Source organism: Triturus cristatus, chromosome 5_2, assembly GCF_964204655.1.
Source record: "Triturus cristatus chromosome 5_2, aTriCri1.1, whole genome shotgun sequence".
Classification (NCBI taxonomy): Eukaryota; Metazoa; Chordata; class Amphibia; order Caudata; family Salamandridae; genus Triturus; species Triturus cristatus.
The window spans coordinates 76441258-76585436 of record NC_140588.1 but is presented as its reverse complement, the minus strand read 5'-3'; positions in this window follow the sequence as shown (position 1 = coordinate 76585436).

The following is a 144179-nucleotide window of genomic DNA, read 5'->3' as shown; positions in this document are numbered from 1 at the left end:
GAGAAATCACGCATCCATAGTTTTCGATGGACCCATTTACTTGAAACCTTTGAAAAGTGATATTTCTATACTATGTATGTTGGATTTTTGTCGTTATGGTCTTGTTGAGTTTAGATAAAGATACTTTATTTTTCCTAAAATGGTGTGGTGTCCATTTGTGGTGTCGTTACTGTATTACTGTGTGTTTTGAGTACAAATACTTTACTCACTGCCTTTGGGATAAGTCTGCCTGCTTGTGCCAAGCTACCCAGGGGGTGAGCAGGGGTTATCTAAAGTGTGTATCCCCCTTACCCTGACTAGAAGCAAGGGTCCCTATTTGGACAAAAGTACCTACCGCTGCCAATTAGAGACCCCCATTTCTAACAAGAACACTAAGGGCTCATTGTCCCTCTTAGAAGAGTACTACTGTACTGACCTTTTGTTTTGAATCAAACATTAGCAGCAGGGACTGACTATTTGAAGACTTTTATGATAGAGTATTGAGGAGGCTATTGATACCTAATGTTTGAATTGTTCTAAAGAATCTCACCAAACATTGTGAACTGCAGATTCTGCATTTGTGGCTGAGATTTTTGCTAGGACTGGCACTTTGGATATGAAATACATTTTTGGGTTGTTTTGACAACAGCAGGATTATTAAACCATTCTCGAACTCAGATACACTTTACTGTGAATTTCATCACTTGGGCTCCAAGCCATGCCTAGTGTTCCTGAGCAGCAGAATGAAGGAAATTACTGCTGGAACTTGGATGAAGTAAATTCGAAACATCTATGACATGTATTTCCGGCAGGCAGTTGTTCACCTCAGTCTTTTCATAAGGGTAGCTATGACTTGCCTTTATATCAATGTTTTTTCAGGATTTCTGTTTCCATGGGGCAAAACGCAACCTTCTATCCTATAGTGAACCTTAGACAACAGGAGTTGGAATTAAGGAGATACAAAGGTCAAGATGAATATCTTTACACTCTTAGACATTGAAACAATGAATAAGAAAATTAGAATATGTTAACTTTGCTCCATTGTCGCTCCTGGTTTTCTTCCCTGAATTTCTCTTGCTTACCTGCCGTCATCCTCTGGCCACTCTGATACTCTGAACTGTAACACTACACAGAGTAGGTGATGCCTGAAGGTGGGCCTTCTCGTGGTGATCCTCAGGAATACAGCGAATCTGATAGACAGGTCATGAACAAAGAATTGAGGGGCATATCAACAACAACCGGCGATATTATCGCAAAGCACACTTAGCGCTAGGATAATTATCGCCGGCTAGCGTGGATTTTTATCGCTGAGATAGCGTGCTATCAGCAACGCTTATCTCAATAGCGATAAAAATCCTCACGCTAACTGGCTAACGTGAGATTATCGCTGGAAACCCAGCGATAATCTCACGTTAGCTTGTTGATAGGGACTCACATACTTAGCCATGATATCCTCCTTCCATAGGATATCATGGCTAAGTCAGTCCTGAAGCAGGTGTTAGGAAAGTAGCGATAACATGTGTTATCGCTACTTTTCCTGACGCTATGCTTCATAGCGTGGGGCTTGATGATAGGGCTTAGCGACATTTCTCCTATCATGTCAGGTCAGGAACGCCCACTTTGCATCTCATTAGAGATGCAAAGCTGTGCGTTAGAAATCCCCACGCTAAAGCAAGGTTTCACGCGTTAGCGTGACCTTGCTAATATAGCGAAAACATTATCGCCGCTTTTCGGCGATAATTTTTTATCGCCTCGTTGCAAATATGCCCCTAAGTATTGTCGAATTCCCAAATAAAGCAGCAACACCAAGAGGAACAAAGGAAAGTGTGCCTTAGTGTCATGGGAATGTTAAACACTGACTTGGGGTGAAAAGCTGACCTGGCAAGAGAAATACTTTAATCTGTTCAAGGAAATTGCATCTGTATCCAACGAGTGCCAGAAACTTGGCATCATACTTGTAAATAGCTTTCCCAGTTCTTGCTTCTTTCGTGCCCTATATTAAGTGTTTATGGACTCACAGTGCAGGATACTTCTTCCCCGCTGACTCCATGGAGATAAGCAAGGAACATCTCTCATTGATCCTGTGCCTGCACCAACCATCAGTTCCAGCACCTGCAGAGTTGCAATGAATGTTGGTCTCTTCCTCCAGAGGTGGGGTGATGTTATTGGCAGTGGAGGAGCATCACTCACTGCCATGGTCCTGTATGGGTGACCCCTTTTTAATTAACACTGGTGTGTGTAAACAGGAAATCCAGTCAAGCAAAATGGTCAAAACAGTTTCTCAATTCACAATCAGTTGGACAGTGCTGAACAGTTTTACTCAAAGCCAAACAGCACTAAAAGCATCATCTGCAGAAATGAGGTTTCTTTTTATGTACCACGGATACTGTTACAGGCTAAATGTATCTTTCATTTCAACATTGCCAAGACGAGATGACTTTACCATCATCCTATTTGGTAAAGTCACTTCACTATCACTTATTAAGTGATAGACACCCTGTAAAATTGTTATAAATCATTCCATTTCTTCAGGAACCTGGTGTTCTAGTATGATGTATGAAAACTGATAATACTTTTTAATAACAATATATTGCCAACTGACGGCAAAGCAGTTGACCCATGTAAGAAGTAGGCACTTTCAATGAATGTATCACGTCTTGAGGAACAAGAAATTGCTTAAACATTTTCCTACATCTCTACCGACACCTGGCACTTGAGAGCTTAGGGGCATATGTATCAAACGATTTTGTATTCGCAAACGCTGCGAATCGCAAAAAAACAGCGTTTGCAAATACAAAATCGCAAAATGAGATGTATGAGGCATTTCAGCCTCGCAATCTTAAGGAATCGCTAAATTTGCGATTTCTTACGTTTGCGTAAGCATTTAAGAAATCGCAAATTGCGATTTCTTAAATTCAATGTAACACGCACCCAAGTTGTGCGATTTCTCCTTAAGAAATCGCAAATTACCACCAACTTCAAGTTGGTGGTAAATTGCGACTTCTTTGAAATATGCACTTTTTTGCATATTTCAAAGTGCCATGTGGCGCACATACATGCCCTTAGGGCACGTATGTGCGCCATATGTGCACACATGCTGGTTTCAGGGGTGCATCAGGGTATCATCATGACACCCTTGCACCTCAATTTGCGATTAGCAAATAGCGATTCGCAAATTGAGAAGGACTTCCCATTCATTGCTATGGGCCACCTGGCCCATAGGAATGAATGGGAAGGTATTCCTTTATTGCGATTTCACAATTTGCTAATCGCAATTAAGGAATTTTAAGAATTCGCAAAATTTGTGCGAATTTTTAAATACATCCCGTTTTGCAATTCTCAACTAGCGATTCTCAAAAAATCGCTATTTGAGAATCACAAATGGAGATGCTGATACATATGCCCCTTAATGAATATTCAGGATGACTTGGCAGGCTCAGAGAGCCCTCTGAAGTGGTGCATATAGTAATGAAGAGAACAATGTCACACTAGACATCAATATCTCAGTGAGCTCACTGAAACTTTGTAAGGATCTTAGACATTTTTACTGGAACCTGTGACTTTGTAAATATTATTGATCAATATATTTGCGACTAGGTAGTTGTTCAATATGCAAATAAGATAATTTGGGAACAGTTACTGGCACTATAAACTAGGGGTGGGCGGAATTTGCGTAATTGCGTTACGCAAATCTCCGCGAAACGGTAAAAAATCTCCGCGAACACGCAGAAATTCCGCGAACACGCGGAATTGCTTGTTCGCGGTGGTTTTTTCCTGTTCACAATTGCTGTTTGCGTGCTCGGGGAGAAATATCTCGCGAACACGCATTTTGAGAACGCGAACAAGCAAAAATTTCGCGAAATCGCGGAAAGCAGACTTTTGAGCAATTTCGCGTTCTCCGCGGAACGCGAAATTACGCAAATTCCGCAAATTTCGCGAGCGGAACGGAATTTACCGCCCAGGCCTACTATAAACAATCCACACTACGTAAACCTGTTGGTGCAACCAACAATCGTTAACATTCAGGGTGCTCCATTCAAACTTTACGGTCTGGTTGGAAGATCAAATGCTTTAAGTGTGTTTAGAAATCCGATGTGCCAAATAGTAAAGGACATCCTGACATGGGAAATGAATGGTATAAAGGTAATAAAGTAGAACATGTTCGTAGTATATGTAAAAACAAAAATATAACTAATCTAGTGCAAGACCTGTACGATTAAGGAAGGTTTTAATTCATGCTATGAATTCGGAAGTCACCAGTGAAGAGTGAAATGTCACTGCTAATCACATAAGTGGTCTTGATTAGGAAGTATAAACAGCATGTAAATGTTTGATGTCTATTGATGAATGAGTGTTGGGAGTACTGGCTACGCTTGTGTCAGCTCTCATGGTCTTACCCGAGTCTTGTTTTTGTTTTAATTGGAAAAAAAGTAGGTTAAAAACTGGTGAGGAAAGCTTTTCAGTTTGGAAAGGTAAGTGTGGACATGCTGTGGTATTTTTTGTTGTCCCCATATTATCAAGACAGGAAAATTCTTGATAAGACCTACATGACCAATAGAGGACAACATGCCTTGGGATAGAAATACCAAGGCAAAAAGGCATCAGGTTAGGTGCTGGGCCGAAAATGACTGTTTACATTATTAGTATGAAAGAAGGGTTGCTAAGTCTCAGGCACATACAAACCAGTATTCCACTTAAAATTGGGCACAGCTAAATGGTTCTTGAACCGAATTATGTTGAACTAAACTGCTGTGCCCTTAAAAATAGTCTTTGCAATATGCTGTTGAGCGTTCATTGTGTGAACAATTTCACACCTGAGGGCATTTTCACCATGTGGGATGCTAACAAAGTGTGCCAGATTCAGATATCAGCTCAAGGAAATAAGTCTATTAAAGTTGCATGTAAGATTCAGCCAGGAAGAATGTGAACAAACAGTGTAAATGTAAGGAGTAGATTGATGAGACACATCCTTGAATTGGCCCTTTGACTTATGGAGGTGATACAGTCATGACTAAGGAAGCCAGACATGATTAGGAAGGGTATTTCCTTACACTATTTCAAAGTGATGATATAAGTGGCCACTTGCATCTCTTAACGTTGCCACAGTGGCCTGGTAGAGTTTGAACTGTGCTGTGATATGAGGTAGGACACTGTTGTCAGATTGTTGAACACCTGTATCCGAATGTTTCTTCAGCAAATGTGGAAGCTGCTAAGTTGACACAAGGTCATGTTTATAGTGATTGTGATTATGTGGAAAGGTTTTTAGAGTTGCAGTACACTTGATTGAGTATGCATGTTGTTTGCATGATCTCATTTAGGTAGAATAGACACCTGTATACCTTCCTGCATGGATGCAAGGTAGCTGCTCCAAATTACCATGAACAGCCTGTGCCTCCCCAGACTATTTTAATGACCTGGGAAGTGCATAGTCTTGTGCTGACTACTTGGAATCTGAACACCACCCATTAAGCTGGTTGCTAATTAGGAAAGACCCAAGTGCATACATCTGATATAGTCTGCTTCAATGTAGGACCTACGCATGACTGTAGCTCAAATGTCAGGCTCTACGATGGATAGAGAAGAGCTACATCCCTTAGCTGTATCGTCCCTTAACCCTTTTATACAGTTTAATAGACAGACTTCAATTTGCAACTGTGTTATTAAATTCAGTATGTGTTGGGTATGTATCATTATGTATCAGTGTGTTGCTGGAGTTCTTGTATGAATTGAATTCATTTGCTTAACCAGCTTGCAGCATTTTGCGCCTTCGCCTAGCCTTGCAAAAGACACTCTGGGGCATATTATCTAGGACATGCGATAAATATCGCAAATCGCGCTTAGCGTGATTTTCATTATCGCCATCTATCGCTGGAGGACATCGCTGTGTTAGCGGCGTATTAGCACCGCTTTGCACAATGGCGATGTACACTCCAGCGATAGATGGCAATGATCGACATTTGTGTGAGAAAAGCAGCGAAAATGTTAGTGCACTATTGAAAACCTTGCTGGTAGGGGAGTGTGGATTTAACATGTCAATCCACCTCCCATTGTGAATATAGCTTAGTCAAGTTTGAAGCAGGTGTTAAATTCCGGCGATAACTGCGGTTAGCGCGGCTTTTTTTATCGCTTGACCCGCATTGATAATAGGGCGATGTTGTGTTGGCGACGGATTCCATGGGAATTAGGTGAGGAACGCCTACTTTGCATGTCATTAGCGATAAATATCGCTGACATGCATAGTAGAAAGAAAAAGGCAGCTAACTCAAGGAAACTCGCGCTAAAGCTTGTTAGCGAGTACTTGTAAATAGTGAGTTAAAAAAAAAAATGCTTTTTCAGGGCTATGTGCCCTAAAAGCAGCAATATGTCTCTTGATAATATGCCCCTCTAAATCAAACATTTTGAATGGGAAGTTATTTTCGCAATAAACTACCATGAAACTATTTTACACACGTTACAGTGACGCATGTTTTTCTTTGATAGTACCTTGCCACTCCGGGACAGGAAAAGGAAATTTCAACTTTAAAATAATCACCATTGGAAAAACAAGAGTTGCTGTCAACTTGGACCACATAATGAAAATATGAAACACATTTTCATTTCGGAGATGAGGGAAATACAGACTCACAGAGTAAATCCAGTTCCTATATAGTGGGCTTGATTTTTTAGGACATTTGTTTTAAGCCAGAATATGATGGGTAGTTTAGTGACTGCCCCCAGATTCAGATCCTGGCCCTTTCACACTGGGACCAATATTTATAAAAATTCACACAACGCAATGCAGCAAACCACCTTGCTGCACTATACTTCTAAAAAGGGAAAGGGCAGGAATGGCTCGTCTTTACCATTACACAGTGCTTCTTGTCCTTTCCTCACTCCGATGCACTTTTGGCTGCCTAGCACCAATGCAGACACCCTTCTATCATAATGCAAGGGTGCATGCGTTGCAGGTAGGATTGTTTTTGGGTAGGAAGGGGCCCCTTCCTGTACAAAAACAATCCTCAGAGGCATATTCCTTTTTCTAAGTGAGCTTCAGAATGCAGCACACTTAGAAAGAGCAAACAGCAATGAGAAATAAAGATATTTCAGCTTGCTGTTTTCTCTTTGGTTGGGGAGGCGTTCAATTCTGACGCATTCCCACGTCTGCCAGTTTTGGTAAATTTGAAAATGTGTCAGAATCCAGGAGAAAATGCCTGGGAACATCCACGCTCCTCCCATAAAACACCTTCCCGCTTACAGAGTAATGCATGGCAGTGTTTTGCGCTGAGTGGAGTTACTCTAGATTTATCGAGCCATTCGGGCCATGCAAGTTGGCCTTGAGTGGCTTGATAAATTTCATTTTGGTTTTGCTTCGCTCTTGCGCACCCTTGTATGGTGTAAGGGTGATTCAAAACTTTCATAAATATGGACATCGTTGGGGCATATTATCAAGAAACGGCATTAAGATGATTGCCGCTTTAGCGTGAGAATTCCCATAGAAGCCCATGTCCTGGTGTCAACATGGGCTTCTATTGGAATTCTCTGCGGCATATTATCAAGCCCATTATCGCCGCTCAAGCGGCAGTTTTCTGCCGCTAAAGCGGCGATAATTTTAGCGCCGTGCTTGATAATATGCCCCGTTGTCTTTAACATGGTTTGGGAACTGAGGCGGACTGCGTCTTCCGATCTTTCTCTTTCTTCTCTCTGCAGAAGAGGAACCTTGTGCCCTTAGTGGCATCGATACATGCTCTCATGTCAGTTTCAGGCAATCATTTTCCGCTTTGCACTAACTCGGGGAGCTGAGGGTGTGAGCGAGCATCATGGTTCACTGATGCTGACTCATGGAACTATGAATAGTGGTCTGATTTTGCTGTTTAGAAGTTGGTAAGGACCGCAGTATGAAGTTCTGCAGAGGTCTTGACTTACTGCCAATGGTTAAGAAAGAGAAATTTAGCAAGCCTGAAGGGCAGGGTGATAGTTTGAGAGATGTCTAATGAGGTTAGTCTGGGAGCCAGGACGCCTTTGGAAACTGCTGTCTTTTTCCGTTTGCCTCAATACCTATCTACTTCAAGACATATCACCTGATATCATTGAAATCCTTTAAAAACCTTTCGAGAAGTTTCAAAGACAGCAAACTTAAACTTTGCCTGACTTTAAATGCTGACTCTCTATTCACCACTTATTGATTTTAAAATGCTCTTAGCACACTTTTGACGTGCTTTTAACCAGCCTTGAATGGGGTGCTTATCGCTAGAGGAGTCACAGAGAATTAAATAATTGCCTGCCAATCCCCGTTAGACTATCTTTCATTCTCCCTCGATTTTGCCTCCGGAAGTCTATAAGCCCTGATTCTTGTTCTCCTACGAGCCATGTCTGGGTTGAGGTTTGTTGTCCAGTGATACTAATCCAGCAATCAAATAATGAATTGCAACTTGGCCAGGAGGGAGGGTCAAAACCTACAGAAACTGCTTCGAACCTGTGAGGGTTAAATCATATCTTGAATTGCTGCAATACCTGTCCCCATATTGAATGTGCTTCAGTGTTTGCATTGAATATGCACATTGCACCTTATTTACTGCCCTCTGGTATTGCACAGAATGTTGTTCTGTCACAACCCTAGCCCAGCCCACACAAGCCTTCCCAATGTGAACCTCAGCCAGTTCCCAGTTCTCTGTGCCACAGAGGCATACAGCGAGGCATACACAGAACCTCATAGTGGTACATTGAGTCGGTATGCAAATGTAAAGGGTTAGCACAAGGAAGGCTTTATTAGTTTGAGAAGAAGCTTATCCTAAAGCTAAATCACACCTAACAGAGGGATCTGAACAGCACCAGAACATCTAAATTGAAAGATCAGTTCGATACTCCAAAAGTTTCACAGGCAAAAGTCTCCAAGTCCTGTTATGAGAGCGACTTGATCAATGTCCCTTCATATCACCAAAAAGACGGGCTAACTAGAGAAGAACACTGAAGAGCAAACATGTGCACGAAATAGCATTGTTGATCAAGTCACCCCAAGGCCAAAAGCATGAAGGGCATAGTAGTCAAGATGGCAGTGAAAAGTTGAACTTTTAGAACAAAAAAACAAGCAAACTAGACCAAACTCAAAATACTTGACGAGTTATTTTTGACTCAGAAGAACATAGAGCAAACTCAGGGAGGTGATGGATAGAGCACTGACATTTTTCAGACAGTTACCCCAAGTAACAGATCTGTCACTGGGGGTGAGTATCTGAAAGGTTTCAGCCCTCTGTCCATCCTCTCCTTGTGTTTGCTTTGTTTGCCCTAAGTTGACTGGGTATGCCCTGACGTGGGTCCCTTGCTCACTTTGCCACTGTATTCAAGCTAGCCTGGCTGATAAGGTGTGAATCCCCATAGCCAGTCCCAGGATGCTTGTTTCTAGTCCAGGGAAGACCTGGCTTGGCGGTTTGGGCTGGACTTTTCCCATGAGGAACAGGGTCAACCCTGATTTGCGTCTGGCTGGGTCTGAACTGGGGTGGCGATGTGAGCTGTTGACTCTACGTCACTTATTTTAGAGCTGACTAGGCACATTGGCTCCTGTGACAGCTTCTTTTTTAATCTATGTCAAGGCAAACATCTTATTAAAGTTGTTCTGTGAAAACCTTACACTATTTTAAATCAACTAGTACACAGCCCTATACTTACATCCTCACTTGCACTCACCATTATGCTTAAATGAGAAGATCACGAATAAAGAGCCCCCTTGAAGGGCCAATTGCGTATTGCAGTGATAAACCAATGAGTAGCAGCCTAATGATGAAGCATGACACCCATCTGGGTGTGGAAGGCCAATCACTTCTGATCACTCGGATCCTCCCTCGAAGATCCTTCCGATCAGTTCCCTTGTCCCAACTGACAGCTTTCCATCTTTTCTTTCTGGAGGAACAGCATCCCCCTTTCACACAACTACGATTATTTAGGAGAGTGGGTGCTGGACCTTATAATTAGTTCCTTGGCCCTTCCTTGATTTACTACGTAAAATGTAGTATATGTACTGGTACGTTTTACATGGCTTGGTAGTGACAAACAGCTTTTCATTTTTCGCAGCTGTGAGGCCTACTCCTCTCATAGGCTAGAATTCAATTCCTTAAAATCACTTTAAGCTTTAAATTCTGATTAGAAAGGATTAGCTAAACCATGTTTCATGTCTTTGGAATGGTAATGATAAATCCTCTTTACTGGTAAAGTTGGATTTAACATTACTATTTTGGAAATGCCACTTTTAGAAAATGGACACTTCTCTACTCTTACTCTTCTGGGTGCCATGAAGTTTGCCCCCAATACATGTCTGGGGTGGGTGACAGCTACACTTTGTGCATTACCTCTAGACAGCCACAAACTCGGAATGGGTGGGTGTGACAGAGAACTCATCTGCATTAATCTACATTCTGATAGCTCTTCTTGAGCAGGAAGAGGGAGGGGGCTGACACTTACACTTGAATTGGCAGTGTCTTTTTTCCACACAAACGGCTGGCTACCCCCTACAGATAGCCTGGCAGAAAGGGCTGTAGTAAAAAGGGACTTGTGCACTTTAGGGGCCTGCTTTGAAGTCACCACACTTCAAAGTCACATTTGGGTATAAGTACTAGGGCTCTGACCCTCCCGAAACAGCACACTAGTTGACTTATGAAGACATCTGCTGGGAGTAAAGACTGCTGTGCTACATGGATTACCACTTTGCATGACTGCTGCTCTGAAGGAACTGCTTTCTGCTTTGCTGAGCTGCCTGCTGCCTACTGCCTGCTGATCTCTGCCATGCAGAGGATAAGGACTGGACCCATCTCACTTGCAGCCAGTGGGACTCCAAGGGCCATCAAAGACTTCCTGCAACTCTGCACCAGCTCTTGGACTCTGCCATCTGTGAATCCAGTCCTGCCAATTGGTGCTAAATCAGTCCTGAGCCCTTTAAAGCTGATTCCTGCTGTTCAGAACCCTCAGAAACAACGCAGTGATTACTTTGCTCCTTTCGAAACCGATGCAGTGCCCTTCAACACCAACACAGTGCCGATCCAATGACATCCCTGCATGGCTCAACAAAGACACAGGACTTAACAGCGAGGTTCAATGGCAACACAACGCTTGCATTGTAAGGGGTTCGGTGACAAGGTGTGACCCGACTACTAGGCATAATAATAAACCCGACTGCATGAATCGGAACTGATGCATTAAGTATTTGACACCGACACTTGCTCCATTCAAGGTATTTTTTCAGTGGGCCCTGCATGGTTCTTGTAGCCGGCCTGCCCTTCATTGTGGTTGACCTGAACTTTGGATTTACCCCGGACTAGTGGGACCTCAAGTAACTCCTAAGCGCTATTTGATTTTAAGCTCTACTTTTTGATTTATCCTTTAAAAATTAATTACTCCGGTTCTACTTATTGGATTTTTGTCATTTTGATCTTGACTTACTCATAAAATTATTCTCAATTTTCCTAAGTCTGGGTGGAGTATTCTTTGGGTGTTTTCATTGTGTTACTGTATAAGTCTGTTGCACAAATACTTTGCGCATTGCTTCTTTAGATACCCCTGTCTGCTCTGTGCCAAGCTACCAGAGGGTGAGCACAGGTTATATTTAAGTGCATATCTAGCTTACCCTGACAAGGATTGTGGTCCCTACTTGGACAGGGTGCATACCTCTGCCAACTTGAGACCCAGTTTCTGACAGATGCTGTGTTCTTTTAGGCACCATTTTGACATAAATCTTCAAAAAATGATATCTCCAATTCCCTCCATCCAATTTTTGTCATCTTGGTATTCTATTTTTAAGTAAAATTTACTTTATTTTGTGAATAGGAGTGAGATTGTTATTGTGTTGTGTTATCTACTGATAAAGGCTATAAACATTTCTCCTAAGTTAAGCCTGTTTGCTGTGAGCAACAGCTACCAAGAGTTGAGCTCAGGTTTAAATTATTGAGACCTAACTGGACCTAGTATGGAACTGTTACATTATTACTTGGTGAGAACTCACATCCCCTCCACTTTCTAATATAAACTAAACCTCACTACCTTATCTCTCTTTATATATGTTTCTACCTCACCTTTCTGAGTCTTTCTCTAGCTCCATCTCTTTACCTCTGTATCAACCTTGTCTCTTTCTCTACCTCATCCCTGTCTTTTTATTTCACCTCTTTTGCCTTAACCTTTCCTTTCTCTTTCCACACTTCATCTCCTCTCTTTATCCTTCTCTCTGTCTCAGTGCTCTTTTTACATGGCTTACTTTTGTATTCCCTGCTTCAGATTTCATTCTCTCTCTGCCTCACCAGTTTTTGACCTCTCATCTTTTTTTTCTCATTATCTTACTTTTCTATCTATGTCTGCCTCTTTACTCTCCACTGCATCCTACCCATTCACCTCTCTACATTTTCTTCTTCTTATCTGTAGCTTTCTCGGTTACTCTCCAACCCAATCTAAAACCATACCTATATCTCAAGCTCTCTTCCTCTACTTACTCTTTCCACTTTAGACCTTGTTTTTCTTTCTTGCTACCACGCCTTTTCCTCTTTACCATAGGTCTCTCTCTACCTCAACTATGTCTCTACTTCATCTCTATTTCTTCGTCACATTGCTTTCTGTACCATTCTTTTCATCTCTAAGAAATTCTGTCTTCTGACACTTCCTATTTCTCTTACTCAATTGAGCCACAGGTCACTGTCTAGCTAGAGTTGTGTTCATAGAAAAAGGAGAGGAGGGACACGGCAGGGTAAGAGAATTGTGGAGAAAATTATCAGATTTACACGACTGAACGGTGAAAGCCTTCAGAGCAGTACTTTGAGTTTCACTATTTCAATGAGAATGCCAGTTGTGAAGGGATGTTTCTTTGTGATTATAAACACCTGGAATTTAAAGGTAGAATGTCAAGTACTATGTGCATATGTCTTATTTAAATATTATGCGCTAGTCTCCTAAGCATCCAGTAAACCATCTTTACTGTGTCTTTTCTACAATGAGAGTAACAGGCTGGTTAAACACTGACTTTACTGCAAAATATAGTTATTACAAGCCAAAACAAATCTAGATACATGTGCAAATATAAATATTTGTTCAAGCTTTCTTTTGACACTATTTGACTTGAGACCTCTGGGCAGCTTGTGTTTTTACTTGTTAATGAGAGTCCCTGTTTCTCAATTAATAACATGTATGAAGTAATACTGTTCACACCCACCAACAGTAACAGAATGTGTTATTCTAACATCTCTATGCTCTCTCTGCTTTAAGAAGACTGGGTCTCTCTCAGTCTCAGACCCACTAGTAATTAAATAAGGACATTTAAACAGGGTCCTATTGGCCCTCTGTTCATATACCTAACTGTACTGCAAATACACTGATTGATTACTTAAACATTAATGTAAAAAACCTTTAGCTAATCCATGTCAGGGATTTACTTCTTGTTTATATTTCACTTATTTTACTTCATCTTGCATTCCTAGTGCTAGCTATTTCAAGGATGTTATGTTTCTACATTTTTGTGTATAGAATATTACTCTTATGTACTGCATACTTTCAGTTGTGTCACCTTCAGGTGTTTATAATGGGTCACAATATACAGTACTTTATTTGAAGTGTCAGTTTCTCTCCCTGTGCCTGTCAGGGGGCCAAAAAGGTTTTCAGAATTCATGGTCATCCAACTACTGGCACTTCTGCAATGCACAATCAATCAATCAATCAGTGACACTTGTAAAGCGCGCTACATACCCGTAGGGTCTCAAGGCGCTGGGGGGGGGGGGGGGGGGAGCCGCTACTGCTCGAACAGCCAGGTCTTCAGCTTCTTCCTGAAGGAGAGGTGGTCTTGGGTCAGGCGCAGGTCGGGAGGGAGGGAGTTCCAGGTCTTGGCGGCCAGGTAGGAGAAGGACCTTCCTCCTGTAGTCGCTTTCCGGATGCGGGGGACGGCAGCGAGGGCGTGGTTGGCTGATCGGAGGTGGCGTTTGGGAGCGTAGAAGTTGACTCGGCTGTTGAGGTAGCTCGGGCCTTGGTCGTGTAGGGCTTTGTGTGCGTGGGTGAGGAGGCGGAAGGTGATTCTTTTGTTGACGGGGAGCCAGTGAAGGTCTCTCAGATGTCCGGAGATGTGGCTGGTTCGTGGGATGTCGAGGATGAGTCTGGCTGAGGCGTTCTGGATCCGCTGGAGTCTTTTCTGGAGCTTGGCGGTGGTACCGGCATAGAGGGTGTTGCCGTAGTCCAGTCGGCTGGTGACGAGGGCCTGGGTGACGGTCTTCCTGGTCTCGGTGGGGATCCACCAGAAGATCTTCCGTAGCATGCGTAGGATGTTGAAGCATGCCGAGGAGACGTTGTTGACTTGCCTGGTCATGGAGAGGGAGGAGTCCAGGATGAAGCCCAGGTTGCGTGCATGGTCTGTCGGTTTGGGTGCGGTGCCCAGGGCGGGGGGCCACCAGGAGTCGTCCCAGGCGGAGGGAGAGGAGCCCAGGATGAGGACCTCCGTCTTGTCCGAGTTCAGTTTCAGGCGGCTGGTCGTCATCCACTCGGCTACCTCTTTCATCCCTTCGTGCAGGTTGGCTCTGGCGGCGGCGGGGTCGTTGGTCAGGGAGAGGATCAGCTGGGTGTCGTCGGCGTAGGAGATAATGCTGAGGTACAGAGTAATCGTCATGTATTTCAGGTGCACTTGTGTGCAAATTTGTATGACCGAGGTACAGAGCTGCCAAATATTGACAAGCTGAAAGTAAAAGAAAATGTAGAGTTTACAGGTGAGAGAAAGTGTTGTGTGCTTGGGTTGTGGTGAAGTGAAAGACATGCAAGGAAGTGCATTCAGTAGAGAGAGAAAAGAGGGTGCTAAAGAGGAAAGATGTGAGGTGTAAGATAGGCAGATGGACAGGAACTGGAGAGAATAATGGCTTACATGTCTACTATAGAGTAAACATGATTGGAGTGATGGAATCACTCTGAAGACTACTACGCCTTCCACAGGCTTCATTGATGTGTAATTTACAGTCTCGCAATTTAGGAATTAAAACATGTTTACTATTAAATATTTACAACAAAATTATTGTTACTCATTTATCTTAAACAAGTAACAACCACTGACATAGCCAATAGTCCTTTAAATGTAATGGGGTTGCCCTGTGTCCCACGGAACCTGGCTTTACAGTTATAAAAATGACAAGTTCTGTCGGGTCTCACAACTTTTAACAAACAATTGTGTAAAAAGTGTTGAATAATCAACACCAGTGCAGAAGGGTCATAAAGTGATCTCTTTTTAAGAATGGGGAGTGTCTTAATAATTGAGACTAGCTATCTACATCCCTTGGGATTCAATGTGACCACTAATGTGCTGAATTGCTTTGCGAAAATGCAGTAACAAAAAACTCAAAGAAATCACACACAACACAATGACAATTTCTAGTTTTGTATATTCATTGTCAAATATCTGTTACTTTCAATTAAGCAATTTTCTTTGCTCATCACCAGCATATCTCCTAATGCCCATCTGAGAGCAAACTGGTTTGATCCAGGACAGCCTCAATGGCATATAAGTGGGGTAAACACACAAGACCAGCAAAACAGTTTAGGTGAAAGAGTTACAGGTTGGAAATGTTAGAATCAATGCAGCAGATATTGACCATTTGGCTGTGAATGTGGTGAGGGGTAGAGTTCCAAATTTTAGACTGGATATAAAGCTTGCTGTTAGTGGGGTCTGTGATAAAATCTAGATAGGATTCAAGGGTGCTCTATGTCTTGAACATAATAAATTAATTGGTCAATGTGCCCCTATTTGTGATATTAGCTTCATTCTGATCAACCCAAAACCATTATAACTCTTACATTATTTTTCTTTCGGGTGAGAAACCTATTCCAAAACAAGATAGGTCCAATTCTTGCTTTCTGTAGTATAAGGCTCATACCAATATCAAGATTCAACAGGTGCAACAGGGTGCTAATTGGGAACATGACTAAGTTCCTCTGAAACCAATTTTTAAGCTTTAGTTAAACCAACGATGTTTTGAAAGCCCCAGAGCTTAGCCACATAAAGGGCTTTTCCCACTGCCTATGCATCATAAGTTGTAGCGATGGTGTTACTGCCTTGGTGAATGATGCTCAGTGTTCTTTCCAAATAAAACCCACAATTTGCTTGTGTTTAAGTAAGGCTCTATCTTTGTAAGGTTTCCATGACAGTTTAGGTGACAGCCTAATTTCTAGATAGTGAAAGGCCTCTACTCTCTCGAAACCACAGCCCCCCAGGGACATCTTCCGCCAAAACATCTTAGGCTAATTGATGGTCATGTATTTTATTTTAGTAGAGTTTACTGACAGGCCCCATGAGTAACAGAATTCATCAAATCAATTAAGTAGACACTGAAGTCCGCTCAGAGTCAGGGACACTAATAGAGTGTAATTGACAAAAAGTAGTGTGCATGTTCTCAGGCCTGCAAAAGAGGGAATATCATGACTGCATATCGATAGAAACTGGACAACATCATTTATATATAGCGAAAACAAGGTGGGAGCCAGGGCTCACATGTGCCAAATGCCCTTGTTGTTCGATATATGGTCTGTGAGCTGTCCCTGGTTGCCCCACCGAACACTCGCATGGTTGTCCTCATGAAGCCAAACAAGAATAGAGGAAAAGTTCACAGGCATACCCATGTGCCTCAACATCTGTCACAGCTTGCGGCAAGAAACTATGTTGAAATGTGGATTTCGAATTGACAAAGACCAGTACAAGTGGCCCCTACTAATTTGAACCATCTCCCAGCACAGGGTCAAGAATTGAAAGACCTGATCTATGGTGCTTGTTGTTTTCCTAAAGCCAGTTTATAGCATAGAAAGTATACTATTTTAATCAATACAATCATGGAGTGCTCCCAAGACCACTTATAGAACACCTTTTGAATGGTGTCTATTAAGCCTATCAGTCTGTAGTTTGAGGGCAAGCTTCTGACCCCTTTACGTACATGGGCCCAACCTCAGCTTTTTGCAGGGATTCTGTGCAGGATTATGGAACTTCAGTGTATGGGGGCTAAGCCTTCCCACCACTTTAGTGCCCACGATCCCAGGACCGACTAGCTATAGTGTCTCACTCATTCTCCTACAAACACACAGAGAAGCAAATGATTAAACACCCCCAGAACAAAACACTACTGACTCTCTCAGGAAACAAGGCAAAACCCTTTCGCTCACACTCTTGGTTTTGTCCACAATAAAGTCTGACAGAGACACAAAATAGTTAGAATATTTATTTGAACTATCGTGCTCTATAATGCAGTATATGTGCAACAAAAAGCTGAAAAATGCATAATCCAAATGTTGTCAGCATAGCAACAAGGCCATATATCATGAAGGGAGATGTCATAATGAAAATACAATAGAGAAAAGACATTTCAACCTAACCTCTCTCCTCTTGCTAGGAATAGGTATTATTATATAACAGAAGATCGCAGGGCTTTGTCAGCTGGCCCCATACGGTAGTGCCTAGATAGTAGAGCTCCCTGGAAAGATCCCTCTCCAAGTGTCTGTTCCCCATGCATGCATCCCTGTAATATCAAAATGCCAGTCTCCCACCAGCTGCATTGGTATGTTATATCTAAGTGCTAGTGCCTGACCAGAACAGAACAACTTGGGGCATTATTTATCGACCTTGCTCACAATGTTAAGACTAAACTTCAGGAACAGGCCGAGAACGAACACAGAGACCAGTTCCCATGTGAAAGGCACGGACAGAGTCATTGCAAAATAAAAGCAGCTAGTAACTTGTGCACTGCTGAATCATGGCTGAAAGGCTCATGTTAACTTAGTGATGTCGACAATGTCCCCACCGGCCATGTGACACCTTCCTCTTGGACAGGGCAGCAGCACTGATGCTAAGAGAACATGTAGGTAAGCAGAACCAAAGCTATTTACCATAAACCAAATAAAAAATAAAAAATATATATATTTTTTTTATTGTTTAGAAACAAGCTGAACAAAAATTAAAAATGAATGGAAAAGCTTTTAGAAGTTGTGGCTCAAAATGCCTGTTTAGGTGGGTCTCCAGGTCAGACTACGACTGTCCAACGAAAGCGAAATGATCATGTGTACTGTACAAGGTGATCAGTTCCAAAACGGAATCCGCATCCCTTCTTCCAAAGTGGGTTGCCATCTAATCAAGCAAAGTGAATAAACATACATGCTCCTCATAATCCTGTGCGTCGAGGAACAGTAGTGGGTAACCTGTGTGAAATTTGATGAAAGAGGTGCTGCGCAGAAGCACAGGTACCCAAACCAGCCAGAACTCCAAAAGAGCTGTATACATCAAGCAGTCATCCCCGGAACAGTCCTGGTTGTGGAACAACAAAGGACTCACCAACAGTTCATAATCCAGGTCAACAAGAGATGTATTGGAGGGCCCAATTGGAGGGGCACCGGTGACAGTAGAACACAGGTTGCATGCAGGTGAAGTAGGTGTAGGAGAAGTTGAGCCGATAACTGATGCCCAAAGTGGCTAATGGCAAGCAACCAAAAAGCTGCTGCATTCGTTCGTGGTACAGCCACAATTTTATGGGGCTAGGCTGAACCACAGGATGGGCAACCATTAAGTAGCAGGTAGAAAATAAACAATGCACCACCAACCAGCAAAGGCAATGGAAAAAATAGAATGAATAAAAGTAGGTATGACACCAAATATGATATGAAATGATGAGACCAGGAAGGATCCCATAAGCTTGAAAAAATGAGCCAGTCCTTCTGTGTCAGATGCATTAAATACTTGGTGTATTAACTTCCCAAAATGGAGTGGGAGATTTGTATTCAGCAGTGACTCAATCTCACTTGAAGTTCTAGCCCCTCTGCTCTCGAGCAGATGTGAGAGCGACTTTGTGTTGAAACAATGGCACTTTGAGTCTGCGTAACTTGTTGATGTCTGTCTTCAAAGTTGGAATTGAAGGCCACAGAGGGGTATCAACAACTCCCTGTGGGGGTGGAAAGAGAACATTGCTGCAACATGTAACATGTTATGAAACAGTTACTATATACGGGATGCCTGCCAGTAAGATGCAGCAATTGTGGTTATTCAGGATAAGATAACTACTGTTAGAAAGTAAATTTAGCGTGGGAATTATTGCAAGGACTGGAGTCCCTTTTAAAAAACAGGCCAAATTAGGGGCTGACATGTTGCAAGCGCCATGCAACTTTACTTGTTAACATACTAAGGAATGTTCTACGGTAGAATCACAGTCCTCTCCTGTAAGGAATACTTCCTCTCCTCCTGTTGACAGTGGAATTGAAAGGATAACAACCATAAATCATGGAGAAAAGTACTACCAAGTGGTTCGCACCTCAAAATCGGATAATGCTTCATGCATGCTGTGAATTGAAACATGGAAATAGGTAATGATATAACAACATATATTAACCAGACTGAAGATTCTGTCTCAGCTAAAGTGAAAGGTAACTGATCCAACTTTTCAATGTGTAACAAAGTGTATGTTGCGTCTTTCATAGACATAAGATCTGTTTATGGTGCACAGACAGAATATCGAGTTGTAAATGTTGACCTACCATTATATTGAGTTGTAAATATCGTAGTGCAAGAATATCAGCTACAAGAATATCGTGGTCCAGAATATCGACAGTAAGGTAAGAAATATTGTGTTTGTTAATATCGAAGTCAGTAATATCATTAGTAAAAATATTATTGTTTTTGTATAAGTATTGCTGTTTTTATGTATGTGTGAATACTTCTTATGTGAATTAAATTGTGCGTTTTAGTTGCGTAGCGAGTTGTAGGTTTATAGGGGAATAGGGTGGGAAGTAATTTAATTATAATAAGGTAATATATAATTGTTATTTATTAATATTTATAAATACATATTAAAATAATTGATTATTACTTGGCTATTATTTTTTTTTTATTATTCAATTGACAATTATGTTAATTTTGTTCTATTTCTTGGAGCGGGTTGTGGGTTTATGGGGGAGTAGCGTGGGAAGTAATTTGATTTTAATAAGATAATTATAATTGTTATTTATTAGTATCTATAATTGTTTATTAATTATTAATAATTGGTAATTAATTATTATTATTTAAATAAGTGATAATTATGTTAATTGTGTTATGTTTTTGGCGGCGGGTTGTGGGTTTATCGGGGAATAGGGTGGGAAGTAACTTATTTATAATTAATTAATTATTATTTTTTATTAATCAATATTTATGTATTTAATATTTTATAATATTAATTGTGGTAAATAATTTAGGATAAACTAGTTAATAACTGGTTATTAATTTTTAATAATGTATTGTTAATTATGCTAATTGTGTCATTTTTTTAGCAGCGGGTTGTGGGTTGATTGGGGAGTAGGGTGGGAAGTCATTTAATTTTAATACATTTCAAAATATTTTTATTAAATATTTATTTAATGTTGTTTTATAGTGTTAATTGTGTGAATTAATTTATTAATAATTGTTTCTAAATTGTTTGTTAATTGTTAATAATTGAGTTATTAATTGCCAAATAATTATGTTAATTGTGTCATGTTTTACGACATTGGGGGTGTCATTTATAGGGGAATATGGTGTGAGGTAAATTAAATTTAATTAATTAATAGTTTGTTAATTAATGCTAATTAGTTTGCTGGAGTGAGAATAGTGAATTATTCCCCTCCGCTATCCAACACTTTTCCTACTGTTGCACTTGTTGGAGTGGGATTAGTAAATTATTCCCCTCCGCTATCCAACACTTTCCCTACTGTTGCACTTGCTGGAGTGGGAATGTTAAGTTTTACCCTTCCACTATCCAACACTTTCCCTACTGTTGCAATTGCTGGAGTGGGAATAGTAAATTATTCCCTTACACTATCCAACACTTTCCCTACTGTTGCACTTGCTGGATTGGGAATAGTAATTGTTACCCTGACGCTACCCAACACATTCCTTACTGTTGCACTCACTGGATTGGGAATAGTAATGTTTACCCCTCCGCTATCCAACACTTTCCCTACTGTTGCACTCCCTGGAGTTGGAATAGTAAATTATTCCCCTCCGCTATCCAACACTTTCCCTACTGCTGCACACCCTGGAGTTGGAATAGTAAATTATTCCCCTGCGCTATCCAACAATTTTCCTACTGTTGCACTCACTAGAATGGGAATAGTAATTTTTCCCCTACGCTATCCAACACTTTCCCTACTGTTGCACTCCCTGGAGTTGGAATAGTAAATTATTCCCCTCTGTTTTCCAACACTTTCCCTACTGCTGCACTCCCTGGAGTTGGAATAGTAAATTATTCCCCTCCACTATCCAACACTTTTCCTACTGTTGCACTCACTAGAATGGGAATAATAATTTTTACCCCTACGCTATCCAACACTTTCCGTACTGTTGCATTTACTGGAGTGGGAATAGTCATTTTTACCCCTCCGCTATTCAACACTTTCCCTACTGTTGCACTCACTGGAGCGGGAATAGTAATTTGTACCCCTCCGCTATCCAACACTTTTCCTACTGTTGCACTCCCTGGAGTGGGAATAGTAATTTTCACCCATACGCTATCCAACACTTCACCTACTGTTGCACTCTCTGGAGTGGGAATAGTAATTCTATTCCCTCCGCTATCCTACATTTTCATTACTGTTTCAGTTAATGTAGTGTAAACTGTATTTTGAAAAGATTAGAATTATTTTAATATTCTAATATATTATATATATATTTTATTTTTATGTTATTGGTGTATGTGTATATATATGTATTTATAATTTTTTATATTTTTCTAACAATTTATAATTTATTAAAATATTTGTTATAAATATTAATATGTAAATGTATATATTATATTTTATATATATGTTTGTTTAATTTCTTTTTACAATATATGTGTTACTTATAATTTTAAACATTTTAATATAATTCTAACTATGTATTTTTTTAATTATATATTATTTCTTTTACTTTACCTTGTTTTTTAAAAAAATTTAAAAAATGATATTTTTAACAACAATATTTTTAACAACAATATTTTTTGTTGTTGATATTTTTGTACTTACCATTATGTAGATAGGACTTCGATATTCTGGACAACGATATTTTTGTGTCGATATTTTTGTTCCTCGATATTTTCGAAGTCGATATTCGGTTAGTGATTCCTGTTTATCTGTCAGATTAAATGGTAAAAATAAGGCAGATTCTTTCAAATTATCCCACGGACCATTTCAATTTTCCAACTTTTGCAATGTCCAACCAAACTGCATTACAGATCGTAACTGATTTTGACCACGGTATAGCACAGATACATCATTTTATACAATATCAATCACAGATGAAACAATATTATCCAGTGTGTAAATACGAGAAGACAATGTGTTCATGATATTATCAACCACATCAAGAACTTTGTGTAAATTATCCTGATCAAGTTGTTGTAAGCAGAAAGCAGGTTCCATTAGGGACAATTTCCAAAATTCATTATATACAGCATATATAAATTGTTTCTTACGAGGGAATGTTGGCCCTAATAGGAAGTCAGTCAAATCTATCTCCCCATTTAAAAGATACAAATGTTGTTTGACAGATGACAATGTGGAGTGTCCCAACAATTGCTGACATAATTTACCTACGTTGGGGCAGATTTACTACTTATGGCGCATCTGTGCTAATCAGCAGGGATGCGCCAGAAGGGTTGCGACGCATCTGCCCACCCGTGCCCCACCACTGATGCGCCACATTTACAATGCGGCGCACTGTGGACAACGGATGGGCAGATGCATGTTGCATCCCCCTGCGGAAAAGCGGCGCATTGCTGGAGATGTGTCGCAAGCGCGACGCAGCTCCAGCAAGGCTCGAGGGTGCCCCTACCCCTAAATGCTGCGTCAATCCTTACGCCTGCTTCAAGCAGGCGCAGGGTTTTGACGCAGCATAGCCGTAAAAGTGACTGGAACGCCCCCCCTGTGCAGGGACGCCCACATGTGGCGCAGGGCTTTACAACATGATGCATCTCCCTAGATACGTCACGTTGTAAATAGCCCGCAGCCTGGCACTGGCTTTGCGCCACTGCTGCGTCACAAAAGTGACGCAACGGCGGTGCAAATCTGGCCCTAAGTATGTAGTAACGGTATGTGACTGAGGGAAGCGAGGGTCAGGTCTTCTGAGTGTAAACCCAGTGGAAGATTTAGAAAAGCATAATTGACAATCATTGGTACTTATTGGCCACATCAACCAGCCGGATTGATTACTGTCGGAGGAGTTAAGAGTACCATTTAGAACCATTGCATATAGGGCGTCTATTGAATAATTGTTGTAGTACAGCCATGCGCCAAAGGCAACCAATGGCGGAAGTGAGGGAGCATTCAACTTTTTTGTAGTAGCTCAACCAAAACATGTAGTCTGTTGTACCGTGCCGTTCAAACATATCAACTGTGATGGAATTAAACATTCACGATGTAATGACTCATTACCCTGGATGTGCCAAACTTTGGTACCCCATATTGATTTCAAATCAATGATATCCTTCCAGTAATCATACCTCTTCTGGGACAGGTTAATTATGAAAGAAGAAGAGTATATCAATTTAGTTTGGGTCAACATACATTTCTAATGTGTTTGTGTATTCAGTTTGTAATAAAACAACTTTGGGTCTGAAAGATTATATCCAGATAAATATACCAACTTATTTTTTCTGTGTCAGTGAACTCCCTTTAAACGGTGTTGGACAATGTTCCCATTGTGTATAATTCACTACAGGCCTGATAGTATTTGTTTTGTGTAAATAATGAAGACCATAAGTTTGAAAGCAGAATAAGTCAGCATAGTTTGCAGAATTGAAATACAAGTCTTCAGTCTCAAAAGCTGTGTAATATTTCAAATCTGAAAACAGAGAATGGACTATGTTGACAACCCAGTCTTCTGAATGTATTCCTGGTGTGATGACATCACCTAAAGAAACACAAAACACGAATGTAATTTCAATTAACTCAGTTGGACCATATATTTCGAATGGAATTTTGTCCCAAACTATACCATCACTGACTGGAAATGCTGAAATATTGACAAGTGTGAGATCCTGCTTCATTTTATGAGACTAAGGGCATCATTAGGATGGATCCTTTCGTAGAATGGGACCGCCCGCCATTGGAGCGGGGGTCCCGTTGGTGACATTAGAATGCGCCCGCCACACTGTCGGGCGCATCCTGCATTCTTGACATTGCAGCGGGCAGTGCTCTCAGCACCGCTCGCCACAATGCCAAGAAGGCATGTCATGCTGTTCCATGCACAACGTGGAAGGTACCGCACAGTGCCTGCCATGTTGTGCATGGAACAGCAGGGGGGTAGCTATGGGTCCTCCCCCCACCCCCCAGAATCCCTGGGGGACCGCTACAAGACCCCAATGTCAAAGACCGCGCGCATTACTGTGGCGGCGTTGCCACCATGGAAAGGCATGTCCCCGCCTGCATACTAAAATGGATGGCGGCGTCTACCAGACACTGTCACCATATTAACAGCTTTTCCGCCCGGAAGGCAATTGGGCGGATTGCCTACCGGCGGAAAACCAGCGGACAGTCATTCCATCTGCCGGGGTACCCCCCACCATGGTGATGTGGCGGGGGGAAATTTCAATGGGGGCTGTGGTTTTTGGCGGGCGGATCGCCACCGCCATACGGGCGGTGGCGATCCACCCGCTATCCTAATGACCCCCTAAGTGTGAGGGGCAAATACTCCATCTACTAGATGAGCTGCAAAGCATTCAGGTAAGTAATGGATATTTATTATGAGGATAAAGACTGTCACAAAACCAATTCACATAAAGAGAAACACCATAGTAAGCCCCAACCAGATGTATGTCCAAGGAGAAACCAGATAAGTTCTACAAAACCAGGAGATGAAAATGCAAATCCAAGTTGGGGGCTCTTGTTTAGTGGAAGCTGAAGATGAAGTAGAAGTTGAGGAAAAGCTATGTCGGTCCATATAATACCCACTGGAGCCCAGGTAAAGCAACGGGGGCTGTTCTGTATTGGAAGAGAAACGGATTTGAGTACTAGCAGGTTCAACTGTAAGCTCAACAGGTGGAGAGGCAAATTCATGCGCAATTGAAGCTGATGGAGGTACAGAGAACAAATCGAACAGAGTCTCTACATCACTTTCCAGTTGTGTAGTTGGCGGTGAAGCAGGCGAAGTCATCAGACTCAAATAAACATCCCGATGAGGAATGCTTGTGGACCCACTATTCGGAATCAGCCATATGGTGTAGCTTTACAGTTTCAATAGAAATAAATCAGTTTTCCTTGCAGCCAGGCACTGTACGAGTACCCTTTAAACCGAAAACTGAGACAGGTGCACGATAAGTGGGATCAAATTCTTTTTTGTTCTCTAGCTTTTCTCTGACCAGATCACCGACTTTGGGAAGCCAGCCAGTAACAGGAATCAGCACTGCTACTTCAGTGGACAAGGGCGAATGATCTTTAGCCAGTCTGTCACGGGTCTTTTGCAGTTCCTATAACATAGTAAAATGGTTATCTACGTAAAAAGATGCAGCAGCCGCCACAATGTCTAGACCAATGCAAAAACAACAGTTGATGGAGACAATGCAGAACAATGTCATACTTTCACCCCAGTACAGAGATCTGGGCCTAAATCCATCGTTTTTTTGCTCACCATGCCATTCCAGTTTGAACCCAGCCATTTGGCAAATCAGTCTTGACCCTGTGCCTCATGGGAGCTGTCCAGCCCGAACTGCCTAGCCAGGTCCTCCCTGGACTGGAAACAAGCATCCTAGGACCGGTTTCGGGGTTTCACCCCTCTTCAGCCAGGATAGCTTGATTCCAGTGGCATGGAGAGCACGGGACTCACGTCTGAGCATACCCGACCCACTCGGGGTGACAAATACAAAAACAACAGTTGATGGACAGAATGCAGAACAATGTCGTACTTTCACCCCAGTACAGAGATCTGGGCCTAAATCCATCATCTGGAGTCAAGCTATCATGGCTGAAGAGGGGTGAAACCCCGAAACTGGTCCTAGGATGCTTGATTCTGCTCTAGGAAAGACATGGCTTGGCAGTTTGGGCTGGACTGTTCCCAGGAGGCACAGGGTCAAGACTGATTTGCATATGGCCATGTCTGAACTGGGGTGGCGTGGTGAGCAAAATAACGATGGATTAAACCCAGATCTGTGACTGGGGGTGAATGTCTTGCCAATGTGCAACATTCCGTCCATCATCTTGTGTGTTTTGCTGTTCGACCTATGTGGGAAGGGTATGTCCAGACGTGGGTCCCGTGCTCACTACGCCACTGGAGTCAAGCTATCCTGGCTGAAGAGGGGTGAAACTCCGAAACCGGTCCTAGGATGCTTGATTCCGGTCCAGGAAATACATGGCTTCGCAGTTCGGGCTGGACTGTTCCCAGGAGGCACAGGGTCAAGACTGATTTGCATATGGCCATGTCTGAACTGGGGTGGCGTGGTGAGCAAAATAACGATGGATTAAACCCAGATCTGTGACTGGGGGTGAATGTTTTGCCAATGTGCAACATTCCGTCCATCATCTTGTGTGTTTTGCTGTTCGCCCTATGTGGGAAGGGTATGTCCAGACGTGGGTCCCGTGATCACTACGCCACTGGAGTCAAGCTATCCTGGCTGAAGAGGGGTGAAACCCCGAAAACTTTCCTAGCATGCTTGGTTCCGGTCCAGGAAAGACATGGCTTGGCAGTTCAGGCTGGACTGTTCCCAGAAAGCACAGGGTCAAGACTGATTTGCATATGGCCATGTCTGAACTGGGGTGGCGCAGTGATCAAAATAACGATGGATTAAACCCAGATCTGTGACTGGGGGTGAATGTTTTGCCAATGTGCAACATTCCGACCATCATCTTGTGTGTTTTGCTGTTCGCCCTATGTGGGAAGGGTATGCCCAGACGTTGGTCCCGTGATCACTACGCCACTGGAGTCAAGCTATCCTGGCTGAAGAGGGGTGAAACCCTGAAACCGGTCCTAGGATGCTTGATTCCGGTCCAGGAAAGACATGGCTTGGTAGTTCGGGCTGGACTGTTCCCAGGAGGCACAGGGTTAAGACTGATTTGCATATGTCCATGTCTGAACTGGGGTGGCGTGGTGCGCAAAATAACAATGGATTAAACCCAGATCTGTGACTGGGGGTGAATGTTTTGCCAATGTGCAACATTCCGTCCATCATCTTGTGTGTTTTGCTGTTCGCCCTATGGGGGAAGGGTATGCCCAGACGTTGGTCCCGTGATCACTACGTCACTGGAGTCAAGCTATCCTGGCTGAAGAGGGGGTGAAACCCCGAAACCAGTCCTACGATGCTTGATTCCGATCCAGGAAAGACAAGGCTTGGCAGTTCGGGCTGGACTGTTCCCAGGAGGCACAGGGTCAAGACTGATTTGCATATGGCCATGTCTGAACTGGGGTGGCGTGGTGAGCAAAATGACGATGGATTAAACGCAGATCTGTGACTAGGGGTGAATGTTTTGCCAATGTGCAACATTCCGCCCATCATCTTGTGTGTTTTACAATGTCGAGACCATCAAGGTCTGGCACAAACATTTTGATGCCAAAGAGCATTTTGTATGGGGTCCGCCCACCCAGAGATCTTCTAGGGAGATTATTAAGTGCGCTTTGGACTTCGTAGAAATGAGTCAGCCAACTCCTGCCAGTACCTAAGATTCTAGCTGTCAAAGATTGCATTAAGTCACGTTGATTCGCTCTACTACTGAATTGCCCTCAGGCCTGAATGCAGACAAAAACTTCACCAGCACCCCCAGAGACTTCATTGCGTCCTTGTAAGCCTTAGAGGCAAACGACGGGACTTGGCCAGAATGGAAGGTGCCAGAGGCAAATGTCCCAACAAAGACACACAAATCTATAATGACATTTCGAGCGTGAGCATTACGTTGGGGCCAAACCCAAGGGAATCTAGTGCATGAATCCACTGCAACTAAAATATGTTTGTTTATCTGCAGTGTCCTATGTCAAAGGGCTGCAGTGATCAAGATAAATACAACCAAATGGCTGACTCAAAATGTAAAGCTGTGTATGAGGTTGACATGTAACAGTAGACGGCCTAATTTGTTGACAATATCACAAGAAAGTACGTAATTACGAGTCTGTCTGTATAAGCCACGCCACCAAAATTGTTGCTGCAAAATAGAAACTGTTGCAGATACTCCGGCGTGTGCAGACGTCATGCCTTCATGTGTGGCAATGATCAAAGGTAGTCTGCGTTCCTGGTTGGGAATCAGCCGATCCCCAACTGACTGATTAGTTGCAAATGGGACTTGTTCAGGAGATAAGGGATATGAATAACGTGAAGGAAAACCTTGTGTGAACTCCGTTCCGGCCTTCGTCGCAGCAATAGCCGTAAGAATATCATCATCATTTTCAGTCATTCACCTAGTAACTGCTGCCACAGAACATTTGGCAACTGCAGATTGGGCTGCCTCATCAGCTAAAGAATTACCAACAGCCTGTGCTCCCACACACTGATGGGCAAGAGTATGAATAACATGTGTAAGTGGCAAACGTTCCTTAAGAGCGGCCACTTGAACTCAAAGTGTTTTATGCTTTATTGAGCTACCTTTAGAGTCTTGATATTCATTCTGAGACCAAAAGAATAAATTGTCATTAAAAGCCTGCACACAGTAGAGGAATCGCGCACTACAACAGTGGGTACATCAGGATCAGCAAATTCTAGAGCTAAAACCAAAGCTCCTAGCTTATCCAATTAAGCCGTACAGTCACCAATTGACTGTGTGTGCACGATGGAAGACTTAAACTCACCATCAACAATTGAGCTTGCCACTATGGCGCAGGCCGCTGAGTAAGCATGCTTAGACCTTGCAGCTGGCTGAGCAGAACCATCGGTATAGATGATACATTTGTACTGATCAAGAGGAAGCAAAGACAATGGAGGAAGATGAACATGTTCATATTCTAAAAACTCCTGTGTCTGCAACAAGGGATCAAAGATAAAAGTGACATCAGCTGATGTCAAGGAACTTGCCCATTGCATCCAACTGGGATGAAAAGCTTTAGAATTCGGAACACTCGCCTTTGTCACTGCTTCCAAAGCAGGTACCGGTGAGACCATAAGTATGCGTTTTCCCTGCACTAGAGAGCGTTCATTCAGAATCGCCATCTGCACAGCTGTAAAAAAAAAATTAACTGTGGAAAGGGCGATTTTTTGCTAATGTGTACAAATGCGATTTGTAAGCTATTCCTACTGTGTCACCCTCAATGAACATTAAATAAGTGAAACCAACAGTCCCAGGCCCAATTTCTTTTTACCAAGTTCGTAGAATTGTCACGTGTTAAAAAGAAGTTGGCCGCAACCAGATCAGACTGCAAAGATCGAAGAATTTCGGTGTGTTTCAGATGCCAGCTGGAAGACGAGAAAGCGGGGTGTAGCAATGCGTAAAGTTGTTTGATACGCTGGGCATAATATTGAATGTATGTCCTCCCAAAGTTTAAAAATCCCAGCAAGAATTGCAGTTTTTACAATGTAGATGAAGGTTGCAACTGTGCACATTTCTCCAGAAAGTGGGGGGCCAATCCTCTACCTTCATTATTCAGTTTGTATCCCAAGAAAGTACAGCCAAGCAGGCAATATGGGATTTTGCAAAGTTGAACTTGTAACCCAAGTCGGCAAAACACAGTAATATACGATCTACATGCACAAGATGTGGTATTTATTCATCATCCGTCAAATAGATGTCATTGCATAAGAGAATGCATCAGGATCAATATCATGCAAAGGCCACAATGTACGAGCGGCAAAAGCACTCAGACTATTCTTATAGCCCATAGGCAAATGCGTAAATTGTTTATGATTGCTGACCGCGGTGAATGCTATCCAGTTACGGCTTTTAGGAGCCAAATTGTGTCTATAAAATCCATTGGAAATATCCAGTGTTGTTTTGTATTTTTTGCGAACAATGTTATTCACTAATGCGGAGCTCTGTGTGTTCTGTGCTGCAAAAATATGAATGTGACTGTTTAAATGTCTGTAATCCAAAACAAAACGATATTAATTGTCCGGTTTCAATATCGGAAATAGAGGATTAATGATGAATGAAACACAGGGTTCAATGATACCCTGATATTCCAATTGGGTCAATATTTCACTCACGGATGCTTTCGCGTCACGCTAGATCGGGTATTGTTGTTGGGGCTGTGGCATAGATAGTAAAGGGATTGCATGTTCTGGTGAATCCTTATCCCAGCCCACCTGATTACAAAACACAGCTGGCGCAAGGGCTAATGCCCATTCCACCGCATAAGCTTGTTTAGCCTCCTCCAAGACATAACATGGAAAACTGGGTAGTATTACATCCTCACCTCGAGAAGAAGCTAAAACGACAGGTGGCGGCTAATCAGACTCCGCTAACAAAATGTTATAGGAAGATGTAAGGTTGTCCCAAAAGACCGCTTTAATTGGACGTTTTATATCACCTTCAATTTGGAGGCCTATCTCATAAAGCCTATCAGAGGGTAACACTCGTGTGTCTGCCGTTTCAACTGTAATGAACGTGTCAGTTGCTTTCGCCTCCAGATATTGGTGGAGTGCCTCCCGCACTATGGCAACTTCGGCCGCACTGTCTAGGAGTGTTACCGCCCATATCCAATCAAGTAGCAGGGTTCTCACCGTCTGAGGCATACTTTGCTGTTAACGCTGCAACATTTTTCTTCTGAAATGGGGCTCGATACAGGGGTGGTCCCTCTGGTTTGGCTTTTAAGTCAAACTGGCCCTGCGGATCACATCGCTGTGGCATGGTCTCACCTTGTCTGCGATCTTGTCACTCTCCGCCACAGAATTGTTGATCCAATGTTTCCTGAAAGGAATGAGGAGAATGAGGATCAGGAACCTGAAACCTCTCAGAAGTTTTAATAATAGAGCGGTCGAGTAAATCATATCTACGCTCAGAAGTTGTAGGCCGTGGGGAACCCGCATGTGAACCAGCATGTGACCCTTGCTTCTGTTGTTGCTGATGCTAGTTTTTATTCCAAGCCTTTTTAGGAAAGACTGGATGTCCCTCCTTCTCAGGAGGAGGTCTATTTTGCAGAGGCTGCGTGAAAGGTCGAACTCCTAAACAATTACGACCCAATGATTTATATAGATCCGCAATAATAAGCGGCAACACCAGTTGCTTGTCTACGTCTGCCACTGCCGATAGGCGTTGATGGACTTGTAAGCTAAATGCCTCACCTTTGACATTGGCAAGAATCATATTTGAGACTATAGGAACATACCCACTAATCTCGTTGCTAATTCCAGGGCTGACCCAGTCCCATGCTCATCTTGAACCTTCTTTAGAACAATCGGTAGAACTGTCATAGAGGGGGTGCCAAAGCACAGAAAAAAACTGCAGCAAACACCGTCCCCAACGTGGTGCAATCAGTGACATTGGGAGTTATGCCTTTTGGTAAACGTATTGTCAGGATCCTTTATTTCTCACAGGGGTTGTGTGTGGAAAAACAGCCTCGAGTTGCTCAAATTTTTCCGCTAACTAAAACGGTAAATCATACCTATTCTGAGGCTGCTTACTCATCACAGAATTAACCATAATGGGACTAATAACTAAGGGTGGGCGGCAAATTCCGTTCTGCTTGCGGAAACTGCAAAATTTCAGCATTTTCGCGTTCTGCGCGGAATGTGAAAATGTCGAAACTTACGCGATCCACGGCGGAACGGAATTTGCCGCCCACCCCTAGTCCATCCACACACAGTTTGTCTTGATTATAGACTTTATTTCATGAATCACCAGTAGCTGTCTTTGTCTGTGTCCTCTACAGCTCCTGGAATGTTAAACCTCATAACAGATTATTGCCTTTCGTAAAGTTACTGTTCTTGTGTGCAACATTCCTGCTCAAAAAGTTGTGACCAATAAATAAGTTAATAAATGTGTGATGTTTTCCGTGTTCTGTGCATTGCAATTGTTAAGGCGAAAGGGCTGAGCAGGAAGGATAGCAGCGCTCTACATGGGCTCTTTCCCCACCCCAGGCAGCCTGAGTCAGCCAAATACTATCAAAAGTGAGTTCTGAGTTTCCCACTAACTAGAAAACACCTAACTCAATGAAGGTGGTTGTTGGAAACGGGTAGCTTGGTGCAGAGCGGGTGGGCCAAACTCCAGAGGAAATGTGCAAAGCATCCACGCAGTACACACAGGCGACACACAAGGCACACTCCAAAAAGAGATGCTACACAAGATTGTGAAAGAATAACTTTTGTATTGTAGAAACACAAGGTATTTTTAGTAATCTCTCTACTGCGCCAACTGGCGCCAAGGCAATATTTACAGGGGGGAATTATATACATGGCAGGGCCAATCGGGCCCCTGCCAGAACCATTGCGACATACAGTTAGGATAAAGGTATGTGGGAAGAATAAAGGTAAAGTCCAGAAGCCTCAATCCTGCAATAAAAACACATCAGGGCATAACATTAGGTGTTAGGCCGGAACACCTGTAATGGAAACCTCATGGCATCACAATATACATGAACAACATGAATATCCCCTGATGCAGGAAAGCTGTAAGGGAAAACCATTAGGCAGAACTCATGAGGCAGAACACCAACAGTAAACGTGTAACCGCCAGCAGTCGCTGGTGAGGCCATGCACTTAGTATACTCAACATTAACAGTACACTTTACGTAAATGCTCCTGGGCATGGAGGCATCAATATTGACCTATAACCGCATTAGCATGGGGCAGAAACCCATTACACTCTGCATACGAACATGGGCATAGGTCACACGGGGCATGGACACATGTGCATGAATCATGAGGTTCCTCCCTAGGCATACATGCCCACCATCAGCCTGGCAATCCTGTTGGGAAAACATTAGGTAGCATTATTGGCATAAGGCATTACCAGATGCATCGTGTCACGTTTAGCAGTGGAACCATTAGGGCGTAGCTGTGCCTGTTATATGTGCCACCCACGTTACAACTGCCCACTGTCCAGCGGGGCTGTGGGGTATAGCCAGTCCAGGCCAGGCACGGTCCAGTGGGGATCCCCTCCTCTGGGGCTTACACAATATTGCCCCCAAAAGAACACTGGGCAAGCTGGCGCCCCCCCTCTCAGGGGCTCAGAAATCAGGAATGCCCCTTCGTTGCAACTGCCGCTTCGGCGATGCAGCTGTGTCAGGCCCAAGAAGGAACTGTCCCCAAACAAGTACGGGCCCACGTGGCCCTTCGTGCATCTACAGGGGGTAGGCACCGACTGTGTGCCCCGACTTCACCCCTACCAACCATCAATAAGCTGAGCCCCACTCACCGGGCTCCTCTTGGGGAATTGGCTCTTCCGGTGACCTCCGCGCCGGTCCCAGGCACTGACAGTGTGCCCTGCAGGCCCTGCTTCCCTCTTCTCCTGAGACGCTCTCTTCCTCCCTCAGCCTCTCGGGGGGACATGCGGGGCCCTCCCCAGGCACACGGGAGCCCCGCCAACGGCAGCACGTCTCCTGGTTTCACCCGGGCCCCTCCTGGAACCCAGGACTTCAGTGAAGAGCCAGCGAGGCTCTGGACGGCTGACGCGGCCGGCCCCACCCACCGTCAGGCGTGGGTGCCGGTCTTCCAGTTCCAGCGGCAGTCCTTTTTGACTGCGGGGGCACCAACCGGCGGGGTGGGCTCCTGCTCCGGTTTTAAAATGAGTAAGGTGTGGGGCTCTCACTCCCCCTACGGGAGCTCCGAGACGACAGCAGCACCTCTCCAGCAGACTCCGCAGCCTCACCCACAGTTAGGCTTCGTCTTCCGGGTCGTCGCGGGCAATGCGGCAGCCCCCTTCTCCTTCGCAACCCGGGCTGCGGTGGTGATTCGCAGCCAGATTAAAGTTTGGGGTGGGCTCCCGCCGTTGCAAATATGGAGCGGCACCAACCCCGCGGGGTGGGCACCCGCGACAGTCCTCAAATGCGGGGTAGGCACCCGCTCTTCCCCCACGCAGGGAGGAATCCCACATGCTGGGATTTCCTCGTGGTACTTCTGCAGCACAGCGCTGCAGGGTCATCAAGTATAGAACTTCCCAGGCGCTAGACAGTCTCACCAGCTTTAGGGGCAAAAGGTATTGCTCCTCTTCTCCTGGGCCATCAGTACATAGCGCCCACACTCACCAAGCGCTAGACAGCAGGCAGGATCCCGTCCATTCAAGCGTGGCGCCCACTGAATATAGCGCTCACCTTACGCAGGGCATGCAGACAGAGTCCCACGAGGCGCTAGTGTGCAGGCAGGGAGCACAGGCCAGTCCAATCTAGCGCTCTCCTTCCTCCGGCGCTAGTCAGCAGAGCAGCACTCGGGAGTTGGTCTGCCTGGTTCCCCTCCCATGGGCAAGGTCAGAGAGGCAGGCAGGATTACTCAGCTAGCTTGGGGACAGCAGAGCCTCAGCTCAGTCAGCCACAGTAGTGTTTTCTCCTCCTAGCTTCAACCGCCTATACTCCAATAGAGGTTCCCCTGGTCCAGTGTTGCCCTAGCTATGGCTCTCCCTGGCCCGGTGGACAGCAGAGGGGCGCAGATAGGTTCAAGGCCCAGCACACAGGCCTAGGTGGTGGTATCCCTTGGCAGCAGGTCCCCTCTCTCTCAGGTCCACGCTCTGACTGAGCACATGGCAGCCCAGCTCCACCTACCAGACAGTGCCAGCAGCTTCTAGAAGCGTCTGGGGAAACTGGTTCTAACTGGTTCAGGGGGAGGTGTAGAGCACCCTGGGTGCCAGGCTTCCCTCCAAAAACTGGGGTTGCTGGGAAATAACAACTAGACTGGTAACCCAGCTCAGGCAGGCGGCACAACCCCACAGCCATGGCATCCATTTTAAAAGTTACATGTTTAACTAGGGAAACTCAGTCTGCGTACACCATTGCACAGCATTCAACATAACAGGTTGTTTCCCATAAAAGCAAAAAAATTCAGGGAAAAGGGCCAAGTCCAACAGTGGTGCACAGTGAATCGCGGTGTAGTGCAGACTGGCTCCGTGCTGTCCGCTGATAGATGCAATGATCGTGAAAAGGCAGACTCAGTCTCCATTCTTTCATGTTTGGTAATTAGTTAACCATTCTATTTTTAGAGCACCAAAAATACAAATTGGGCAAACAGGCTTTGTCGAGGAGACATTACTTCACTGACTGGATGCAATGATTGTGTGCAATTAATTGTTTCAAAGTTCAGAATCCGGGAAAAGCAAGATATTTTCCCCTGTGGGATAAACCAAAAGCAGTTTCACTTTCACTCTCTGAGAGTAACATGCCATTTAAGTCGCCTGTGAGTATAAACATACCACTACAGCAATGTTAACAAACGTTGAACATTTCCCAAGAAAATAGTCACTCCATGATACCACGCCTATCACAATTAGTGCTAACCCTGCTACGCCTCACAACTACCCTAAAGGCAAACACAGTAGCGCCACTTTACAGGCGATACTTTCGACGGGCGCAGCAAAATCTCCGCGAGCACTCAAAATTTCGCGTTTTCGTGGAGATTTCTTTCCGTTTTGTGGAAATTTGCGAAAGACAACTTTGCAAATTCTACCCACCCCTACTAATGACTATACCACCACCATGCCCTGGTGGTTGTGGAGCGACTCCAGCCGGGGACACTTATAAATTACGAGTCATATATTGTATAACATTTCTGTGTGTATGATTCAGTGATGTATGTAATTGTCTGAGCTCTGTGAGTGTAACACCAGGATAATTTGGATGAGGTGTAAATCCTGCCAAAATGGGCCAGGTGGCTCAGTTGACCGATAAAGGGCCTAAACGGACCACAGAAACGGGGTGAGGAAGGGCACCATTAAACCAGATGATATGCTCCCAAGCTTACAACGGAACTTCAAGTAAGCGATAAGGACAATACTCTTGCAGAACCGCCACTCATGTATATTCATCAAATAAATTATCATTTACATCCACTGCCGGAAATGTAACCCACAATTAAAAAACCTCGAAGCGGTATGCCGGATCCGCCTCAACTACAAAAATGAAATCAGCCCCCCCATTAGGGACTCAATGCTGAATCAAATGTGCTGTGACCAGCACTCGATTATGTGCAGCAATAGCTACTACCTTAGTGCCTAGATGGTAGATCTACATCATAGGAACCACATTTCTCACCTCCCTAGAAAGATCCCTCTCCAAGTGTCCGTTCCCCATGCGTGCATCCCCGTAACATCAAAATGCCAGTCTCCCACCAGCTGCATTGGTAAGTTATGTCTAAGTGTTAGTGCCTGACCAGAACAGAACAACATGGGGCATTGTTTATCGACCTTGCGCACAATGTTCAGACTAAACTCCAGGAGCAAGCAGAGAATGAACACAGTGAAAGGCATGGACAGATTTGTTGCAAAATAAAAGCAGCTGGTAATGTTTGCACAGCTGAATCATGGCTGAAAGGCACATGCTAAATTAGTGATGTCAACAATGTCCCCACCAACCACGTGACAAGCTCCTTTCCAGGAATATGTGATTCATGCACCCCTTACAATTGCATTAGATGGTGCTAAAATGTATGTAGCCCAATTGTCCCTGTCACTGATGACAATGTACCCAGAAATGCCATCTGGTCCAGGAGCTTTACCGCATCAAGGGCAGACATAATATCGCTTAAGTCAAATGCATGAACGTCCTGCGTGTTATCAAATTATATTAGGTCTAAACTATTGGAATCCTGAGTGCTGTCGAAATATAGAGCTTAGAAATAATCAAACCAGGCAAACGGGGGCATTTGATTCAATGGTTGCCGTGTCGCCCCTCGCCCCAAACTTACTATGACCTTTATCGGTACATGGTTTGAGCATGTCACACCATCTATTCTCATCCCACTTCCTTTTTGCCTGTTGTTGGGTATGTTTATAAATTTTCCATATGTTTTTTATCAGCTCCGGGGTTTTGGATCTAATGGCTGATGCTAGCTGCCTTTTTGCCTGTCTCTAAGCCTTATTGCATCAGCTATTGGTTTTATTGCTCTTGCAGATTTTACAAGAAGCTTGTGAAGAAGGAGTTAGGAAACGAAGCACTAGGTAGTCGAAAAAACATGTATGAATGCTAGAAGTTTCTTTAATATGTGTGTCTTTGGCTAACAATGCATCACGGTTACGGGTGGCAGTTATGAGCTCTGAAGTGATGGTGGGCAGAATATTGTGCCAGGCTGCAACATGATGCCACTTTGGTTTTTGCTTGTTGTTTGTTGTTGGAGGCCTCGAGTTAGAACATGTAACAGCGAGACCAGGTACATATTATCCTAAAGAAAGGATAGTTAGAGACAGAGGGGATTGTGATCGCTCTCAATTCTTGGGGTGACTACCACATCATTCAACTTATGCCACAGTCTTAGATCAATCATTTTATAATCCATGTGACTCACCTTATTAGGTTTATGGTATGTTAAGGCCCCTCTGCTATATGATTTTTTTCTCCCATTTGTGGCCCTTAGTCCATAATCCAAAGTCAGGGCCTTCTGCTGCAAAGCGGCTTGCGTCCACTTTTTTGTAAGAAGTAGTTCAAGTTGAGGTATACCCCAACACTCGTCCTCCTCAGAGGACAAATCAGTGTCATCGTAATCTGAAGGTTTAAATGTGGTTTGTGTTGCATCCCAGTATCTCTCTAATGTGTGAAGCATCTCAGACATTTTAACCCCCCTGACCCCTCTGGCATTGATTTTGTAATTATCAACAAAGAGCCCCTGTTAGGCCAGAGGCGAATTCCCAGAATGTCTGGGGAATTAGTCGCCAGTGTGTGTATCAAGCAGTTTATGAGTTTCTGAGCCATATTAGCAGGCCTCCATACTGCCTTCCACGATGGTTAGCTTTAGCCGGGATCCAATCATTGGTGTACCCAACACTAAACAAAGGTTCTGTGCTCTAGGCTTCCTGGAAAAGGCAGATGTCGTATCTTTCATTGAAATCAATCCAATCGGGCAGTTGTAATTTGCATTTCAGACCTGCCACATCCAGGAAACTTCTGCCAGAGTGTGGGGTGCATTGTTTTTTAACAAGCTGATTACCATGGAAGTTTCACCTGATAAAACCGGGCTGTTGGTAAAAGAGTGTGAAATCTGCATTGAAGGGGCCAGATGGTTGGAAACTGACGATGGTAGTCGCTGGCCGCTTGCAGCTAGCCTCGGGGGATGCATGTTGGGTCACGAGGGGTAGGGGATTCACAATAGGTAGTCTGTCCAAATCACCCAAAACAGAGTCTCACCATAACACCTGTTGGTAGTACACTATGGGAATTACATAACAGCAGTTTATTGGTTTAGGCCATTACATTGACCATGCCCTTTTTAAAGACCCCCATACACTTATTTTATTCCACTCATTCCTCTCAGGCGAGAAGCCATCATTCTAAATTTTCATTTCAGAGAGAACAATCTAAGATAGAAGAAAAGGGGGAGTGTGTGTAAATGGGAATATACCCTAACATACATAGGGGCAGATTAACAATAACTGGCGCATCCCTGCATATCAGCAGGGATGCGCCAGTTATTGTGCGTCACGGCTCCGCCACCATGGATGCGTCGCATTTACAATGCGGCGCACAATGGGGCAAAAACGGAGAGATGCGTGACGCATCTGTGCCCTAAAGGCAGCACATTGCTGGAGTTGCGTCGCAAGCACAACGCAGCTCCAGCAAGGCTCTGGGGTGCCCTTTCTGTACAATGCTGCGTCAATCCTTACGCCTGCTTCAAGCAGGCGCAGGGTTTTGACGCAGCATGGGCTCAAAAGTGACTGAGTGAAATCTTGTAGATTTCACTCAGCCACTTTTAGGAGGCGCTCCTGCGACGGAACGCCCGCCCTGCACAGGATCGCCTACTTCTGGTGCAGGGCTTTACAACGTGACGCATCTCCCAGATGCGTCACGTTGTAAATACCCCGCAGCATGGCGCTGGTTTTGCGCCGCCGCTGCGTCACAAAAGTGACGCAATGGCAGCGTAAAAGGCGCAAGGGGATTGTAAATCTGCCCCATAAAGTCCAATAGGGGAAACAGGACTATATGACAGAAAACGTAAAATAATAAGAGGAATGAAAGAGTGTTACTTTACAGATAGGACTAATCATAACACACTCGTTCCTAAATGTGCAAGAACTCATATTAAATGTAAAATCACATATGTACAAATATTTGCCTAACCTCCATTTAATACCTGTAAATCTTTATAGAGCAGAGTGACTCCATAGACTCGTCTGTGTGCAATTTGATGCAGATAGTCGCCTCACTTTCTTTCATCATAATTCAACATTGTCTGGCATCTTGGAGGCGGGAATATACTGAACATGGGCGATACCTTGAAAAGTTATTTCAAAGGTGTGGGGTGCTTAAAATATATCTTGTCCATGGCCCCAACATTCTTACAATGACACTGACTTCGATGGGCTGTCTCGTTATAAAAAACGAAATGAGAGGTAACTGAAAAGTTGTTCGCAGTAGCTCGCATGGTTGTTTCCGGGGCCCCATCATGGTACTTCGATTGGTGGTTGACAGATACAATGATATCAGCTGGCAGCCATTTCGCGCCTGGAAGTAGACCGGCGTCGTGAATGCGGGGCTCGAGGGGACTACACGTAGCAGCAAGCAATTCAGCCAATATCTTAAGCGGGGACCCTTGGCCTGCGACGGCACGGTGGGATCAGGGATAGGATTTGGAAATTTTCATTTTGGACCTGACATGCGAGTGATAAGGTGTCAATCCTAATGCTAGGGGTATGGCGGCCATTCTTATCTCAAGAACCACTCCTCGGTTTGAGCCCGAAGGTGCTTCTGAGGGGATGGGAGAAAATGTATTTTAAAAAAACTCTCAGCCCTCTGCACCATGCGTTTTAAGCCTCTTACTGTCTTTCCGCTTCGTGCTTATATATTTGCGCTTAATTACTACCGGGAAATAGCAAAACACGTCCAAATGAATATCTAACTTGACCCTCGTAATTAAGATGTTCTTGAAAGTGGGGCTCCTCTTCCTTCCTGTATACGTGCACAATGATAATTATAGTCTCATTCTAGGGGGAACCCAGATATTGCAGTTTGATACTAATAAAACGTGATGCAGTTTCCACATAGGGGCAAACACGTTCCATGTTCCCTGCAAGTAACAAGCTGAAATATGTATCGCCTCAGTGCCACGTCAGAAATACAAATATTTAGACAGCTGAATAATAATATGCCCCACTGTCAGCGTTTCAGACCTAAGCACGCCCTTTCGTCAAGACTTGGTACATGGATTTTGGTTGCCTATTCTTAAATAAGTAGTTGTCTCTTATTTGCCCATCGACAATAAAGAGAAGATGAAAGCTGCCCAATTTCATACGCACTGGTAATTGTACCAACGTACCTAAGCCAATGCTGCCACCTAACGGTCACATCACGTGGCACATTGTATACCAAAGCACAAGAAAGCAAACGGGAAAATCAAATTCTGTATGTCGTCGAATGCACTTGACTCAAAGGCTCCAAAAGCCCGTTGCAATCTACATTTGTGCAGGTGGTGGTGCCGGTTGAACTAATCAGTAAAAACACGGGTAGACAAATAACAAATTCGGCACTTCTAGCAAAACTCCCATGAACCTCACATTTATGTTTTAAAGTGTGCTCTCATATGGCGTAGCAAGTCTCACCGGTGAGCCCTAACACAGGTCAGGAAAATGAGGGCATCTTCGTCCGTGAATGAGTACTAAAGGACAGCATTGAGTGGGCGTGCTTTAGACCCTTCAACCTCCTGGGCACCGTTAATAGGGGCATATTAACAAGACAGACGATAAAATTATCGCCGCTTTAGCGGCAGAAAACTGCCGCTAAAACGGCAATAATGGGCTTGATAATATGCTCTATGGAATTCCAATTGAAGCCCATGTTAGATGTGAAGGACATCTAGCCTGAGCTTCAATTGAAATTCCATAGAGCATATTTTCAAGCCTATAATCACCGTTTTAGCGGCAGTTTTCTGCCGCTAAAGCTGCGATAATTTTATCGCCTGTCTTGATAAAATGCCCCATAGTTACCAGGGGTTCAACTAGATCCAACTTTCGGCTAAGCTAACTCCTCCAATCAGTGATCCGGGACAAGCATTTCAAGAAATTTTGGGGCATATCAACAAGGCGACGCTAACCCCTTTTAGCGATACTTTTTCGGCGATAGCGACCGGAATTTTATCGCCTTTCAAGCCAGTGATAATTATCACTAATGACATGCAAAGTAGGCGTTCCTGACTGAAATCCCACGAAAAAAGTCGCTAACACAGCTGCTCCCAATAACAAGGTTATCTCCAAAACGCTTAGCAACAAAAAAACGCACGCTAACTCCCGCTAACTCCAGTTTTAAACACCTGATAAAAACCTGACTTAAACTGGAGATAAGTGGGTGTATATAAGGGAGAGTTGGCCCGAACCTTCCCAGAACAGCCACAGAAGCCATGGAGATTGTCATCATGCAGCTTGGAGTCCCACCCGTGCAGCAATAACAACCACCGCCAATGCCACCACCACCAGGACCACCACCACCCATGCAGCGACGAAGAAGCCAGCGGTCACTGCGCAGACATGTCTACCTCACAGACTTAAGGCCAGAGGAAGTCATAGTCCACTACAGGCTCAAAAGGACATCCATCCAGCACATCCTGACCCTCATTGCCCACAGGTTGACGCCACCAACTCAGCGGACAACCAATATCCCTCCGCAGACAAAACTGCTTGCTGTGCTGCACTTCTTGGCCTCTGGGACATTCCAACCAACAACAGCCAGAGTCGGTGGAGTATCACAGGCATCCTTCTCAACCTTCCTCCCCACTGTCTTGGATGGCATACTCAGCCTGATTCCTCAGCACCTACACTTCCCCAACACTGTGCAGGAGCAGATTGTCATCAAGCAAGGATTCCATGCCATTGCTGGTATACCACAGGTGATCGGTGCAATTGACTGCACACATGTACCATTTGTGCCCCCTGCGGACAGCGAACACATCTACCGCAACAGGAAGCACACCCATTCAATGAATGTGCAGGCAATAGTGGACCACAGTGGACTGTTCACAAATGTCGCTGCCAAATTTCCAGGGAGTGTGCATGATGCATTCATCTTCCGACAATGCATCATAAACCAGCGCTTCCAGGATGGCACATATGGAAATGCATTGTTTGTCGGTAAGTACCAACTGAACACACCACATGCACAAAAAACACAATCATGTAGACCCATCTAGAGGGAGGATGTAAATACATTGCCTAGGTACTGATTGGGGTGGTGCACAAAATGCATGGGCACATTTTGATGTATTGTGTACGAGGATGAGGTATACAGGCTCCACTGTGTAGAGCACGGCTACTCATAGTATGGCCCACGTGCTGCTGATGGAGCTTAGATTTCACCTATAAAATGTTTGCATTATTATATGACAAAAAGCTGCAGACATGAGTTTTAAAATGGCACGCGGATTGTGGCGCAAGCAAGATGAAAACATAGGGCCTGATCAGAATGCTTCAGTTTGGAGGTGCTTTCATGTAAAAACATGCTTAATTAGTATAACAGCCATGCTTATATGTGATTAATCCATATGTAATCTCACTATAGAATGCACATTAATTTAGAAAATGTATTTGTATTTTTAAAATGGCATCATGTATTTTTGCAAGAGTAGAAATGTGCTGAATTGTGTTTCACAGTGTAGAAAACCATGTGATTTTAGTTTGCTTTAGTGGACTAAACTGCAGTTTGCCCTTGAAACATTAGTTTGGAATGTGCTCCTCTTTCCCTAGCAACTTTAAATGAAAGGGCTCTGATAAAAAATCCTGCCTACAGTTTCCTTTGACCTTCAAAATGTTGCATATTTTTGTGGCCTGTTTAAACGTGGAGAGAAGAACACACTTTTTTTCATAAATCACAAGACTGAAATTTGAACAGGAACAAGCCTGATTAATGATGTATCCAGTCAGCCCATGGGAAGATGATGTGTCTTGAAGTTCTGATTGGACCAGCTATGAGGACTGAGCATGTGAACTTTTACTTGAAATATGGCTTACAAGTGGGAGGAGTGCTTCTTTTTGCCTTGCCTTGTCTCGTCTTTTTTCATTTTGTCTGAGGGCCAGGCCCAGTTTCTGTGCTGGACACAGAGTCAGGGAGGGGCTGCATTCTGTGGGGGCTATGGTGCAGCTTGAGACAGAGACACAGACTAGCACAGCGAAGCAGAGGCAGAGGGAAAGAGCTGAAAGGATCAGAACAGATTTAGATTTTAGGTGTTAAACTGCATTTATTTATCTTTATGGGATATTTTTGCCATTATTAATTATTGATTAACCTTGTAAGACTTACTCTTTTTCTTAGAAACTCTTTAAGAGTTTTGACTGACAATTTGCGCCACATTTCCCTTCCTATATGTTATGCTTATATGCAGACTGTAATATGTTCTGTATCAATGCTATTTTTCCTATTTTTCAATTCTGTAACCTGATTGATATTTGACTAATGAATAAAGAGTCAGAGAACCTTAACTTTTGACTTAAAATAAAACTCTTTAAAATAACTCACCACTCTCATTATTGCCTCTAATATTGTTTGCATTTAATTTTCATATATATGTAAAGTCTCCTGTTAGGTGAAACACGGTCATTCAAAAATCCATAATTTTTCACCCTTTACAGCGGTAAACCATAGGTAATGTGGTTTTGAATAGGGAAATTACCAGGTAATTACCGCTGGATCACTGCCAGCGGCCTGGCAAGCCTTTCTTGTTGGGCCGTGGACCTTACAAACATTGTACCTGTGTGCCATGTCTACAGATTTCATAAGAGTGCCACCAAACACTGCCGCACCAGCGCGGACTCTGAGAGACTCTGTACCATGGGGGCTGTGCGAGTCCAGCGATAGTCAGAGTGGAGAAGCATGTGCTCCAAGAGGTGAAATATAACAAAATCTGGTTAACAAGTAAATGGTCCATGAAAAACCGGTAAAGAACCGGCGTGTGGCTGTGTGTGTGTGCCCAGGAAGCTGTCCCAGCCCAGGCTGCCAGGGGGGGAGGTGACAGAGGGCGACAGAGTGAGAGAGAGGCAAAGAGACAGAGGGAGGGAGACCGAGGGATGGAGACAGAGGAATGAGGGTGACAGAGGGAGGGAGACCGAGGGCGACCGAGGGAGGGAGACAGAGGGAGGGAGAGATAGAGCAAGGGAGGGAGAGACAGAGCGAGGGAGGGAGACAGAGAGAGGGAGGCAGAGAGAGAGAGAGAAAGAGAGAGAGAGATGTGTGTATGCCAGGTCTGGTGGCTCAGTGAACCTTGGGTGTCTGAACCAGGGGCCTGTGTCTAACCACATGGTCAGTTCCCTTACTCACTAGCCCTGCCCCCTTCCCCACTGACCCCGTCCCCACCCGTGTGGCACAGTGACACAAACCACACAGCAAATTTGGGACCAGAGAAAAAGTATGTGAGTACCCATGGTGTAGAGTAACCCCCAGTACCTGGCTATCCATTTACCTAATTAAATTCATCCGGACTGGTATCCCAGTCCGGTGTGTGGTCGCATTGTTGATGAAGATGATCATGTTGCAGTTCTTGTTGCCGGTGACCTATTAGGGTGAGCCAACGTTTCACAAGTACTCACACATGTACAATCAGTGTGTCAAGTCTGCAGTTTGTCGTGACCAAGGTTGTAACAATGCACTTTGATTGTAGGAGGTGCAGAGTGTGGCAAATGTGCATGCATAGGCCGGAAAATGTGTAATAAAACCACCATACAGCGCCATTGGTGTTGACTGCAGTGTTGTTAGTGCTGCTGTTGATGGTGTCTAGTAGCATCTCCTCTCTCACTCTGCCACACATTTTTCTCAGTCTCAACCCTGTTATATGGTGTGTCATGTGGTTGCCCGATGAGTAAGTGGATGCGTATTCGGTCATTACTTGTGTGTTGTAATTGATCTGTCAAATGCTAATCCATTACAAATGCTAAGAAGTGTGCAAAGGTGAGCCATGCCATGTGTATCAGCATGGTGAAGTGTGTGGACAGTCTGATCTTGTCGAATAAACCACATAGTGAAAATGATTGTGAGAAGTTGTGTCATGTGAGTCTTATGCTCTCCTAGTGACAGATGACGCAGGCCAGTAAGTTTACGTTGTGTCACAAGTTATTGTTAATGGTGTGTGCCAACCTTCACTGTCCCCAGTGGGCCCTGCAGGTGAGGTGGCTGTGGTCTGTTCCTCCATTTTAGCTCTGGACATACAATTGCATGGCTTGTATGGTGTCACATGAGATGCATGTCTGAATGTTAGCTGTGCCATGTGTGGCCTATGTCATTTGAACATTCACATGGCGTGACTGCAACGAGTGTGGATCAGTGCCATAGCTAGATGTTAGGAGAGCCAGGCTGTCTGTTGGTGTCTGTGGTTTTTGTACAGGTATCATTCCCATTTTGGACATTTGTAGTGACACTTATGCAACCGTGCAGCAAACACCAGCAAAAAGGATGGTTAGAGGATCAACACTGAGGCAATGTACTCAGCATTGATGCCGCTAAATAGCCAGAAGCAACACATGTCTGACCTAAGTCAAAAAATAGCAAAAATCACAATCGAAAAATATGTTAACACTGCCAACATAGTGTGCCTAATGAATCATGTACACATCTCCCTATTACATCTCATAGGTGATCAAGGATATGCTCTCTGCCCCTGAATGATGACACCAATACGAAACCCCACCACCCAGGCACAGAGGCAGTACAATGCTGCACATCGTCGCACACGTGGGATCGTGGAGCGTACATTTGGCGTGCTCAAGTCACGTTTCCGTTGCCTGGACATTACAGGTGGCAAACTGCTGTACAGCCCAGAAATGGTCAACAAAATTATACTAGCATATTGTGTATTGCACAACATTTGTGTCCGCACAAATGTCCCCTAGATCGAAGTGCCTGCAGCACCGGGCGATGACCAAGATGATGACAAAGATCAACGAGGTGGCCCACAAACCACTGCCAATGCTGCTGGAATTGCCCGAAGGGACAGGATAATAAACAATTACTTCACTTGAGCACACCACATTGTGACTGACAAAAACAAAGACATGTATATGTAAAATTACCTCAAGAACTGTTTGTGACAATAAACAAATTCAACACACATACCCTGTCTGCAAGTTACTTTCCTGCCTCAGTATACCACTATGAAATGTTACCATAGTACAATAATTGCAAGTAAGAGTCCAAAAATAAAATCCTGGTGTGTATGTTTCGTCATCACAGAGAGTTAATAGGGTGTCAATCGTGCACAACTTGACTTTACAAGGAGTAAAAATCTGGCACACAATTCATCAATGGTTGTGTCAAATACCATGTAAATCATGATTCACAGGGTGTACTTATCATTAAAAATTGAAATGTATGGGTTTGTGAGTGCCAAAAAATGAATTTCATGGTTAATTCGGTGTTAAATTTTCTGGACAAATCTGAAAATTGGGTGTGGAATGTTGCTCAAATCTGAGAAGTGGGTGTTGAATGGGGCTCAAATCAGAAATATGGGTCCTAAATTGGGTGCAAATGTGAAAAGTGGGTGTGAAATGGTGCCAATTCTGAAAATATATCTCTGCATGCATCCAAGACATTGAATGAGCCACCAGCAGATCTCACATGCATACCATCTCTGGACACCTTCAGGAAGACCGTCAAGACCGGTCTCTACTTTGAACAAATCAGCTCATTGGCAGTATGACCCAACAGACAAGACGAACTATCTGACCATCTCCCTGCACCCCGTGGTGGACAAAGTCACTGAGAGACACATAAACACCCAGCTCACTGGCTACATTGAAGAGAACTCCATCATGGATCACTTGTTTGGGTATCAAGCACAGCACCAAGAACGTACACCATGCTGACAATGCTTAAATATGCATGCCACTTGACCTGTGTCACATTGTGGACAACACATCCTACTACACCTCTATGCAGCCACAAACACCCTCTCACACACCACACCCCAGATGCCAGACACCACCACAAGGGGATACGAGGAAAAGCCCTCTCCTGGAGTACAACTTGGAGCGTCACTAAGACACACGTTTTGCTATATGCACATGTCCCCACTCACTGCCATTGCTAGACAGCACAGGGTAAGCATATCATCCCACACAGACAACACACAGCTCATCCTCCCCCTCACGAATAACACAGAAGACACAAAAGCCATCTCCCAGGAATGAACGTCGGAACTAGCAGATTGGATGACACACCTCGGCATAAAGGTCAACTGTGAGAAGACTGACCTCCTTATCTCCGCTCCATCCACATCCGCATGGGACAACCTCTGGTGGTTGTCTGCCCTTGTGAGCCCGCCCTCAATGACAGAGCATGCACGCAAGTTTGGCATCATCCCAAGTACACCATCATCCTGCCCAGCCAGATCTACTCCATTACATGCTACAGCTGTCTACAGATCAAACCAAATCCATCACAATGGATAACCCCAGGATGCATTAAAATTGGCACAAACACACTCATCCCCAACAGACTGGACTACTGCAACAAAATCTACGCAGGGAGATACAAAATGCCACTACATAAGTTCTAACACAGCCTGAAAGCTGCCGACACACCTGTCTACAGAAACCCACATTCCAAACACAAGAGGCAACACATACAGAACATTCAATGTAGCACCAACAAGTAGAAAGTAAGCCGCTAACTTCTCACACACACATACAATTCACTACACATCATCAGCCACAAAGACATCCATGAGAGAGTCAACCTCAACATCCACAAGAGGAACGGCTGCTCTGACAACCTTGCCCTTGCAGACTCCACCGGGATCGGAAAATCACAAGGCAGGGTTAGAGCTGCCACCTATGCCGCCAGCAAAGCCATGGACGAGATGAAATTCAACTTCCAACAATCTCACACCCAGCATGCTTACATGTGGAACTACAAGACATGGCTATTTGGCTGAGGTGGAGCTGCACTCCCACCCCCCCACAGCGTTTTGGGAGCCTCACATGTGAGTAGGGCACATCATGCCCACCCTTATTGTCGGATTGATCTGCACACATACTCATCACCTACAGACCACCCCAGGGGAGTAGTACCCTTACAATTCACATCTCTTTTTTGAATGAATGTCTGTGAAATTACCAAAAGATGTGGGGATGAGTAATGTCACATGCCATTTTGGGTGTAGACTGTCTTGGAACATAAAAGGTAGTCTGTGTATAAGACTGAGGAAGTGTTGGCTATGGAACAACAATTCCAATTCTGTTGGGTGCAGGGGGATACACAGTACCTGGGCCTACAACGTGCTCCGACTCTTGCCTGTACAGCGAAGCTCAAATATCCAACACTGTTGGATGAGACGGATAAGGCACTGGACGCCTGCTCAAAACTGAGCCTCACATGGTTTTGAGGCATAGCGGGAGGGAAAATGTAGAATTTTCCACGCATTTCCGAAGTATGTCAATTTGGACACATGGTGTCCCACCCCTGTGCACTCACACAATTGCAAGCCATCATAACTAAGTCTGTCAGGGAGGGCAAGCGGACTTGCCACTCACTTGTGCAGCTTACACAGCTGAAAATTAAAGGTTGCCTGGGATTGCCCCTCATTGGTGGCTACTAACAAGCCACATGCCTTTGATATATAGTTGAATGGAATAAGCTGCTATGGGAGAAGCAATGTAAATTCATGGACCAGTCTGTGGCAGGCAAAAACATCTGGATCTAACTGTGGCTAGCCCATAAGCACTGGCCCTGGGGCTTGTACTCTTTGCCGGTTAGAGCGCCCACCCACAAGGTCTTGGACAGGGTGGCAGTATGGAAGGGGTGGGCCTTTATCCCCTCACCGACAAACTACAGCGTGGATTACCCGGACTTGCCCCCGGATCAGGAATCAGCGATATTCCATTGCTGGCAAAAACAGGGCTGAAAGAGCATAGGTCTATCTTTGATCTAGAAGGGCATGTTCCATATCTGTGGCCCATACAGTATTATGAATTTCCCGCTGCTGTTGTGTATTCATTATGCCAAATAACACACTGGGTCAAAGGACTCTACGTTGGTTATGTCATATGCAAAGTGGTTAGCGCATAAGGAGAACAAACATTCCCTCATATCTGAGCTGTACAAAATGCTTCTCACCAGTCTGAGTGGTCAGTGCACAAAAGTGCAGGTTTTGTGGGAAATGTAGCTGGGGAGGCCAATTTAAGCCAAGGAATGGGAACGTATCCTGTATTGCGCACCCCACACTGTGCACAGTGTAGCGGGGGCTGGAACCCCCTTCAAGGTTTGCTCTCATTGGTGTTTCACACATGTGCAACTACATGTCTGGGATAAAAGCAAGCCATATCGCTGCTGTCGGGGATGCTGGATGACTGGTACCCTCGTGCACATACTCTGGCATTGTCCAAAATTGTAGAGATATTGGGGTGAGTCCTTAGATCAAAAACCAAAGGAAATGATGGACGGAGTGTTGAACATTGCAAGCACTCATCCCCAGTCAACTGATCTGGGATTAATCCATCACCGTTCTTTAGCCCACTCTGCCACCCCAGTTCAGACATGGCCATATGCAAATCAGTCTGACCCTGTGCCTCATGGGAACAGTCCAGCCCGAACTGCCAAGCCATGTCTTCCCTAGACCGGAAACAAGCTTCCTAGGACCGGTTTCTGGCATTTCAGCCGTCTTCAGCCAGGCTTGCTTGAATCCAGTGGCAAAGTGAGCAAGGGACTCACGTCTGAGCATACCCTGCCAACTTATGGCGAACAAAGCAAAAACCAAAGGAAATGATGGACGGAGTGTTGAACATTGCAAGCACTCACCCCCAGTCAACTGATCTGGGTTTAATCCATCACCGTTCTTTAGCCCACTCTGCCACCCCAGTTCAGACATGGCCATATGCAAATCAGTCTGACCCTGTGCCTCATGGGAACAGTCCAGCCCGAACTGCCAAGCCATGTCTTCCCTGGACCGGAAACAAGCTTCCTAGGACCGGTTTCTGGCATTTCAGCCGTCTTCAGCCAGGCTTGCTTGAATCCAGTGGCAAAGTGAGCAAGGGACTCACGTCTGAGCATACCCTGCCAACTTATGGCGAACAAAGCAAAAACCAAAGGAAATGATGGACGGAGTGTTGAACATTGCAAGCACTCACCCCCAGTCAACTGATCTGGGTTTAATCCATCACCGTTCTTTAGCCCACTCTGCCACCCCAGTTCAGACATGGCCATATGCAAATCAGTCTGACCCTGTGCCTCATGGGAACAGTCCAGCCCGAACTGTCAAGCCATGTCTTCCCTGGACCGGAAACAAGCTTCCTAGGACCGGTTTCTGGCATTTCAGCCGTCTTCAGCCAGGCTTGCTTGAATCCAGTGGCAAAGTGAGCAAGGGACTCACGTCTGAGCATACCCTGCCAACTTATGGCGAACAAAGCACAAACCAAAGGAAATGATGGACGGAGTGTTGAACATTGCAAGCACTCACCCCCAGTCAACTGATCTGGGTTTAATCCATCACCGTTCTTTAGCCCACTCTGCCACCCCAGTTCAGACATGGCCATATGCAAATCAGTCTGACCCTGTGCCTCATGGGAACAGTCCAGCCCGAACTGCCAAGCCATGTCTTCCCTGGACCGGAAACAAGCTTCCTAGGACCAGTTTCTGGCATTTCAGCCGTCTTCAGCCAGGCTTGCTTGAATCCAGTGGCAAACTAGTGAGCAAGGGACTCACGTCTGAGCATACCCTGCCAACTTATGGTGAACAAAGCAAAAACCAAAGGAAATGATGGATGGAGTATTGAACATTGCAAGCACTCACCCCCAGTCAACTGATCTGGGTTTAATCCATCACCGTTCTTTAGCCCACTCTGCCACCCCAGTTCAGACATGGCCATATGCAAATCAGTCTGACCCTGTGCCTCATGGGAACAGTCCAGCCCGAACTGCCAAGCCATGTCTTCCCTGGACCGGAAACAAGCTTCCTAGGACCGGTTTCTGGCATTTCAGCCGTCTTCAGCTAGGCTTGCTTGAATCCAGTGGCAAAGTGAGCAAGGGACTCACGTCTGAGCATACCCAGCCAACTTATGGCGAACAAAGCAAAAACCAAAGGAAATGATGGACGGAGTGTTGAACATTGCAAGCACTCACCCCCAGTCAACTGATCTGGGTTTAATCCATCACCGTTCTTTAGCCCACTCTGCCACCCCAGTTCAGACATGGCCATATGCAAATCAGTCTGACCCTGTGCCTCATGGGAACAGTCCAGCCCGAACTGCCAAGCCATGTCTTCCCTGGACCGGAAACAAGCTTCCTAGGACCGGTTTCTGGCATTTCAGCCGTCTTCAGCCAGGCTTGCTTGAATCCAGTGGCAAAGTGAGCACGGGACTCACGTCTGAGCATACCCTGCCAACTTATGGCGAACAAAGCAAAAACCAAAGGAAATGATGGACGGAGTGTTGAACATTGCAAGCACTCACCCCCAGTCAACTGATCTGGGTTTAATCCATCACCGTTCTTTAGCCCACTCTGCCACCCCAGTTCAGACATGGCCATATGCAAATCAGTCTGACCCTGTGCCTCATGGGAACAGTCCAGCCCGAACTGCCAAGCCATGTCTTCCCTGGACCGGAAACAAGCTTCCTAGGACCGGTTTCTGGCATTTCAGCCGTCTTCAGCCAGGCTTGCTTGAATCCAGTGGCAAAGTGAGCAAGGGACTCACGTCTGAGCATACCCTGCCAACTTATGGCGAACAAAGCAAAAACCAAAGGAAATGATGGACGGAGTGTTGAACATTGCAAGCACTCACACCCAGTAAACTGATCTGGGTTTAATCCATCACCGTTCTTTAGCCCACTCTGCCACCCCAGTTCAGACATGGCCATATGCAAATCAGTCTGACCCTGTGCCTCATGGGAACAGTCCAGCCCGAACTGCCAAGCCATGTCTTCCCTGGACCGGAAACAAGCTTCCTAGGACCAGTTTCTGGCATTTCAGCCGTCTTCAGCCAGGCTTGCTTGAATCCAGTGGCAAAGTGAGCAAGGGACTCACGTCTGAGCATACCCTGCCAACTTATGGCGAACAAAGCAAAAACCAAAGGAAATGATGGACGGAGTGTTGAACATTGCAAGCACTCACCCCCAGTCAACTGATCTGGGTTTAATCCATCACCGTTCTTTAGCCCACTCTGCCACCCCAGTTCAGACATGGCCATATGCAAATCAGTCTGACCCTGTGCCTCATGGGAACAGTCCAACCCGAACTGCCAAGCCATGTCTTCCCTGGACCTTAAACAAGCTTCCTAGGACCGGTTTCTGGCTTTTCAGCCGTCTTCAGCCAGGCTTGCTTGAATCCAGTGGCAAAGTGAGCAAGGGACTCACGTCTGAGCATACCCTGCCAACTTATGGCGAACAAAGCAAAAACCAAAAGAAATGATGGACGGAGTGTTGAACATTGCAAGCACTCACCCCCAGTCAACTGATCTGGGTTTAATCCATCACCGTTCTTTAGCCCACTCTGCCACCCCAGTTCAGACATGGCCATATGCAAATCAGTCTGACCCTGTGCCTCATGGGAACAGTCCAGCCCGAACTGCCAAGCCATGTCTTCCCTGGACCGGAAACAAGCTTCCTAGGACCGGTTTCTGGCATTTCAGCCGTCTTCAGCCAGGCTTGCTTGAATCCAGTGGCAAAGTGAGCAAGGGACTCACGTCTGAGCATTGATGGATTAAACCCAGATCAGTTGAGTGGGGGTGAGTGCTTGCATTGTTCAACACTCCGTCCATCATTTCCTTTGGTTTTTGCTTTGTTCGCCATAAGTTGGCAGGGTATGCTCAGACGTGAGTCCCTTGCTCACTGTGCCACTGGATTCAAGCAAGCCTGGCTGAAGACGGCTGAAATGCCAGAAACCGGTCCTAGGAAGCTTGTTTCCGGTCCAGGGAAGACATGGCTTGGCAGTTCGGGCTGGACTGTTCCCATGAGGCACAGGGTCAGACTGATTTGCATATGGCCATGTCTGAACTGGGGTGGCAGAGTGGGCTAAAGAATGGTGATGGATTAAACCCAGATCAGTTGAGTGGGGGTGAGTGCTTGCATTGTTCAACACTCCGTCCATCATTTCCTTTGATTTTTGCTTTGTTCGCCATAAGTTGGCAGGGTATGCTCAGACGTGAGTCCCTTGCTCACTGTGCCACTGGATTCAAGCAAGCCTGGCTGAAGACGGCTGAAATGCCAGAAACCGGTCCTAGGAAGCTTGTTTCTGGTCCAGGGAAGACATGGCTTGGCAGTTCGGGCTGGACTGTTCCCATGAGGCACAGGGTCAGACTGATTTTCATATGGCCATGTCTGAACTGGGGTGGCAGAGTGGGCTAAAGAATGGTGATGGATTAAACCCAGATCAGTTGAGTGGGGGTGAGTGCTTGCATTGTTCAACACTCCGTCCATCATTTCCTTTGGTTTTTGCTTTGTTCGCCATAAGTTGGCAGGGTATGCTCAGACGTGAGTCCCTTGCTCACTGTGCCACTGGATTCAAGCAAGCCTGGCTGAAGACGGCTGAAATGCCAGAAACCGGTCCTAGGAAGCTTGTTTCCGGTCCAGGGAAGACATGGCTTGGCAGTTCGGGCTGGACTGTTCCCATGAGGCACAGGGTCAGACTGATTTGCATATGGCCATGTCTGAACTGGGGTGGCAGAGTGGGCTAAAGAATGGTGATGGATTAAACCCAGATCAGTTGAGTGGGGGTGAGTGCTTGCATTGTTCAACACTCCGTCCATCATTTCCTTTGTTTTTTGCTTTGTTCGCCATAAGTTGGCAGGGTATGCTCAGACGTGAGTCCCTTGCTCACTGTGCCACTGGATTCAAGCAAGCCTGGCTGAACACGGCTGAAATGCCAGAAACCGGTCCTAGGAAGCTTGTTTCCGGTCCAGGGAAGACATGGCTTGGCAGTTCGGGCTGGACTGTTCCCATGAGGCACAGGGTCAGACTGATTTGCATATGGCCATGTCTGAACTGGGGTGGCAGAGTGGGCTAAAGAATGGTGATGGATTAAACCCAGATCAGTTGAGTGGGGGTGAGTGCTTGCATTGTTCAACACTCCGTCCATCATTTCCTTTGGTTTTTGCTTTGTTCGCCATAAGTTGGCAGGGTATGCTCAGACGTGAGTCCCTTCCTCACTGTGCCACTGGATTCAAGCAAGCCTGGCTGAAGACGGCTGAAATGCCAGAAACCGGTCCTAGGAAGCTTGTTTCCGGTCCAGGGAAGACATGGCTTGGCAGTTCGGGCTGGACTGTTCCCATGAGGCACAGGGTCAGACTGATTTGCATATGGCCATGTCTGAACTGGGGTGGCAGAGTGGGCTAAAGAATGGTGATGGATTAAACCCAGATCAGTTGAGTGGGGGTGAGTGCTTGCATTGTTCAACACTCCGTCCATCATTTCCTTTGGTTTTTGGTGAGTCCTTAGATAACATAGATTCAGCGTGCGACATTGCAATGCCCGGCGCACCGGAGTACACTCTCCTTGGCCTCTCACATCCGAAGGCCTTCCCACTAACATCCCTCAGGAGTAGGCAAATAGTCCCAGCGTTGCTGGCGGACAGGCCGGTTATCCTAGCACAGTGGGGTACAGTGGCAGTTCCAGGGCTCCTGTCCTGGTTACAACGTCTAAGGAACCTATTAGCTCTGTAGCGTCTGTCTCGGGGTGCAGAGGGAAGGGTGAGAGATTTTGCAACTCCGTGTTGGCCTTTGTGATTTCATTGTCGAGATTTATGGGGGAAGTCACATGCCCAAAGTACTTGCAGGTCTGACGCATTCCACCGATGGGGCAATCATCCTCCGCCGCTCACCCAGTGGAGTGATGAGGGGGCTCCTTTCCACACATATTGTGTATGCTTACTATCATCTAGGTAGGCTGCAACCAGTGCGGAAGGTGGGGTTGTGGGAGGGTTATTGGGGGAGGGGTGTCTTCTCTCCCTTGTTCTTGATTGTTTCACTTCTCTGTTTTACATGATTATTCTTTGGAAAATGGTATACGCTCTTAGTGGCTTGTTTGCTCTTCCGGTATGCGTCCGGCCTCCGGGTTGCGGCTTAAATGCTGTGTAAATGCCCACAATGCTTGCACGTCCGACATCAGGATGTAGCCAGCAAGCTGGGTTTGCCACATTAGCCTGCCTTCATATAAAAATAGGTAACCCTAAAATGGAGTCGGCCTTCATTGTGCAAACCTATCTTCAGATTGTATTATTGTGCTGTGACCAGAGTTTTGGCCTGAATGTCCATCATTGCTATATAATTTCTGGGCCGTGAGATTCTTATCGCAAACACGATGATATGTCCTCCGCGCATTTAAAAGGACATGGCTGGACACACTCCCCAACACTGTATCAGCATCAGGCCAGTAGCAGCCTCTTAGCATGAAGAAACCCATTGCAAACTCTGAAACATGCCACATACACATGACAATCAGCATATGGACATTAGCGGGCCCTTAGTGTGCAGATTCTGGTCGCATGTATTCAGCCTGATGACATTAGCTTCCCCTTAGCGTGCAGATTCTGATCTCATTTCATTAAACAGGACGCATACACATTACAGTAGACCTATGGACATTAGCGGGCCCTTAGCGTGCAGATTCTGGTTGCATGTATGCAGCCTGATGACATTAGCTGCCCCTTAGCGTGCAGATTCTGATCGCATTTCATTAAACAGGACGCATACACATTACAGTAGACCTCTGGACATTAGCGGGTCCTTAGCGTGCAGATTCTGGTCTCATGTATGCAGCCTGATGACATTAGCTGCCCCTTAGCGTGCAGATTCTGATCGCATTTCATTAAACAGGACGCATACACATTACAGTAGGCCTCTGGACATTAGCGTGCCCTTAGCGTGCAGATTCTGGTCGCATGTATGCAGCCTGATGACATTAGCTGCCCCTTAGCGTGCAGATTCTGATCGCATTTCATTAAACTGGACGCATACACATTACATTAGGCCTATGGACATTAGTGGGCCCTTAGCGTGCAGATTCTGGTTGCATGTATTCAGCCTGATGACATTAGCTGCCCCTTACCGTGCAGATTCTGATCGCATTTCATTAAACTGGACGCCTACACATTACAGTAGGCCTATGGACATTAGCGGGCCCTTAGCGTGCAGATTCTGATCGCATGTATTCAGCCTGATGACATTAGCGGCCCCTTAGCGTTCAGATTCTGATCGCATTTCATGAAAACGGGTTGCATACACATTACAGTATCAGCCAGAGTACATTAGCGGCCCCTTAGCGTGCAGTTTCTTGTCGCATCGTACAAAAAATGCCTCTAACACACAGGAAGTGATGTATGCCTGCTTCCTGTCTCCATGTGTGTGGCATTCACTTTCACTTTCTCTTTTGAGCACATTGTGTTGGATTTGGCTGAGTGAGGAGGTGTTTTTGGGATTGTGCTGGTGGAGAGTGTAGTTTGGAGTGTTGCTGTGTTGCTGTGTCCTGTCTAACGTGTATTTTGGGATTATTTCACATTTTAATTACTTTTTACTGTCTACTGTCCTCAGTCTTGTTGTGTTTGATGTGGGTTATTTTCCTTTATTGTCATTATTGGGTTTTCTTTTTGTAGTCTGGGGTAAGAACTGGGGTGTGTGAAGATGCCGGCGGTGGGAAGGTCAGGGCGGATGTCAGAGGGGGCATTGGGGCACTTCCTGTGGCTGGTGCGTTGCTACCTGCCTCTGATGCTGGAGAGGGGAGGACGTATCCTCTAGGGCTATGGTGTGGCTGTGTGCAAGTTGCGGTAGAAGCGTGTGTTGGCGCAGATGCTCCGCTGCTTTAAGGTGGACAGGACCGTGCGCCAGTGGAAGCACTGCTGGCAGGACAAGCTGGTGCAGGAGGTGGACCTGCTAGACTACACTGGAGTCATGCCTGGCATCCAGGGTGGTAAGTACCAATTCCCTTGTTATCCACAACTAATGTTACGTACAGATATGAGTGACGTGTGTGAGAAGAAGATAACATGTCTTAATGCTGTCCCAAGACCGTGACACTGTAACAACGTGGTTAATGCAATGCGACTTGCGAAAAAATACTTGCGCATGATGGCCTTGACCTTGGATTTGCATGACTCACTCTTCCCACTACAGTGTGTGCAACAGTATGGAAGGTGTTGGGATAGTCAATCAAAATACACATTATTGATGTGCGCCATGCAGTGCAAGGTGGAGTGACGATTGGCGTTGCAATGACCGCATAGATTACGTTTGCCACTGGAAACACCACATAGGAATGGAGATCCCCAGTGTTAAACATCCCAAAATACACATGCTTAATGTGAGCGAATACTCAGCAGGAAGGGTTGCAGGGGCGTGGCAGTGTTTGCATGTTGAAGTATAGCAAGGGGTGTGTCTGTTGAAGAGCAATGTTCAGAGTTAGTGCTTGGAGATGGGAAGCAACGTTGCCTGTCAGAGGTGTAGCGGACGTTTGCCACAGGCCATATCTGCAAGGTAGGAAAAGGAGCAGACTCACAATCTGGTCTCTCTGGGGCGGGGGAACACGGCATAGGCCAGCTGGTCGGATCGTCGGGTCCTTTGATGTGCCATGGAAAGAGAGTTCTACGTTAAGGTATGTTTGCCCAGTGTTGTGGATGGCTGTGTGGGCCTGGGTGCACATCTTGAATGTGACTCTAGCTTTGATGTGGAGACAGTGGAGTGTGCGTAGGTGGTGGGAGGTGTAACAGGGTCCTGGCAGTGTGAGGATCAGTCCTGTGGTTGCATTTGCGATGTCCTGCAGCTTGCGGATGTGGTTCATGTAAAATCTGTCATGGACTGTGGTGCCGTAGCAGGGTGAGCTATTGCAAAGGGCATGAGTGAGTGTCTATGTGTGTTTGAGTAGGAGTCATTTGAGTGTCTGACATAGGAGGCAGAGTGCGGAAGCACGATGATGAGACCGGATAGATCTCGCAATTATCTTGGACATCGGAGTCCATGATGGATTACATGCTGCGTGCTTTGGCAGTGTTGGGGTGTGGCTTCCCCATGCCGTGTGAGGAGCCTGTGTAATTACATGCGTGGATGTTTTGGCGCATGATGGGTACTTATCTTTTGTTGTTGCTCACTTGTATGCAGCTCTTTGACATTCATCTAGCAAGCTCTGCCATGTATTCGCAATACTTGTGTTTGCTGGAGTTGTGTTGGCTGGATGTGTCGAGGAGGAGTTGCCAGTCGTATGCCTATGATACAATGTTGAGTCCATAGCTAATCACGATTGTGGCGTGCGGAGACATGTAGAAGTGAAAGATTGTAGGGCTGAATGAGGATCTCTGGGGGACTCCACGGCTGGTTGTTGCAGGCTCCAAGACAACAGAGGGGTGTCTGACCCACACGTATGTACATTGAGGAAGGAGCAGATCAAGTTGAGGGCCTTGTCTTGGATCCCTTTGTTGGGAAGTCTGCATATTGGTGGGCTTTGTGAGACAGTGCTGAATGCCGCAGCAATCGGTCAAGGATGATAAGTTGAAAGGTTTTTTTTGCACTCAGTGTGGATGAGGTGCCTTGATATTGCATGAAAACTCAGATGTGCAGCTCGGCCAGCAGTGATGTTTTGGCTGTGCAGCATCTGCTTCCACATGTTCGTGTGTGAATGCCATTCAAAGTAGGCCCAGTCATGTGGCCAACATGAAGTCAACACCACAGGGATGTAGCATTGTCTGTCACTGTAACAATTCACATTGTGAATGTGCCACGTTTGCTGGGGTTTCCTAACAACACCTATTTACATTTGTCCTCTCACAGATGGACGCCAACCAATCACCCAGGGGGACATTGACCGTTTCCGGGACCCACACGCCACTGGTGTGTAGTGACAAGAAATATTGGCATCTTGCGTGGTCATGAGTGTCTGTGCCAAATGCAGCACGTTGTTGATTAGCAGTATGAGTGTGTATCACATGTCAATTGCCTATTATGTGCAGAGGTATTCAGCCTTTCCGAACTGTGTCTAATATGCTAGTGTAAAGGGGTATAATGCATCTCATTCAGAGTTTTGAGTTTGTCCCTCAACAGTCATTGATACACGTATCAATGTATGTGCCTATTTCCGAGCACATAATGCTGCCAACTAGGCATTTACACTGTAGTTGTGATGGCAATAGGCCACTAGCATTTACTCCCATGTTCATTTGCGCAGCCTAGTCAAGATGGCACACTTACATGCGGTAGACATCGTCCAAGGGGCGTGCAGTGGGTGTAGCATTGTGCACAATGAGGCAGTGCTACTATGTCCGTACAAGTTCAGACATCTTGGCACAGTGATATCTAAGGTATGCTGCATAGCACAGAAGCAGAAGTAGCAGGGTGTAGCTCAGATCCAATATTGTCAATGGCGTGTTACACAGACACATTCCTTAGATGTGTACGTCAATTGAGAATTTATATTTGTGCACTGCAATGGTGTTGACAGGCTATGACCGTGTGGACATTCCAGGCTGGAATCAGGATCATGTGTACCAACTCATCTGACACAATTGGTGACATCACTTAACACACATTTCATGGCCATGCATTAGCTATGCATCATTTGATGTCACATAGATTTGCAAATCAGGACTGCGGAAACAATATCTGTGTGTACACATTAGCCATAACAATTACACAACCCTCATGACCCCAGGGTGCCATTAAAATGTGTAATCTATTGTAACAGTTTGCGTAGTTGATGCATGCATGTTCATCTCTACTATGGATTGAGATTGGGGGTTACAAAACATGCATGACTGGCAGTTGTGGGTCAATGATGTATCCCCCTCGCAGTGGATGACTATCACCAATTGCATAGTAATGGTGGAGTGAGTAAGTGCCTAAGTCAGCATTCATACCCCAAACATGTTTCCATGTGTGCGGCATGATGCAGCATGATTACAAGTGTGAGTAGGGCAGTCACAGGCCTGGTATTATGCATGTAGTGTGAGACTACAATAGGTAGTTATTCACACCTGCACACATACACCCTTGCCTGTCTTGGCACTGACTTGATGTACTGCACACAGTTCCTGGGAGACACACATGGCTGCACATGTGCATTGTAATTCTGATGCAGCTGTCTGTCACAGGGTGGGAGAGGGTTGTGCTGTGCACATAGGGGTTATGTCTCCCGAATGAAGTCAATTGTACAGGTCACCCACAGCCCAGTTGTCCAATGGTGCCATGTTTGTAGCATATCCTTAGCTTTCAGTTGTGTCAGTGCATGTACCATGCCATGCACTGTCATGTCAGTCTCAATAGCATGTAGTTATTTAATCATACGTAGAAATTGTGTTTAACAGGTCAGTCCTTGACTTAACATGTTGTTTTTAACTTGTGATACAGATCTCATGTTGTACGGTTACATAGTGTAGGGGACAGAAAACTGACATAGATTTTTTTTCTCTCAGACAACATGACACCTTAGGAACAGCACCGGTTCCAGGTCGCCAAGGACCGGTACCTCCATGTGCGTAAGGTACATAAGGGTTTCAGATTGATGGCAAGGAGGTACTGGGCCGAGAAGAAGACAGGGACCTGGCCGTCGCTGCCGGAATGCATCCTGACTGGCAGCGGCTCAAGACCATCCACCTCAGATGTCGTTGTGGGATCCCAACAGGTCAATCCCCCTGCTGCCACACCCGCACTGGTGCCAGGCCAACATGCGCCGCCACCTGCACCAGCCCCGGCCCCAGCCCCAGCACCAGCACCAACCCCAGCACCAGCACCAGCACCGGCACCGGCACCAACACCAGCACTGGCACCGGCCCCCATGGATCCTGGACTGGCCCAAATGATGTGGATTGTCCAGGGCCACACCAACCTCCTCCAGGATATCCGCCGTGAGTTCCTGTATCTCAGCCGGCAGATACACGAGATCCGGGCCCACCTCGGACTACCATGAACACTGCCCCTGTTCTCACCCCCCACCTCTTCTCCCTTCCCACACTTTCCCCCTTTTATTATTCTGTTGTGTAATGTCCTAGTTGTGTGTGTTATTTAGCATAGTTTTAGTGTAGGCTTAGTTAGGGTTAGCTTTAGACTGTTTTTACTTATTGAATGTTATAGGATTTGGGGATAGGTTTTATTTATCTTTGTGTGGGGGGTTGATGAATGTATTCATTTTCTGTGTTTGTAGATAGTTAGTTAAGATAGTTTTAGTTAGGATAAATAATTGTAGTTAGTTTAGGGCTAGAGTTAGGGACATAGATTAGTGTAGGGTTGTTTTACATATATATATTATTGAATAATAAATCTTGTTAATTATAGATTTCTGCTTGCACTTATATCATGGCTGATGCGGGGGAGTGGGGCTTGCCCCATCGTGTGCAACTCATACCATCACTGGAGTAATCATTGTATGTGTAACTATGGTCGTGACCTGTCACTCTGCAGGATAGATTGAGGCCAGATACCTTAGATATGAGCACAATGAACTTGCATATCTGATAGATTAGCAATTATGGTTTACGGCCTACTCTGGTGACAGTTCATTGTGACCTCCAACAACTCACATGTTCCTGGGCATGGCCAATCGATCTCCATTCCATGCATGCTGTTGGTCATTTGTGGGTCCATTGTTAACGTCACATGGCACAACAGTGTTAGTGAGTCACATGAGTTATATGAGACTGGGTAATGAGTTTGGAATAGAGGTCACTCACAGGTGTCTTGGAGCATTAGCACTGTCCAGAATACAGACTTAAACTTCGAGTTTCTTGCTTTTGTGGCACACTTAATCATTACAGTTATGCCTTGGGACCTCATGATGTTGGTTTGCCTCGTAAATTCAACATTCACGTAGAGCTGGAAGCACGCCGATATCAACCCCTTACTCCACAAACAAAAGACTGACCCCAAGGACTGCCTGAACTTACGTCCCATCTCCCTGCTACCATTCCTGTGAGGTGTCATTGCGAAGAACATCAACAGACAACTGACCCACTAACTCTATGGGAACAGCATCCAGGATCTGTCCCATTCACGCTTCAGCAGCAACTCCTGCAGCAAACTGGACACATCTTCGCAACCAATGACATAATGCCACGGATGGACAACAGTGAAACAACAGCACTCATTGTCCAGGACCTGTGATTTGCCTTCAACACTGTCTTGCACCGCACACTATGCACAAGCATACACGACACCGAGATCCGAGACAAGGCTCGTGACTGGACAAACTCCTTCCTCTACGGCAAAATGCAGTCCGGCAACCTCCACCCTTCCTGCTCAGAGACCACAGTAATCTTCAGCGGATTACCCAAGGGCTCATCCCTCACACAACATTGTTCTACATGTACATGTCACCACTCGCACATGTTACCCGACTGCACAACCTCAACATCATCTCCTACGAGAACGACAGCCAGCTGATCTTCTCTCTCACCATGGCCACCCTCACTTACACAACCATACACCATGTAGAACTGTAAGAAGTTGCTGAGTGAAGGAAGAACTGCCAACAGGAGATAAACATCAGACAAGACAGAAATGCTCATCCTCGAATCCATGAATGAAGAGAAACACAATGGTTCTAAATGGCCTAAAAAGGTCCAAGGTTGAAAAACCTTAAAAATGGGTAAGCGTTTGAATAAAGGTTTTTTGAAATTAATTTTGAAGAAAAAGAGCGATAGTTAATATAGAGCAGGGACAAGAAGGTCAAGGTATAACAGATATTTTATTACACAATGAGACAAATTCAGGTGCTCACATACTCAGTGACAATAAGCGTGACATAGAAAGTGAAAGTGAACTTTAAAAGAAGACATCGCGTTGACAACAAGAATTGAACCACTTTCTTTTTAACTTAATATGATGGGTTCATGTTGTAAGCGGTCGACGACGTTTCGAACTCAGTTAGTTGAGTTCATCTTCAGGACAAAAAAGTCAGCATCTATAATTGTCAGTGTAGATATAAGGAAGGGGTCGAGTTTATCAACTGGGAATATGGTAAATGGATCACGAGATTTCATATGCCAATTAGTGCATCATAGTGGGGCCCTTTGTCATAGCAGGAGGCTTGAGAAACCTTATGAATTCATTATATCGGGACCTCTGAGAGTCAGGTGCCGTGTGGATTTAATTTTTTTTACGCTGGAATTGCATTAAATGCGAGCCTCCCGGTGAAAACGAGCGAGTCCTGTTCAAGTGCTGCTTCGCGCTGGGACAGAATCCACCCCCTCCGCATGAGACACCTCCTGGTGTGCGGCTGCCCTGGGAACAGATCCAACAACAACCAACCACACACACAACATGGGGTTCAACATCAACTCTACTCTCTCCATGCCAAAGCAGGTAAACGCCGTCTCGTCCTCCTGCTTCATCAAACTCCAGAAGCTTGTCAAGTTCTACAGGTGGATTACCATCGAAACATGGAGAACAGTCACACGGGCACTCAGCAGCAGCAAGTAAGAATACGGTAACACCCTCTATGCAGGAGCCTCGACCATACTCTAAAAACAACTTAAACGCATTAAAAATGCCTCTGCACGCCTGCTCCTCAACCTACCTCGCCGACAGCAAATCACACCCCACCTGGGAGACCTGCACTGGCTCACCACCTAAAAGTGTATCACCTCCACGAGCTAGAACGACGCACACAAGCCACTCCACAACACCGGATATGCATACCTCAACAGACGACTCCGCTTCTGCACCCCAATCCAGCAGGTCCGCAACGCTGACATTGCAATCGCCACAGTCCCCCGCATCTGGACAGCTAACTCCTGCATAAGATCATCATGCCACCTCAACGAAAAGAAATGGTACACTCTCCCCACCCTCCAGCGGCAGGCACATAACGTGCTAACATTAATGTGACTCCTCAAGAACAGGATTTCCAAACAGTGGCAGACTCCCCCCCCCCCCGCTCCTTGAGACACTCACGGGTTAGTGGTGCACTTTACAGATGTTGTCATAGGAAAATTATCTAGATTGCTTTTGCACATACACGGCCATCTCACTGCCTATCCGTGTCAGGTGACACATGTACATTGATTGAATTAGCCTTGATGGACCTTCTTGTGAATTCACGGCCCCTTACTTATTGCCTTAGTTAAATACTTGATTCTTCATGGAAACACGCACCTGTGTGATTTAAGGGAATTTATTTACAAGACAAGGTTTTGCATGTATCAGAAGCGGCCAATAGGACATGGGATTGGCAGGATGCCTGTTGGAGTAGCAGTCTATTGTGAGGGACAGAGCCAGGGGAAGAGGCGAATTTTGCTGTGCCATTGTCAATGAACAATAGGAGATTTGCTGTAGGTCAATGTGTGGGTCCAAGCTGGGTGTTGGTTAACGTCGGCAGACAGTGGGAGAAGAAGGGCAGTGAAATGATGGTATGTACAAACCAACATGCCTTTGTACATCACTGCTAGCTGGACTTGTGCATTACCATGGTGGCAGTTTCATCCTCAGATTCGTCCGATGATATGTCATGTGTCTCACATGTGGGTGGTGGTATGGGGGAGCAGCACTGTGAGGCACAGACACATCAGGGTGCAGAGCTGAGGATGTGGATGCGCAAACAGCAGATGTTGTCGCAAGACCGTGGGGAGGTAAAGATGTCATATGGAGAAGCATGGCCTGCCATGTCTGTTCCAGATTACGCTGGTGTTGAGCCGTGGAAGCCATCTGTTGGAGCTCCATCCGCTCCCTGAACTCCATTATTCCTGCCAGTCGGGATAATACAGCATAGACACTGCTGGAACTATCCTGCCGGGACAGTGTGTCCGCTCTCCGGATCAGGACTCCAGCATTGTCATCCAGGGTACGTTAGATGTTATTGAGGCTTGTGTGGATGTCTGACATCCTCGCGAAGTTGTTTTCGAGGTGATTCAGACACCCACTGAGCTACTCAAATTTGGCTGCCAGGCTCTCCAAGCCCACCCGCACAAAGTCCCGTGTCTCCCGTTGGACCTCAAGCGCCATGTTGTGAAAGGCCGCATATGGGTTGGATGGGTCCTGGGAGGCAGCTTTGGTGGTAGGTGCTTGCTGCTGGGTGGTTTGTGCAGGGGGTGGGCTGGGCGCAATGCTGCTGGGTAGCCCTGGTACTGGAGTTGGTGTGTCGAAGGAATCGAAGAGATGCTGAAACTCGTCCACATTGATGGTGGGTGTTTCGGACGAGTCATCGTGGCAGAGTGGGTCGTCCGGCTGTCCAGGAGGTGTTGTCGCTCCCTCTAAAATGTTCATGGGAGATACAGTTTAACAGTGGTATCCATGTATGCGCATGCATTATTTGACTTAACAATCAGACTGAGGGAGACTTTACATTATAGATATTTTGTACAATATGCATGCTAGTTTCTGGATGGTGATTATTTCAGAGACATCGCGGATGTGAGGGTGTACTTGTACGTTGTAATGTCACAAGTTGCCTAGGTGAGAAATGTGTCTTGATAGTGTCTACACCCAAATGCTACCTGTTGTGTCCTGGTTTGTGTTGTGTGACTAATGCAGTCCGCAACACCTATTAGGCAATGTTGATGTACTCGGATTAGTATGTGTGTACACTGCATTGTGTGATGGTGGCACCTGCTGCCTTTGTTTAGCTGTCCTTTGTCCCTTTCATGAAATGGGCCTTTTTTTCTTCCGTGTATGGACAATGCAGACAAGTGGAAATCTGTGTGGATTGTGTGTCCTTGTCACAGTTGTGACACTTGTGCATTGTAGGTCATCAAGTGTCTTGTTCACATCAGGGGTTGTGTGTACATGAGTTTGTGACAGGGTGTGACATGCTCCCTTGAGAATGAGTTCCACACTCCGCAACATCAGTGAGGTGTCCTGCACCATGTGAATATCTTGGTCCTGCAGGCATGCTATCCATCATGCCCTATCACATGCATTATCAGTGTGTGTTGGACTTGGCCCTTTTCCCGGACTTTTTAGCTTTGATGGGAAACTCCATGTTAAATAAATGCAAATATTGAATGCTGTGCGATGGTGTACGCAGACTGAGTTACCCCATTTCAAACATGTAACTTTTAAAATGGATGCCATGGCTGTGTGGTTTTGCCGTCTGACTGAGCTGGGTTAACAGTCTAGTGGTTATTTCCCAGCAACCCCAGCTTTTGGAGGGAAGCCTGGCACCCAGGGTGCTCTACCCCTCCCCCTAGGCCAGTTAGAACCAGTTTACCCAGACGCTTATAGAAGCTTCTGGCACTGTCTGGTAGGTGGGGTGAGGGGCGTATAAAGGGCGGAGCTGGGCTGCTATGTGCTCAGTCAGAGGGTGGACCTGAGAGAGAGGGGACCTGCTGCCAGGGGTTACCGCCACATGGGCCTGTGTGCTGGGCCCTGAGCTTACCTACACCCCCCCTACTGTCCACAGGGTGAGGGGAAACTATAGTTGGGGCGAGGCTAACCTGGAGGAACCTACGCAGGAGTTTTAGGCGGTAGGGCCTAGTCAGGGACCTATGCCGCTGGAAGTGACAGGGCTTAGGAGCTGCCTTTTAAGTTGAGTGAGGGATCCTGAACTAACCCACTGATCTGGCCCGGTGGGAAGAGAACCCAGGGACGACCTACAGAGACTAATTAGTCCGCCTTCAGCCACCAACTCAACTCCCCCCCCTCTAGAAACCCTCAACCAAGGGCGCTACACTGGAACTGACTGTGCTCGGCTGGTGAGTGTGGTAATCCCCGCTGCCTGGCACCTAGTGCTTGGTGTGGGTGGTGCTACGTGCTGAGTGCCCCGGAGAAGAGGAGCACCATCTTATGCCCCTGGAGCTGAGGGGGCTGCCTAGCGCCTGGGAAGCGTTAGCTCTACGGCCCGAGTAGCGCTGTGTGGAGGAGCTGTTTGAACTTAACAGCGCCGCGGGAGCCAACTCCGTGTAATGGAGGCGCTTTGCTAACTGCCGTGTGTGCCCACCCCACGTAATGGCCGCCTGGGGAAATCCCTGTGTTGCAAGGGAAAGCGGGTGCCCATCCCGCGGTATTGCCGCCCTGGTGCTGATTTGAAACTCACAGCGGGTGCCTACCCCGCTGCAAGCATATTTGATTAGCGGGTGCCTACCCCGCGCCGTGCACCCTTATCACGGGTGCCTACCCCGCGTTTGAGCTGCCAGGAGGGCGGGTGTACTTGAACTGAAGGCGGGAGCCCACCCCGCGATTCACATCCAGGAAGATCACCGCCGCCGGACCCGGATGTCAGGGGAGCCGTGCAACGGTTGGGCCGACTGGAGCACCGGAAGGGAAGTCCCACCCCTCGAGGAAGCGAGACTGGAGCTGCCCGGAGGCCAGCGGCCCGCGTTGGGAGATTGGGTGAAGGCTGCACCGCCAGGAGGAGTGGGAGCTCACCCCGCCGGTCCGTGCCCCGAGGGCAGGGGCTGGCGCCGAGAAGAGTTGCTGCAGCCTGGGGGTCTCTCCGTGCACTGAGAAGAGCCCCGGGTGCAGCCGCAGTCGTCTGGGAGTCCGCGCCGTAGTCCCGGGTCCCAGGAGGGGGCCCGGGTGAAGCCGGCGGAAGCGCTGCTGGGGTCGGAGCTCCCACGGAGCTGAGGGGAGCCCCGTGTGCTGCGCCTGCCACAAGAGACGCCCGAGGCCTGCCCCAGGAGCCGGTGAGTGGGGCTCAGCTTGTGGATGGTTGGGGGGGTGTAGCGCGGCACATTGTCGGTGTCCGCCCCCTGCGCCAGCGGGACTCTACTGCGGCCCCGCCTAATGGTGAGCCGCTGCAACGGCTGGGGCCATTGTGGACTTCGGAGTCCCCAAGGGGGGGCTCCCACAAGTAGATACTTCGTGGGCCACGTCCTTGAGAACTGAAGATCCCCAGAAGGGGGGCTCCCACATGCGATATTTTGGGACATATTTCTTCCTTCCCTAGCCCCGGAGTGGGGCTCGCACCTACGCCCAGTGTTGCTAGTGCCCGGTCGCTCTTCACAGGGCACTATGAGAGCGCGGGCAACTGCCCCGAGGGGGCAAGACTGTTGGTGAGTCCAGGAGAGGGGCTCTTACCTAGCCCATGACTGGTGGGCCGAATGCTGCAGGGTTACAACGTTAGAGGGGGGCCGGTAGAAGGTGACCCCTGCTCATGGGGTTGTGGCCACTGATGTTGTTGTTATGTCTAAGGAGAGGCTCCATGTTTATGCCTCCATGCCCATATGTTCCCCTGCTCATACTGCGGTGTTGATTTGATAATGCAGAGTATGCTCCCCTGTTTATGCTCATGGTTTAGGCCTGCTTTGATGCCCCCTGATAAGGTCTCATGCTAAGGTCATGTGTTCGTACTATGCCTAATGCCCTTATAGCCACAGGGGGATGCATATGGTGATCCCTTATGTTCATGCCTACCGTTATGCCGGATGTATACTAACAGAACACAGGCTGACGGCCGAGGGTTGTGCTCGAGATTGATGCTGATCTTGTCCCCAAGGTCTAACAACATCCTTATGCCTAAGGTGAGGCCTCCTGGCCTGGAAGTTTGTTTTTTCCTTTCAGGTCGGAAACCGATGTGCCCTAATGGCTCCACTGCTAAACGTGACATGATGCATAGGGTGGTGTCAGGATGTTTTATTACAGGTGTTCCGGACTATCGCCTAATGTTATGCCCTGATGTTTTTATTGCAGGACTGAGGCTGATGGACTTCTCTTTATTGTCTTTTACGTTACAATGGTTCTGGCAGCGGCCCGATTGGCCCTACCATGTATATAATCCTCCCCCTGTAAATATTAACTTGTAACAGTGTAGAAATTCCTGTGTTTACTATCCGGTGTTTCTACAATACAGAAGTTATTCTTACACACACTTGTGTAGTGTCTCTTTTTGGAGTGTGCCTGGTGTGTCGCCTGTGTGTACTGCGTGGATGCTTTACACATTGCCTCCAGAGTTTGGCCCACCCGCTCTGCACCACGCTACCCGTATCCAACAGTGTGGCTCAAGGAGTTGCAGCTTTGCAGGGGCTTGCACATGTGCATGTGTTTAGTGTGCTATTAGTAATGTGTGATGAGTGCCCACTTTTGGCACATTGGCAATGGGAGCCTACTTGGGGGCATGTTATCATGGACGGCCAAGGTGTTATCGGCGCTTTAGCAGCAGGAAACTTCCGCTACAAGCGGCAAAGATGTTATTGGAAATATGCAGCAAAGAATTCCAGGAGAAGCACATGTTCTGGTGTGAACATGGGCTTTGACTGGAATTCTCTGCAGCATGTTATCAGGCACATTATCACCGCCTTGTTGGCAGTTTCATGCCGCTGAAGTGGCGATAATTTTAAGAACGTCCTTGATTATATACACCGTGTTTTTTCTACAAAGCTGCACTGTGTAGGACACATGTGCCTCTAAGTCGCTTTGGCTCCTTGCGATTTGTGTTGTGTGCATTGCGTCTGTCATGTTTAATCTTGCATGGTTTGCTTCCTGCACTTCTTTTGGATTACCCTTTCAGAGTATGGTGCAGCATGTATAGCAATTGTTGTTGCTGTCTGAGCAGACTGTGTCCACACCCATTACCGACAGATTTGTTCCCACATATGGAGTGTGTGTGGCAGTGGTGGGCCGTTTTGTGCATCATACCAGGCGCTGACCTTCTAGACTCTGCATGAGCGCTTGATTGTAGAAGGAGGGACTACATACTCCATGCAGCAATCACAGCGGATATTCGTGCACATTGTAAAGGAGACCAAGCAGGACCTGAGCTTTCTTTAGGGTGCCAATACATATTGACAGCAGCTGTAAAGTATAAGGCAGTCACATACCTGTACATGCGCATGGGTCTTGTGGAGCTCCCCCTTTGGACATACTTAATTGAAATGGGAGGTAGATGTAGGGAGAGAGATACCGGAAAGGGCTTGTGCTGAGATTGTAGAGTAAGCATGGAGGTGCACCAGGCACTCCCGCTTCCAAAGGCTCCTTTTTAATGTTTTACATCGCCTTACCTCACACCGGCAAAAAGTCAATGCATGTTTCTACATAGACTCATAGGAATGCACAAGGGTTCAGGGGGAGGGGGCAAACTTCCCTCACCTGATTTGGGGGTGACCACTTTGGGCTACTTATTGGACCGTAGTGATGACACTATTGAAGGTGTTGACGGACAGGGAGGTGGATCTGTCGTAGGGGGCTTGTATCCTACATTGCTTCCCACACACGGCTCAAAGTAGGCTTGCCGCAAGTTTATGGATAGGGGATTATTAGTGGCCATGAGGGGATATTACGATGCAGTGAAAGGCAAGTGGGGCCTGGAGTTTAGATCAATGGGAGTGGGAGTTCACCTAATGGGCAGAGTGTGATGGGATAGTTAGGCTACTACTGGTCAAGGGTCCAGTGATCAAAGGATCACTTGAGGCAGCTAGGGCATGGGACCATTTCTTTGGACCATTGGTGGACGAAGACAGCGAGAGCGATGTCAACACTGAGCCAGGTGAGTTGGTACCAGGGTAGGGCCTTTATAGCCCGTAGATGTGACCATTTGACACCATTGTAGACATGCATGATGGGTGAACCTAAAGCGGCAGCCTGTATATTGTGTTGTTAGTGTTTACCTTCTGGATACCACAGATTACGCACTGCTAAGGCAATCAAGGAGTACAGAGCAACATGGGTAGTGACATGCCTTGAGGGATTGTGAAATAGACTTTTGGATGGATTTGTGATGATGATGTTTGTTTATATGGCCTGTGCTGTGAATTCGTTGTTAATCCCCTTTTTACATGGTTCTTAATATTAAAGGTAGTAGAGGAGACATGTCATAGTAACAAGCCAAGGATCCTATGCTCAGAAAGTTGAACATCATAGTGAGGGGAGAGGGACTAGGGGCCATATAATCAAGATCAGCTTTAAAATTATCGCTGCTTTGGAGGCAGGTAACTGCCACTAAAGCTGCAGTAATGGGCTTGATGATATGCCCTTGTGAATTCCCATAGAAGTCCATGTTCTGGTGTGAACATGGGCTTCTATGGGAATTCACAAGGGCATATTATCAAGCCCATTGCCGCCCCTTTAGTGGCAGTTTCCTGCCGCTAAGGCAGCGATAATTTTAACGCTGATCTTGGTAATATGTCCCTAGGTTGGCGCAATTGTTAGATTTGGAGATCTAGATTTTGCAGACATTAAGACTTTTTTAATTTGCTGGAGAAAATAGTACATGCCATGCGTTGACGTGGGGCGGGAGAGGGTGGTGGGTATTACGGACAGGGATTTGTGTGAATGCAGGTAAGTTGCCTTTGGATGACTGAATGGATTTCATGGTGCGCCCTGCATCGCATTTTGCAATGGAGGGCACACGACTAAGGGACATATTATCAGGGACGGCATTACAAATTATCGGCACTTGAGCGGTAGAGAACTGCTGCTTAAGTGGCGATAATGGGCTTGATGATTTGCCCTGGGGAACTCCAATAGAAGTCCATGTTCTGGTGTGAACATGGGCTTCTATTGGAATTCTCCAGAGCATATTTTCAGGGCCATTATCGCCGCTTTAGTGGCAGTTTCCTGCCGCTAAGGCAGAGATAATTTTAACGCTGATCTTGGTAATATGTCCCTAGGTTGGCGCAATTGTTAGATTTGGAGATCTAGCTTTCGCAGACATGAAGAGTTTTTTAATTTGCTAGAGAAAATAGTACATGCCATGCGTTGACGTGGGGCGGGAGAGGGTGGTGGGTATTATGGACAGGGATTTGTGCGAATGCAGGTAAGTTGCCTTTGGATGACTGAATGGATTTCATGGTGCGCCCTGCATCGCATTTTGCAATGGGGGGTACATGACTAAGGGGCATATTATCAGGGACGGCATTACAAATTATCGGCACTTGAGTGGTAGAGAACTGCCGCATAAGTGGCGATAATGGGCTTGATGATTTGCCCTGGGGATTTCCAATAGAAGTCCATGTTCTGGATTGAACATGGGCTTCTATTGGAATTCTCCAGGGCATATTTTCAGGGCCATTATCGCCGCTTTAGTGGCAGTTTCCTGCTGCTAAGGTAGCGATAACTTTAATGCTGATCTTGGTAATATGTCCCTAGGTTGGCGCAATTGTTAGATTTGGAGATCTAGCTTTCGCAGACATGACGAGTTTTTTAATTTGCTAGAGAAAATAGTACATGCCATGCGTTGACGTGGGGCGGGAGAGGGTGGTGGGTATTATGGACAGGGATTTGTGTGAATGCAGGTAAGTTGCCTTTGGATGACTGAATGGATTTCATGGTGCGCCCTGCATCGCATTTTGCAATGGGGGGTACATGACTAAGGGGCATATTATCAGGGACGGCATTACAAATTATCGGCACTTGAGCGGTAGAGAACTGCCGCTTAAGTGGCGATAATGGGCTTGATGATTTGCCCTGGGGAATTCCAATAGAAGTCCATGTTCTGGTGTGAACTTCTCCAGGGCATATTTTCAGGGCCATTATCGCCGCTTTAGTAGCAGTTTTCTGCCGCTCAAGCGGCTATTATTTTAACATCTGCCCCATAATCCTTATTTTTGGTGTGACATTGCATGTGTTGTCAGTATGCAGAGTCACTCATTACTTTCTCATCTTGCTGTACACAGTGCTGCATAGCATGTACAGGCAAGGGGGCATTTTTGTAGTACAGGCATGAGGTTGTCACAATGTCCCCCTTGCCTCATCACCACACTTATCCAAATCTTCAGAAGTCCGCAACTCCCATGTGCCAAAATGAGTATGTAGTGTGAATGTGACTGGTCACGTGTATGGGTAAGCATGCCAGCGACAGGCTCAGCACACCTGCAACATTTGTGTGTGGCCCTCCAAGTCACCCTTGTTGGCCACACACATCCTTGCACACAAGTCAGCCACATGTGCTATTTTGCAGGTGTGCTGGTCTTGCTGTTGGCATGCTTACACGTGCACGTGATCAGTCACATTCACACTGCATACTCATTTTGGCACATGTGTGTTGCGGCCTTGTGGAGATGATTTGGATATGGGTTGTGATGGTGCAAGGGGTGCATTTTGGCAGCATGCTGCGTCTCTATGTGATGTGGCATTTTGGTATGTGATGTGGCACTTATTTTGTGGTCTGATGGTGTAGCTGGACTGTGTTTTTCTGACGTTTCAGTGCACATTTCAATGTCAGTGTGTCCGACAAAGTGTGTCTAGCAATGTTTATAATGTATCAGTTGATGTGTGTCCATGCCACCATGCACAGGGCTATCTGGGACCTGGACCACAGTAATTGTGGGTATGCAATGCTATTTATTGTACATGTGTGCCATTGTGGCCATCCACCCCCGTCCACCCACTCCATAGTTTGTACTCACCCTGTGGTTGTGTCTGTTCACCTGTAGCGGTGTCCCGACCCGGCACTCCAACCACCGTCTCCTCAGTGATGACTTGCACCACCATTTCCTCCTGCTCATCCAGCTCCAGCTGCGGCACAGGGCTACCACCTCCAGTGACCATGGCTGCCCTCCGGTTGGCGGCCATCTTCTCCTTGGTGTTCTTCTTGCTGTCGTTGCAGCGCTTCTTGACCTCCTCCACGGACCTCCTCTTCCTCTCTCCCACAGCATTGACCTTTGCTGTGACCTCTTCTCAGATCTGTTTCTTCCTGGACAATGGCACTGTCCTCCGGATAAAGAGTTCCAGCTGGTGTTCAGCCACCAGGCTATCCAGGACCTGATTCTCCTGGTGGCTGAACCTGGGGATCCTCCTCCTCTTTTCCTTCCCCTGGCTCGCTCCCTGCTCCTCCTGGCTGGCTGTGGGGTTCGCTGCGGTCTCCGTGCTTGGCCCGGCTTCCTCCATGTCTCTGGTCTGGTCTCTGGAATCCCTTTTTTTTTGGCCTGCTTGGGGGCCTTTTATAGTGCATTTTCCCGCTTGCTGCGTGCAAAATGCAGGCCTGTTGTCAATTGTCGGGCTGATTTTGGCGATAATTGGCTTAGCGCGACTTTTCGCGGTTTAGCGCGTGTTTTTTTTATCGCCGGCGATAAGATTTTATGGCGCCGGGACTGATTGTTATCGCTGGCTAGCGGCGCCTTGTTAATACATCGCTACTGAGGCGATAGAAGAAGGACTTTGCCGGCGACAACATTTTTAGCGCTAACAGAACTTAGCGATAATTATCGCTATTTGTTGTTGATATCCCCCATAGACGGATATATCTGTACAGCCAATATGAAGGGAAGTGCCAAACTGCCGTTTAATCTATTGGACAAATACAATATTATTATGCTTGACAGATTGGAATCAGTATTTATCCCTGATTCCTCACTCAGGCTCCGATGTTTGGAGGCGGCCTGATTGCTAAGGTCATATTGTTGATAGGTGGTGTTTGGTCCATTTAAGGCATATGAATATTTCTATTTGTGACATGTTTGTTTTGTTGTGCTTAGATATCATCCATCATTTGACTTCTTGCGACATTTTCTGATCGAGACTGGGTCAAAGTCAGATGTGTTTTCATAATGAGTTATGCTGTGTTTATTATTTACTTACCAGTTAAACTTGAGACTGAAGGAGGAGATTGGATGCAACAGAGAGCTAAGGTAAATATAATAGAGGGGGCAAATATGTTTGTAAAATTAGTTGTGAATTGAATGGAGCAGACCTGAAGGGAGAAAGAAGTGCGATGATTGTCTGTCTGGGAGAAAGATGCAATCTGCTTCAGTTATGCGCCCTGCACTCTGGTGATGTCCAGTCTTTGTAGAAGCGTGGGATGCTTAGTATCAAAGGCAAGGGACAGTTCAAGTAATAGGAGTGTCAGTACTCCAGTTTTAATCAACTGAAGTTTTGAATTTATCCCATGTGGAAATCACTACTGCTTCTGTGTCGCAGCCATACCAGAATCTGAAAGCAATTGTTCTATCATTTTGACTAAAACCAGTCGATTGTTGGCCAGAGGTTAGAAGAATCTCTAGGTTCAAAGCCTCTTAGGTTTAGGGAGGGTTTTATGAAAGGCATTTAGAGTTACTTTAGGAAAATACTTGCATTGAATGCAGTAGCGGCTCTTGGAGGGAGTGCTGCGGGCGGAGAGGTGGGGCGGGGGAGGGGAAGGTTGGGGTTAGTAAACTCCTCATACGGCTGAACCGAGGTAAGTACATAAATAAATTAATAAAACGAATTACATTGCGCCTGCTGCAGCGCCATTTGGTGTTGCGGCTTTCGCAGTGTAATTTGTTTTATTTCTTTATTTATGTACTTACTTCGGTTCGGCCGTATGCTGGAGTTTACTTACCCCCCACCCTGCCCCTCCCCCACCCCGTCCCACAGCACTCCCTCCAGGAGCCGCAACTGATTGAATGAGCTGTTGACTATTCGGGCTGGCTTCGTTGTATAGCTCGTCATGAGTACATGGGTCTGCAGGTGATTCTGCTGGCCCACAGGCATATTCAACATTGATGACAGGTTGATAAGATTACAGGTGATTGGCTATAGAGGCTTTTATTTGGTAAACTGTACTGAGTTGCTGGAATTGTGGTGGAGAAGAGTGAAGGGATGTAAGAAGATTGCATTTGGTGGGTGGGATGTAATGCAGGTGTACCCTCCAAACAGCAAGGGCCAGTGATGAGGCGGCCTTCAGCTGTACTGCCAAGGAATGAGACCTTAATGCCACTCATCAGGTCTGCAGGCCCCTCAACAGCTCTCTCAATTCAAATCTTCTGCCCCATTGAGGGCTTTTGGTCCCTCTCAGCTCTCCAGACTATAGGTAAGCTATCCAGGACATACGCCCGCTCTCCTTTGAGCAAGACAGACAACAGGTCTCAAGGATTGTTAACTTTACTAGCTCAGTCAGCTTTCCTTGCTGCAACCTCATCAATCTTGTGAAGAAAAGAAAACAAAACATCCAAACTACTCACATTTAGAGGATGAGGATCAACTATTCCTGCTTGTGTGCACTGCATAAAGACAGTCAAAGATCGGCAGTAATGTATATTTACACTAATGATTATACAATGATACACCCATATGCACTTGGTTAATATACACAAAATGGCATATTTACAAGAGTCAACTAAACAAATATAAGCTACATTAATGTACATTAATGTTAGGAAAAAACATAATATTGCCTGAACATGCTGTTGGAGTTGGAATGTTCCTTGTGAGGTGTACAGTCATGGTGCCATGTACTGAGTGCTGACTGCGACTATCTTGTATACCGGTTTTTGATTTTGGCTCTAGGTTCATGCTAATATAACATGTGCAGAGTCCTAACTCTGTTCCTGACATAAATCAAATCCTGGAGCTGTCCTGTGTCCTGTAGGGGCACATAAAGTGTACCCTCATTTTGCTGACAGGTGACTACTGCCCCATCATGTATAATGGTGATGGCAGCTACTGTGTTTTGTGAATCTATAGTCATGACCAGACTTCTATCTGTGATCCCGGCCCCACTTGTGTAAAGTTCTGCATTAATGTGTAACCTAGGTTCTAGTACTAACATCCCAAGAGGGTTTTGTGTGTTTGTGGCTTGTTTAGTATATGCAGTACATGTATAATAATAATAATAATCCACATTTGTAAAGCGCAAACAATCACCCGTAAGGGTCTCTAGGCACTGGGGGTCGTTGGGAAGATTAAGCAAGCTATTGCCCAGAGTCACATGGTGCTGGGCTAATCTGCCGCCAGCGATCGAACCGTGATCCCCAGATTCCAGAGTCAGTCACCCTGACCGCAGCGCCACACTGTATGTGTGAGCCAAGGTAATGGAGGCCTGAGGATCCTAGTTTGAAAGCCCCTAGCCTGCTCCAGTGCACAAGAAGTAGGTGAGAGAGTTTTTACAGACAGCGGAAGAGTATTGATGTCAATACTGAAAATAGAGGAAGAACACAAGGCTCCTTCAGAAATTAACTTCAGCAGCTCTTGTAAATGTAAATGTAAATGTAAATGTCAAGGTACTTATAGAGCTCACTGTCACCAGACGGCCACCTTGCGGTTGCCGCTCTTGCTGAGCAGAACTGCTGATTAGTTTTCCTGTGATTCTGCCATTTTGGAGGTGGTCGGAATGGGACTCTTGACTCTGTTGTTCAGGGTGAGAGCAATCTATTAGGTGAGGCCACCCTTTTGTCTTCATCCTGATCACTGTTCAGTGTGGCCTGGTTAATAGCCAGTTGCAGAAACTTCAAGGTTCTTTGGGGTTCTGTTTTGGGTACTCTGGGCTGGAGACTAACCTGCTGTGAAGATCATTACTCCACACAAAGGCTGTGCCTGTAGAACAGCCTAGAGAAGACACTTGACAGAAGAAGCGCCTCAAACCTGTTTTGAGATTGCAGACAGAGAATCCAAATTTCTTATCTGCTTGGACTGCATAACAGTGGGAGCTACTTGCATCCTTGTTGCTCCAGCTCCAAGTCCAATCAACAAGGAAAGGAGTATTGTGCAACATACTCTGAGGACTGCTGTACAACCATAGCTGGTGTCTGTGTGACAGCCAGCTTTCCAGATGAGAGGGATCATCACCTGGAACCTTTACTTGCTGGAAGAGCTGTTCTTCTGACTGTAAGGACCTGTAAGCCAGCCTGCCTGTTGAGAGTGTGAAAGGGTTTATCAAGCCTCAGGCGGTGTGACTGTCCAGGGAGCACCAGAAAATTCTAGACTGTAGTGTGGAGGGCCTATCAGGAGAAAGAAGACTGCAGAGAGCAATTTGCGAGTAGGAAGATGGTGGATGCAGTATCTCCTGAAGTGCAGCTCCAAGAGGGAATAGCAGGTAGGCAGCCAACCTTGCCAGTATGCAATAGGAACAGTCACTATTGACCTCACTGCTTAAATCAACAGCTGTTACCATGGTGAATGTAGACACCAAACCCTAGAGCTGTTCCTGTGGCTGATGTCACCACAGAAGTCAAGTCCGGTACATTTTATTCAGCTTATTAAAAGCCATAGAAGCAGAAACAAAAAAGTAAATTAATTTAAAAATAGTAAAATTTCACAGTCATCAGGAGAATCTGGAAACAAATCTTAAAAGTTCAGTAGCAATATATATCAAACACCAAAAGATCAAAGTGCACAGTACATTACAATGACCCATATCTGTTTTTAGATCCCCAAGCTTAACAGACAAAAATTGCCACAGAAAGACACAAATCTGTATCATACAGTTTCTGCAAGAAGACATAGTCCTCCCTTTGATATCTAATCTTAGATGAGCGTAAGACCAGGGTCAGAAAACATTTCTGTGCATAAGAGTGTAAGCAACAAAAAGGATAAAGTGCATTGTGCTTTGTTGGGAAATGTCATCACAAGGGCATCATGGCAGTGTTGAGCTCCTTTCTGCTTCTCTAGGAAATGCCACTAAAAAATGTAACATGTTAAAATGAAATCTTGCAAGATAAAACCTGAAATTCACATTAAAATCAATAACTGATTTGATTCACATTCCAGTGATGTTTTCATCAAGATATAATTAACACTGGAATACCGTTTATCAATTTTCAGCTGATGCAGTCTAGCTTGCCTTTCCTTAAATACCTCTTTCACCTGAGACACAGCCTTTGTATTTATATTCCCAAGATTAGAGAATAATTCCAGGAATCCTAAATCTGTGAAGCTTGATTTAATATAGCAAATCAAAAGAATTACCATGGAAATATCCAGTGAAAGACAATTTTCCAAAACATCTCTTGATAGAATGCTCCCATATTTCCCCAGATTCCAAGCCAGAGAAGTAGTGGTTCCAGTTGTATCCCAATTCCACATAGGGGTCAGACCTATCTCAGATTAGCACATACATGATGGAGTAGATTGAGGGATTGGCAGGAATATTTGCAAAAAATTGTTCTTAACCTGCAGCAATGGCCCTGCTCAATCATATTTCCAGACACATTCTCCATAGATCGTCACAGAGATAAACCTACTTTTATAAATATTAAGAATTTCTCATACCAGCTTTTGCCCCAGCTGACGATCAAATGTAAAAACTGACTCCACGGGTCTTTGGCATTAAATAACCCTGGTATTGTGGAGGCTATGCCAGTTTAGATTATAATCATCTGAAGATTTAGGCATTGTTCTACTATGCCAACCCCTGTGCAAAACCCATACTGCAATCTTGACGGGGCGTGGGTTCCCTCCATCCATACCTGCAGTTTGGCTGTGGTAATCCTTTCAAGTATATTTATCCAGGAAGGAAATTTGGCGAGAACAAGATGGAGAATGTCTCTTCCCTTTTTTAAAAATGGGGAAAACAACCGCCATAGAAGCAGAAACAAAAAAGTAAATTAATTTAAAAATAGTAAAACTTCACAGTCATCAGGAGAATCTGGAAACAAATCTTAAAAGTTCAGCAGCAATATATATCAAACACCAAAAGATCAAAGTGCACGGTACATTACAATAACCCTTATCTGTTTTTAGATCCCCAAGCTCAACAGACAAAAATTGCCACAGAAAGACACAAATCTGTATCATACAGTTTCTGCAAGAAGACCTAGTCCTCCCTGTGATATCTAATCTTAGATGAGCGTAAGACCAGGGTCAGAAAACATTTCTGTGCATAAGAGTGTAAGCAACAAAAAGGATAAAGTGCATTGTGCTTTGTTGGGAAATGTCATCACAAGGGCATCATGGCAGTGTTGAGCTCCATTCTGCTTCTCTAGGAAATGCCACTAAAAAATGTAACATGTTAAAATGAAATCTTTCAAGATAAAACCTGAAATTCACATTAAAATCAATAACTGATTTGATTCACATTCCAGTGATGTTTTCATCAAGATATAATTAACACTGGAATACCGTTTATCAATTTTCAGTTGATGGAGTCTAGCTTGCCTTTCCTTAAATTCCTCTTTCACCTGAGACACAGCCTTTGCATTTATATTCCCAGGATTAGAGAATAATTCCAGGAATCCTAAATCTGTGAAGCTTGATTTAATATAGTAAATCAAAGGAATTACCATGGAAATATCCAGTGAAAGACAATTTTCCAAAACATCTCTTGATAGAATGCTCCCATATTTCCCCAGATTCCAAGCCAGAGAAGTAGTGGTTCCACTTGTATCCCAATTCCCCATAGGGGTCAGACCTATCTCAGATTAGCACATACATGATGGAGTAGATTGAGGGATTTGGCAGGAATATTTGCAAAAAATTGTTCTTAACCTGCAGCAATGGCCCTGCTCAATCATATTTCCAGACACATTCTCTATAGATCGTCATAGAGATAAACCTACTTTTATAAATATTAAGAATTTCTCATACCGGCTTTTGCCCCAGCTGACGAGCAAATGTAAAAACTGACTCCACGGGTCTTTGGCATTAAATAACCCTGGTATTGTGGAGGCTATGCCAGTTTAGATTATAATCAGCTGAAGATTTAGGCATTGTTCTACTATGCCAACCCCTGTGCAAAACCCATACTGCAATCTTGACGGGCGTGGTTTTCCTCCATCCATACCTGCAGTTTGGCTGTGGTAATCCTTTCAAGTATTTAAAGGGAGCTATCCAGGAAGGAAATTTGGCGATAACAAGATGGAGAATGTCTCTTCCCTTTTTTAAAAATGGGGAAAACAACCGCTTCTCTTCAAGATGGAATAAGTTTCCCCTTTATAGAAGCCTTAAAAACATTAGTTAAAATAGGAGCCCAAAGTGCATTAATATCTTTTAAAAGGTCCAGGGGGGCTCCAACAGGTCCAGGATCCTTTCCAGTGGGGCTCTGTTTAATTGCAGCAATTATATCCTTAATGGTTTCACTAAGATTAAAATACATCTCCAAATTACAGGTGATTACTTCCCTGTTATCCGTATTAAGCATCCTGCTTCCTAGATTACAAATACTATTAAAATGTTCTATCCAAGCTTCAACAGGTATGACAGTGTCAAGTGAGGGTTTCTCATACCCAGAGAAGAAGGATTGATTAACAATCCTCCAGAATGCTCCACTGTCACTCAATCTGGCTGCCTTTTCAAACTCCTCCCAAGCTTCCTTTCTTAACTCAGCTCTCCCAGCCTCCAGGGTGGCTTTATAAATCCTCCTAGCGCTCTTCCCTGGAGCACTGTCTGTTAGAAAGTACTGATTTCAGCTTCTCTTGGGTCGATGTACATGCATGTTTAAACCAACCTACAGGTGGTGAAGTTCTCAGGGCCATATTATCAAGGACAGCGTTAAAATTATCGCCGGTTTAGCGGCAGAAAACTGTCGCTAAAGCGGCGATAATGGGCTTGATAATATGCCCTAGAGAATTCCAATAGAAGCTCACGTTCACACCAGAACATGGACTTCTATTGGAATTCTCAAAGGCATATTATCAAGTCCATTATCGCCGCTTTAGGTGCAGTTTTCTGCCGCTAAACTGGCGATCATTTTTAACGCCGTCCTTGATAATATGCCCCTCAAATTGTTATGAAGCCTCAACCCCTTATTCACTGAGGCATGTAAGGCATTGAAAGCATCTAAAATGATCACTGAGGATTTCTCCACCGAAGCCAATGTTAAAATAGTTTGGATATAATCCATAAAAAGATTATGCAGAAATACCTCCTTATTTAATTTGCTCCATTTTATCCTAATACCCTTGTTGCATGAGTAGGATAGTGACAGATTCTGCAACTGCCCCATAGCACCCATCAAATACAAATCAAGGACCAAGGCAAGGGGGTTGTGATAGAGTATACAGAGGCGGTTACATTGTACTCAAGTATTAATTCTGCTAAATCCTGGGACAGAATAGAAAAGTCAATATCACTTCCATTGGTAGCCCTAATGCAAGTGTGGAGTAGAAAAGCCCCATCTGCCCTAAATTCTAAGGGTGTGTGTTTGAAAATGTAAATAATTTCCCCCCTCCATTTTCATGAGTACACAGGAAAAGAATTAACTGTTTCTACATAACCTCATGTTTTAGTCCACTACCCAAACTATCAATGTCTCCTTATAATAACTATCCAGAACGTTTACTAGATCATTCTCCATAGCCTGAATTACAGTTGTCACTTGTGTGTCAAAAATATTATTGTACAGGTTAGCCAAAATGATATCAAAAGAATATGGATTCTTCAATAATACTAACTGAAAATTTGGAGTAAAGTAAATTATTCTGTTAGAGAGACCTATTAGTTTTACAGAGAACACATTAGCTAGCCCCCCTTCAACACTTTAGGTGTGAGATGGGGTAGCTGCACTACAAAATGTATAATAACCATTGACAATAAAGTCCTTTGGAGACCAGAGGGCATGTTTACAAGTGAATGGCAAAGCGTGACATTAAGCAAAAATTGATAACTTCACGCTCCACCATTCTAAAAACGCAGTGATGTGCCATATTTATAATGATACAGCACATCTCTGTGTTTTAACTAGTGCTGGTGCTAAACTTAGCTGCCTAGAGCCAACGCAGTCACCCTTCCACTATAGGGTAAGGGTGCCTGCTTTCGGGAATTATTGTTTATGTGCAGGAAGGTGCCCCTTTCTGAACATAAAGAATCACTAATGTTGATTTGTAGCTACTATGTGTGCTACATTGTGTAGCACACTTAGAAGTTGCAAATTGTCATTTTTATAATGGCAAGTTGTTGTTCCTATGTGTGATGCACAATGCAACACACATAGAAACAGCAAAAACGAGGAGATTTTTCTTTTTTTTGTTTTTATTGATGACAGGTATACATCTCAGACATGATACAAACAAAGCAAACAAGAGAGCATTCATTGTTAACTTTAACAGAAGATACAGTGTCTGACTACATCGCCAAGTTAATATATTAGCCGTACGTCCTACTGTTCTACAATGGGTCATCCCCGTGTCTCTGCCTCGGGGGCTCACACATTCCTCCCCTGTAATTGTTCCACTTCTCCCAGATCTGTGACCAATTTTTGGGACACCCTCTAGACTCATACACTGTTCCCTCTCTCTCAACATACACTGGTCCAAGTCATTCTCCCATTCCGTGATGGATGGTGGATCTTGCTGTGTCCACAGTCAAAAACGAGCAGAAATTAAGCATTTCTCCTCATTTCACCATGTTAAGACCAGGTTTTTCCTGGTCTCAATTTTGGTGCTGCCCCATATTTTCACCACCCTTGTAAATAGCTGGCAGTGTCCAAATCAATGGGTATTGCTGTGGAACGCCCAATGCAACACCTATTGCTCCCCCTTTCATGCTAAGTGTAGCGTGAATGGGGGGCTTATATACAAGGCGGCATTGATCCACGTTAAGTGGCTTAACGCTGCCTTGTAAATAAGGTGGAGGGATTATTGCCACAGGAACATCACAAAAAGTGACGTTAGTGTGGTGATAAGCCCTTGTAAAAATGTCCCTGGGTTTCTTGCAACAGGAAAATGTGTGCATTCTTAATGACTTAGTGTGAATTCAGCAATATTCCACAACAGGATTCTTAAACCTCACCAATCTCCTTAAGATGGACCTAGAGTCAGCAAAAATCTTTAAAGAGCCACTCTCAGAAGTCCCCTCATGCTCTGAAACTCTTGACCCACGATCTGTGTTCTATCAGTACTAGAACAGGTCAGTACCTCCACACCTGTTCTAGGGCAGAGCCAATCCAGGTCCTGGTAAATAACATTTACTGCTGCAGATCTAGTTTGGATCACCTCCGACCTATAAAAATAGCCTAAGGGTCAAACCTAGATTGGACCTCAGTCTCAAAGCAGATTATAGAAACACTTAAATTATGATATGACCACATTGGGTGACTTGAAATTAATAATTATACAGTTCCCATACACGTTCCTTTTGCAGGGACGAATCCAGGGAGTCCTTCTGACCACTAATATCTCATTTGAAAAATCAAGGGGCCACACCGAATTTTCCCTTAACAAAAGAGTTACTCAATTTTTTCGAGGCAAGATTATCCTTTCTCATATGTGGTGTTGACACCGGTTCATTTTTCAGAACCAGAACATATGGAGTACACTCCAGTGGGAGTTGGGGGAATGTTTTGCTCACAAATTTGGAGGGTTCTGTAAAGTACCTCATGATCTCTTTCTCGTCGTCTTCCCCCTGGCCTCTCTTGTGATCTAGTATCTTTTTTCACTTGCTCATTCCCTCCCCGTCTTAATTGTTTTAAAGACATGCTAGACAAAGCAGTGGGCTCTGACAGAGTAGGCAGTGAGCTGGAAAATGTGGCCCCTACTGGAAGAAACCAGTTGTCACTACTACTGGTGTTTGAGCCACAAGGGTAGAACTCAACTTGGACAGTTCAGACTCAGTTTTCTCCAAGTGATCCAAAATTGGTTTGAGCTTGCCCATCAATGACACACAGACTTTATTGCAGAGGTCCCTCAGTGTGTCAGTAATTTTATCTTTTTCTACATCCCTAGTGTCCATACAAGTCAAAAAAGATGATGGGCATAGCCTCTTTGATTTAGTCCAAATTTCAACTCTCTTGCATTTTCGCTCTTGGACCCTTGTTTTGGATCTGCAAAGATGAACTTGGAGTTGCCCCCTCTCAGGCTCTTTAACAGGGACACTAACAGGGGCACTAACTGGATTGACAGTGATCCTTGGCCCCATAACCTAAGTGTTAACATGGGGTCTCAAATCAGCAATAGAAAGGTGTTGTGAGTTCAGGAAGCCACTGAGTGGCATACAGGAGGGATAAGAAAGGGAGAGGCGATGTTCCACCAACTCATTCTCCTTATTGATGACTCCAATAACCCACTGCAGGAAGCCATCAAGCCATCAAGGATAGTGCCAGGTGCAGGTTTGGTGGGAATCACAGTGGGCTTACGCTTCCCCATTTGTAGGACCCAGAAGGAATGCCATAAAAAGTTTTGAATACTCAAACAACAGTTCCTTATAGATGATGAAAGGGAGGTGGCCCAGCCTCCTCCGGGTGATGACAGGAGAAGAAGGGCCTGCTCTTGACCCGGTCCTCACCCAGGCACGTGCCCGGGTGCATTCTGTGGGGAGCACAACAAGCTTATGAGCATTCATCAGAGTTCAGAGCCCTCCTACCGGGCTCGCGTTTGTTCTTGGGGGCTGTAGTCCCCTCTGGCTGTTCCCATTCAGCAAAAGTGGGACCTGCCACAGAAGTCAATAACTGTGCTCATGGTGGATGTCACCGTCGTAGGCAAGACTTGTACACATGGCGGTACCCACTGCAGTATTTGCAAAGTGCATCCCATGACTACTTGCAAGCTGCTATGACGCCCGTGTAAGTGGTGGCCCATCTGTTGCCCATTGACCCTGAGGCTGGTGTAATTCCTGCCATGAGCCCACACCGACCCCCATTACCTGCATTCACCGAAGTCTCATGGATGTGGCTCTGGCTGCCCCATCCTGCTGCTGCTACACAGATCAAGGGCCACTCCTGCAACCATTCGGTCTCATCCCAGAAGCGGGTGAGATTGGAGATGCATAATGCTAAAACAAACAGAGACCTGCAATGTGGTGGGACTATATCTAGGAGACTGTACTGAACTGAGCACCAACATAATTGAACTGGGGTACCTGCACCTGAGCCTTGATTAATGTCTCACAAAATTAATCTAATGGGGACCTGCCTAGATCCACAAGAAGAGGGACTCATGTGAAAGAGTAGAGGAAGACAATAAACACAGCATCCCAAGGTGCAGTAGTCTATGTGGCAGTGCATATTATTGTACCTGCTACGGTATACCATTTTAATTGTGTCTAAAAAAATAAAGCACCAGACTGGACAAACAGGTGTTGCTCTGCTGGATGACCTGATTTCTGAGTTTCCATTCCTCTACACTACCTCTCTGAGAAGCATGTGACTGCTCCAAAGTGCTACCACTGAGAGTCAAGTGCTAAAGGGGTTGTACATGGACCAATTTGTAAAGCCATAGTAGGACAGACTCTATGACATTTGAGGTAAAACCCCCTGTCCCAACGGCTAATGACCAGTAGCTCCTCCTGTAGCCCCATGACCACTGAACTGGTTCTGAAAATGCCCTCTTCCAGAAAGGATATGCATTCAGGGTGGCTAACTATACACTGTATGTCCCCTTAGTCAATATAGTCAGTGTCATTCACTTATTACTAAGTTGTCAGTGGGAGTTAAGGGAACAATGGGTGCAGGTAGGAATAGTGCAAGAGTTTTGGCACCAAAGACATTGAAGGAAAAGAATGGAAAGAAGGTGATTTTGAATAGAAGTAATACTGTTATAAAAACCACTTCACTACTTTTGTATAATTACTAGTACTCCACAACACATAACATAACATGTGTGTAATTCTTGAAGCGTTAATGTACTACGTTAATGTATAGGGCTATGGTGGCTGTTTTAGGCACCTTATTGGATGTGTTTTAATTCTTCTGAGATGCACTTTTTAGGTCTGGCTTGACAGAACAGTTGTCACAGTACCTTGTGAGATCAACAGAAAAAAGCTTTTAGATACACAACTGTCAGACAGACTGGGCCACATATTTACTTTGATTGCACCCCTATGTCTCCTGAGAGGTGTTCACCCACCTAATATGGCTGCTCCACTAAATGTAATAACATGGCAGTGTGCAAGAAGAAGACACCTCCACAACGATGTGATAGTACTATCTAAGAATATTGCTCTGCCAGCAGGCAGCAGAATAACCGGTAGAAGTATTGGTGAACAGAGTTTTCAAATAAGAGATTTCCCCCATCCAAAATGGTTATTATGTCCAGCTTGATGACACAGTGGGATCTGAGCCTGCTTTTTTTTTCTTCTCCATATGCATTAGTGACATTCAGAATAAAACAGTTGGGGGCATATCAGCAACACCCGGCGATAATTATCGCTCAGCGCTCTTAGCGTGAGGATAATTATCGCCGGGTAATGTGGATTTTTATCGCTGAGATAGCATGCTATTAGCAACACTTATCTCCTCAGCGATAAAAATCCTCACGCTAACTGCCTAACGTGAGATTATCGCTGGAAACCCAGCGATAATCTCACACAATGTGGCGTTAGCTTGCTGATAGGGACTCACAAACTTAGCCATGATATCCACCTTCCATAGGATATCATGGCTAAGTCAGTCCTAAAGCAGGCGTAAGGAAAGTAGCGATAACAGGGGTTATCGCTACTTTTCCTGCCGCTATGCTTCATAGCATGGGGCTTGATGATAGGAGAAATGTCGCTTAGTGACATTTCTCCTGTCATGTTAGGTCAGGAACGCCCACTTTGCATCTCATTAGAGATGCAAAGCTGGGCGTTAGGAATCCTGACGCTAAAGCAAGGTTTCACGCGTTAGCGTGGCCTTGCTAATTAGGCGATAAAATTATCGCCGCTTTTCGGCCGAAAACGGGCGCAAAAGTGGTGATGATTTTTTAACGCCTGCTTGTAAATATGCCCCTTGGTTTTTCCCAACTTCCTTGGCATTTCAGAAGTGCTGCTTACTGCAGCCTTAGCCTGTGGTCCTGTGTCGTAACAGTGTCTTGCCAATCCCTTTTCCCAAACCCATCTACCACCTCAGTTCACTCTCCCTAGCTTCACTGGCTCCTACACAGACATGTCCTACTTCACACTAGCTTGAAGCTCAGCATGCTCTCTCTTCTGGTACCAGCCTTGTCAGAGTGCTATTGCAGCCCATGGTGCTTACATGTTAGTCTACATCATGGCTTCAGAAGCAGCAAAAACGGCATGTATGGGTACAGGTGACCCCCACCTTTCTTCACAGCAGCTGTTATTAAACTCAGTGGTGTTCAGGGAAGGCCCAACAAGTACATTTTGAGCTGTAAAGACTTCCCCCACCAGCACCACACCTTTAGTCTTCAGCCCCAGTCAACTCCCATACCAGATCATGGCCTCAGTTGCAGTGCTTCATCCTTAAACTGTTATGCTGCTTCCCTTCCTGCTGCCTTCGCCTGCTTTCACCTCTCCTTTTTGGCTGATTCCCCACAGTCTAATATTGATCCAGCCTCCCATACCAGCCCCCACACCTCAGCTCAATCTCCTTTCCCATATCATCCCACAGCCTGAGTACACTGTCTCCACTTGGACTGGACCTATAGTTACAAATAGAGCTGAATAAATATCTCATACTGCAGGGAGATCAGGTATTCTGTGAGTGCATTTGGAGGTATGAGTGCATTTTTAGAAGCGTTGAGTAGTTTAATGCGTGCTGTGTTAGAGATGTGTCGAGTGGCTGTGAGTGGTATAAGTGCATGGCGATCAGTGTGAGTGCAGAATGAAAGAAATGCCTGTGTAAATGCAGTACAAGAGAAGTGGAAGGGCTTTCTTCAGGACCGGGTTTGTGAGACTAGTGAGTGGCAAAGGTGAAAACTGCCATGTGGAACAAGTGAAGTACTTACACACGCGCTAAGGTGTGTGGTATAAGTGTCAAAAAACACTACGGGGAAATCATGCAGGTTTGAGTCGGGACACTAACCGACACCAAATTGGGACATCGGAAAAGCACCCCCCCAAGCCTCGATTAGCTGCCAAAAATCTTAATATAGTGTTTTTTGACTTGTCAGTAAGTATGCTAACACTTATACCACACATCTTAGCGCGTGTGTAGGTACTTCACTTGTTCCATGTGGCATTTTCACCTTTGCCACTCACTAGTCTTACTAACCCGGTCCTGAATAAATCCCTTCCACACATTTTTTATGTAGAACACATAGTCAATTAACAGTAATAATCTCCTGATAGCTGCACCACATATATATTTTTATCATATCCTGAGCTGCCAATAATAAAGTCTAGAGGCAAGGATTCTCAGAGATATTTTTAATACAATTAATTCATATCACATCACATATTTGTACCACACCAGCTCCGCTGTAACCAGGCGTCATAGCACAACCGGGGGGCACTCGGCCACCCGGTTGGGACCCCAATGATGAAGCATGACATCAACCTAATGGGTCCATGTACTTACCACACCTAGTGATTGTTACACATACTCATAGTGGGTTTAGGATTTGCCCTCTACAAAAACATCACTTTTATATGCTTTAATAGATTTTAGTGTTGCTTCATATGTTTCAAAACTATAAGCAGGTTGACATGACATCTGACTTGCCTCTCGGTTTTACTAATAGCAAGGGCCACTGGAATTATATGGCAGAGGAGGACCAAATTATGCAGCAGTGTTGCCTAAATTATCTAGCAAGAAAAGGGAAATTATAGGGCATAATGCAACACATTTTGTGCTAGTATTACTTCATTATTTTGTCATTTATACATATAGTAATACTGTCTCTGAAAAGCTATACTTTATTATTACCAATTTAACACCTAAATACAGCAATGAGGAACTAAAATATGACCAGTCAACCTTTGTAAAGGGCCTTCCAGAGCACAGAAACACATATCGCCAATTTCCTAGTAATCTTATGTCTGTTTGAGCTTGAAACAATGGGCCTGATTCACAAAAGTAAACTGAGACGAAAGTCTAACTTTACGACTTACAGTATTCACAAAGGCCATCACGAGTAGTAAAGTTAGACGTTTGTCTCAATTTAACTTAAGTTTTTGTTTTAAGTCTTACTGAGACTAAAACTAAAGTTAAACTGAGACAAAACTTTAACTTTACTACTCATAAATGCTCTTTGTGAGTAACAAAAGTTATAAAGTTAGACTTTTGTCTCAGTTTACCTTTGTGAATTAGGCCCAGTATGTGGCATATGCGGCAAATCAAGCATTGTTTGAAAAATGCTACAGTCCCAGAATCTCATAATTCCCTTGGTTCTGATAATAGCATTGTCATGAGAGGCATGAATGTTTCCAAGTTTACGTTTTGAAACTGTGACTTCTCATAAATGTCACTCAATGCCGAAATTCATTCTAGTCTACTGAAGTGAAACACTTCCAAGTAAAATAATTATACTTTTTGAAATTTGAGAAATTGGCACATTTTAAAATTATGAATTATGTGCCACATAGAAGGCTCTGTTTCTGTTTTAGAGCTTAGAGCCAAACCAGAACATTGGCTGGGCTCTGGATCAGCACTTACAATTAATATGCTGCTTGCCTATCTTTGTTCTGTTCATGACATCCTTTCTCTCTCTCTGGCAGGAACAGAGCAGGGACAGCAAGAGGGCCAGTAGCAAATAAAACACACAAAAACTGTTGAACTGATCAATGATCTTTGGAAGATCTGCAAAGTATTTTGGATGAGGCCGAGTCTGAGACGTTAGCACCTGCCCAGCAACAGCCCAGGACAGCTCAAGAACTGCCTGTGCACCCCACAGCCCGGTCTACTGCAGATGATGGGGACTAAAGCCCTTTTTGCCCAATGGGCATTGCACACCACCTGATAGCTACGGCACTGGCGGTGCCAATAATTAGAAGCAGTTAATTTTTTTACATTAATCATGCTTTAAAAAAAGAAAAGGTTACAAAATAAACCCAACCCTGACTGGCATCATTTATTAACCATTAAGTAAAAGCAACAAATGAAGGACACATCTTGCAAATCATTATGCAATGGTAGAACACTTACAGGTGTTATATTCGCACATTTTTAACAGTGGGTGGATATCACACATCCAATAGTTTGCAGAGAATAAACCACCAGAAAGAAAAGAGAAATTTACTCACTTAAACATTGCTCTAAACTTTCATCTGAGGGGGCGTGGCCAAGATGGCAGCAGAGTAGCCGCAACTTTCCGGAGCTCTGCTCGTCGAGGACGACAAATCAGCATCCACTGGCTATCCTGGGACCCCAAAAGAGGCTGATAATACCCTGCACCACAGAAGGCTTGTAGCAGACAAAGAGAAAGTTTGATGCGCCATTGAAGAATGTGATGTTAGAAACGTTCAGGATGGCACAAACTGGAACAGCTCCAATTACATGGAATGACGCTTCTATAGTTGTTTTCAGTAAAAAGGGGAAGCCCCCGGAATCACCTGGATCCTACCGGCCAATATCTTTGCTTAATTGCGATAGTAAGCTATATTCCAAAATGATTGCGAATCGTTTATCTAAGGTTATATCCTCATTAGTAACCACAAATCAGCATGGTTTTATACCAAAAAGAGGTACGGTCTCTCATATTAATAAAGTTGTCACTTTATTTGATTTCGCAGACGCGGAAAAGATGGACTTAGCATTGATACTGTTTGACGCAGAAAAAGCTTTTGATCGTGTAGAGTGGGTTTATCTATGGGAAGTGATGAGAAGGTTGGGTTTTAGGAAAGCTTTTTTAACTGCAATCCAGGTTTTATATAATGCACCAAATGCCAGGATTGCTGCTATGGGTCTAAAATCTGAAAAGATTAATATAACTAGAGGTACACGACAAGGGTGTCCCTGCTCTCCTTTGCTTTTTGCATTATATATTCACCCTTTTATTATTAGTTTACAGAACTCCCCTCGTATTAAACCTTTTTTTGTTACAGGTATTTCATATACAGTATTTGCATACGCAGATGATATAGCTATAGTGACTATTGATCCTAGGGAGGCAATAGGGGAGATTGAATTATTAGCTAAAGTCTTTGGAGTTTTGTCTGGGTATAAGTTAAATTCTGCAAAAACCCAAGTTCTGTGCACAAAGAACATACAATTTAATGATTATCGGGTTATAGATGAGGTTACTTACTTAGGTATTAAAATTAAAACCCAAATGCAAGAGATCGTTGATAGTAATTGGAAGGAGATTATGGCTCAAATTAAGTATTCATTAGATAGATGGAGCAGACTTCAACTATCAATAATAGGAAGGGGGAATATCATTAAGATAAATATCCTAGCCAAGATCTTATATCTATTTCGAAGTATCCCATTGGAATTTTCATTCAAGCATATACAGCAATTACAAGATATCTGTGGGAAATTTTTTTGGGCTCCGGGTAAAGTTCGCAGAGCTATGAAATGGCTGACGCTACCGGAAGAAAGAGGAGGTCGTGGTTTGCCTGATTTTTTATGTTATTATTATATATGTTTTTTACAAAAAATGAGTTATATATTGACAGGGGAGCCTCCAAAAAATGAAGCGGATGCCCCATCTATCTTTTTTTTACTACTGAGAGAACAGGCAAAAGGCTGTTTATTAAAGGAACTTGAGGGTAACTACTACAAACATACTCGATTTAAGGTATTGGCCTCAGCATTTAAAGTATGGAGAAACGTTAAGAAAATGACTAAATTGGGTAAAATTACATATTATACCCCTTTTGAAGCTGATAAAATACTCCCTTCCGTGTTTTGGGACAATAATGCAAAGTTATGGATTAGAAAAGGGATCTCAAAAATTGGTGATCTATATGATAATAAAGCAACGCTAGTAACATATGCAGAATTGGTAGACAAATACCAGCTGCCAAAGGCGTCCTTTTTCAAATATCTTCAAGTTCGTGACTTTTGCCTGAAAAATCAGATTGAGGCTCTCCCTAATAATTTAATAGAGGGGATCCGTCTTCAAAAAAGGATTGGCCCACTATATTCGATTTTGACGGAATATAGATATGATGATATTCAAAAATATAATCAGTATTGGATAAATCAGCTAGGAGATCCCCAAAGCGATATTTTGGAACCTTTATCTCTTGCTAAAAAGATTTGCTTGGCCGCTAATTTAAAAGCTCAAGTTTATAAAACGGTCTTCAGGCTATACTATACTCCTAAACGTATGGCAATTTGGGGAGATAAATATAATGGGAAATGTTTTCGATGTGGGGATCCGGAAGCTGATATGTTGCATATTTTTTTGAATTGTACAAAATTGTCGCATTTTTTGGATAATGTTGAAAGATTTTTGTCATTGGTATTGTCATGTCCTTTTAAGATCTCCTCAACACTTATGGTATTGGGAATTTGTCAAAAAACATATAGTCATCCTGTTTTAAAAGAACACAGGTATTTCCTATTTCTTGCAATGACTGTTGCTCGTTTATGTATCGCAACGGAATGGCTATCACCTGAGCCCCCGACTTTTGAATTCTGGAGAGCCAAGCTGTATCGTATTTATGAAATTGAATTGAATTTGTATGCGTTGAAGGGCGCTCGGAAGAAACGTATAGGATGGTTAATCTGGGGAGCGCTTACAAACTTCTTTGCTGGTGGATGTACACCGTAGTATCTGAGATTAGGCTCTTCTTTTCTCTTTTTTTTAACTGATTTATGTATTTTGATTTTGATTTTTACCTTCATTTTTTATGGTTAATGACATGTATGTGTATATCATTGGAACTGTCATGGAAATAAAAAAATAAAAAAAATAAAAAAGAGAAAGTTTGATGGTCCCTGATGGACTGAGAACCATGTCAGCAAGACCTCCGGAGAGGGTCTGGGGACGAGCGGACATGAGGGGAGAGGCCGCGGCCCGTGGCGCCTTTGGAGTCTGCCAGGACCTCTGAGATACAACAAGGGGAGCAAGACCTTTGACCCTCGGTCTGAGATCTGCTCTTCCCCAGCAGCTCTGCTGTGCTTGCTCTGCCTCTGGTCCCACCCAGGCAGGGTTTGAGACTGCACTGTGCCTAGTGTACCTTGCTGGTGCCCGTTGCTGCGTTGACCCTGAGTGTGCCGGTATTGTTTTACTATTTTCCTTCTCCCTGCATTGTGCCTTTATTGTTGTCTTATTTTCTTAAACTTGGTCTCCCCCTGATATTTCTTTTAATTTAATTGCTGTTTGTTTAGCACTGTTTTCCCCGCCTGTGCCCTTCTGTTTTTCCATTGTGCCCTTCTGTTGTAATATTTTCTTAACTCTGTTCCCCCTGACATTTTTCATTCCACTGCTGCTTTTTAATACTATTTTCCCAGTTTGTGCCTGTGCCCTTCTGTTTTTATGTCCTACTGATTGCTGTTAGATTCCCCCGTTCCTGCTGAAACCTCTTCCCCCAAACCGCCCCTGCCTCCGAGCTGCAAGTCCCTCCCCTACTTAATGGCAGCCGCTGTGGGGGTTCGTGAGCAAGACCTCTGATGCTCGGTCTAAGATCTGCTCTTCCCTAGCAGCTCTACTGTGCGTGCTCTGCCTCTGGTCCCACCCAGTCAGGGTTCAAGACCGCGCCGTGCCTAGTACACCTTGCTGGTGCCCGTTGCTGTGTTGACCCTGAGTGTGCCGGTATTGTTTCACTAGTTTCATTCTCCCTGCATTGTGCCCTTATTGTTGTCCTATTTTCTTGAACTTGGTCTCCCCATGATATTTCTTTTCATTTAATTGCTGTTTTTTAAACCCTGTTTTCCCCACTTGTGCATGTGCCCTTCCGTTTTCCCATTGTGGCCTTCTGTTGTGATATTTTCTTATCTCTGTTCCCCCTGACATTTCTCATTCCATTGCTGTTTTTTAATACTATTTTCCCCGCTTGGGCCTGTGCTCTTCCGCTTTTCTGTCCTGCTGATTGCTGTTAAATTCCCCCCGTTTCCGCTGAAACCTCTCCCTGAACTGCCCCAGCTCCCCCCTCCCAGCTGCATGTCCCTCCCCCCTGCCCTACATATTGGCGGCTGCAGCGCAGTTGCGCCGCTGGCTCGCCAAAGGCGAGCATAAGGCAAGCCCGTCTGCGACCCGACCACGACCAGCACCAGGTACCCTGGACCTCCGACCATCCGCCGCAATGACACCTCCACCCTCAACCCCAGGAAAAATCAGGAACTGCCAACAGGCCGCGCCGAACATGACCCAAGGCCAGTTCTTCTGCCTCCACTGCTGCCAAACCTTCACCACCATGTCTGCCTCCAACACCCCTGACGCCAGCACCGGAGACACCCTAAGATGCATCCTCCTCAATGTGCGCTCCGTACACAAACACGCCATAGAAATCTGGAACCTACTCGACTCTTTCTTGCCCGACATCGCCTTCTTCATGGAAACCTGGACCAACACCTCCTCCACCCCGACATCAACAATGCAATCCCGAACTGATACAAGATCCAGAGGATGGACTGCCCAAACCACCCAGGAGGGGGCCTCGTCAATGCCCACAAGACCACCCTCCGCCTCACCACCTCCAGCGAAACCTTCCTCGCCGCGAAACACCTGCACTTCAAGATCCAGAACACCCCCAACGCCACACTCAGAGGGACCCTTGTCTACAGACCACCAGGACCCCGGACACCCTTCACCACCACCATCACCAATTTCATCCCACCCCACGCCTTCGCCTCTTTGAACTACATACTCATTGGAGACCTGAACTTCCACCTCAACAACCCCAACGACTACCACTCCACCACCTTCTGAGACAACCTCGCAGACATTGGACTCAAACAACTCGTCACCACACCAACCCACAGAGCAGGACTCACCCTCGACCTCATCTTCACCTCAGGAAACAACGTTCACTTTAGCCACACAAAACAACCACCATGGACTGACCACCACTGCGTACTCTTCACCTTCGACAAACCCAAGGCACCCAAACCTGCCCCACGCCCACCACGAAGGAACAGGAGCAAGGTTACTGAGGAACAACTCAAACCCACCCTCACCTGAGGTAACCTCAACTGGGGACCCGACGCCAACAGTGCAGCCAGAGGACTCCACACTTGGATCTCCAACTGCACAGACGAGCTCGCCCCGCTACGCAACCCCGGCAAACAGCGCCCCAGGAAAGCTGCCAGGTTTTCCTCCGATCTCCAGGAAGCCAGGCGCACCTGCAGATGTCTGGAGAAGAACTGGAGAAACACCAAGAATACCAAAAACTACTCTACCTACAAAGACGCCATGACGGACTACCACAACCAAATCAGAACCACCAAGAAGACTTTTATCCACAACAAAATCCTTGCCAACTCAACCAACTTTAAGGAACTCTTCAGTGTCATTCAGGAATTCACCAACCCACACAGCAAAGCCACACACATCACCCCATCACAAGACTTCTGCAACAAACTTGGAACCTACTTCCACCACAAAATCAAAAACCTCTACGACAACTTCATAGACCGCCCACCAGACGCCACAGACGGATCCCCCCCAGAGACACCAGCCATTCCACCATCTCCAACTGGACACCGGTTGCGACTGAGACATCGCCTCTCCCATGAAAGACATCCACTTGGGGGCCCCCACCGACTCCTGCCCTCCTCATATCTACCACTGAGCTGCAGGCTCCATAGCACCCGAACTACAACAAACCATCAACACCATCTTCAAAACAGGCACCTCCCCAGATGACTGGAAACGTGCTGAAGTCAAGCCCCTGTTGAAGAAGCCCACAGCTTACCCCACCGACTACCAACCCATCTTGCTCCTCCCCTACACAGCCAAAGTTGCAGAGAAAACAGTCAGCAGAGAATTGACATGATTCATCGAAGAGAACACTGTTCTCGACCCATCCCAATCCGGATTCTGAAGCAACCACAGCACCGAGACTGCCCTGCTCGCCGCCACAGATGACATTCACATCCTCCTGGACCAAGGCCACTCCGCAGCCCACATCCTACTCAACCTATCAGCAGCCTTCGACACCGTCTCCTACCGCACACTAGTCACAAGACTCCATGACGCCGGCATACAAGGAACAGCCCTGGACTGGATCTGATCGTTTCTCACTGGAAGAAGCCAAAGGATCAGACTGCCACCCTTCCTCTCTGTTCCAACAAAAATCATCTGCAGAGTCCCACAGGGCTAATCTCAGAGCCCGACCTTCTTCAACATCTACTTGGCCCCCCTCGCTGCCATCGTCCGACAACACAGCCTCAACATCGTATCCTACGCTGATGACACTCAGCTCATCCTCTCCCTCACCAAAGACCCACCAACGCCAAACTAAACTTCCAGAAAGGAATGCAAGACGTCACAGTCTGGATAACCAACAGCTGCCTGAAGCTCAATGAAGAAAAGAGAGAAGTCCTTATTCCTGGCACCACCCCCTCGGCATGGGACAACACCTGGTGGCCAACCACCCTCGGAAGCCCATCCACACCCACAGACCATGCCAAAAACCTCAGCATCGTACTCGATGCATCACTCACCATGAACCGACAGGTCAAAGTCATCACCTCCAGCTGCTTCAACACACTCAGCATCCTCCGCAAAACCTTCATATGGATCCCCCCTGAGTCAGGAAAGACGGTCACCCATGCACTCATCACCAGCAGACTGGACTATGAAAACGCCCTCTACGCCGGCATCAACAAATCCCTACTCCACAGACTCCAGACAATACAGAATTCTGCCACCAAACTCGTCCAAGACATTTCCCCGGCATGAACACATCAGCTTACACCTACGTAGACTCCACTGGTTCCCCGTGGAGAAAAGAATCACCTTCAAGATCCTCACCCACGCTTACAAATGCCTACACAACAACGGGCCAAAATACCTCAATGACAGAAACAACTTCCACGCACCCAAAAGAAACCTCCGATCCACCAACCTCGCCCTGGCCAAAACCCATGCATCCACAGAGCCAGAGCAGGTGGAAGATCCTTCTCCCACATTGCAGCCAAGACCTGGAATGAGCTACCAGCAGATATCAGGCGTGCCCCATCCCTAAACACCTTCAGAAAGACCCTCAAGACCTGGCTCTGCGGCTAAGCGGTTCTGCCCCCCCCACCCCAGCGCCTTGAGACCCTTACGGGTGAGTAGCATGCTTACAACCCCCTGATTGATTGATTCATTGAAACAGAGGGATAGCAGCAGTACCGGTGGTGACCAGAGTGGCTCAGCGTTGCCTGGACTGTTTGGCGAAGAGAGCTGCCTTTTGATCAGGCCTACCCAGGTACATGATTGTGGACTGTTGCCTAGGCGGAAGACAGGGTAATGGCCTAGGCCGCTCAGAAGAACTGCGAGCTCGAAGGCCATTGGAGGGTCCTGACATGGCTGTAGACAGCAGCCGTCGCTGAGGATCTGGCCAGGGAATGACCTGACCGAGGTAAGAGTGCCCGGCTAGAAGGAGGGGCTTGGAGTGTGGCAGGGCAGAAGGGGCCCGTAAGACGGGAAGGCCAGAACCCCAAAGTAGCGGGGAACTGGTCAGGCCATCCGGCCGACTTGAAGCAAATCCAAGGGCGACTGACATTTGCTACCTGGCCATTCCCAACACCAGGTCCCAGTACCTCTAACCAGCGGCTGACACACCCATAAAGAGAGTGGCTTGGGACATGGAGGAGGATTGGACGGGCCCCCCAGCTTACCCCTAATGCTCCGGCCTTGGGGACCTTAAAAATCACTCCAGGAGATGTAATATCCGCATCAAAGGTGTACCACTGTGAGCAGATGGGGGAAGATGGAGAACTGGGTGTTCTGCTTCTTCCGACATGCTGCACCAGAACTCGAAGACAAAGACATCATCCTGGACCATACACAACATGCTGAGCAGCCTGCCAAGGACCCGGGCCAACACCAAGACATCCTCACATGCCTCCATTCTTTTCAGTAGAAGGAGATCATTATGGTCTCAACTAGAGATAAGGTGACCATTGCTTTTGAGGGGCTTCACGTTGGAATTTATCAGGACTTGTCACCGCTCACTCTCCGTGACGTAAAGCCCTGAAACCAGTCACGACTCACCTGTGAGACAAAGGAATCAGATACCGCAGGGGATGCCCCTCCAGGCTCTCCTTTGTCTTGGACAAGGTGCTAAACTTAGTTTGCTCCCTGAAAAGAACGCAGGAGGTGCTGGGCCTTGAGTTCGAGGATGATGGCCCCTCTGGGTATCAGCAGATGATACCTCTGCACATGGGTCGACGAAGCTGGGCCGCCGCCGAAGAGCCAGACGGGAGAAACTTGCCAAACCTTCCGCGACGGAGAACCAGAGAGAAAGGGAGGCGCTCCTCCAACAGATTCAGAACCGAGACGACTCTGGAGAAAATCAGAATGTATGACTGCCCACAAACCACAGTTTCTTTACTAATGGGCCGCAGCAACCTATAGAGTGGCCCAGGGCAAATGAAAATCGGTCTCTCCTTGCTGATGCGATGACCCACCACCGGACAGATGGACCCATGCACGAGAGTGTTATCTGCGCCTACTTGAAGGTGCTTACTATATGTTTCTTGAATTATCTACTCTCTATGTTTCCTACTTTCTCTTCTCAATCCTTTTTTGCTATCGGGTCATATACCTATCACTACCACAGGGGGAAACGGATAACAACTGGGTGGTTAGGATACACATGGAGCCATGGCGGGATACAGTCAATGTTGGCGGAGCTCAAACTCTAGGACCAGGGGGAAATGTTACCCTAAGGGATGTAATATGCCAAATGCAGCCCCGGGCATAGGGGAAACCTCCGATACAGGAGATACTCTATTCGTGACCCAAATGCCGTGGGGGTAGCATGGAGAGAAAGCCTCTGCTGTTGTCACAGGCTACCTCGTGGAGTCCTGATTTGCTTTGGGTTAGGAAGGGGCGACCCCGAGTTTCACTGACTGTAGACGCATCCGGTCCAAATGGTACAATAGACAATACTTCTCCTCGGCTATGGGAAAAAAGACAGGGGTAGCCATCCTCATATCCACACAGTTCCAGAGTACAGTGGTGGGGACACATGCAGAAAAACCAGGGAGGATGCTAGCCCTGCGAATTATGCTAGGGACTCACACATATACCAATGCTTCCATATACATCCCTAACGAACATCAAGAAGTTTTTCTCCAAGTCATACTACCCGCCATCCTTGACTCGCAGGACGAAGACTTAGTGTTGGGGGGACTTTAACATAGTCCCTGACTTGCAACTTGATAGGTCCATAGTACTGGGGGGGCACTCAGGTTCTCTCTAAGACTCTATGATCCAGAGGTTGTGGAGGTGGGCCTGACTGATGCCTGGAGATACCGAAATCCCACCAACCGGGAATACACCTTTTTTTTCTCGCGTCACACGAAAACTATGCACGCATTGACTTGTTCAGGACCTCACCCCAGATCACGCAGTACAGTGCTGATGTCTCGATAGGGACAGCTGCGTTGTCAGACCACTCCCCAATATCACTGGTACTACACTTGCCCGGAGGGACGCCCCATCAGAAGACATGGTGACTCAACCACAAACTGCTCACATACGATACCAACATCGCTGATATACAGGCAACTATTAGTGACTATCTGGTGATCAACGATGATGGCTCGGTCCTACTCCCTCAGGTGTGAGACGCCCTGAAAGCTGTTGTGCGAGGCCGTTTCATAGCCATCGCAGCTAGATTGAACAAAGAGAGAATGGACAAAAGGGAAGCTCTGGAAATGCATGTTTGGGAACTGGAGGGGGTTAACCGTTGCACAGGTGCAGTTCAAACAAGAAGGAAACCTAATGTAGTGCGGAAACAGCTACAGGCCCTGGACTGTCACTGGGCAGAAGACATGCTCTTACGCACCAAGCAGCACTACTGGGAAGGGGGAAACAAGGACGGGAAACTCTGAGCACACCTACTGAGAGCCCAAATGAACTCGCGACGATCTCCTCAGGGAGAGACCCTTCACAGTAATGCAGCTATTGGAGCAGAATTCAAGACCTTCTACACTACCCTATATGCGGGGGAAAACGTAGACTCGGAGGTGGTGGAGGACTACGTATGACGGACACCAGTGTTGTCTCTCCCCCACCGATGCGGATGCCCTGGATGCGGATATCCACCTGGATGAGGTTATGCAAGCCATCCAGGGACTCAAACTAGGGAAAGCACTTGGAGGAGACGGCTTTCCAGTAGACTTTTGCAAAGCTTTTGCCCCCGAAACTTGCCCCGCTCCTTGTTTGCCTTTTCAATACCTTTAGCGGGACGGGAGAATTAGCCCCCACAATGTCCATGGCGGAGGTGGTGGTGATACCAAATCCCGGGAAGGACCCACAAGAATGCGCCTCCTATCGCTCATATCATTATTGAACCTGGATTTAAAGATCTTCCCCAGTGTCTTGGCAGCCCGCCTTGCCCTACACATGCAGGGTCTGGTGGATCTGGACCAGTCTGGCTTTATTCCAGAATGCAGCTGCAGAGACGGGACAAGACGGGATGCCTCTGCCACCTAAAGATAAAACTCAGCATACTCAGCAGCCTATGCTACTCCTATCGGTCAACACCAAAAAGGTGTTTGACTGGGTGCACTGGCCATTCCTACAACATGTGCTCTGCAGATTTGGATTGGGGGAACGATATCTGGGTGAAATGCATATAAAGGCCCAGAAGCGCGCATAAGGGTGAATGGCATAACCTCTCAGCCTGTTGCGATTGGGAGGGGTACCCATCAAGGATGCCTGCTCGCACCCCCTGCTCTTTGCACTTTATATGGAACCCCTCTCGGAGTCAGGAATCGACTGACGCTCACCAGAATCCGGATAGGAGACAGGGTACATAAAATATCCCTGTATGCGGGCGATGTGGTGCTCTTTCATAAGCATCCGCTACTCTCCCTGCCCCCCCTTTTTAGGAAATCGAGACATTTACTAAGGTCTCGGGATTTAACAACAATATGCAGAAAACACTTTTAGCCTGGCCCTCCCCAAAATTGATCAGGAACAATTGAGGCAAAGATTCTCATTTGCGTGGGCTCGGGGAGGCGTCTCATATCTGGGGTTACATATTTTTCTGGTCACTCACTTAATTAACCCATTATTGACTGACTCACCTAAGAGACAATCCATATCACTGCTTATATATACATTTACAGAGCCATACAGTCACAAACAGAGCCAGCGATATACTCAGAAACTTTCTTACATATAGAAAAAGACCTTCACACAGGGACTGAAACACTGACTTAGATATCTAGTAACAAACGGACACTGCAAAGTGAACCGCCCAGAGAAGTAGCCCTTTAAAAATGTATCAAGCCTGCTACACTTCAGACCGTGCATCCAGTTCTACTACTAGTCTGACTTGGTGTTTGAAACTCCTTCACAAGCCTTAACAAATTTACAAGTCACATCTAAGGTTGCCTGTAGCTAGATCATAAAGTGCACTCCTTTGTGCATAAAGGTTAACATGTAGTCAAAAGTGGCAGTGAGCTATGTGCACACTTTCAGGTGCATTTGCTCAGTTATACATCCAGTGTTCCAAAATCAGTTCAATCTCATGTAAGCACAAACAATAGGGGAAATCTACTAATACATCCCCTCAGACAATGTCAAAAGAAACAAAACATTCAGTCACACACACAACTCTTATGTATCTAGCACTAATAGAGGCAGTGACACCCTAAGAGATGTAATATGCCAAATGTAGCCCCAGGCATAGGGGTAACCTCCGATACAGGAGATACACTATCCGTGACCCAAATGCCGTGGGGGTGGCATGGAGAGAAAGCCTCTGCTGTTGTCACAGGCTACCTCGTGGAGTCCTGATTTGCTTTGGGTTAGGAAGGGGCGACCCCGAGTTTCACAATATCACAGGCGAGAATCATTACAAAGCCTCATGACCAGGCATATGTCAACATTTAAAGTCAAGATCCTAAGCTTTAACATCAGAGGGCTAAATACTCCTGTTAAGCGACATGCGCTGCTTACAATGCTCAGAGAGGCCCAATGTGATCCATGCCTACTGCAAGAGACCCACCTGCTCCACACTCACTTAAATACCGAATAGTGACTAAGACACCCATGAGACAATCTATGCCACCCCTTACACATATATTTACAGAGCTATACACTCATAAATAGACCAGCAATGCATCAGTAAACTTACTTCCATATTGAAACAGACTCCTGGATAGAGCCTGAGACACTCCTTCACATATCTAGTAAAAAAGCTGACACTACAAAGTGAACCATCCAGAAAAGTCGTATTTCAAACATTTCTGAGGTCTTGTGTAGTTGAGGCTGTGCATTCAGTTGTACTGCTAGGTTGACTTGACATTTAAAAGCTCTTGACCAGTATTAACCTGCTGTTTTAGCACATATACCTGAACTCCTACGATAGACTAAGCGTAGACTGTACAGTACACTGCTGTGTGCTTAAAGGCTAACACATGTAGTTACACATTTCAATGACCTGCGTGCACACTTTAAGGTTCATGTGCTTAGTTATACATTCCACCTACCACCCAGATTTTAATGTGAGATAACCACAAACAAAAGGTGAAAGCTACTATCATCCCCTAAAACAGTCCCACAAGCATCGAAACGTCCATTCACCTGCACAGATAGAAGTCTTATAGGTCTAGCACTAATGGAGGCAGTGAAATACTCCATTAAATAACCTAAAAGTAACTAACACACTCAGAAGGCAATCCATGGCGCTTCTTACATATACATTTTTGGTCCCATACAGTCACAAACAGAGCAAGTGATGTACCAAGAAACTTACTTAGATATGCAAACAATCTCCCACATAGTGACTGAGACACTCATTTACTTAAGAAATAAAGAACTAACATTACCAAGCCACCCATCAAGGAAAGTAGCTGATTAATCATGTCTCAGGCCTGGTACATTTGAACCTGTGCATGCAGTCCTACTGCTAGTTCGACTTGGCATTTAAAACCTCTTCCCAAGCTTTAACCTGCTCTTGTACCCCATACAACGCACCTCTAAGGTAGGATGTAGAAAGGAAATCAGGCCTGGTCATAGTGACAAAAAAACTTTGCGGAGTTCCTCATGTTGCGGAGTGCAGTGTGAACTGACAATCGTGCTGGTCTTCCTGCCTGAAATTCTACCCAAACGGCGGCTCGCGATCGCAAACTTACCGTTAGCGAGTGGGAAAAAAACTCCTCTGCATTACTCGGAGCGGATATTTCTTCATTCCACGACCTCCGTGGAGCACGGAGTGAAAAAAATTCTGCAAACTCCGTGAAAGGAGCAGAGTTCACCGCCTAGGCCTAAAGTCAATACGGTGAGCTGCTTTGTGCATAAAAGCTAACACAAACAGAGGCAACGATGCACTAATAAACTTACTTATGGAAACAGACCTCCAGATAGGCGCTGAGACACTCATTCGGATATCTAGTAGGGAACTGACACTACCAAGTGAATCAACCAGACCAGTATCATTTTCAACATGTTTCAGACCTAGTAGTGTTGAGACTGTGCATCCAGTTCTACTGCTAGGCCAACTTGATATTTAAAACTTCTTCACAAGCTTTAACCTGTTGCTCTACTACTTAAAATCCACCCCTAACAGCCTGTAGCTAGGCCATAGGGTATACACTTATGTACATAAGAGCTAATACATTTAGTTAGAGGTTTGACTGAGCTACATGCACACTTTCAGGTACACATACTGACTTATATTGTCAGTGTTCTATATTGAATTTAATCTCATGTAAGCACATACGAAAGGGGAGAGGTACTAATACATCCTCTCAGACAATATTACAAGTGTCTAAACCTTCACTCACATGCACAGACACAACGCATATAGATCTAGCACTAATAGAGGCATTGAAGCACTTGCTTAAAAACCCGTTAGTGACTGACACACCAAAGAGTCTGTCCATGTCATCCCTTATATATACATTTACAGAGCCACACAGTCACAAACAGAACCAGCGATATCTAGTAAAGAATTGACTCTACTAAGAGAACCACCCAGAGAAGTATCCCTTTAAAAATGTGTCAAATCTACTATACTTCAGGCTGTGCATCCAGTTCTACTGATAGGCCAACTTGTTATTTAAAACTCTTTCACAAGCCTTAACCTCCTGTTCTACTACTTACAAGTCACATCTAAGATAGCCTGCAGCTAGATCATAGGGTGCACTTCTATGTGCATAAAAGCTAACACATGTAGATAGACATTTCAGTGACCTGCGTGTACACTTACAGACCAATAAATACTCGGTAATACATCCACTCACCCACCCTGATATAAACCTCATATGAGCACATACAAAAGGTGTCTAATACATCCCCTGACACAGTATCACAATGATTTAAACATTCACTTAAATGCACAGACACAACTCTTATGGATCTACCACCAATACAAATAGTAACATACTTTGCTAAATAACTGAACACTAATAAACCCAGGAGGCAATCAGACTCATACTCAGTTATACATCCATTCTCACGTATTACATCAAACATGACAGAGTCAGTAATATCATTGATGACATCACTGAAACAATCTCAAAACATATTCATGATGACCACTCATGACAACATCAGCAGAACCATTTGGACGCCCACTCACACCCCCTTACAACCTCTCATATTCAGTGAAACACCTACACAACCACTAACATACTCATTGAAAGATCCATATAATTGTTCATAAATCTAATTATTCATCCATACACTGACTCAAACACACAATCGTATTAACTAATACTACCACATACACAATCAATCACTCACCCTTAAACCTATTCATGAAACCAGTCATTCACACAAACAGCTGCTCACAAAGCCATACAGTCACCCATACAGCTACTCACGGGCCCAATCATCCATAAAGCCTCTCAATACAGCAACTCACTCAACTATACAATCAATCACATACTCACACATCCATTTATAAGCCCATTGATACATTCATACAAGTAGTCACACATCCACTCACTCACCCATTCACCCATTTATACATACTCTTGAGCACAACCACTCGAACACCAACTCACATAACAAAAATCCCACTCAAAGTGTCTGTCACTTACCCATACAGCACATGTATACACCCAGTCACTCACTGTACAATCACTCACAATTCACCTTACCATACAACCGCTTATATACCCATTCACTAACTAATACTGCCACTAATACCCACTCACACACTCATCCATACAGTTACCTATACATCCACTTCTTCCCTCATATACTCACTCACATAGCCAGTCACTCACAAATTCATTTTATCAGACCCCAGTAACACACATATAACCACTAACACATCCACTCACTGACTTATACAACATCTATTATTACTCTCACTCACTCACTCACTCACTCAGGCATGCATGCACACACTCTAGCATTTACTGATGCATCCACTAATACACCATACATTCATAAATATACTCATTCATGCATTGTGACTCAGTCATACAAGTACTGAAACAGCTACTCATTCATTCATAAAAACAGTCAATATCCATTCACCTGTGCATAGAGCTGCTCCTCCACTCTCTCTGTCACATATATTCCCACTCTCACAGTCACTCACTCTCACTTATATAGGAATTCATACACCCTGTTACACATCCATAGAACCACTTACACACAACCCAACACACAAGCACGCACACACAGTCACAAATACAGTTACTCACATACATAGTAAATAACATACACACTCAAACAACAAACTATACAACAAAACATATACACATTGTTAAAAACTTTTAACATGTATGTTGTTGTTCTTTAACCTAAATAGGAGACTCTAAAAGAACATTTTATTTAACAAATGTGTAATTATTTTTTAATTTTCTAAGCAAGTTGAAGGTATTTTTGGTGGTTTCTGTTCTTCTTCAAAAATAAAACAAGAACAGGCATAAAAAAGCTAGGTTTAACAGGCAATACAATAAAAGAAATAACAATGACTGTTGATAGTTTCCAGCATCTTTGCAACAACTTGCTCCCCAACACTTAACACGGTCTGGCACTTTGGATAGAACAGTCTAGACTTGGCAAAGTTAGAGGCATGCTGAGAACTTGACCTCCTTGAGTAGATGTTCCAGCCTGACCTTCTCCTGCACCTTGAACACCATCCTGCTCCTTCATTCTTCTCATTTTCTCTCTGGCAGGATGAGTGCTGTGCATTGTATGTAATTGTTTGTACACCAACTATGTATCACTGGAGTAGTATCTGTCTGTGCCATGTGATAACACTTTTTGACACACTGTGCAAGTGACTTTCTGTACATTCAATTTTTTTGACTATCTGAAATGCTAAAAAACTCCCAGACAGCACTCTCCTTTTTATTCTTGGGAGGTTATTCTTCCTGCTCCTGCATATTGTCTTCCTCCTCCTGCTGGAAATCTCCTGAAGCTGCAATGGTGATTTCCAGAAAGCTAAAAAAATACTAAAACACTGCAAAATGGACGCTCCCACAGTAAGTGTGACTATTCACAGCCACACCCAAATATAGAAGAAAAGGTGTGGGATCTCTGTTTCTTGATGAAAAATGGCTGTTTAACCTATCAAATTATTTTATTTTTATGTCACATGGAATGCGAGACCCCTATGCGGCTCCGTCATGCGTGGAATGCGATTCCGCGAAATGTATTGCATTTTTATTTATAATAAATTATCTTGCCAATTATAGTATTTCTTTTTACTATAACTACACATCTTTCTTTAAACTTAAATAATTTTTTTATTTAAATATACATTTCAGTAATGCAAAAAAAACACCGGAGTCCCGTCTTTTACGTGATGCTGGAAATACATGCTTCGGTGGTAGGCAACTCCTTAAAATATAGTAAATAACCATTAAAATGTTTTCTATTTAATATCATATCACTTTTTTTACTATATTAGTAATCCTCTAAGGTAATAGTAAACCATAGAAGTAGCCATATAATTGTATTACTAGTACCAAAACTATGATGGAGTCTTGTTCCTCTGGAAACCCAAACTGCAACAGTGAGCGAGGGTGTCGTGACTCCCTAAAATCAATTCAAATTACAATGAACATGTAGCTTTCTTCTTACTGCAGTTTTATGTTTACTATATTACTAATCCTCTAACCTCAAAGTAAATATAAAAACGTTCTCTCTCTGTCTCTCTCTGTCTCTCTCTGTCTCTCTCTCTGTCTCTCTCTCTCTCTCTCTCGCCAGTAGGTAGTTATAGTAAAGATGCAGTTTCCATAGGAAGAATGTTTTTTGATTTGCCAATAACTTTGGCACTGTTTGACGAATCTTCATGAAATCTTCAAATCAATTGAGGCATTCAATTCAGCTGCTGTCTTAAAAAGTTTAGGGTGATCCATCCGCTTGGTCTAGAAAGCAACCTTTTTTTAAAAATGGTGTACATCTGTACAGTAGTTGCTGAGAAATTTAAAGATTTCTCAGATATACAACTGTGGTCGCGGTGGATCCGCAACCCATCCCGATATCGTGCCTGAAATCTGATTGGCTGCCAACACTTCAAACCAAGAAGTGTTGGTCGCCATCTTGTGACTCAAAAAAGAAAAGGGGGCACAGTAGAAACACCTTGACCCCACTAGCCTAAAAAAAACAATATCTTTTTTTTCTGTTTTGGGGGAGGAATCACAGTGGAACACGAATCGCAATGAAAATTAAAAAGAAACGAAGCACAGGCTTCGTGCTTTGTTTGTTTAGGCCCCCAGGCCCCGGTGGCAAGTAAAAATAATGATGGGGGCTGCGCGGCTCCCCCGCAGTCCTGAAGACTGCCACGTCCTAGGGTTATATTAAATTATAATGCATGGGGGGCTCAGCCCCCCACACAGCCCCACGGACTGCCACCTTTCCATGGCTAATTTACTCAAATGTGGGGGGACATGCAGCCTCCCTGCTGCCCGGGCACGGCTACCTCCCAGGGGAACACACTTTATCATAAAAAAAGTGGCGATTGCCACCTCCCCAACGTACAAATAAAATCACTAGGGGGGTCTTTTGTGGACCCCCAGGGACCAACACCTCCCTGGGGCAAATGTGATCAAAGGAGGGGGCCCACGTGCCCCCCCAGTAGCCCTAGATGGTCCTGGGGACTGCCACCCACCAGAGCTGGCTCCAGCACTGTCTGGTGTCCCCACCCCGGGACATTGCAGTTTGCTATGGCTTGGCGGGAGCACTGCCATGCCAAGCCATAGCAAACACTGCTTTCTTTGAAGAAAGAGCCTTAAAAATGCTCTTGCTTCTAAAAAGCAGAGCAGAATTGCTATTGGACAGAGAGTGCTGCACATAAGCTGCTCCCTCTAGCCTAAATCAATGCCGGCTCTTACAGGGGAAACTGGCAGGGACCATGGGAACCTTGATGCTCCCTGCATGGTCCGTAATGGAGAGGCTAGGACCTGGGGGATGGGGTCTCTGGGGCCAAAGTTGGCCCTAGAAGGGGGGCCGCGCAGCCCACTCCTGAAAAATATCAACAAACAAATCACAGAGGCCTGCCCCCTTGAACAAGGAGACGCACAATAGTCCCAGAGAAGAGAGAAGCCGGACTGCTGCAGAGGAGAGAGACGCCATCACCAGGCCTTCCTGTCTCGGAGCAGAGAGCGAGCGACCCGGTTGACGAGTAAGAGGAAGCCGATAACGCCACACACCAAGGTTGGGAGGATGACGGAGGTCGGGAAACCTGGTCCGAGAATTGGTGGATACCCCCGGAGGACGCCTGAGTGCTGTCGCAACTCAGGAGAGTTGCGGCCATTGCGGTACATGAAGTGGCAGGGGGAGGGAACTGGAGAATCGGGAGCACTACTGTCTGCACAAAGTGTTTACTATTTGACCCTGCACTGTGTCACTTTCACTCTTCCCACACAAGCCCTCCCCTTACCTACACCAACACCGTCTCCACGCACTTAAAAACCAAGGGAATTGGTAGATAGAGGAGGGAGCTATCCCGAAGTCTGCCTGTGATACCCTCCAGTCCTTTTTTTCCTTTCTTCCTCAACATGCCTGTGCATTACTACGTCCGCAATACCCTGAGTAGAAGTGGTTGCCTAAACAGTGGATGAAGCATAATTTTAGTACTGGCCTATTTCAGTTATTTGTGTTCCTACCTGTTTCCTGTTTGGCTCGTCCTATTTGTGGATGCATGAAACTCACCCTCTCCCTGGGACGGTGAAGGGCCCCTCCCCCTATTCAAAATGAAAGCCTAAGTGGACAATAATACTTATCCCCACTTTCTTGTTTCTCTCTGATGAGCCTCCTGGGGTGTCCGGATGAGAAAAAGGCGTACCTCACCAGAAGAAGCCTACGGATGAAGAGAGGAGAAGAGATGAACAGAAAACCCTGCCTTGCTGTTCATAATTGGTTTTCAGCCCATGAAATAAAATCTTGGCAAAATTGATCCTCCAATCTGGCCTCCTAGATTCTTCTTCCACCCGTCCCTCTCACAGACCCTAAAGAGCCAAGGGGACTTCATCCCCCAAGTAGTAGTGTGCCAGGAGGTGCATCTGCTGAGTGGTGGAGAAAAGGGGCACGGCCACCAAAAACCTCTCAGTAAACCCACTGTTTGGGATTTGCTGGACGTAACAGGAGGGGTAGTTGCCCCACAAGGACCCTCAATAGCCAGGGAGATGTCATCCCCCTACTAGTAGTGCACCAGGAGGTGTGTTTACAGAGTGGTGGAGAAAGAGCACTTGGCCTCATACGAGGTCTCAGCAATCCCCCTGTGTGGGACTTACTGGAGGTAATAGGAGGGGTAGTTGGCTCCCAAGGACATCCTTCGGGCCAACTGCTTCTCCAGTTACCCACACAGCAGGATTGCTAGGAGGTTTTTGGAGGCCAGGCCCCATTCTCCACCACTGTACAAATGAGGGGTTGGGGATGAAATCCACTTTACTCTTGAGGGACTTTGGGGGCCAAGAAGTCTGTAAGTCCTACACAGCAGGATTTCTGAGATCTAGTTAGAGGCACCACCCCCTTTCTCCACCAATCTGTAAACACAAGTACTACTTAAAAAACATAAAAAAAATTCACTGACACAGGGACATTACAGCTAGGAATTAGCATTTAAACGTTTTTAGAATTTCACTGGGAAAAACAAAAGGTTACAGGGATGTTGCAGTTAAAAAAACTGAATTAAAAATACCTCTGAAATTCACTGAAAAAATCAAAGGTTACAGGGATGTTATAGTTAGGCTGACGTTTCACTCGTACAAAAACAGAGAATTCAGCCATTATAGCTAGCAAGATAACTATAACTTGCACCCCGCAATGCACTGCGTATGACCTCACATATAACATCACTCATGGAATGGTCAGTGACATCACTGATGAGTTTACTGATGACCTTTCAAATGGCATCACTGGTGATGGTGGCATCATCCACAGAATCTCTGATGCACCCACTCATACCCCATATCACCTTTCATACACCCACTACAACTTTCACACTACCATTCTCAAGCCCATTCACACATCCATACCAGTACTTACACAACCACTCACTGTTTCATAGATCAACACACACATTCACTCACTCACCCATACAACCACTGACATATCTACTCATACACCCATTACAGCCACTCACACACTGAGTCAGTCACCCATAAAGCTACTCAACCACCTACTCACTCAACCATACTGAAAATCAAACAGCCACTTACTCACACAAACAGTTACACACATACTAACTCACTTATTCATACAGATACTAACACATACTCACTCACCTATATATTCTCTGACACAAGCATACTCTCGCCCATACAACTACTCTCTCATTCACTCACTCACCCATTCAGTCACTCACATACCCCATCACTCACCTATACTGCTTTTTACTTACCCAGTTACTCACCTATATACCACTAACACATGTACTCACTCACCAACAGCCATGCACACACTTACTTACCCATGCAGCCCCTCACACATGCACTGACTAAGCCACTCAGCCACTAATTCACCCAGTCACTCATCCATACAGGCAGCCACATACCCCCTCATTCACCCACACAGACACTCAGATAACCATACAGATACTCAGACAACCAATCACTCACCAATACAGCCACTCACGTACCCACTCACACACCCATACAGCAACTTAGACAGCAACTGACAGACAGATAACAACATTCACAAAACCAGTAATTCACCCATACATTCATTGAGACAGCAAATCACCCACTTATACAGTTCTTCATGAACCCATTAAATCATCCATTCAGGCGCTCATTCACCCACTAATTCACCAATACACTGTTATATATATATATATACACACATATGTACATATCTACATATACATATCTATGTATATATAGGTCAGTCCCGCAGAGTAATGTGCACCTTGCACTTTGCTGTTTGCTTGATAAATTATGGAAGCATTTGAAGCCGAATAAAATACCATTCAAGTCAACCTGGAATAAATGAAAGCAACCCCTTACACAGCATTTCACTAACTCTCGGAGGTAAACTCTGCTCCGCTCACAGAGTTTGCAGAGTTTTCTGCACTTTGCATTACGCAGAGCTCGCGGAGTTCTGAAAAACACAGAGCAGAGATTTTTGCCTTGATCATATTCATCAACGTTAAGTTGGTCAGCGCAAGCCAGGAAAATCTACCCCCGGAGAGATCTTCCCTCATTCGCGATCATAAACATCAAGTTGGCGAGCATGGAAAATCAACCTTCTGGCAAGATTTCTCAACACGGGCGGTCAAATTTCTCATTGCGAGTTGTTGCGTATGCTCCCGACCTCTCGCGTTGAGAAACTGTCCGTTCGTGTTGAGAAAGCTGCCTCTTGAGTAAAAATCTACTCGAGCAGCAGAAAGGAAGCGGCACCCGCTTGCGCTGTGCATGGTGCCACTCGCGGTGATTGCACAGTGCGGCCAAGCATCTGGCACTGAAAATCACAGCGAAATGGCATTTGTCTAAAGCACTCCTCCGCTTGCAGAGCTCCGCATTGAGCGACGGAGATTTTTTGCACTACGCGGAGGCTTACATTTCTAGTTAGAGCTAATCAGAGAGGTACAGCTTTGTCTAGACACAAGGTAGCATCCAGCATAAGTCAAACCACTATGCTTTTAGATTTAGCGTGCCGAATAAATTATGCAAAACAGAAAGTAAGGCACTCTGGGTAGTTCTCACGCTTAAGTAGAGAGCAGCTGCCTTATAGGGAGCATCCTGCAACACCAGTGGCACTCAGAATCTGCTCACGTGAAATGTCTGTTTTTCTAACAGTATTTTAATCATAGGATTAGCAAGTGCTATGCATGCTGAGGTAGAAAGGAAGAGAGTGTTTTTCCATTTTTACAGCATAGTTTTTAAGCATTGGATTAGAACATTGCCATACATGCTGAGCTGAAAAATAACAAACGCCTTTTACCATGCCAGGCACAGTATTACAGCTTTGAGGGCAGGGTAGGGATACCTGCCTCCATAGGCCTAGTGGGAAGGGGGGCTGTGGATTTGCATGTGTGGCAAATAAAAGGCTTGTTGGGCCCCTGGGGTGGAGCAGGGCCCGGGACATTGTCAAAACTTTATTTTTGGGCAGGGGGTGTGCGGCTGCTTCCCTGAGCCTCCTAGATGCCCCAAGTACCCCGTGCCCCGGGTTGATATACTAAATTAGGGCACGGCTTGTGCAGCTCTCTTCCCTGAGCCTCGTGGATGCCTCAGGGACCTTATCTCCAAGGACTCACTTTGGCATTTTGGGAAAAACGGTGTGGGCCAGTTATTAACCTCAGGGAGTCCATCCTCCGGGGCCCAATGTGAGCAGTGTTACAAGGACCTAATCCACTGGACACTGGAGAACACAGGCATTTCCTACCTTCATTTACCCAGGCAGGGAACACCCTTTGCTCCTACCCAGCCTGCCCCGTGGGAACAAAGTAACAGACAGCTGCCTCCTGCACCCAGGATTCACCAGAAGGCATAATTGGGGCTTTGGAGCTCCCTTCAAGGCCCCCAACAATTTTAGCTGTTGTGAGTGTCTGAACTAGGCACCAGGACTCCCAATTTAAAAATTAAATTGCTGGCTCCTGCCAGCATCCTGCATAGGTGCCAACTGTGAAGTGGTCAAGGGCTACGGGGCCGTAGGGGGAGACCGATGGACCCAAAGAATTTTGCCAGTTGTAGGCACCCCATGGTGGCGCCAGTGCACCCACTCTAAAATAAATTACTGGTACCAGCCAGCACCTTCTATAGTGCCGGCCTAGCAAGCAGGCAGGGGCCACTGGAGAATCTGTGCTCTCCCCATAGCCCCCAACAATTTTGGCAGTTATGGGAACTCTAGGTAGACATAGGGGCACTCACGTTAAAGATGTTAATGTTGTGGAGGGCTGCAGAGAGTGCAGCAGCCTGCAACCATTAAAAGAAAGATATAGAAAGTCTCCTGGGTTATTGAATCGATGACCCCAAGAGAGCTTATCATATTTTTTTTAGGCCTGGGCAGAGAGTAAAAAGTCCAATTCTGCGAAGTACTTGCACGGGTGGAGTATTGCAGCAAATACCCAACACCCTCACCACTCTGACAGCCTCACATTCAAACCCCTATAATACATCTGGATACAGCTGCCAAAAACTAACCTATTCATCACACTGACAGCCTCACGTCTTGAGGAACTTCAATTTTCGATCGTGATCGAATCGACCCGCCATCTTGTGCTCTGCCGCCATTTTGTGTTGCCATCACTCAGGCAGCACGACGAGCAAAGTCTATTCTGCTTTTTCTGCAGCTTTGTGTTAAAATGGTCTTTCTGCCTCTATTTGCGAAGCTGGTGTTAGGTTTAGCCGAGTACACTAATCCCTGTCTGGTTTTTCTAACCCCGTCTCAACTATCTGTTGGTTCACACTATTCTTTCCTGACTTTATCTTATCGTCTGGCCTTCACTGTCCTCTGCTAGCATTCTCTCGTTTCACAACTGTCCTCCAACACACACAAACGTATCTCGCCACCTACAAGTTTGTTACAAATCCATTAATAAATTAGTTTGAGGGAGGGGTGACAAACACAGTTGGAGGAGAGGTTTCTTCGAGTCATCTGACACTTTTGTTTTCAAATCTCTCCCATTGGTTCTGTCCTGTTTTTCAACTTTCCTTATTGGCTCCTTCTTGTATTTGCTGGGAGTATACTTGGTTAATGTATATAGTATCTATATGGTATATAAGTTTGTGCGCCACAGAGTGAAGTGGCAGTCTCCTGAGAACCTACCTTGTGTACTTCTGGGACAACTGTACTAGCTGCAGCTAATAAATCTGATCTTCTAACGCCTAACAGAGTGTCCTGTGTCTCTGTGTAGCTGAGCAGGAGGAACCCAGGAGATTAAGGCGTACCCTGCACCACCAGGCCCAAAAGGTTCTGGTTCTTCAACTGGCGCCCAACGTGGGGCGGCTTCAGTGGTACCGGTTCTGCCTGAAGGTCGTGAGGAACCCCGCAAGAAAATTCCGGAGGGTTCGCGAGCCACCTCAAGCGACCCCTCTGTGTTGAAAGTGGTCCATAGGTCTTTTTCAGTGCGGTTCCTCCTTCCTGACGGCTACTAACGACCGCTGCCCTGACTGCTGCCCTGCCTTGGCCCTATCTTTGATGATGTATGGTAAGGCGAGACGATAGATGGGCCTCTGTTGGTGTGAGAAGATGTCCTTAGTTAAGTATCTTCGTGGGTCCCGCCCACAATTTTTGTCCTTTGTTTTCTTAGTATTTGTAGTCCTTAGTCTTCGAATATTGCAATAATCAAAACCGAGGGTAAGTGCCTTTGTGCTGCGTAAACTGAGTTTTACTCCCTTCGAAGTTTGTGAACAGTCAGGTAAAATCGTGAGATGCCTGGTCTGACTAAGTTTGGAAAATTTGGTTGCTTTGGTTGTAATAGGGATTCCCGACTTGAGGACTCATGTCCGATTCCTTCAGTTTGGAACTCCCACATATGAGCTCTATTCGAAACATGGTATTGGCCCCATTGCCTTTAACGAGACATGGACCCGATACACGAAGAGAGATGGTGTTTTAAAATGGCCAGAAAATGGTAGTTTCGATTCTAATGTGCTAGATAATTTGGAAGCAGTCCTATTCAAAAGAAAAGCCCAGCCGGCAATGTTTGATTCTTTCCGCCTTTGGCGTAAGGAAGCCAAACAGAAAGAAATTAAGCAAGCAAAATGAGATAGGAAAGCACAGGGTATGACGATTATACAGGCTGCTCAACAATTTAAAGATGATGAAATTAATAATGCGACTGAAATTTCGGAAAGACAGCATTGAATGGCGATAGATAAATGCTATCCGGTGTTGCCTGTCTCTGAAAAGAAGAAAGATATAAAAGAAGATCCTCTAATGTCCCATTTATTGAGGTTGCCTCCGCCCTATGCACAAAGTGCTAATACACCCCAATTGTTACAGCCTGTTCAGCCGCCAGCGGTACCTCCGCCTGTTCCGGCTCTTCCGCATTTGCCTCCTCCAGTATTACCGCCTCCGCCAGTTTTACCATTAACTTCAACTTCTTTGCCCTCATCTCCTGATCTTAGATCTCCTTCGCCTTCTGCTCCTCCTGCAATTATCGTTTCTTCTCCTGTCAGTTCTCCTAATACTTTGTCTCCAATTCTTATGTCTAATTCTCTGTCTGTACGTAAACGTCTCACAGACACTGTCACTGGTATTCTATCTCCTTTCTTTGAAGCTTTAAGTGTGTCTCCGGCTTTTGCTCGAAGACAATCTCGTAGTCAGTTCCCAGATTTTGAAGAACGAGAAAGGCTAGACTCTCTCGCACGTAAATAGATCAAGAAGGGTCCTCAATACAGTGTGTCCGATATTATGCCTACTTTCTCACAATGGAATGCGCCTACGCAGAGATATGTTTTTAATGTAATGTGCAATACTCTCATTAAAGAATGGGAAGATGTGGATTCGAGTCCGATCCCACAAGATTTGTTAGATGTCCAGACTGATTTTGAGAAAGGACTTGTTGTGGGTTCCAAGGTTGAGAAAGCTGTAAGGACACTTATTTCTTATAGGTCTTTGTTGTTCTCTCAGGCTTTTCTTGATTCTGATCCGTCGGTTAGACTAACACAGAAAAGCTATCCCATGAGAGAGGTTCCTCCAGTATGGAAGGAAGAGGTTGCAGCAGTAGGTGCTAATGCAGCTGTTCCTGCTCATTTTCAACGTATATGGGTACATGTTCCATGGAAACGATCTGAAGTCTTGGCCCTTAAGCAGACTTTACCAGATCCCCATAAGAACCCTGCAGGTTATTACAAAGAATTATCGCAGACAGTAGATGCCTGCATCATGAATTTAGCTGATATCGACATGTTGATGGGAAATGTGGTCCCACAGACAATATGGGTTAAGATTCGTAAGGAGGATCATCCACAAGAGTTAGGTGCTACTTGGGATGTTATAACTACCACAGATAGAGACCAAGTGGGTGGTGCAAAGCCTGAAGCTTTGATTTCGGAACTCCCTGGTAGGATTATTACATTAATGAAAACTATGATGCCTGCATTGCGAGTTAACTGGGATAAATTAACAGCATGCAAACAGAAGAAAGACGAGAGTGTCTCTGATTTCTTTACTCGTTTTGAGGAGACATTTATCGATCACAGTGGTCAGGATATGGCTACAGAGGGTGGGCAGCGATTATTTGTGGACAAATTCATATTTAATTTGCTTCCCGAGCTGTCACACAAATGAAAAGATTCTGAAAGTTCAAGGGCTGTTTCTTCTTCTGCCCAGATATTGGCTACTGCACAATATTATGAGAATAGAGACAAAGAAGAGAAGGAAAAGCAAGAGAAAAAGACGAAAGAATAAAAAACGAAGGTTCTCTTGCAACAAGCTTATCCTCCTCGTTATGTTCAGCCTCAGTTTCAACAACCTCCGCAGTTTCAGAGGTTGTATCAAAAACCTGAATCATATATTTCGCGACCTTTGTTAGGACCTAATCAATGTGCCTATTGTAGAGAGGAAGGTCATTTTAAGAATAGATGTCCGGTTTTATTACAGCGCAATGGAGCATTTTCTGCTCCACGAGGTCGTGCTGGCCTTCAGTCAGCAAACAGAGGTAGAGGTCGAAGTGTGTTGACTCAAGAACAGCGTGCCCTTTCTTCTCCCAATTCCGTGAACTATTTTGATCAGCAAAATGTTAGGTCTACGCAATATTATAATGAAGATCATTATATTGAAAATGGAAATGAAAATCTTCATGCTAACTAGGACAGCCATGGACAAAGTAAGGGAGTTATGTCGATTCCAGTAGATCAAAATGGACCTTATGTTAACGTCACTACAATGGGTGTTTCAGAGCCATTTCTTCTAGATACTGGGGCGATGAGAAGTTCTATCATTCATTCCAAACTCCCTGGGGCACCTTTGTCTGGCTTAATGAATGTTTCTGTAGGATTCTCTGGCGCCCCTGTTCGTAACCCAGTTTCTTGCCCTTTGCCTATTACAATTGGCCCTTATGACTTGGAAGCTCCACTTCTCTTGACGAATGGTTGCGGTGAGAATTTGTTGGGCTTAGATCTATTGAAAAGAATGCATGCTACGATATATTGTTCTCCTTCTGGTGTACATCTTACTTTAGGACAGAAACTGACTTCTCCAATGTATTTATCCAAAGATCAGTTTCCACCTGAATTGCTTTCTCTTCCAGGAACACTTTGGGCCACGGGTCCGAACGATGTGGTTTGTCTTGAGATTCCACCTTATGTTCTCACTCTCAAACCTAATGTTGAATTGCCACGCATTCCGCAGTCTAAGATTTCCACTGAAGGTGAAAAAGCGCTTTTGGAAATCATTCATGACTTGATTCTGAAGGGTGTGGTTGAAGAAACGAGAGGTAACACATGCAATAGTCCTATTCTTCCTGTTCTTAAACGCACTGATCCTTCTCAACCACCTGTATATCTTTTTGTGATTGATCTCCGGGAGGTAAACAAAATTGTTGTACCGCAGTTTCCCATAGTATCAGATATCACTGCTTTGTTGACAATGATACCTTCTACAGCGACCTGGTTTTCTGTTATCGATCTAAAGAATGCCTTCTTTAGTATTCCTATTGCAGAAGAGAGTGGGGATATTTTTGGTTTCTCTCTTGGAGGCCGAAGCTTCCGGTTTAAGGGCGCACCTCAAGGCTATTGTGAAAGTCCCTCTATTTACAGCCAAGCTTTAAAAAGTCATCTTGATACTTTTCATTTGCCGTCTGGTGCTGCTCTTATCCAGTATATGGATGACTTGTTAATAGCTGCTGATTCAGAAGAGATCTGCAAAAATGCCACTGTTGCATTGTTACGCCATTTGTTTGCTCTGAATCATAAGGATTCACCCTCCAAACTACAATACGTTCGTAGAGAGGTTACCTACTTGGGACATCTCCTATCAAAGGAGGGACGACGATTACGCCAGAACGAATTCAGGCAACTACGCAAATGTCTGTGCCATCCACACAAAGGTACGTGCCTTTCTGGGTATCACCTCTTATTGTAGGCAATGGATCCCTAACTTCTCTCTGATAGCCAAACCTCTGTTGGCCCTCACTTTGAAAGAAACGCCTTCCATGGACTGATGAGTGCCAAAAGAGGTTTTCCGATTTATGTACTGCTCTATGTTCCGCTCCTTTATTGGGTACCCCTGATTACAGTAAGCCTTTTACGCTCTATGTTCACGAAAGGGAAGGCTGTGCGTTGTCAGTTTTAACACAGCGATTTGGAGACAAGCAGCGGCCATGTGCCTATTTCTCAGCTACGTTAGACCCAGTAGCTAAAGCATTGCCCAGTTGCCTCAAAGCGACAGCAGCAGCAGCAATTTCTATTCAACAGTCTGCTGGAGTAGTGTTGGATAACACTCTCATTGTCATGGTACCACATGCAGTGGATACCTTACTAAATAGAACGAAAACTCAGCATCTTACGAGCGCTCGTCTAACTGGATACGAGCTGACACTGTTGGCTAGTCACGTACACATCGAACAATGTAATACCCTAAATCCAGCCACTCTGTTGCCCCTTCCAGATGAGAAAAGTGTTGAGGAGCAACATGATTGTTTCTTTCGTACTGAGGAAGAGACTAAAGGAAGAATTGATTTGAAAGACACACCGCTAGAGAATCCAGATGGAACTCTATGGATAGATGGTTCTTGTTTTAAAATGCCTAATGGGGATACAGTTTCAGCCTATGCTGTAACTACCTTGCATACAGTTGTGGAAACAGCACGTATTAGGCATAATTCAGCCCAAGCAGCAGAATTGATAGCTTTAACAAGAGCATGTGTGTTGTCAAAAGTGAAGAGAGTGAACGTGTACACTGACAGTCAGTATGCTTTTGGTGTAGCGTTCAACTTTGGGTGTCTTTGGAAGGAAAGGGGATTTCTCACTTCACATGGCACAAAAATACAACATGGTCAGTTAGTGACTGATCTCCTTGAATCACTTGCCTTACCTACCCAAATAGCGATTGTGAAATGTAGTGCACATAAAAAGATTACGGATGACGTTGGTCGAGGAAATGCATTCGCAGACGAGGTAGCGAAAAAGACAGCGAGAGATGCAACAAGTCGAATGTATGTGGTGGGTCTTGCAAATTGGGTTAGAGAGAGAGGAATGTATGAGGATACAGTGCAAAGTGTACGAGCGATTCAGAACGAGGCTTCAGAGAAAGAGTTGAGCAAGTGGAGAGAAAGTACAGGAATGTTAGATGAGATGGGTTGTTGGGTGGAATTATCTGAACACCAACGTTGGCTGTTACCAGATGCCTACGTGCTTCCAGTGGTCACTATGGCACATGGTCCAGCCCACTTAACCCCTTGTGTGCCACGCCCTTTCCCCGCCCTGTGCCGGCCATTACATTAGCGGGCGGGGTTCATGTCGAGCTGGACTCGTCATGGGCACAGCGCAACCGCGGCCCATGACGAGTCCAGCTCGTCATGGGCACACAAGGGGTTAAGTGCAAAGGGTATATGCAAACTTCTAGCTCCAGTGTGGCGAAATGAACAAATTCCAAAATGTGCAGACAATATAGTGAAACATTGTATTATTTGTTTGATGTACAACCCGGGAAAGGGAACCTCAACTCCAGCAGGTCATTTTGCTCCTACGACATATCCATTTGATGTTTTGCAGATCGACTATATTCATATGGAGCGATGCAACAACCTCAAATATGTTCTGGTGGTAGTATGCGCCTTTTCAAGAAAGATAGAAGCATACCCTCTAAAAGACAACACAGCCTTATCCACAGCCAAAATTCTATTGAAAGAATTTTTCCCCAGGTTTGGTTTGCCGCGCATTGTCTGGAGTGACAATGGGAGCGAATTTGTTGGCCAAGTCATGCAGAAAGTTTGTGCAGGTCTGGGTATCAAACAAAAGTTTCATGCGGCAAATCATCCACAATCAGCGGGTTTAGTAGAATGCTACTTTTTTTGGACAAAACTTAATAGGAAACAATTCAACAAAGGTAGTGCACAAACAATCAAAACATTTCAATTATGATTTTCTATTGGTTAAATATGACAACTGCTGCACATATTAGTTCGTTAATTCATTTTATTTCTTACTTTTTCATTCCTATTTTTATATATATATAAATGTGCAAAACTTTTCTTTGTATATGTTTTATATCAAAGTCATCATGTCATAACACATCCATGTAAACATTTGTAATTCCATTATACAATAGATCACCAATAGGGGACAAGAATTAATGAAAAGACAAAAAAACAAAAAAACAGAAGATAATAATAAGTTATGGCTAATATTAGATTCTACGCGCGTTTCGGCGATCAGCCTTCTTCAGGTAGCCATAATTCTGATACCTCCTACAATAAGAAAAAATAAACTATAATTGTCTGTGCATACCATAACAACCTACAGTGCATACTAATAATTCTAAAATACCTATTTCCGTATTTACAAAATTTACAAACAAATATCTATTTACAATTTTATACAATTTCCTATACATATTATCTACAAAATTCAATCTTGTTCATTTCCAAATCACCTAAGCAATCTGCAGTACTGTAAATATGACCAATAAAGGCCCAGCTTGGAGGAAGTTCAAAACATTCGGGTAAATTCAGTGTTTGTAGAGACTATTCACTTCTGTATGGTATGGTGTAATCAATTCATCTATAATTTCTTCTGTTTGTAAGGTTCTCTAGGTACTCCTTTTAGCCAAAAAATATATCTATGATGCTGTCGTGACCTGAGTATACACTATGAAGGGCAAATATTGTAGCGAGAATGTAAACGAAGTTCATTGGAATTCTATTTCTATTCTATTTACTCGCTATACATACATTCCTGTTTGTATGTTTTATTTCATTACCTTATTGTATGCCGCCACTCATATTGCTCTATTGGGGGCAGGTCTGCTGACTTAGTATCAGGATGCTTTTTCGCCGCTAATGGGTTGTGAGCCGTACTTGTACCCAAAGCTCTATAACAGAATAAAATAAATAAGGTAATAGAAATGATTGTATGGCCCAATTAAGCCTACTCTACCTATATAGTATGGACTGACTTACTTTTGGAGTTAAGTTCTTATGATGAGTGGGAAAGGGTTGCAGGGACGTGCATCAAAGGAGGCTTACTGCTGGATTAATATTGCTTTTCAGTCTGCAGAAAAACACAACATCAAGGTGTCTTAGCATTAATGTTTTGTAGTCGGGATATCCACGGCTGTTCCTATTAATCTACGCTGATTTTAAAGTACTTACTTAAGCACAGTACCAACGTGTAGTGTCCAAATTATCCCATCCAAACTATGGCGTGTGTATCAGTTGGTTGGTATTTTGAAGTGGAGGAGGAGTACAATGACGTCGTCTAGAGAAAAGAGGAATATATTTCAATCTAGATGTATTCTTTTAGATGACTCGCGTATAGATCAACGGGAGATGCAACTTCTAATATATTCACTTAATATCAGATTTGCACTCACCGGAACAACAACGTTGCTTGCTCTTGCGAGTCACGGCGTGTGCGTATATCGATCGTTGTTTTCCCTTTTCGGAGGGCGTGCGGTAACGTCATCTATAAACAAGTATATTTATCTAGATTAATAATCTTCGGCTATCCCACGTTCAACGGCACAGATCGATGCACCTCCTCTAATTCCGCTAGTTGCTAAAAGACCCGATTGTCACTTACCAAATGTTCGCCGTTCTCTGCTCATTCAATCTCAAGCGGTCGTGCCAGCGTGCAAACGCCGTCGATAACTGGTACTTCCGTTATATTGTATAAGCCTTTCTACCATTGGCCAATTGTGATCCAAACTGGCCTATCGTATGCTACATGGCAGTGGTTTCTATTTTTAAAGGGGTATGCATGTATTGTTGATTAAGCGCATACATAGATATCTACGGGAGGAAGCCAATCACTCGCTTCCCAATAGCAGCGTTCACAAGTGGACTTAAAGGCGCAGATATTTAATTCCTCGTTTTTTTCAATTACAATGAACTGGGGCTTCTACATAGGAAGGGGACGAGATAAGGCGATCGAGTCCATGAGTGGCAATGTTTATAAAGCCTATGGAAAATGATAATAAAGCAGAAACCTCTTTATGTATTTCTTCCCTAGTCAAAACAAACGCCTAGACTGGATGGAGTCAGAATGAGACAACCGTATCACCTGATATAAGAATTGGCTAAGATTATATATTTGTATTATGATGATGCTAATTGTCTAGGATTTTATTGAGCAATATTTATGTTGTACAACTTATCTCTGTACCTTAACCCTTGACTGGAAATTCCAAACGTAAGGATGCTAACTAAAGGCATTGAATTCATACCAGATTCATACATTTGTTAATGGCCCTCTTGATATTTCTTACAGTTATGTACATCATATCAGTTATTATAGCGGATAGCTTGACTCCACGGGATCTCATTGTTTAAACCCTTCTTGTATGTGTCCAGCGAGAATATCCAAAAGACTTCTCTTCTTTTGCGTATCTCCATGCCCTGTACTCCACTAATATTGATTTTCTCCAATATCAACCATTTTATGCTTTCCGTGGGATGATTAGAATCAATAAAGTGTTGTACTAGTGGTGCTTGTAGTTTTTTCGTTTTGATGGCTGACCTGTGTTCTGTTAGGCGAGTCGCCATTGATCTTGATGTTTCCCCTATATAGGTTTTCTTACAGGGACATTGAATTGCATATATTATATTGGTGGTTTTGCAATTCGTGAAACTCTGCAGTTGTATTTCGACTCCATTGATGGAGTATTGTTTAACCTCTAGGGCAGACTTACAGGCAAGGCAAGACATACATCGATAGTTTCCTTTAACTGTATGTAAACCTTCAATAGTAGTTTGTGCAGCAATGATTGTGGGTTTGTGCATACGGGACCTTGTCACCAAATCCTTCAGGTTTTTATTTTTCCGGTAAGCAAACATTGGCTTGGGCAGGGGATTTGAGTCACTTCTTGTGGCATTTAAAATATGCCAGCTAGAGTTCACGATTTGGCGTACGGACTCATTCATGGTTGAATATCTCATAACCATTACCAAGCGTTTTTGTTCTTTTGGAGGTTTCTTTTTCAGTAGACATTGACGGTCAAAATAGCGTGCCCTTTTAAAGGAGTCACGCACTAGCCTTCTAGGGTAACCTCTGGCTATAAATTTCGCCTTCATAATGTCCGATTGCTTGTCATAGTCCTCTATGCTGGTGCAGTTCCTTCGAAGGCGAAGGAATTGCCCAAAGGGAATGGTTGACTTCTGTGCTGTGGGATGATAGCTAGAGAAATGCAGGAGCGTGTTCCTTGCTGTGGGTTTAGTAAATAAATCCACCACTAGCTGTTGTCCGATAGATTTAATTGTTACGTCTAGAAATTCAACTTTACATTTGTCACTTACCGCCACAAAACGGATATTTGGATCACAAAGATTTAACCAGGATACAAATTCCGTAAGGTCTTCCTCTGTCCCGTTCCAGATGTAGAAGACATCATCTATAAATCTAGACCAGTTAGTGATAGATTCACTAAACGGTGCAACTTCATTATATATGAAATGATGTTCATAGTACGCCATAAAAATGTTTGCTACCGTGGGTGCACAGGAAGCACCCATGCTTACTCCTTGGGTTTGTTGGTATAGTGCACCATTAAATTCAAAGGTGTTTTCTTGAAGAATGATTTTAAGACATTCCAGTAAAAATTGTACAGGACAGTCAATTTCATAGGTTTCAATGAACCATCTTACTGCCGTTAATGCTGCTGCTTGTGGGACATTGCTATATAGTGCCTCTATGTCCATGGTAACCAGAAATTGTGATGACTGATTGAAGCTAATTTGTTCAATCTTGTTAATAATGTAACATGTGTCTCTTATGTATGATTCTGTTTTGGGAATGTGGGGACGTAATATGGCATCGACATATTTGGATAGTGTCTCTGTTACCGACCCAATAGTGGTCACTATGGGTCTATACGGCGGATTGGTGACATTTTTATGAATCTTCGGTATACCATATATTGCAGCCATTTTTGGTTTGGGTACATTCAGGAAAATCGATTCTTGTTCACAAATGACTCCTTCTTCTAAGCCTTTTTTTGTTAGGTCTCTTATTAGTTTGGATACTCTCCTGGTTGGATCAACACTTATGGGGGTGTAGTGGTTTTTGTCAGACAACATCATAGTCATGTTAGTGACATATCGGTCTGTATCTATTAACACTATACCCCCACCTTTGTCGCAGCTTTTGATGGTGATATCCTTGTTGTTTTTAAGTTTCACAAGGGCCTGGTATTCCTCACGAGGTATGTTATATTTGGGTACTGGAATAAATTTGGTGGCTGCTGTTATTTTGTTAAATACCACATGTTCAAAGATGGTCACCTCAGGTCCTACCTGCTCCAATGTCGGAGTAAATGTGGATGGAGGTGCTAACCCTGATCTATTGGGAGTACCTGATATTTGTGGGGGCCTATCCTCAAAGAAGGCCCGCAATCTGATCTTACGAAAAAATGAGATGAGATCTTGAAAAAGCTCAAACTTATTTGTTTTGGTGTGTGGGATGAAAGATAGCCCTTTTGTTAACATGGATTCAGTCTGACTGTCAATTTCGATGGTGCTTAAATTGAAAATTGGAATTTGGTTTATTCTCGCCAATAGTGGGCATGTCTGGTCGTCAGAACTTGTGGATCGTCCTGATAGAAATTCTGTGCTTGGGGATAGTTGTATCCCTGTTGATAATTGCCCCGTTGACGTCGTTGGTACCTGGGTCGCCATCTGGTTCTTTGGGCTCCTCGCCGGGCTAAAAAACCAGGCCGATCGCCCCTATTGTCCCCTCGGGCCTGACGGCCTCCCGTATTGGCTTGATATTGATTGTAGCCCTCTCCTTCTGAGTCTGTAGTATCCGAGAAGGTTACTATTTTCTTGACAGACCTATCATTTCTAGACTGAAATTGATCTTCCTCAACTGGCAGTTGTTGATAAAAATTATCTGCCAAATATGGATAAATTTTTTCCTGAGTGGTGTATCTTACATCTTTTTTGAGCTTATCTGTTTTTCGTTTCATCAGGTATTCATGGTAGGATACCATCTCTGCTTCTACCTCTTCTAATTTCTTTTTCGCTTCCTCGATTGCCTGGTCATTTTTGATTTTGTTTTCTAGTTCTTGGATTTCCTCCATTAATGTTTGTATCATCTCTTTAGATGTTTCTACAATAAGGATCATTAGATCCCGAGAACATCTATTTGCTATGTGTGACCAGCGTTCTAGGAATTTTCGAATTTTTACAAACAGACTTGGGATGTTTCTCACCCTTAGTCCTTGTGGGATGACTCCTACCTTTAGATACTCCAACATGAAATGGCCATGCATTTCAATGCGTTTGGCTTTTTTCTTTAATGATGTTAATTTGTTAAGGTCTTCATTGCCCACTGTGCTGGTTATGAGTCCCATTTGACCACTTACAGTGAAATCGCCTAGCAAGGACACTAAGTCCTCATCTGAGAAACCGAATGTTTGGAGTTTCTCCATCTTGTTAGGAATTTAATATACTACCAGGCAATGGTGATCGCTGTAGTATTATACTAATGTATTAAAGAACCTCCACAATCAAGATTGATAACCCCAGTATTGGGAAATGCTGGTTATTTCTAGGTGTATTTGGAAATGAATATATACATGCACTTTTATACTAACCACACACATGCTACCCCACATGGACCGGCCATGGAGAAAATATATCGTAATTTAACAAGGGTACCCCTAAATTAGATTTCCTATTATAGGGTTTTAAAGCAAAAAATTTTTGGACAAAACTTAATAGGAAACAATTCAACAAAGGTAGTGCACAAACAATCAAAACATTTCAATTATGATTTTCTATTGGTTAAATATGACAACTGCTGCACATATTAGTTCGTTAATTCATTTTATTTCTTACTTTTTCATTCCTATTTTTATATATATATAAATGTGCAAAACTTTTCTTTGTATATGTTTTATATCAAAGTCATCATGTCATAACACATCCATGTAAACATTTGTAATTCCATTATACAATAGATCACCAATAGGGGACAAGAATTAATGAAAAGACAAAAAAACAAAAAAACAGAAGATAATAATAAGTTATGGCTAATATTAGATTCTACACGCGTTTCGGCGATCAGCCTTCTTCAGGTAGCCATAATTCTGATACCTCCTACAATAAGAAAAAATAAACTATAATTGTCTGTGCATACCATAACAACCTACAGTGCATACTAATAATTCTAAAATACCTATTTCCGTATTTACAAAATTTACAAACAAATATCTATTTACAATTTTATACAATTTCCTATACATATTATCTACAAAATTCAATCTTGTTCATTTCCAAATCACCTAAGCAATCTGCAGTACTGTAAATATGACCAATAAAGGCCCAGCTTGGAGGAAGTTCAAAACATTCGGGTAAATTCAGTGTTTGTAGAGACTATTCACTTCTGTATGGTATGGTGTAATCAATTCATCTATAATTTCTTCTGTTTGTAAGGTTCTCTAGGTACTCCTTTTAGCCAAAAAATATATCTATGATGCTGTCGTGATCTGAGTATACACTATGAAGGGCAAATATTGTAGCGAGAATGTAAACGAAGTTCATTGGAATTCTATTTCTATTCTATTTACTCGCTATACATACATTCCTGTTTGTATGTTTTATTTCATTACCTTATTGTATGCCGCCACTCATATTGCTCTATTGGGGGCAGGTCTGCTGACTTAGTATCAGGATGCTTTTTCGCCGCTAATGGGTTGTGAGCCGTACTTGTACCCAAAGCTCTATAACAGAATAAAATAAAATAAGGTAATAGAAATGATTGTATGGCCCAATTAAGCCTACTCTACCTATATAGTATGGACTGACTTACTTTTGGAGTTAAGTTCTTATGATGAGTGGGAAAGGGTTGCAGGGACGTGCATCAAAGGAGGCTTACTGCTGGATTAATATTGCTTTTCAGTCTGCAGAAAAACACAACATCAAGGTGTCTTAGCATTAATGTTTTGTAGTCGGGATATCCACGGCTGTTCATATTAATCTACGCTGATTTTAAAGTACTTACTTAAGCACAGTACCAACGTGTAGTGTCCAAATTATCCCATCCAAACTATGGCGTGTGTATCAGTTGGTTGGTATTTTAAAGGGGAGGAGGAGTACAATGACGTCGTCTAGAGAAAAGAGGAATATATTTCAATCTAGATGTATACTTTTAGATGACTCGCGTATAGATCAACGGGAGACGCAACTTCTAATATATTCACTTAATATCAGATTTGCACTCACCGGAACAACAACGTTGCTTGCTCTTGCGAGTCACGGCGTGTGCGTATATCGATCGTTGTTTTCCCTTTTCGGAGGGCGTGCGGTAACGTCATCTATAAACAAGTATATTTATCTAGATTAATAATCTTCGGCTATCCCACGTTCAACGGCACAGATCGATGCACCTCCTCTAATTCCGCTAGTTGCTAAAAGACCCGATTGTCACTTACCAAATGTTCGCCGTTCTCTGCTCATTCAATCTCAAGCGGTCGTGCCAGCATGCAAACGCCGTCGATAACTGGTACTTCCGTTATATTGTATAAGCCTTTCTACCATTGGCCAATTGTGATCCAAACTGGCCTATCGTATGCTACAGGGCAGTGGTTTCTATTTTTAAAGGGGTATGCATGTATTGTTGATTAAGCGCATACATAGATATCTACGGGAGGAAGCCAATCACTCGCTTCCCAATAGCAGCGTTCACAAGTGGACTTAAAGGCGCAGATATTTAATTCCTCGTTTTTTTCAATTACAATGAACTGGGGCTTCTACATAGGAAGGGGACGAGATAAGGCGATCGAGTCCATGAGTGGCAATGTTTATAAAGCCTATGGAAAATGATAATAAAGCAGAAACCTCTTTATGTATTTCTTCCCTAGTCAAAACAAACGCCTAGACTGGATGGAGTCAGAATGAGACAACCGTATCACCTGATATAAGAATTGGCTAAGATTATATATTTGTATTATGATGATGCTAATTGTCTAGGATTTTATTGAGCAATATTTATGTTGTACAACTTATCTCTGTACCTTAATCCTTGACTGGAAATTCCAAACGTAAGGATGCTAACTAAAGGCATTGAATTCATACCAGATTCATACATTTGTTAATGGCCCTCTTGATATTTCTTACAGTTATGTACATCATATCAGTTATTATAGCGGATAGCTTGACTCCACGGGATCTCATTGTTTAAACCCTTCTTGTATGTGTCCAGCGAGAATATCCAAAAGACTTCTCTTCTTTTGCGTATCTCCATGCCCTGTACTCCACTAATATTGATTTTCTCCAATATCAACCATTTTATGCTTTCCGTGGGATGATTAGAATCAACAAAGTGTTGTACTAGTGGTGCTTGTAGTTTTTTCGTTTTGATGGCTGACCTGTGTTCTGTTAGGCGAGTCGCCATTGATCTTGATGTTTCCCCTATATAGGTTTTCTTACAGGGACATTGAATTGCATATATTATATTGGTGGTTTTGCAATTCGTGAAACTCTGCAGTTGTATTTCGACTCCATTGATGGAGTATTGTTTAACCTCTAGGGCAGACTTACAGACAAGGCAAGACATACATCGATAGTTTCCTTTAACTGTATGTAAACCTTCAATAGTAGTTTGTGCAGCAATGATTGTGGGTTTGTGCATACGGGACCTTGTCACCAAATCCTTCAGGTTTTTATTTTTCCGGTAAGCAAACATTGGCTTGGGCAGGGGATTTGAGTCACTTCTTGTGGCATTTAAAATATGCCAGCTAGAGTTCACGATTTGGCGTACGGACTCATTCATGGTTGAATATCTCATAACCATTACCAAGCGTTTTTGTTCTTTTGGAGGTTTCTTTTTCAATAGACATTGACGGTCAAAATAGCGTGCCCTTTTAAAGGAGTCACGCACTAGCCTTCTAGGGTAACCTCTGGCTATAAATTTCGCCTTCATAATGTCCGATTGCTTGTCATAGTCCTCTATGCTGGTGCAGTTCCTTCGAAGGCGAAGGAATTGCCCAAAGGGGATGGTTGACTTCTGTGCTGTGGGATGATAGCTAGAGAAATGCAGGAGCGTGTTCCTTGCTGTGGGTTTAGTAAATAAATCCACCACTAGCTGTTGTCCGATAGATTTAATTGTTACGTCTAGAAATTCAACTTTACATTTGTCACTTACCGCCACAAAACGGATATTTGGATCACAAAGATTTAACCAGGATACAAATTCCGTAAGGTCTTCCTCTGTCCCGTTCCAGATGTAGAAGACATCATCTATAAATCTAGACCAGTTAGTGATAGATTCACTAAACGGTGCAACTTCATTATATATGAAATGATGTTCATAGTACGCCATAAAAATGTTTGCTACCATGGGTGCACAGGAAGCACCCATGCTTACTCCTTGGGTTTGTTGGTATAGTGCACCATTAAATTCAAAGGTGTTTTCTTGAAGAATGATTTTAAGACATTCCAGTAAAAATTGTACAGGACAGTCAATTTCATAGGTTTCAATGAACCATCTTACTGCCGTTAATGCTGCTGCTTGTGGGACATTGCTATATAGTGCCTCTATGTCCATGGTAACCAGAAATTGTGATGACTGATTGAAGCTAATTTGTTCAATCTTGTTAATAATGTCACATGTGTCTCTTATGTATGATTTTGTTTTGGGAATGTGGGGACGTAATATGGCATCGACATATTTGGATAGTGTCTCTGTTACCGACCCAATAGTGGTCACTATGGGTCTATACGGCGGATTGGTGACATTTTTATGAATCTTCGGTATACCATATATTGCAGCCATTTTTGGTTTGGGTACATTCAGGAAAATCGATTCTTGTTCACAAATGGCTCCTTCTTCTAAGCCTTTTTTTGTTAGGTCTCTTCTAGTTTGGATACTCTCCTGGTTGGATCAACACTTATGGGGGTGTAGTGGTTTTTGTCAGACAACATCATAGTCATGTTAGTGACATATCGGTCTGTATCTATTAACACTATACCCCCACCTTTGTCGCAGCTTTTGATGGTGATATCCTTGTTGTTTTTAAGTTTCACAAGGGCCTGGTATTCCTCACGAGGTATGTTATATTTGGGTACTGGAATAAATTTGGTGGCTGCTGTTATTTTGTTAAATACCACATGTTCAAAGATGGTCACCTCAGGTCCTACCTGCTCCAATGTCGGAGTAAATGTGGATGGAGGTGCTAACCCTGATCTATTGGGAGTACCTGATATTTGTGGGGGCCTATCCTCAAAGAAGGCCCGCAATCTGATCTTACGAAAAAATGAGATGAGATCTTGAAAAAGCTCAAACTTATTTGTTTTGGTGTGTGGGATGAAAGATAGCCCTTTTGTTAACATGGATTCAGTCTGACTGTCAATTTCGATGGTGCTTAACTAGAAAACAAAATCAAAAATGACCAGGCAATCGAGGAAGCGAAAAAGAAATTAGAAGAGGTAGAAGCAGAGATGGTATCCTACCATGAATACCTGATGAAACGAAAAACAGATAAGCTCAAAAAAGATGTAAGATACACCACTCAGGAAAAAATTTATCCATATTTGGCAGATAATTTTTATCAACAACTGCCAGTTGAGGAAGATCAATTTCAGTCTAGAAATGATAGGTCTGTCAAGAAAATAGTAACCTTCTCGGATACTACAGACTCAGAAGGAGAGGGCTACAATCAATATCAAGCCAATACGGGAGGCCGTCAGGCCCGAGGGGACAATAGGGGCGATCGGCCTGGTTTTTTAGCCCGGCGAGGAGCCCAAAGAACCAGATGGCGACCCAGGTACCAACGACGTCAACGGGGCAATTATCAACAGGGATACAACTATCCCCAAGCACAGAATTTCTATCAGGACGATCCACAAGTTCTGACGACCAGACATGCCCACTATTGGCGAGAATAAACCAAATTCCAATTTTCAATTTAAGCACCATCGAAATTGACAGTCAGACTGAATCCATGTTAACAAAAGGGCTATCTTTCATCCCACACACCAAAACAAATAAGTTTGAGCTTTTTCAAGATCTCATCTCATTTTTTCGTAAGATCAGATTGCGGGCCTTCTTTGAGGATAGGCCCCCACAAATATCAGGTACTCCCAATAGATCAGGGTTAGCACCTCCATCCACATTTACTCCGACATTGGAGCAGGTAGGACCTGAGGTGGCCATCTTTGAACATGTGGTATTTAACAAAATAACAGCAGCCACCAAATTTATTCCAGTACCCAAATATAACATACCTCGTGAGGAATACCAGGCCCTTGTGAAACTTAAAAACAACAAGGATATCACCATCAAAAGCTGCGACAAAGGTGGGGGTATAGTGTTAATAGATACAGACCGATATGTCACTAACATGACTATGATGTTGTCTGACAAAAACCACTACACCTCCATAAGTGTTGATCCAACCAGGAGAGTATCCAAACTAATAAGAGACCTAACAAAAAAAGGCTTAGAAGAATGAGCCATTTGTGAACAAGAATCGATTTTCCTGAATGTACCCAAACCAAAAATGGCTGCAATATATGGTATACCGAAGATTCATAAAAATGTCACCAATCCGCCGTATAGACCCATAGTGACCACTATTGGGTCGGTAACAGAGACACTATCCAAATATGTCGATGCCATATTACGTCCCCACATTCCCAAAACAAAATCATACATAAGAGACACATGTGACATTATTAACAAGATTGAACAAATTAGCTTCAATCAGTCATCACAATTTCTGGTTACCATGGACATAGAGGCACTATATAGCAATGTCCCACAAGCAGCAGCATTAACGGCAGTAAGATGGTTCATTGAAACCTATGAAATTGGCTGTCCTGTACAATTTTTACTGGAATGTCTTAAAATCATTCTTCAAGAAAACACCTTTGAATTTAATGGTGCACTATACCAACAAACCCAAGGAGTAAGCATGGGTGCTTCCTGTGCACCCACGGTAGCAAACATTTTTATGGCGTACTATGAACATCATTTCATATATAATGAAGTTGCACCGTTTAGTGAATCTATCACTAACTGGTCTAGATTTATAGATGATGTCTTCTACATCTGGAACGGGACAGAGGAAGACCTAACGGAATTTGTATCCTGGTTAAATCTTTGTGATCCAAATATCCGTTTTGTGGCGGTAAGTGACAAATGTAAAGTTGAATTTCTAGACGTAACAATTAAATCTATCGGACAACAGCTAGTGGTGGATTTATTTACTAAACCCACAGCAAGGAACACGCTCCTGCATTTCTCTAGCTATCATCCCACAGCACAGAAGTCAACCATTCCCTTTGGGCAATTCCTTCGCCTTCGAAGGAACTGCACCAGCATAGAGGACTATGACAAGCAATCGGACATTATGAAGGCGAAATTTATAGCCAGAGGTTACCCTAGAAGGCTAGTGCGTGACTCCTTTAAAAGGGCACGCTATTTTGACCGTCAATGTCTACTGAAAAAGAAACCTCCAAAAGAACAAAAACGCTTGGTAATGGTTATGAGATATTCAACCATGAATGAGTCCGTACGCCAAATCGTGAACTCTAGCTGGCATATTTTAAATGCCACAAGAAGTGACTCAAATCCCCTGCCCAAGCCAATGTTTGCTTACCGGAAAAATAAAAACCTGAAGGATTTGGTGACAAGGTCCCGTATGCACAAACCCACAATCATTGCTGCACAAACTACTATTGAAGGTTTACAAACAGTTAAAGGAAACTATCGATGTATGTCTTGCCTTGCCTGTAAGTCTGCCCTAGAGGTTAAACAATACTCCATCAATGGAGTCGAAATACAACTGCAGAGTTTCACGAATTGCAAAACCACCAATATAATATATGCAATTCAATGTCCCTGTAAGAAAACCTATATAGGGGAAACATCAAGATCAATGGCGACTCGCCTAACAGAACACAGGTCAGCCATCAAAACGAAAAAACTACAAGCACCACTAGTACAACACTTTATTGATTCTAATCATCCCACGGAAAGCATAAAATGGTTGATATTGGAGAAAATCAATATTAGTGGAGTACAGGGCATGGAGATACGCAAAAGAAGAGAAGTCTTTTGGATATTCTCGCTGGACACATACAAGAAGGGTTTAAACAATGAGATCCCGTGGAGTCAAGCTATCCGCTATAATAACTGATATGATGTACATAACTGTAAGAAATATCAAGAGGGCCATTAACAAATGTATGAATCTGGTATGAATTCAATGCCTTTAGTTAGCATCCTTACGTTTGGAATTTCCAGTCAAGGGTTAAGGTACAGAGATAAGTTGTACAACATAAATATTGCTCAATAAAATCCTAGACAATTAGCATCATCATAATACAAATATATAATCTTAGCCAATTCTTATATCAGGTGATACGGTTGTCTCATTCTGACTCCATCCAGTCTAGGCGTTTGTTTTGACTAGGGAAGAAATACATAAAGAGGTTTCTGCTTTATTATCATTTTCCATAGGCTTTATAAACATTGCCACTCATGGACTCGATCGCCTTATCTCGTCCCCTTCCTATGTAGAAGCCCCAGTTCATTGTAATTGAAAAAAACGAGGAATTAAATATCTGCGCCTTTAAGTCCACTTGTGAACGCTGCTATTGGGAAGCGAGTGATTGGCTTCCTCCCGTAGATATCTATGTATGCGCTTAATCAACAATACATGCATACCCCTTTAAAAATAGAAACCACTGCCATGTAGCATACGATAGGCCAGTTTGGATCACAATTGGCCAATGGTAGAAAGGCTTATACAATATAACGGAAGTACCAGTTATCGACGGCGTTTGCACGCTGGCACGACCGCTTGAGATTGAATGAGCAGAGAACGGCGAACATTTGGTAAGTGACAATCGGGTCTTTTAGCAACTAGCGGAATTAGAGGAGGTGCATCGATCTGTGCCGTTGAACGTGGGATAGCCGAAGATTATTAATCTAGATAAATATACTTGTTTATAGATGACGTTACCGCACGCCCTCCGAAAAGGGAAAACAACGATCGATATACGCACACGCCGTGACTCGCAAGAGCAAGCAACGTTGTTGTTCCGGTGAGTGCAAATCTGATATTAAGTGAATATATTAGAAGTTGCGTCTCCCGTTGATCTATACGCGAGTCATCTAAAAGTATACATCTAGATTGAAATATATTCCTCTTTTCTCTAGACGACGTCATTGTACTCCTCCTCCCCTTCAAAATACCAACCAACTGATACACACGCCATAGTTTGGATGGGATAATTTGGACACTACACGTTGGTACTGTGCTTAAGTAAGTACTTTAAAATCAGCGTAGATTAATAGGAACAGCCGTGGATATCCCGACTACAAAACATTAATGCTAAGACACCTTGATGTTGTGTTTTTCTGCAGACTGAAAAGCAATATTAATCCAGCAGTAAGCCTCCTTTGATGCACGTCCCTGCAACCCTTTCCCACTCATCATAAGAACTTAACTCCAAAAGTAAGTCAGTCCATACTATATAGGTAGAGTAGGCTTAATTGGGCCATACAATCATTTCTATTACCTTATTTTATTTTATTCTGTTATAGAGCTTTGGGTACAAGTACGGCTCACAACCCATTAGCGGCGAAAAAGCATCCTGATACTAAGTCAGCAGACCTGCCCCCAATAGAGCAATATGAGTGGCGGCATACAATAAGGTAATGAAATAAAACATACAAACAGGAATGTATGTATAGCGAGTAAATAGAATAGAAATAGAATTCCAATGAACTTCGTTTACATTCTCGCTACAATATTTGCCCTTCATAGTGTATACTCAGGTCACGACAGCATCATAGATATATTTTTTGGCTAAAAGGAGTACCTAGAGAACCTTACAAACAGAAGAAATTATAGATGAATTGATTACACCATACCATACAGAAGTGAATAGTCTCTACAAACACTGAATTTACCCGAATGTTTTGAACTTCCTCCAAGCTGGGCCTTTATTGGTCATATTTACAGTACTGCAGATTGCTTAGGTGATTTGGAAATGAACAAGATTGAATTTTGTAGATAATATGTATAGGAAATTGTATAAAATTGTAAATAGATATTTGTTTGTAAATTTTGTAAATACGGAAATAGGTATTTTAGAATTATTAGTATGCACTGTAGGTTGTTATGGTATGCACAGACAATTATAGTTTATTTTTTCTTATTGTAGGAGGTATCAGAATTATGGCTACCTGAAGAAGGCTGATCGCCGAAACGCGCGTAGAATCTAATATTAGCCATAACTTATTATTATCTTCTGTTTTTTTGTTTTTTTGTCTTTTCATTAATTCTTGTCCCCTATTGGTGATCTATTGTATAATGGAATTACAAATGTTTACATGGATGTGTTATGACATGATGACTTTGATATAAAACATATACAAAGAAAAGTTTTGCACATTTATATATATATAAAAATAGGAATGAAAAAGTAAGAAATAAAATGAATTAACGAACTAATATGTGCAGCAGTTGTCATATTTAACCAATAGAAAATCATAATTGAAATGTTTTGATTGTTTGTGCACTACCTTTGTTGAATTGTTTCCTATTAAGTTTTGTCCAAAAATTTTTTGCTTTAAAACCCTATAATAGGAAATCTAATTTAGGGGTACCCTTGTTAAATTACGATATATTTTCTCCATGGCCGGTCCATGTGGGGTAGCATGTGTGTGGTTAGTATAAAAGTGCATGTATATATTCATTTCCAAATACACCTAGAAATAACCAGCATTTCCCAATACTGGGGTTATCAATCTTGATTGTGGAGGTTCTTTAATACATTAGTATAATACTACAGCGATCACCATTGCCTGGTAGTATATTAAATTCCTAACAAGATGGAGAAACTCCAAACATTCGGTTTCTCAGATGAGGACTTAGTGTCCTTGCTAGGCGATTTCACTGTAAGTGGTCAAATGGGACTCATAACCAGCACAGTGGGCAATGAAGACCTTAACAAATTAACATCATTAAAGAAAAAAGCCAAACGCATTGAAATGCATGGCCATTTCATGTTGGAGTATCTAAAGGTAGGAGTCATCCCACAAGGACTAAGGGTGAGAAACATCCCAAGTCTGTTTGTAAAAATTCGAAAATTCCTAGAACGCTGGTCACACATAGCAAATAGATGTTCTCGGGATCTAATGATCCTTATTGTATAAACATCTAAAGAGATGATACAAACATTGATGGAGGAAATCCAAGAACTAGAAAACAAAATCAAAAATGACCAGGCAATCGAGGAAGCGAAAAAGAAATTAGAAGAGGTAGAAGCAGAGATGGTATCCTACCATGAATACCTGATGAAACGAAAAACAGATAAGCTCAAAAAAGATGTAAGATACACCACTCAGGAAAAAATTTATCCATATTTGGCAGATAATTTTTATCAACAACTGCCAGTTGAGGAAGATCAATTTCAGTCTAGAAATGATAGGTCTGTCAAGAAAATAGTAACCTTCTCGGATACTACAGACTCAGAAGGAGAGGGCTACAATCAATATCAAGCCAATACGGGAGGCCGTCAGGCCCGAGGGGACAATAGGGGCGATCGGCCTGGTTTTTTAGCCCGGCGAGGAGCCCAAAGAACCAGATGGCGACCCAGGTACCAACGACGTCAACGGTGCAATTATCAACAGGGATACAACTATCCCCAAGCACAGAATTTCTATCAGGACGATCCACAAGTTCTGACGACCAGACATGCCCACTATTGGCGAGAATAAACCAAATTCCAATTTTCAATTTAAGCACCATCGAAATTGACAGTCAGACTGAATCCATGTTAACAAAAGGGCTATCTTTCATCCCACACACCAAAACAAATAAGTTTGAGCTTTTTCAAGATCTCATCTCATTTTTTCGTAAGATCAGATTGCGGGCCTTCTTTGAGGATAGGCCCCCACAAATATCAGGTACTCCCAATAGATCAGGGTTAGCACCTCCATCCACATTTACTCCGACATTGGAGCAGGTAGGACCTGAGGTGGCCATCTTTGAACATGTGGTATTTAACAAAATAACAGCAGCCACCAAATTTATTCCAGTACCCAAATATAACATACCTCGTGAGGAATACCAGGCCCTTGTGAAACTTAAAAACAACAAGGATATCACCATCAAAAGCTGCGACAAAGGTGGGGGTATAGTGTTAATAGATACAGACCGATATGTCACTAACATGACTATGATGTTGTCTGACAAAAACCACTACACCCCCATAAGTGTTGATCCAACCAGGAGAGTATCCAAACTAATAAGAGACCTAACAAAAAAAGGCTTAGAAGAAGGAGCCATTTGTGAACAAGAATCGATTTTCCTGAATGTACCCAAACCAAAAATGGCTGCAATATATGGTATACCGAAGATTCATAAAAATGTCACCAATCCGCCGTATAGACCCATAGTGACCACTATTGGGTCGGTAACAGAGACACTATCCAAATATGTCGATGCCATATTACGTCCCCACATTCCCAAAACAAAATCATACATAAGAGACACATGTGACATTATTAACAAGATTGAACAAATTAGCTTCAATCAGTCATCACAATTTCTGGTTACCATGGACATAGAGGCACTATATAGCAATGTCCCACAAGCAGCAGCATTAACGGCAGTAAGATGGTTCATTGAAACCTATGAAATTGACTGTCCTGTACAATTTTTACTGGAATTTCTTAAAATCATTCTCCAAGAAAACACCTTTGAATTTAATGGTGCACTATACCAACAAACCCAAGGAGTAAGCATGGGTGCTTCCTGTGCACCCACGGTAGCAAACATTTTTATGGCGTACTATGAACATCATTTCATATATAATGAAGTTGCACCGTTTAGTGAATCTATCACTAACTGGTCTAGATTTATAGATGATGTCTTTTACATCTGGAACGGGACAGAGGAAGACCTAACGGAATTTGTATCCTGGTTAAATCTTTGTGATCCAAATATCCGTTTTGTGGCGGTAAGTGACAAATGTAAAGTTGAATTTCTAGACGTAACAATTAAATCTATCGGACAACAGCTAGTGGTGGATTTATTTACTAAACCCACAGCAAGGAACACGCTCCTGCATTTCTCTAGCTATCATCCCACAGCACAGAAGTCAACCATCCCCTTTGGGCAATTCCTTCGCCTTCGAAGGAACTGCACCAGCATAGAGGACTATGACAAGCAATCGGACATTATGAAGGCGAAATTTATAGCCAGAGGTTACCCTAGAAGGCTAGTGCGTGACTCCTTTAAAAGGGCACGCTATTTTGACCGTCAATGTCTACTGAAAAAGAAACCTCCAAAAGAACAAAAACGCTTGGTAATGGTTATGAGATATTCAACCATGAATGAGTCCGTACGCCAAATCGTGAACTCTAGCTGGCATATTTTAAATGCCACAAGAAGTGACTCAAATCCCCTGCCCAAGCCAATGTTTGCTTACCGGAAAAATAAAAACCTGAAGGATTTGGTGACAAGGTCCCGTATTCACAAACCCACAATCATTGCTGCACAAACTACTATTGAAGGTTTACATACAGTTAAAGGAAACTATCGATGTATGTCTTGCCTTGCCTGTAAGTCTGCCCTAGAGGTTAAACAATACTCCATCAATGGAGTCGAAATACAACTGCAGAGTTTCACGAATTGCAAAACCACCAATATAATATATGCAATTCAATGTCCCTGTAAGAAAACCTATATAGGGGAAACATCAAGATCAATGGCGACTCGCCTAACAGAACACAGGTCAGCCATCAAAACGAAAAAACTACAAGCACCACTAGTACAACACTTTATTGATTCTAATCATCCCACGGAAAGCATAAAATGGTTGATATTGGAGAAAATCAATATTAGTGGAGTACAGGGCATGGAGATACGCAAAAGAAGAGAAGTCTTTTGGATATTCTCGCTGGACACATACAAGAAGGGTTTAAACAATGAGATCCCGTGGAGTCAAGCTATCCGCTATAATAACTGATATGATGTACATAACTGTAAGAAATATCAAGAGGGCCATTAACAAATGTATGAATCTGGTATGAATTCAATGCCTTTAGTTAGCATCCTTACGTTTGGAATTTCCAGTCAAGGGTTAAGGTACAGAGATAAGTTGTACAACATAAATATTGCTCAATAAAATCCTAGACAATTAGCATCATCATAATACAAATATATAATCTTAGCCAATTCTTATATCAGGTGATACGGTTGTCTCATTCTGACTCCATCCAGTCTAGGCGTTTGTTTTGACTAGGGAAGAAATACATAAAGAGGTTTCTGCTTTATTATCATTTTCCATAGGCTTTATAAACATTGCCACTCATGGACTCGATCGCCTTATCTCGTCCCCTTCCTATGTAGAAGCCCCAGTTCATTGTAATTGAAAAAAACGAGGAATTAAATATCTGCGCCTTTAAGTCCACTTGTGAACGCTGCTATTGGGAAGCGAGTAATTGGCTTCCTCCCGTAGATATCTATGTATGCGCTTAATCAACAATACATGCATACCCCTTTAAAAATAGAAACCACTGCCATGTAGCATACGATAGGCCAGTTTGGATCACAATTGGCCAATGGTAGAAAGGCTTATACAATATAACGGAAGTACCAGTTATCGACGGCGTTTGCACGCTGGCACGACCGCTTGAGATTGAATGAGCAGAGAACGGCAAACATTTGGTAAGTGACAATCGGGTCTTTTAGCAACTAGCGGAATTAGAGGAGGTGCATCGATCTGTGCCGTTGAACGTGGGATAGCCGAAGATTATTAATCTAGATAAATATACTTGTTTATAGATGACGTTACCGCACGCCCTCCGAAAAGGGAAAACAACGATCGATATACGCACACGCCGTGACTCGCAAGAGCAAGCAACGTTGTTGTTCCGGTGAGTGCAAATCTGATATTAAGTGAATATATTAGAAGTTGCGTCTCCCGTTGATCTATACGCGAGTCATCTAAAAGTATACATCTAGATTGAAATATATTCCTCTTTTCTCTAGACGACGTCATTGTACTCCTCCTCCCCTTCAAAATACCAACCAACTGATACACACGCCATAGTTTGGATGGGATAATTTGGACACTACACGTTGGTACTGTGCTTAAGTAAGTACTTTAAAATCAGCGTAGATTAATAGGAACAGCCGTGGATATCCCGACTACAAAACATTAATGCTAAGACACCTTGATGTTGTGTTTTTCTGCAGACTGAAAAGCAATATTAATCCAGCAGTAAGCCTCCTTTGATGCACGTCCCTGCAACCCTTTCCCACTCATCATAAGAACTTAACTCCAAAAGTAAGTCAGTCCATACTATATAGGTAGAGTAGGCTTAATTGGGCCATACAATCATTTCTATTACCTTATTTTATTTTATTCTGTTATAGAGCTTTGGGTACAAGTACGGCTCACAACCCATTAGCGGCGAAAAAGCATCCTGATACTAAGTCAGCAGACCTGCCCCCAATAGAGCAATATGAGTGGCGGCATACAATAAGGTAATGAAATAAAACATACAAACAGGAATGTATGTATAGCGAGTAAATAGAATAGAAATAGAATTCCAATGAACTTCGTTTACATTCTCGCTACAATATTTGCCCTTCATAGTGTATACTCAGGTCACGACAGCATCATAGATATATTTTTTGGCTAAAAGGAGTACCTAGAGAACCTTACAAACAGAAGAAATTATAGATGAATTGATTACACCATACCATACAGAAGTGAATAGTCTCTACAAACACTGAATTTACCCGAATGTTTTGAACTTCCTCCAAGCTGGGCCTTTATTGGTCATATTTACAGTACTGCAGATTGCTTAGGTGATTTGGAAATGAACAAGATTGAATTTTGTAGATAATATGTATAGGAAATTGTATAAAATTGTAAATAGATATTTGTTTGTAAATTTTGTAAATACGGAAATAGGTATTTTAGAATTATTAGTATGCACTGTAGGTTGTTATGGTATGCACAGACAATTATAGTTTATTTTTTCTTATTGTAGGAGGTATCAGAATTATGGCTACCTGAAGAAGGCTGATCGCCGAAACGCGCGTAGAATCTAATATTAGCCATAACTTATTATTATCTTCTGTTTTTTTGTTTTTTTGTCTTTTCATTAATTCTTGTCCCCTATTGGTGATCTATTGTATAATGGAATTACAAATGTTTACATGGATGTGTTATGACATGATGACTTTGATATAAAACATATACAAAGAAAAGTTTTGCACATTTATATATATATAAGAATAGGAATGAAAAAGTAAGAAATAAAATGAATTAACGAACTAATATGTGCAGCAGTTGTCATATTTAACCAATAGAAAATCATAATTGAAATGTTTTGATTGTTTGTGCACTACCTTTGTTGAATTGTTTCCTATTAAGTTTTGTCCAAAAATTTTTTGCTTTAAAACCCTATAATAGGAAATCTAATTTAGGGGTACCCTTGTTAAATTACGATATATTTAGTAGAATGCTACAACGGTACATTGAAGTTGAAATTAGCAAAGAATTAGGCTAGTACAAGACTCAATTGGCCCGATGCTTTACCATTAGCTCTACTATCCACCAGAACTGCAGTACACTCTCGTTTGGGACTTAGCCCTTACGAAGTGGTTTTTGGACGCCCGGCTAATGTATGGGGAGTCCCTCGCCCTGAGAAATACTCAGACTTGCCATATCCAATATTGATTGATTACTTGCATGATCTCACAACTAAATTGCGTGTTCTCCATCAACAGGTTCAGAGTACTTTACCAGAGGCTTCCACAGACCCAGGTCATTCCATCCGACCAGGTGACTGGGTCTGCATCAAAAACTTTCAGAAAACAAGAAATTTGGAGCCCAGATGGAGAGAGCCCCGAATGGTCTTACTCACTACGAGAACAGCAGTTAAAGTCGAGGGAAAGAAAAATTGGATTCACGGCGTGCATTGCAAAAAGTGCCTTTGCCCTTACCTTACGATCAATGGGTGCGTAGGGGCATTGGTGACACTGAGAGTGAGAAGGTTCCACGATTCATACCCTTTAGTGATGCACGCCTGAATGGGACACTGTCTGAGAAAGAGGACGATGATATTTTACAGGAAGCAATACCATCACATCGTCGATTAGATACAACCAATCCACAAACATTGTTTCAAAATCAGAACATTCCCGGAAAGCAACGATACAACCTGAGACCTAGACAAAAGAACACTTAAGATTTTTCTCTCTTGTGTAGTATTCTGTCCCGGTTGCAGGGTCACGGTAGGAGTCTTAATTGTGACCTGAATAGTGGCAATAGGCCTGCAGGACTTGCAGTGTTATAGGATGGCAGACAATCATAATTGAGTGATCGAGGAAGATTGCCGTGAGCATCCATTAGAAAGATGGAAACTACACCAAACAAAAGAGAGAGAAAAGATGAAATGAAGAAAGAATCCTGTAAATCAATGTATATTCTTTTAATATAACCTTATGTGTTATTATATTATTGTGTGTTGTTTTGGCGTTTATGGGATGGATTGCTTATGCTCTGCAGCAAAAAGTTGTCTCTCCTTCTTCCTCTTCGTCCTCTTCTACTGTCTCTCCACATCTCTTTCATACCCTTCCTCAACATGAACTCATTAGAAGAACTGAATATTACAACAATTCCTTTGTCCAGTTGTTGCATCAACACTAGTTAGTGGTCAATACGACTGACTGTTGGGTGTGTGGACTTATGCCACATACCACAGAGAAAGGAATGCCATATTTTGTTCTCCCGTTCTCTTATGAGGGTTCCGCTTGGGCTTATTTTGTCATTTTCTCCAATGCCTACCAAAGTAAGTTCAAACGCTCCATTAGTTCACATATTGGTGGTTCAGATTTTAGTCATAGCTCATTAATTAAGGGAATGGTAGCTATGGCTAAAATCAAGGAAAATAGTAAGATTTCCATTGATGAAAGAAAAGCGTATACAAACTGGAACGTCACCCATTATGTCTCTGGTCTTAGTGATAAAATCAAACAAAGAAAATCTCCGCCCATTTGGACGATTCCTCATCAGGGAAATTGCTGTCTGCAAATTAATGATCACTTTTCTGACACCATACAAAGAAATAACTGTTCCCACACGTACGTTTATTCCTCTCAGAACTCGCCTCCTTTAGTGCCATCTCAAGGTACCTATTTCATTTGCTATAAAAGAGCTTACACATGGTTACCCACGGGTTTTTCTGGCACCTGTTATATAGCTTTCCTTCTTCCCCCTACATACACCGCTTCTGCAAACTATCATCGAAACAGATATGGCAGAGGGATTATTGATTCGAAAGACACAGCAGGACAAGAGGGAGGAGATTTCCTCAAAGGATTTCTTCCTTTTTGGGGTCCAATGGCCAACAGCAGAAATATAAGGCAACTGGTCCGTGTCGTAGAGACCACAATAGACATCACTGTAGGAGCCTTAAGTAATATCATGGCAGAACTACAGGCGGACCGTCTTATGACTTTACAAAATCGGGTTGCCTTAGACTTTGTTCTCGCAGATCGTGGTGGAGTGTGCAAACTGATCGGGTCAAGTTGCTGTATTGTCATACCTAATGACGCTCCGACAGTATACTAAGCTATCTCCAAGTTACATATAATCTCTTAGTCGATTCACCAGGACGAAGGAGATTGGTCCTTTTCGGAGTGGTTTTGGGGAC